Genomic DNA, 144179 nt, shown 5'->3' on the forward strand with positions numbered 1-144179 from the left:
CTATAAAATGATTTTGAGAGTAATAAGTTGGGTAGACATTATTTTCATAATGATGGACATGATGAACATACTGACAGTAATATTTTCATTACTATTGTTCTACACTTGACTTTTTTTTAAACTTTTTATTTATTTGAGAGAGCAAGAGAGAGAGAAAGAATGTGCACACCAGAGCTTCCAGCCACTGCAAATGAACTCTAGATGCATGCACCAACTTGTGCATCTGGCTTACATGGGTCCTGGGGAATCTAAACAAGGACCTTTGGCTCTGCAGGCAAATGCTTTAATAGCCAAGTCATCCCTTCAGCCCTATACCTGACATTTTGATGAATATGCCAGTATTAATTTGTTGGATTTTACTATTTTTCTTGAACAGATCTTCTATATTTTGAAACTAATTTTGGATAATAGGCAGAGTTCTAAGGACTGTGGTAAATAAGTTACACCCTTCAATGTGTAATTGATCTTTGGGCATTAGTATAGAAAACAGTCTTGAACGGTATGTGACTGAAAACAGATTTCATTTCATGAACAGAAAATAGAGATCATTTGTCTTAGGTTTATGGATTAGAGTATATAGTGTGGGTCTTTCTACTTCTAGTTTAGTTCACTTAACATATTAATATTATTCTTAAATATTTGATCATCTTTATTGTATTTATACAGACAAAAATGCTAACAATGAAGAAACATGGCATTTCTGGACAGACAAGGCATAAGAAGTGATTACAGAAAGTAGAAATTCATTCATGTACTTTTCAGCTATCATATAAATGTGTCAAGTATATTATACATAAATATTTATATAAGTATGATTTATGTAATTAAAAGACAATGTGTATGTGTATACACACATATGTATAAAATTTCATTAATGTACATTTATATGACTATATGAATACATGTAGAGAGAAAGTAAGATATAATGATTGACATGTATAAACATATATTTCATATTATGATACTTAGAGACTGGACCAAAACTTATAAAAAAAAAAATATGCCTGAAGTCTGATAGCCACTTCCATTTAGACTTTAATATAATTGGCATATTTTTGCTAGTTTAATTTATTAAACCTAATTTCTGAGATTGATTTAAACATAAAAAATTTATTATCCAAAATACATTTGGCATTTTGTATGCTTGTATAAACAACAATAAAAAGAAGAGAAATACTTTTATTATTAATAAAAAGCAAAGTAATCATGATAATAACAATGCTAATAGTATTGATTATAGTAATCTGTAAATTTAGTTCTCTTGGAAAAAAACATACTGAGTCCTACAAGGTCCCCAAAACAAGACTGTCCAAACACTTGATTACCGGAGATAAAAGTAAGACCCTATTGCTGAAGACACCATATACTGCTGACATAGAGCATGGGAGCATGGAGAGACCTCGCTGGAGCCCAGAAGAGATGAGTCCCATATGCTATCCACTCAGTGGAAAGGAACCTATATCTGGAATCGGAAAACAGGTCAGAATACTATGGAGACAAGGATTATGCTCTCCAGTGTCAAGCTCTCAATAGTCTTTAGCTAAATAGGGGCTTCCTAAAATAATAACGTTTATCCATTTATCCTATTTAACCTATGCTGACTTCACTCTACATTGAAGAATCTGTTTTTCTTTTTCCAAAGGTAGTGAGACCCGAGGAGATAAACTACACCTTACACTTCAGCCATTTCACAGCTGGAACCACAGAGGAATTGCGGAGATGAGCAAGAGCGCTGCTTCCACGGGGAACCTGACAATCAGTGCCAGGCTGAAGCAGACAGATACTGAGGACAGTCAACCCTTACTAAAGCAGAGATCCAGAGGCTCCCACGAGCTCATCACTGAAGTAGACTCAAACCACACTCACAAGAGCTCAGGGAATTTTGCGGAAGAGGGAACAGGAAGAACATTAAGAGCCACAGGCTGAGTCATCATGCATGGAGGCATTGTCTCCCCATCGAAACTGCCTGCTGCGCCCACAACAAATAACTCACAACTCCATGGAGAATACCTGCAACCCCACATAGGAGGGTCCCCAGCAGAATAGGGGCCAGGACGAGAGAAAAGAGGACACCAACACATGATGTTTCCATATAAATATGTTGTTAATAAAAAAAGAATTTAGTCTCTTGAAGGTTTATTTCCAGTTTGAAAAGGCAGAGAATTCTATCAATTAAAGCTCTAAGTTAGAAGATAGATTTAGTCACCAATGACACATATCATATATAAAATACCTTCGAGTACAATTCCACAGAACATAAGAATTTAATAGGACTGACTGAGGCAGGTACTTAATGTCAGTTCAAATGCAATACTGTCAGATGAAATTACTTGTTAGGCTATAGTAAAGGAAATACCCAGCAATCTTCTACAAACAATTGTTATCGACTGCTCCAATGGTAGCAAGTGTTAAAAAGAAATTTATAAGTCCATTTTTGGTTTCTGAATTTTCAGTTTACATTCTAACACTGCATTTATATATGATTTCTATTAAAGCTGGAGATGAAAGGGAGTGTAGGTTTTCAGACACCATTAAGTTGGAGTTTAGATTCTATTGTTAATTCAGAATGGACATGTTGCATCATGTATGCAATTTCAATGCACCTATTTAAAGCACATATTTTACTGTTTCTTGTTTTAATGTCAAAACTTATTTTAACACTACTAGCATGATGAAATTATTTAACTCATGTTTACATAATTAGAACAACTCATAAAATAACTAGAGAAGGATTAAAAAAATTTGAAAAATGAAAGGTGACATGGAGATATACAGTTGTTTAGATAGATTACATTTTAGGAATATATTTTTTAAATTCTGAAACGTATTAATAAATGACAATAACCAGGTATAATGTTGATTAAAAAAAGGAATAACATTTGTTTAAATGTGTAGATATGAAATTTATCCTTCTCCTTAGTATTTAAACAATTTAATAAAAAGGGAATCTCAGATCCATGGTGTTATTAACTTTTCATGGTCACATAACTGGGATTCAAAGCTACATGACACTGCCATGAAACATTTCTTCTATTAGTATTGAACATTGAGTAAATAAACGGATACTTTCTTAAATTACTAGATAGATAGATAGATAGATAGATAGATAGATAGATATATCTCCATTCTCTATTTATATATATATGGAGAGAGAGAGAGAGAGAGAGAGAGAGAGAGAGAGAGAGAGAGAGAGAGGGAGAAATGGTGTGCTTGAGCCTCTAGTCACTGCAAAACTCCAGCTGCATACGCTACCTTGCCTCTGGCTTACATGGGCATTGTGGAATTGAATCTGAGTCCTCCTTATGCTTTGCATGCAAACACATTAACTGCTATGCCATCTCCCTAATCCAAGGAATATTTTTGTTCTCTTTTTTTGTTTTGTTTTTCAAGGTAGGGTCTCACTTTAGCCCAAGCTGATCTGGAATTCACTATGCACTAGGCTTAGAACACATAGCTATCCTCCTACCTCTGCCTCCCGAGTTCTGAGTTCTAGGACTAAAGGTGTGAGCCACAACACCTGGCAAATATTTTTGAAATTATACAATTGTTTCTCAAAAAAACCCACATTCATTTATAATGACATTTAAAATTTTTTGCTTCTAAATTTCTTAATTTCCAAATACTAAACATGGAAGTTATTTATTGAAATAAAATTTGCTAGATATATAAATTGTAAAGATTTTTCATATGGAGTTTTAGATAATGTTTTTATATGTATGCTTTGTAATGTTTAATTCAAGTTAAAACACGGCTTCCTCTTTGTGCTGGTTTGATTCAGGTGTCCCTCACAAACTTAGGTGTTCTAAATGATAGGTTCTCAGCTGATGGAGATTTGGGAGTTAATGTTGCCTAGAGGCATTGTATTTTTGGAGGCAGGCTTATGAGTACTATAGCCAGCTTCCCCTTGCCAGTGTTTGGCACACTCTCCTGTTGTTGTCCACCTGATGTTGGCTAGGAGGTGATATCCACCCTCTGCTCTTGCCATCATTTCCCCACTGCCAGCATAGAGCTTTCTCTGGAGGCTGTAAGCCAAAATAAACCCTTTTATTTTCACAGAAGCTATTCTTGCTTAGTTGATTTCTGCCAGCAATGTGAAACTAACTGTAACACTCTTTGAATACAATTTCTTCTTTTGTTTTTCATTTTTCTTTATTAATTAGAAGTTTTGTATGGACACATCATATGTTGGTACCATTGTTTTCCTCCTCCCTGCCCCAACTCCACTGAGGCCATCCTTAGTGAGATTGCTGGTATTCACCAAGTAATTGTAGGTTATGAGTTGTGAGAGCAGCAGTCTTACATTGTGGGAAGGTCTATGGATCTGGATATTCCTTCCCACACTGTGGCACTTACATTCCTTCCGCCTCCTCTTCTACAAACTTCCCTGCACCTTGATGGGTGTGCTTTAAGTAGTGTTGCGTTCTCAGCAGCTTATGGATTTCTGCTTTGGTGTATTTTGAATGTCCAGGGTGTCTGCCTGCATCACCCTGGCCCATGTTGTCAAGCTCACCATGGAAGCAGCAACTTGATTAACTGTCCAGTTCCTCTGGTTTTTCCTGGGCCCTGGCTGCTGTGTGAAGGGTGCAAACACAGTTTCTTCATGGTAAAAGTATTAACAACACTGTCTCCTATAATTTTATGATAAATAGTACAATACTTTTAGTTGAGTGTTACTAACACATTAGTGTACTGTAACTAATATTACATCCAGCTACTCTCTCTTGTTCCCCCCACCCCCTCCCACATCCCTATTTCCTGAACACTTTCCTCCTTCCATGTCATCCTTCTTATGTACTGACTTCTTAAGTCTTTTCATCTTTCTCTGTCCTCTTCACTAACATGTTGATATGCTCAAAATTGTGCAGGTCAAGGGGCAATGATAATTCCTGTGAGGTCATGAGTGAACCAGTGAATTCATGATCTAGGGTGAATACCTGGAAATACTTACCTCCCATCCTATGGCTTTCCCATTCTCTCTGTCTCTACTTTCTCAATATTCCTTGAACCCTGCTTGGTGTGACACTGATGATTCAACAAGTGCTAAGTACTGAGCTGTCTTCTTCTCGTCTTCTCCTTCAAGAGTCATTATTCTCATCTGCAGTCAGTCACCCTACTGAACACACTGGGAGCTTTAACTGCTATTTTCCCTTTTCCTTCACCATATGTTGATCTCTATCTTTCTACTCTCAACTCCAATGAATGACCCCTGTATAATTCACACACCAAGGTAATTAAATAACATGAACATGGACTCCATTAAATACTGCCATAAGTGAATAGATTTCATATTTTTTCTTGAGGTAGGGTCCCACTTGAGCCCAAGCAGACCTGGAACTCACTCTATAGTTTCAAGCTGATCTCAAACTCACAGTGATCCTCCTATCCCTGCCTCCTGAGCCCTGCAACCTAAGGCATGTGCCACCACACCTGGCAAGTTTTGTACTTTTGATAGCTAAATAGTGTTTGCAATTTTTTTTTGTTTCATCAGCTTGTATATTTAAATAATCTATTTTTTGTGGCAATAGACTTTTTGTTCAGATTTTTAAGTGCTAATATTTGATTTTATATATTTGGATATGTTTTGTATGTTGCTAATTCTAATATGATCAACTACCAACATTCATCTCTTATAATATAGTCTTAAAAGTCTGCTTAATCTACTAGGGAAGAACCAATATAGTCTATAGAATTTACTGTTTGCACAGTTATTACAAAATTTATCCACATCCCTACAATTTTTCATTTCAAAATTAATCTCTTAATCTTACTTATAATAGAAAAGCAGAATTTCAGCTTTCTTATTTTGTTTTTCCATGTAATTGTTTACTGAAATTACAGTATTTACTTCACTATATATTTTTTTAATTTTTTTTGTTCATTTTTTATTTATTTATTTGAGAGCGACAGACATAGAGAGAAAGACAGAGGGAGAGAGAGAGAATGGGCGCGCCAGGGCTTCCAGCCACTGCAAACGAATTCCAGACGCGTGCGCCCCCTTGTGCATCTGGCTAACGTGGGACCTGGGGAACCGAGCCTCGAACCGGGGTCCTTAGGCTTCACAGGCAAGTGCTTAACCGCTAAGCCATCTCTCCAGCCCTACTTCACTATAATTTAAATTATTCATTGATGTTACTAGATATATGTCTTCAATTTTATATTTAGATTCATTTCCTCTATTAACTTATCCTACTTTACAATTTAAGTGGCTTTTAGATGTTATTTTAATTATGTAAAAGTTTTAGCTCTATGTACTTCTACTATTTTTCACTAAAGATTATACTATGCCCTTTTTTACATTTGAAGAATCAACTTGAGTAAAATATTGTTTTACAATTCAGAACATGGATAACACTTGTGAAACCGATGCTGTACTAATAGGTCTATTCACCTTACTTCGGCTTCTGAAGCCAGCATTCCATGCTCAGAGTTGTGCTGACGATGTACCCATGGCCAGCAGCACACAGCGTCAGACTTTACCTCCTGAGTTATTTGTGAGTTCCAGTGGAGTAACAGGTAAACTCTATGACCCACTGTTCACACTTAGCTGGACATGGTGGCTCATGCATATCATCATACCTGTATACTTAGCCCATCAGAGATTAATGAAAGATGGTCAATCCAAAACTTGAGGTCAAACCAAATAAATTTGAACCCATCCTTGGCTATATGTAGTGGGACTCTATCTTAAGGACAAACACAAACAAAGGTACACATTAATAAAATATGTTATTTCCATCTGAACACTGTAACTGTCAAATATTCAAATGACATGAGTAATGAAAGTATGAAAACAGCAACCTGATCACATGCACGGCACTCTCAGCACAAATCCACAAATGAGAACTGGCACTGCAAGGGGCAACTACAACCCACAAATTTGGGGGGTTCAAGTTTATGTCTTAAGATATTGTCTTTTTGTTTTGTTTCCCTTTGGTTTCTGTAATGATGAGGATGGACGGAGTTTTGTTGTCTTTGGAGGTCCTTGTTCTTTTCTGAAACCATTTTTCTTTTTTGTTTAAAAAGAATCATTTCTACTTCTGTATGTTGCATTCACTGAGTCTTCATTGTAGTGTCTCTACTCTTCAGTGAAGCCTGTCTAATGAGGGCTAAATTTGATTTTGGAGCTGATAATTTACTTAATTATTATTTATTTGTTGATAATTTATAGAAAATCTAGCGTCTGGCATTTTATTTCTATGATCCTTGAAATCACATCAAGTCTTCAGTTTGACTGATTTGTAGCTGTATCTACCATTTCTTGACCAAAGGTTAAATCTCTACTTACTGACAAGTTTGGGGCTTGACACAGTCATTTAAATAACAAGGTCAGCAGAATTGTGGAAACCTTTTGTAAAAGACTCATTATTTTGTTGCTGTTATTGTTGCTGTGGTTTTATTTTTATTTTTATTTTTAAGCCAGCGTTTTCATATTTGGTTCTTTTTTTCTCTGACTTTTCCGTGACACACTAGGAAAGTCTCTGTCCTCTGTTTCTTTAATTGTACACATTTGTGCCCACTAAAAGAGTTTTGATTGGCTCTGATAAAGGGAAAAGGAGTCAAATCTTAGAAAGTATGGATAAAATACTATATTTTCTTCCATTTACCAATAATGAATTATTTTATTTGTTTTTATGTTTCATTGATCAAATCTCTATTGATCTGTAAGATTAATAAATTAATTAGGGCTATCTATATAGCTATGACCACAAGCCCTTTTCTTTAAGAACTACACACAATAGGAAACATAATGCATGTTGTAATAAAGAATGTTATAATTCTATTAATTGATATTCCTGTCCAGGCATAGTAGTACATGCCTTTAAGCCCACCACTTGGCAGCCAGGGATAGTAGAACTGCTGTGAGTTCAAGGCCACCCTGAGATTATGTAGTGAATTTCAGTTCAGTCTGAGATACAGTGAGACCCTACCTCAAAAAAACAAACAAACAAACAAAAATCCTAACCTTAACATTAACCTAAACTCTAACCCCTACCACCTAACTCTGTCTTAATCCAACCCTAATAAGTGTGTACTACCTTTCATAAGTGAATAGAGCATGTTTACCTCCTACATATCTCCTTCATTACCATGGTGCCATGGTCAGTTTTACTCCAATCTGGGCTCCCATGACATAGGTTATGACTTTGAAATGTACCCCAATAACAAATATTACTTTGTTGTCATCCTGTTGTCTCTTGACTGCTTTGTATATTCCTTTTAAGTATGGGTATTTCTTCTGGGTTTATGGAATTGACTCTGCAGTGTTCATCTGCTCTTGTTTGAATAGCTAGTCTTTGGATTTTGCAGTGTTATTTTGTATTCTGACATATTGAAATAAATAAAACATTTTGTAAAGGTTTAATAAACTTTTTCAAAATTTGTGCATTGTGAAATGTCTTAGCAGGAAGGAAGGAAGGAAGGAAAAACTATAAAATTCCAAGTACATTATTATTGAGTATTTTTCATTGAAAGACTGAAAAAAATTAAGAAGAGTCAAGCATCACTATGTTTTCTAATTCTGTGATATTCAGGTGAGCTGTTATATGTGAATATGAAGTCATCAATACAGAATATGTCTGCCATACTCAATACTGGGCTTTATTCTTGGACCACACAAAGATGTTCTTTGTGCTTATGCACCAAGAGGAGAAATACTTTTTCAACTTCAGATTTTCAATAGAGTAGTTTATCAACATGTTTTTCCCTTCTATTGTTTTCCTTCTATTCTGAAAGAGGGTTACAAAGTGCTAGAAGATAAGGTAGAAAGGAAGACAATCATGGTACAGAAAAAAGAAGAAAAAAAAAAAAAAAACAACTTTAAGTCAGATTCTTTTCCTGGATCTCCATTACTCCAAGAACAATTTGAGACCCCAGGGAGCCTAGATCACATAGACATTTTTAATGTTCTTCCAGGAGACAAAATTCCCCACAAGCTTACTACCCCATGTTGGCTGTAATTTTCTGAGCTTCCTCAGGGGTCACTATGGGGAATTTTGCTGTTTTTCAGATGGAGTACACAGAATATTCCTAAACCATACATACCCAATCATGAGGAGTGAATGACACTTTTTTTTTCTTTAATTGGAGTTGTGTATGTATATTCATGTGTCTATTGAAAATGAAATATTTTAGCAGCGCCAAATACTTTCTGAAAGTGCCGTTCAGACATATGGTGGAATATGTTTATACCTATTTCAGACCATCTGTTGTCTAGGCTCAATTGCACATTTATTTTACTTTTAATTCACAAAGAAAATGGAAAATAGGACTGGCCTATGTACCATAATTTGGCTGAGCTTTAAGCAGGTGCAAATTCAATAAGAAAACATATTTGGAACTATAAAAACCTCACTTACTCTGTCCCCATGTGGCATTTTCTTTCCAAAGCAACACAAATGTTCAGTCTTTTTTGCTTAGATCCTTTGCAATGTAGAAGGGGGTCAGGGGAAATGAAACTGATGGATAAACCAGTGAAAACAGAAGGTATTGATCTTTTTCACAAGTAATAGCTATAAAAATATTTGTTATTTTGTTGATATTTCACAAGTTTTATGTTTGCAGGGAATGTACAAATTATGAAGACAAATTCAAGAAAGCTTACTATTTATATGCTAAATATTGAGAACAATAAAATCACATTAGGTATTCATAGGCCTACTTATCCTTCTTACATAAAAGTGAACATGAAACAGGAACAAAACCACAAGTATAAAACTGAAAAATAGACCAAAGACTACATAGACTTTTTTCAAGTAAAAATTAGAAATTAGGGAGCTAGGGAGAAGGCTTAGCAGTTAAACTGCTTGCCAGCAAACCCTAAAAACTCAGGTTCAATTCTTCAGTACCCTCTTAAACCATAAGCACAAGGTATTTGGAATTTGTCTGCAGTGGCTAGTGACCCATTCTCTATCTTCTTCTCTCTTAAAATGGATTTAAATTTTAAAAATTAGAAGTTAAAGAAATGAAACTGATTACATATATGCATATTTTAATTATAATTCCAATGTTAAAGTGTTCTTATCTTCTTTATTGCTAGTTTGTTTGAAGCAGAGAGTCACCTCAGGCTAACTTCAAAATATTGGGTAGCTAAATATTGCCCTTGAGTTCTTGAACCTCCTGTCTCCACCTCCCTTATGCTGGGATTACAGGCATTTGCTCCATACCTTTCTTGAAAAATATTTTTTCCTATCAAATCTTGTGCTGTTTTTATTCTTATTACATCTGACCTCTTTAACAATCCACTCTTCCACGCCCCCCCCACAAAAAAAAAAACTGCCATCAATTCAAGGAGCTACTAACACATTAAGTTAGGATTTCATGTGCTTTTAATATCAGCACAAATGTGTTACTTGATAGTGGTCTAAAAAACAAAATTTTAAGAATCATGGAGTTCTCTTTTGATGGTAAATGGAACCAAACAGTGACTGATTAGTATATTCCAAGTTCACTTGAAATGTACATTCTTCAGTCCTATGAAAATCATAGCTTCCAATCTACCACAGCATCTTTTCACAAAATAATTTATTTACATCCCAGCCTAATCAAAATGGGCCCAAAGGAATCACAGGATAGATTGTCAGTTAATTAAACATCTTGCCTTTTCAAGACACTGCCAGTGGATTCCTCTGCCCTTCTCTAAAGTGGTCACAGGGGGAAAATCAAATCTTTAGCTAAATTCAAAGGATGAGAGTATACAGATTCTGCTGGGCGCTTTCAGTGACAATGTGTCTGAATTACAATTTGTAGGAGACAGTGGTTTCATCACTTGCCAATGAACCTTTGGCTATGAATTGACTCCCATAGAATATCTGACCTGTTTTCTGTCATTTTCTATCCAATATACCCACCAAAAAATGCGTATGTCATGTATATTACATTTTAAGAAGAATACCCAAAAAGACTAAGAAATCATTTAAGATGACAGTTATTTTCATCTGATTAACAACCAGTATATATATATACATATATATATATAATGTAATATAGCCTATAAATGTAAAGCCTACATGAGTATATAAGTATGTATATGTATATATATTCATATATATATATATATATATATATATATATATGAAATGTTATAACTAACAACCTAACTTAGGAAAGGATTTTGTTCAATGTAATACTTTTCTTCACATCTGCAACAAAAACTTTTTGTGATTCACAAGCCTTCTATTTTTAGTTAGTAAATGTTTTTCCATTTTGCAACAAACACACAAATACAAGCCAAAAATTTAAAAAAAATCTTTTTATAAAAGTAGGAAGTATTTTATTCTCACTTTAACCTCCAAAGATAGTAATTTCAAAGGACATATGTATTTCCTGTTGAATTCCCATGAATTTTGGTACAGACTTGACTAATGCATTTCATTGGAAAGTATGAGGGCCTCACATAAAGTGTTACTTTTAGTACATCTCTCTGCCTTATGGAATTACTTCTATTTGCTTGATGTATCTTTCAGTCAATTTCAAATGTTTTTGATTTTGTTTCTTTTTCATCATTTTATCTCTATTTCTTTGCACTTATTCTTCATGGTCATGTTCTTGTGTATTTGTGTATCACTATTGAGATCCCTTCTCTCCTTAGTTTTCCAGAACAATAATCCATTCCATAGTACTGACAAACTGGCCATTTCTTTCACATATTTGCTTTTATTTTTTTTAATATATTAAATTTATTTATTTGTTTGAGAGAGAGAGGAAGAGGCTGACAGAGAGAAATAGGAAAATAGGCATACAAGAGTCTCCACCTGTTGTAAACAGACTCCTCTATATGCATGCACCACCTTGTGCAACTGCTTATGTGGGTCCTGGGGAATCAAACCTGGATCCTTTGGCTTTGCAGGGAAGCATCTTAACCTTCAAAGCCATTTCTCCAGCCCACATGCCTGTTTTTTAAAGACATAACATTTCTTCAGTTCTGCTCACATGTCTGAAATGCTTTCTCCTATAGTTACTATTCTTGAAAAGTTATCATTAGTTCCATGTCAGAAGAATGTATCTTTACTATCCTTACTGTTGCACATGTACGTCTTACAGATTCATTTTATGTGAATTGTATTTTTGTTTTGATTTGCAGCTAAATGAGCTGATGGAAGAGTATTTTTTGTCTTCCCCTCCCAAGTTGGTTCATCACTAAATAACATAACCCACATATTTGGGGGCATTAACTTAAAATTAATTATAAAATATGAATGTAGTATTATTCTCATTTTATCAATAATAAAGTGGTAGCTACAAGATTCATCATGAAAATATGAACTACATATATCTACAATATGATCTTTTAAAGTTTGAGTCCACAATATCAATATTCCATTTTCATAATAATACATAAATACAACAGGTCATTGTCATTTTTTGTAGGTAGTTTTCTGGGCACACAAACATTATGTAATTTTAATTAGGTCACAAAGCTAATAGAATGATAAAGTTTGGATTTAATTCAGTAAAACGTGACTCCCAGTTTCACACTCTGTCTCCACATTGTATTTTGCTGTGTTTTACTCCTTCAGTTACTTCTGTCTTTGGCCACCAAATTATTTCATATTATCCTGAGGAAACCTTTCTGTATCCCCAGATAGGGCAAAATGACAGACCAAAGGATGATTAAAGCAAAACCAGCATGGTTTACCAATGAGGTTTTTGTGGTTCCTTGCAGAGCAGGTTGAGTGGTTGCTGACAGGAGCAATAGATGACTCAAACACACCGGCACAAGAAAGGTCTCAGCCCAACCTTGATGATGACCTCCCCCTAGCTGCTTCTACTCTAAAGGAGCTAAATCACCAGAAAGCCCATGCTTATGTGATGATTCACAGAAGCTACATCTATGGAGCATGTTGCATCACTAGCCTGCAGCTCCAAGGGGGAATCTCTCCTACGCCAGCACTTGATTCTCCTTTATATAGCCTCAAGTCTTACAACTCTCCCAGACTTGTTGACTTCCTGAATCTCTGGAACTTCCTTCTTGCCTTGACCTTAATGGACATTTAATTTTCTAGCTCACATAACCTTGGGGAGTGGTGTGTGAACACTAAGACTCAGGACCAGCAGACATGACTTCCTGAATCCCTAGAGCCTCCTTTCTCTCTTTAGTTGGGACACATACTGTGCTACACAACGCACCTGTTCTTCTTTCTATTCTTATGCTAACATTTTTCCAGAGCATTCAAAGGTGTCATCATAAAGTATTCAGTCTACATAGTGTTCTTAAAGTGTACACATTCATATATTAAATGATGATATATTAAAGATATGTGTTTGGGTTTATTTATCTACATGCACATACACGTACTGACATGCTGATTATGCTGATTGCCTGACAATGGAAGATAAAGGTGTTTTTATATTTCACATATTTTTTTTTGTACAGTTATTTTTCATGTCTTTTTTTTCAAGGTAGGGATTCATTCTAGCCCAGGCTGACCCAGAATTGACTATGTAGTCTCAGGGTGGCCTCAAACTCACAGTTATCCTCCTGCCTCTGACTCCAGAGTGCTGGGACTAAAGGAGTGTGACACCATGCTTGGCTTTATTTTTATTTTCTCATGTAGTGACTTTTGGTAAGTTTCTTTTCCAAGCGTGTATTACTAGTTTTCACAAGGGTTATGAAACAAATGAGTTCTTACTTCCCACAGTCTTATGTGTGATGATTGCCCACTAACTGTAAATTAAATCTCATAATCTATAAAAATAAAGTATTTTTTCAGTGAAAGATTGCATCATTAAAATAAGTCTGAAGGCACTTCTGGTCAAAACATCATCCACCTTACCACGCTGCACCTCCCAGGGAAGGAATGGCCAGAAATTAAGGGCTCATTGAGTCTTCTAGGGGGTAGAAAAACTCTAGAAAACCTCCAGTGAAAGGGCGTGGAGGGGCAAAAAGAAGGGAGGGGGTATCACCTGATTCCCACGCTCTCGGTAGTCCAGCAGTCCCCCAGTACCCTCAAGCAGCCATTCTAGCCCTGGTTCCCGCCGCAGGTTCCTCCTGCACTAACCGCAGGCTAGAGGACCTTGGCTAGCGTAACTCCACCTGCTGACACCAAGCGCAGAAAAACGCCATCCCACTGGCTGCAGTCCCTCACCTCCTTGCACGAACCCAGGCAGGACAGATTAGCTCCACTTAAGCCTCCAGGTTTTGGAAAACTATCCCACTTGCTACCGCCCCCCACCCCGCCGCCCCCAGCTGTACAGGCCCAGGCAGACCAGAGCAGCTCCCCAAGTTCCTCCAGGCTGAGAACACCATCTCCATTAGCCAACGGCCCCACCCTCTCCAGAACTCAAGCAGGACAGAGTAGTAGCTCCACCCACATCTCCAGGCTCAGGAAGGTGATTCCACTGGCCACTGCACCCCACCCCCCATCCTGCTGTCCACTACAGTCCTCTGACCACACATTTCCAGGCCCCAAATCATGGAACAATCCTCTACATCAGGTCCTCAGCCCCCACCAGAGCCTCACAGTCTCCGTCCTTCTGAGCAGGCAGGCCCAATCACCACCAGAAGGCTAGTGGAAGCAAACATAAATGGCAATAAACCCTGACACACGTTAATGGTAGAATATAGCATCCTCCTAAATTAAATAAAGCTCTTACACTGGGATGGGCAAGCTACAGCTCAGAGGAATAACATGAAAAATGAAATGCAAGTAAATCCAGTCTGATCACCCAGTTCCACAATGGATGTCTCTAATCAAGACATAGAAAAGACATTAGGATAAGAACACCAAAATGAAGATGTAAGCTATGCAACCATGTCCAAGTAAACAGCAGAACTTTCAGAAAAGCAACAAAGGGCCAATAACCATATGAATGCTGTCCTCCCTAGACTAGACCTAATTTATAATAACCTGGAAGAGTTCCAAAGACAGTTAAATGAACTGAAGGAATGCAGAAGAAAAAAAGAAGACCTCCAATAACCAGACCACCCCAATATGTCAATGATGACATAAAGAAATGCAAAGATGAATTTCAAGATGCATCAAGAAAATCAGAAAATGACATGAAAAGGGAACTTAATAGAGGGAAGGAAACTCTACATAAAAATGTAGAAAATGCAAATCAAATTGAACAATCCCAAAACTCTACAGAAGCTCTCAAAAATAGAGTTATATATGTAGAGAATGGAAAATCAGAACTAGAAGATAAAACAGAAAAAACAGTTCATGAGTCCAAAAGTTTAAACAAGTTCAAAAATTTTTGTGAACAGAAAATGAGAGAACTGTGATATACTCTTAGATATCCAAACATTTGGATCATGAGAGTATGAGAAGGGGGAGAAAGTTAGACCAAAGGAATGGAGAACTTATTCAACAAAATTTTCAAAGGAAAATTTCCCACTCTCTCAAAAAACAGGCCCATCAAGTTACAGGAAGCTTATAGAGCTCCAAACAGACTGGACCAAAGGAGAAATTCTCCAAGACATGTTGTCATTCAAACTGTAAACATCAATACCAAAGAGAAAGTCCTAAAAGCAGCTAGAGAAAAACAACACATTACATGTAAAGGTAACGCCATCATAATTACTTCATACTTCTCAACAGAAACCCTGAACACCTGAAGGGCCTGGAATGGAACACTGCAAAGCCAAAGAACCTATGGCTTCCAATGTAAAGTACTTTACCCAGCAAAAATATTCCTCATAATAGATGGTGAAAGAAAAACTTTCCACCATAAGCCTCAGCTTTGCCAAACCCACAAAATGCCAAACCCACAGAGAGTACTTCAGGGAATTCTGCACACAGAACCAAATAATCAACCTCAAGTGTCTACAAAAAGCAGATGTCAATAACCAAACTCATAGAAGAGACAAAAAACTACAAAGTCAAAGAAAACACCAAACCATTTAAACTACCACAACATGGCAGGGATCAAATAAAACCTCACAGTCATTACAATAATTATCAAGAGCCTTAATTCACCCATCAGGAGATATAAGCTAACAGGGTGTGTCAGAAAATTAGACCCCTTAATCTTTTGTCTTTAAGAAACGCACCTCAACACTAAAGACAATCACCTCCACAGATGTAAAGATCCTGAACAAAATCCTTGAAAACTGAATTCAACAACACATCGAAAGCATTATCCAACGGGATCAAGTAGGCTTCATCCCAGGAATACAGCGGTGTTTCAACATACAGCAATCTGTCAATGTTATACACAACATACATAAGTTTAATCACAAAAATCACATGATCTCTAAAATATATATAGAAAAGGGCTTTGACAAAATACAACATCACTTCATGATCAAAACATTGAAGAGAATTGGCATGGATGGTTTATATCTCAACATAATAACAGCTATATATAAAGCTCCTAAAACCCAAATAATACTTAATGTAGTGAGACTGAAGAAATTCCTATTGAGATCAGGAACAAGACCGGCCTGTCCAATCTCACCTCTGGTCTTCAATATTATACTCGATGTCCTAGCTCAAGTAATATGACAGGAGAAAAAAGTAAAAGTGATACAAATTGGAAAGGAAGAAGTGAAGTTAACTCTATTCACAGACGACAGGATTATGTACATATGAAACCTGAGAGCCTCCTTCTGAAAACTCGTAAAGGTAATTAACTCCTTCAGTAAAATATCAGGATACAAAATCAATGCACAAAAATCAGTAGCCTTTCGATATGCAAAATAAAAAGATACAGAGAATATAAATAAGTGACCTTGTCCCATTTTCTTTATCAACAATTAAAAAATAAAATACCTTGGAATAACATTAACCAAGGAAGTGAAAGATGTATACAATGAAAACATAAAAACACTCAAAAACAAAATTGAGGAGGGCTTGAGAAAATGGAAAGATCTGGATAAGCAGAATTAACATTGTGAAAATAGCAATCCTACAAATATATATATATATATATATATATATATATATATATATATATATATATTTATATATATTTGTGTGTATATATATATATATATATGCAGATTTAATGCAATATCAATCAAAATCCCAACATTGTTCTTCACAGAGATAGAAGAACTTATCTCAAAATTCATATGGAAAGGCAGAAGGCCTTAGTTATCCAAACATATCCTTAGCAAAAGAAATACATCTGGAGGCATAATCATACTTGATCTAAAGCTATATCACAAAGCCATAGTAATAAAAACAGCATGGTGCTGGCATTACAACAGTATTATAGACCAATAGGATAGCATTAAGGACTGGACTTTAGGTCAAGTAACTACAGCCACTTGATATTTGACAAAGTCCCTACCAATATAGGCTAGAAAAAAAGAGAGCATCTTCAACAAAGGCTGCTGGACAAACTTGATAACTATATGCAGGAAATTGAAACTTAATCCACACATATCACCACGCACAATACTCAAGTGTAAATGCATCAAATACCTCAATATAAGAATAGAAACTTGGCCACAGCTGGGTGAAAAAAGTAGGAGGAACTTTCCATGATATAGGAATGAGAAAAAATTTCCTGAACTAAACCCCAGTAGCTCAGGATCTTAAACAATCACTCAATCATTGGGATCTCATGAAGCTGAAAAGTGTCTTCACAGACAAGCATATAATCAGCAGAGCCAATAGAATACCAACAGGATGGGAGAAAATACTTGCTGGCTATCTAACAGCCTAATTTCTAGAATCTACAAAGAATTCAGAAACCTCAACAATAAAAAGTCAAATAAGCCACTCACAAAATGGGACAAAGAACTGGGCAGGTATTTCTCAGAGGAAGAAAGACAAATGGAAAACACACACTTATGAAAATGTTTATCATCCCTAGTCATCAGGGAAATGCAAATTAAAACAACTATGAAATTCCACCTTACCCCAGTAAGGATAGCAATCATTAAAAAAAAAAAAAAAAAATAGAGAGAGAGAAGAAAAGATAATAAATGCTGGGGAGGATATTGAGAAACAGGAATATTAAGGAATATTATTCTATTGTTGGTGGGAATGTAAGATGGAAGATGGTACAATCACTTCAGAAAGCAAAATTGAGACTCTTGAAAAGGTTGACTATAGAGTTACCAACAGACCCAGTTATACCCTTACTGGGCATTTATCCTAAAAACTCCACACTTCAGTTCAGAGGGATTTGTTCAACCATGTTTATAGCTTGTCAACTCATAATAGCTAAGAACTGGAATCTACCCCAATGTCCATTATTAGACAAATGGATAACTAAGATGCAGTATATCTACACAATGGAATTCTACACAGCAGTAAGGAAAAATGATAAGATGAAATTTGAAGAAAATTGGTTGAACCTGAGAAAGATCATTCTTAGTGAGTCAACCAATCACAGAAATATAGTCATCACATAGTCTCACTCTTTGCCACCTAACCTCAATCTACACAAGATACTGACATACATAATAAGCATCTCGAGAACCAGATAACAGGGTGGGTGTGGAGGGAGGAGAATGTGATGGGGAACATATTTACAATATGTACTGGTTATAAATAAATCTATTGGGGACTAGGAGCGGAATGTGATGGTTTGAATAGATGGCACCCAGTATATTCAGTGTTTTTTTTTTTTTTGTTTGTTTGTTTATTTGTAGTTTGTATCTGCAGCCACCTGACTGGAGGCAATGTCACTGGGTGGATCTTAAAGTGTGGTGGTGGGTTTCAGATTTCAATCTAAAGATTTGAATGTGTGCCTAACAGGAGTTCCTGAAGTATGCTGTGCTGTGTGGTTTTTGGCTTTGTGTCTCTCTCTCCTTCTCTCTCTCTCTCTCTCTGCTTGGTCCTGTGAAGGCAGGCAAGTTTCGCCTGCCATTTATGGAACTTCTCCTGGATTTTGGAGCTTCAGTAAATGTCCCTTCCTCCATAACTGTGCCGGGTCTGGAACTTCATCTCAAAGAACCTGAAGCTGTCTGCTACACTGGGATGAATATCCAACTAGACACGATTTATGAGAGGGATGGGGTTTATTTCAGATTACAGATTCAGGGAAAGTTCAATCAATGGTGCAAGAATCCAAGCACAAAGACATCACCAAGCAGCCAGCACCGCTGGGAAACATCAATACCAGCACACACAAAATTCCAAGCCTGCAGTAAAACATGACAGAAATATCTGCTTGATACTGGTTTTGGAAGCATGAAAATATGCATGGTATAGGAGGCCATTGAGTTTTTAACCAGTTACCTTCTGAATCCAGGTGATCCCTGAAAGAAGACCTGTACTGGCCACCGAAAAAATCCATTATGAACCTTTAGTTCCAGCTGAGATACCAAGATAGTAGGGATGCAGAAACCAGCCAGTCCTATAAAAGTTACCATCCTGGACTAGAGGTGCCCAGACAGAGGGCCTACGTCAACTGTAGATAGCAAAGAGGGGAAGCTGGGCTCACCCAAAATCTTATGAGGCTCTGATGCAGAGAGCATGGAGCTGGAAGATGTAAATTGTGTCCTTAGTTTCAGTCTTGCTTTAGCCTGACATTTTCTTTTTTGTCCCTGTTTCTACTACAGGGGTTGGGAAAGTCTATCTGCACCATTGTATGTTGAATGCACATATAACTTAATTTTGTAATGTGATAGAAGCTCAGAGTGAAGTTTGCCTAAGCTTCAGTATGCATCTTGAGCCCCTTGAAATATGGATGTAGAAGTCTCTGTATGCCTTCCAGGCTGAGTGCTGGGTGAACAGAGTAAGACTCTATACTTACACTTTTGAACGAAGTTGGAACTGAAAAAGATGATGGGAACATCTGAAGGTCATGCATGAGCTGTGGGGTGAAAGGATGGAAGGTTCTAGCTTAAAAATTATATATTTGTGCCCTGGAGAAACTTAGTGGTTAAGGCACTTGCCTGAAAAGCCAAAGGACATTGGTTTGTTTCCTCAGGACCCACATAAGTCAGATGCACAAGGTGGCACATGCATCTGGAGTTCATTTGCAGTGTCTAGAGGCCCTGGAATGCCAATTCTCTCTCCCTCCCTCTCTCTCTCTCTCTCTCTCTCTCTCTCTCTCTCCCTATTCCATCTCTCAAATCAATTAAAATAAAATTATATATTTGAGTGTCAACTTAACAAGGAGTGGAGTTGTGATAACTACTCTCTGATGAGAACTTTACAGGACTTAAAATCACCATAGAAATAAATTTCTGGGATGTCTGTGATGCATTTTCTAGATTAAGTTATTTAAGGTGAGTGATGCCTTTTCTTGAGTTGGGGTCATGGACTGACTGCAGAAGAAGACAGCTGAATAACACAGATTAATTCTTGGTTTCCTGCCTGTGAACTTAATACGACCCACTTCTTTATGCTCTTCCAACTGTGATTTGCATACTATGATGAACTGAATCTGCTGGATCCATAAGCCAAAACAAAATGTCCCTCCCATTGGTTGCTTCTTGCCAGGTGTTTGATTATACCAATAAGAAAATTAACTGATTCCAAGACATATATATATATATATATATGTATATATATATATATTTATTTATATATTTATATATTTATATATTTATATTTATATACACCAGTTTTTTATTATATATATATGGTATATATATGGTATATTATTAATATATATATATATAAATATATATATTATCATATATATGGTGTGTGTGTGTATGTATGCATATATATATATATATATATATATATATATATATATATATATATATATACCAGTGTTTGAGTATGCCAATAAGAAAATTAACTGATTCCAAGATGTATATATATATATATATATATATATATATATATATATATATATATATATATATATAAATATATATATACCAGTCACAACAAGAAACAGTTCAAAAGTATGAATAATGTACAAGAAGCAGAAAGTGGAAACACACTCACATATTGAATCTGTTAGAGACAGATTTCAAAAATAATTTTGCTAATAATAAAAGTTTTGAAATATGCATTTTTTGTAAATATGTACTGAGACAAAGAATTTTAATATCTAAGATTATCTGGAAAAAAACTCTAAATTTTATAGAAACTAAAGGAAGGGAAAAACAGAAACTACAATTAAATTTTAGTGAATAAAAAATAGCAGAAAAAATAATGACAGAAATTATGTAATTGATAAAGAAACAGAATTGGTGAGTGTGTGGGACAGCAATTTCAAAAATGTGAAGCACAGAGTAAGGAAGACAAAGAGTATACCTTTCAGAGGAAGTGACAAATCAGCGATTCTCGTATAAGCTAACTACAGAGCCTTTTCTCAGAAGATGGCTATAGATATGAAAGAGATTCAGAACTCATCAAAGGAGAAAATGAGAGGCTGGTGAGAAAACACACCACAAAGAGATGGTTAATATGTTCTCCAAGGCTCAGAGAACGCCGTGGAAGAGGGAGGATGAAGAATGTAACAGTCACAAGGTGAGAAGGGGTACTGTGGGGCGCAGTCCTTGGAACACTGCTGGTGAATTCATGACCCTGCAGTGATTGCCTGCACCCTCATAATGCCTGTACTGTTCTAAGCTCATAAAAAATTTTTCATGGAGGATAGAGTGGGACAAAGGAACAAGACAACAAAGCAGAGGGGTAGCAACCTTGAAAGAGTAGGGTCCTCAGTGGAATGGGGACACAGAAGGTAGGAAAAGGGGTTAGTGTGAGCAGAACATGACCAAATTACAATATGCTTATACATTCAAGTTACAAATAAACTTTAAAAGGAAAAGAATTGCAGCAGGGAATTCATGAAATCAAAGGCAATATTACAGGATTGGCTGTTTTCTAAAAATAAATTAAAAATTTTCTCATCCAAATGAACTTACACAAATTAATATTTCTCTTGGACTTAACAGGATTTTATCCTATGCTGAGGGATTCTGCATGGGCAGTAGTACATACTTGGGATTACGGTGTCCATTTGTACTGGAACATATGGACTAGGGCAATTCTGTCACTCATAAACACAATGGTCAGTAATTGGAAGTTGACCTGAATGGCTTCAAAGTTGGAGGATACTATTATTTTGCCTCAGATATTTTTACTGTTTCTTTCCAAAGACAAAACTTAAACAAGAGTTCATACAATAATGAGTCACTAAATACTGTATGGAAAACTTGTATTGTTATATGCATGATTCTTTATTATACTATAATCTGAAATTTTTATTTATTACTAGTATTATTCCACTTAAATATAGACTTTCTAGAAGAAGTATATGTTCATTTGTTTCTTTGTTCTTATCATGTGCTTCTGTTATAAATTAAAGAAACATCACAGCAAGAAATTTATAGCAGACCTTTATAGACAAGGAGGACCTAAGTTTTCCAGTGTGAGGTTTGTGTGTAAAACAGCACTCAGATTCAGAAAAAAGCAACACGAACTAAATCCCTAACCAGTCATAGAGACAGTGCCTTTGAAACATATGGCAGCAATATTTTGGGAACTGAGAAAAATACAGATGGTGAATACATATGCATAATAGTGATAAAAATTTATAAAATTTATAAAAAAATTTCTCATATAAAGATAAAACCCACCTTCAATAAAAAAAGAAACAAATATTTAACTTTGTGCTTAAGCAAATATTTACTCAGTTCTATTTTTCTGCATGCCACTAATTTACTGTTCAAAATGGCAGGTATCATATAGTGAAAATGACTTAGATTAGAATGATTTATTTTTATTCCAGGTTCAGAGACTGACCATAGAGTTTTCAGATCTTCTTGCAAATGCTGAATAACCTAATAATGACAGATATAACATAGGTAGTAGATTATTTAACATTTTTATCTAAAAACACATTTCATATTTAAAACATACATAATTACAGAAATCAGACAATTAATTAATCCTTTCTAACTATCCCAAGATTAATCTTAAAATAAAAGCCAAAGCTGATTTTTTGTGTAACTCATATATAATTAAGAGGTAGTGTGCTAAATTTAGGTTAAAGTATTTCTTAATGGCTAGACATTAAATAATCAATTTAGGTAATTTTACTGAAAAATTACATTTGGCTCTGTGTCAGAAATTATACTTAATAACCAAGTCAATAATTAGAATTTATTTTAATATGTAGGCAAAAGGGGGTGAAAAAGTTTAAATGTTTTGGTATAAGACATGAGAAATTTTCAGGCAAAATCATGTTCACCCTAAATACAAATTGTGTTTTTCAAATAACTATGATTTTCAAAGAACAACCAAAAAATGAGTAGGTCCACATGATGTGGTCACAGGATGTTGTTTGTAAAGTGCTAAGCCTGATGCTCATCATTGTGTCTATACACATAAGGAAGTATTACTGAGTTCTGAAGCATGGTGTTACCTGTTGATAGTTTAATGTAGAAAGCCAATATCCCCTTCTCCAGTTAACCTGTTCTTAATGTGCTCTTGAAATTAATTTATAAGTATTAAAATATTTTAATCCTCTGTCAGTTGGATGATCAGCAAATATTTTCTCCCATTCTGTGGATAATCTATTAGCTTTACTTATTGTATGTTTGTCTCTAAAGAAACTCTTCAGCTTCATGTGATCCCATTGGTTGAGCTACTGGGGTTTTGTTCAGGAAGTCTTTTTCCATGCAGATCCTAAGGAGAGAACTACCCCATCATACGTCAAAAAGGCCCCAGCTGAAACTAAGCATAATTGGCAAAACAAGCAAGGGTGCTGTTTTCTTGGTGAATTAGGTACCAGCACAAGGGTGAAGGAGATACACACAGAGATCAATCAACTCCTACCAAATCAGATATTCAGAGACACAGAGGTCCCCATCACCTCATCACTGAAGCAGACCAAAAATGAACCCAACATGGCTCAGGGAAGTTTGGGGGAAGAGGGTCAGAAAGAATGTCAGAGCCACATGTTGGGTCATGTTATGCAGAGACATTTCTCCTACCCATAACCTTGGGTTAATTCCACAATGCATGACCTATATACATCAACAACGAGGGGCCAGGGGTAGGGGTTAGGACATGGACGCGCCTAGCAATAGTACTAACTTGATTATATTCACTGAGTATAAAACTAATTAATAAAAAAAGAAAAAAAATATTTTAATCCATGTTTATAAGGGGCATTAATGTATAGCATTCCTACTGTGCCCTTATCAGATGTTAATACTGGTTTTATTCTGTGCCTTCCTAGTCTATCTTTGGGACAATTTGACATGTATGTTCCTATATCTTCCTTAAATACTTAGTAATATATGTGACAGTTAATTTATTCAGTCCTGGGCTTTTTTTGAGAAGAGTTTTTAATTGTCGTTTTGAACTCATTGACTATTTTGAATATTCTTTTAGTCCTGAATTAATTTTTATAGCACATATTGTCTAGTAAGTGTTCCATTTCTCCTAAAGTATCCAGTCTTATTTGAATGTTTTCAGAGTATAACTTAAAGGCCTGAGGTACTTGTGAAATTTGATGTAAACCTCATCTTTTTTTTTTAATATCCCATTGTTGATGAAAACAATAATACATACATATAATGAAGTATATAAAATCTTGACACTTTTAAGTAAAAACTAGTCAGACAAATGCTTAGTCAGACTATCCAGAAGGAAGTAAGGGAGAATATTTTAGTTAGTACAATTAGAACTCAGCTATTTTTTTTCCCCCTTTGGTTCAAGAATGAGTAACTTCCTATCATTTCCAAAGCTTTACTTCTGAAGGCTAATTATTGGTGCATGACAAAAATTACTGGTGAAACAGAGAAAGATAGGGATAGAACACAGCAGAGTTCACCATTGTACCAATGTCGAGAATGAAGTATAGAGGGGTTTTATTACTAAATTATTATTATCACTATTATTATTGTTAGGAGTAAGAAAAGTCACTGGTAATAGGAAAATGTTAAACTCTTTTTACTTTATCTTGATTTTTTGGCATCATATTTGTATTATATTTCCTACAGAGTCATATGTTCATCTATATAGCTACTGTTTACTGAATGTATTTATCAGCAAACAGTACAAAATGGGCAGTTATTGATGGCTGGTAGAGTGGGATACATATTTCTTCCATTTATGATTGAAATGTACCAAGCCCATCAACTAATAACTAATAAACTACAACTATCATTTTATAGTTCTACTATCCTGTCCTGTAATAAATATAGCATGTATTTCTACAGCATTTCCATACTGAATGGAATGTTTTAAATTTGAGTGATTCTTTCCATTTGTAGCACTATGTATTTAACCATCTTGTGATTTTTCTCTAACACCTATTTAATACTTTTCTGCATTTTTCAGTATCTTTACATAATCGTAAGGTGATAACAGTGTAGTTTTTCTCACACTTTTGTAATAGACATTTACTAATGTAGACATGAAACAAAACTATAATGTGCATAAGAGAACTTTATCCTGTTACCAATTTTCCAGTCGTTGGTATGAGTGTCTCTTAACAAATACTTTTGACTTCTTCAGAAAACCCTTACAAGCAAATAAGAAAGATAAGAATAGATATTTTGGATTTCACTGTATCTATGTTATATCAGTGGGTTGCATTGCTGGCAAAGATACATTACTTCTTTACAAATTCTTGCATATAGGAGAAATAAGGGAGGACATTAAAGGCTTCACAGTATTGTCTTTAAATGAACAATATTTTACACATTTTCAGAGGGGAAATAATTTTCAATTTTCAAAAAAATATATTTTTAACTAAAATAACTGACATGTAGATTCTAATTTCAGAAATTTCTGGATATCACTTACTAATAAAATAATTTTAGTGAGAATTTTTGTTTGAAAATGGATAACGTCATAATGTAACTGAAACTTACTATGGGAATAAACTAATTTATAGTTAACAAATCAATAATCATTATTAGTAATAAAATGGAAATGAGAAAGTTTATGAAAAAAGGGACTAGAATCAAAATTAAAATACTTTTTTGTAGAAGTGGATAATATTAATGAGTTTACATATTAGTAAACTTAAGTAAAAAAAGCAACTTGGTCAATTATTAAATAATTTCAAAAGCGTTTGTAATGCACAAGTGACTGCATACCCAAAAGCATTGCCCCTCACCCCAATGACTGACTTCTACTCTCACAACTCATAACTCACAATTCCATGGAGAATCCAGCAACCCCACTAAGGAGCCCTCTCAGGTACAGGGTAGTGAAACGATGGTACCAACTCAGGATATAGCTATATAAAGTATATTCAAAAATTTTTTAAAAGATTAAAAAAAGTATAATAAGAAGAATGAATAAATTAAAAAGTAGACTGATGTATTTTTTTATAAATACATTTTAAATTATTTTATCTGACAGAGGGAGGGAGCAAGAGAAAGAGGCAGATAGAGAGAATGGGCATGCCAAGGCCTCAGCCACTACAAAGGAACTCCAGTCACATGAGCTACCTTGCGCATCTGGCTTACCTGGGTCCTGGGAAATCAAACCTGTGTACTTTGGCTTTGCAGGCAAGCACTTTAATTAATAAATCATCATCCCAGTCCAAATTTCTCTTTAACTGCTGGAGAATACAACAACTTTCAAGGTTTTATAGGTTTTAATTTTGAATGACTAGATTTAAGTATTTTCTTATGGTCATGACTTTGAGAGTAATGACCCTCTGTTTAATATACAACTATCACCTGGTGAACTTTTTAATTTGTCAAAGATTTACTGCTACTAAACTGGCTTAGTAAAATGGAAATTTTAAATGACTATCGGATTTAAAGAATTTCTTGAGAGCACATCTTCTACTTTGTGTTCCTTCCTCTAATACATACCTGCATTCTGTCTCATTTATGTGAACACTATTTTGCCTTTACATATAGTACTGTGACTCGGTCACATAGCACTTGAAAAATCTTATCAAATAAGCAAGCTGAGGAAATCCTTACTGCTTATTAAGGTCTATGATAAACAAAAAGTATATAAAGCAATAAAAACAAACACACACAATCTTTCCAAAAGAACATGAGTGTTAGAAGAAAAGAGAACCAGACAGGAACAAAATAGGAAATCCAAATATACACTAGAGGTTCTGCCAAATATATGAGTAAATATTGTAAAGAAAGTAAAAAACGTGTGGAAACATGTAAGTATTAGGGTCATGTTGTATATTGTTTTTACATTTTCCTTTCTACATATCACTTAAAAAAGCATTCATAACAGTTATGCTGAAGCAGATATAACATAATAAAACATTTACTCCCTCAAACAAGGCAATTTGATGACAATGCGTGTGTGTGTGTGTGTGTGTGTGTGTGTGTGTGTGTGTGTGTGTTAGTATATCTATATAATAATTAAAAGGGGCCATTCAACAATCTATTTTTCTCAACCCACAGCCTCACCATTTACGAGCATAGATGTTGAAAAGATAAACCTGACATTTCAGTTCACATTCTGACTCACGGGAAAGAAAACTAAGCCAAAGAAAGTGGGCCAACTGTAACTAAGAAAGGAACAGATGACAAAGGCAATTTTTCCCTCTACTTCATGTGACGCTAATAATTTCTTTCATTGTGTTTTATGCCACAAGAGGACTTTTCAGTAGTATCATTTTACATTTATTTATTTATTTAGGTGAATAATCTTCTTTATTAAAAACTGTGATGTCATTCTGTTTAAAACTTTCAGGATAATTCACAAAAAATAGATATATTTATTCAAATTGCATATTGAAAGGCTGACCAACTAGCTATAGACATTTAAAGGTGAAGCAGCTCTTAAAAGAAATGCCAGACAGACACTTGGGTCTTGGTATACTACACATAGCTGAAATGAATGAAACCCGGAAGATCACTATTGCTTTGGTATGTTCTGTTAGGATTGTTTTTAAGAAAAAAAACACTCGTAGAATTCCATTTGTGCTTAAAATAGTCATATGCATGAGAAGCTTAAAGGAAAGAAGACCTCGGTACATGATCATCAAGAGAGTTTAATGCTTTTTTTCATGTTGCATTTAAAATTCAACACCTTGGGACTGGAGAGATGGCTTAGTGGTTAGGCACTTTCCTGTAAAGCCTAAGGACTCTGGTTGGAAGCTCCATTCCCCAGGACCCACATGAGCCAGACACACAAGTTGGCATGCATCTGGAGTTCGTTTGCAGTGGCTGGAGGCCCTGGCAGGTCCATTCTCTCTCTCTCTCTGCCCCTTTCTCTCTCTGTCTGTCTGTTGCCCTTAAATAAATAAATAAAAATGTAACAACTTTTACAACCAATAATAATGGTTGAGTGAGAATCATTATTATTATTATTTGGGGTTTTCAAGGTAAAGATTTACTTTAGTCCATGCTGATCAAGAACTCACTATGTAGTATTAGGGTACCCTGAACCTCATACCTCTGCCTTTCAAGTGCTGGAATTAAAGATTTGTGCCACCAAATCCTGCCAAAATCTATTTAATTATTATCATTTGTAAATGTGATGAGTTACTTTGTAGCTGAAAACTGTTTTTTATATCATTTTTTCCTAGTGATGAATAAAAGCATCAATCAACGTAAAATTTGTTTTTGAATTTCACTGGTTGAATAAATTCTTAATAGGTGAATATTAAACATTTGTGGATGATGATCATTTATCACATGCAAAATTAGTGAAATAGACCTTATCAATATGCTTTTAATGAAAGAGTAGGTTGTCCCACTACAAACATGGCTGACAGTATGACTAAGCTGTAATAGTCTATTCAGAATAGTACCTTGGCTCACAAATGGATGCATAGACATATCATACTTTACTTGGCATTTGGTACATAATGGGCATAATCTAAACATTACAGAAAACAAGGAATCAGAAAAAATAGGGTGGGAATATGTGATTGGATGAGTAATCCTTTCACGTGCCTTCACAGAATATAGTGAATACAATGGCATCTCAAGGTAGAGGAACTGTACCAATAACCCCATGTTCCTCATAGCTGATCCCACAGTTCAGTTTTTAAGAACTCAGTTTTAAACACATATTAACATTGCAAGAACTTGTGCAGTCATTCACCCAACCACGTATTTTGAAAATTATAAAATTTGGAATATAAAGTTTATTAACTATCTTTTCTTTATAGTCTCTGCATTTTTTCATCAAGTTTGACTCATAGGAAGGCCCATAAAAGCAAGTGACATCATGATAAAGATAAATACCTATGTTTCAAATGATTAATGGATAAATTAGTTCTATTAGGTCAATTTCCTATAATTGAGTTAATACATGATCATTCAATCAGAAAATTAAAATATAATGCAGCTATATGACAATTTTCTAAAATAATATCATTGATATAATTTTTAGTCACATTTGGTACAAGACACCATCCTAATATTTTTTTCAGCAACCTATTTTTTTTCCTGTCACGTTGTTTCTTAGTGATTCTCTGTCTAATTAGCATGAAAATATCGCCTTTAATTTTCCAACTATCTGTTAGAAATTGACACAATTTTCAAGTGCAAAGACTTCATTAAGCCGCTGTGTGTGTTCTTAGTTACTGTTGACAAGACTTGTGGCTGATGTGCTTTGGCAAACCTGCGAATTAAAAAAGTTCACAGTTCCCTACTGAGATTTGAGCAGTGTTCTTTTGAATCACTTAAATAGCTCAGAATGCACTGTGGAGAGAGAGTAACTGTAGTAAATTACAGTGGCTTTGAAGTAAAACTCCCATCTAAACATAATTACAATATTATAAAAATATGGTAAAATAAATATGATATATACAAATATAAAATATGTGTACTATGTAAAATAACATATAACAACAAAAATTGCCCAAACATGCTTCAGGATTTAGCTTTTTAATAAGTGTTCAAAGATAGAAAAACATTAAGAATACAAGATCTATGTCCATCTATATATTTATAGTCCCTAAATATATTCCAATCTTCAAAGTCTCTATATATAATTTACAAATGGACAAATATAATCATATACATGTATATATATCATACATATTTGCTCAACATATGCCTAAATGAAGTTATACGCTTTTGCATTCCAATGACTGTATTATTAATGGAGATTTCACCTGACCTAACAAAAATATTTTTGTTTTTCTCTGTTATTTAGCAGGTACTTTATATTTTTCATGTGCACTAAATTATGTTTTTTATGCTAAAAAGTTCACATTAAAATCAAGCATGAATAGGTAGGAGGACCACAAGTAGTTGAAACACAGCCTGAGACTATCTAGTGAATTTCTGCTCAGACTGGTTTAGCGTGAGACCTTACCACTAAAAAAAAAAAGGAAAGAAAGAAAAGAAAATCAGGGTCTGAGACTCTGCTTAGGTCCTAAAAGGGGTATACAACAATGTGAAAAACCCAATGAAAATCAGAAAACAAAGTGATCTCCACCAAGGATGTCTGGTTCTATGATGGAAGCCACCAATAAAATCATAGATAAATCAACATAAATTCATTCTCAAAATGAAAACAACCAATGAGACCCTGACCAAAAAAAAAAAAGAAAGAAATCTCTGTACTGTATGCAAACCATCAAATAACCAACAATTTTATCAATGACAATGAATAGAATCATCACCTAGAGTCTTAAACTTGTGACAGTAGACTTGATTGAAGAAAGCATTAGAACTTTCCAGAGAGATAGAAATAAATTGAAGAAAAGTTAAGAAATGGAAGATCTCAACAACTAGTTGATTAAATTTAATGAAGACTTGATCAATTGCAAGAATGAACTCCAGGAAGCATTAAGAAAATCAGAACTCAAATTGAAATCATACCCGACTCCTTTTATATGAAGCTAGCATCACCCTAATACCAAAACCAGACCAAGATGCAACAAGGAAAGAAAACTATAGGCCTATATTCATTAAAAAAAAAAATCTTAGATGCAAAGACCCTGAACAAAATTCTTAGAAATCAAATTCAACAATGCATCAAAAGCATCATTTACCTTGATCAAGTATGCTTCATCCCAGGGATACAAGGATTTTTTTTTTTTTTTTTTTTTTTTTTTGGTTTTTTGAGGTAGGGCCTCACTCTAGCCCAGGCTGACCTGGAATTCACTATGGAGTCTCAGGGTGGCCTCAAACTCATGGCAATCCTCCTCCCTCTGCCTCCCAAGCACTGGGACTAAAGGTGTGTGCCACCATGCCTGGCTTGCAAGGATATTTTTAACATATAGAAATCGGTCAATGTAATATACCACATAAATGAACTGCACCATAAGAATCACATTATCATCTCAACTGATGCAGGCAAGGCCTTTGACAAAATACAATACCACTTCATGATCAAAACACTGGAAAGAATAGGCATGGAGGGTTTATATCTCAACACAATAAAGGGTATGTATAAGGAACCTAAAACCTAAATATTACTTAATGGGAAGAAACTCAAGGAGCTTTCACTGAGACCGAGAACAAGACAGGAGTGCTCACTCTCACCACTGCTCCTCAACATAGTATTGGAAGTATTAGACAAAACCATAAAATAGGAGAAAGAAATAAAAGGGATTCAAATTGGAAAGGAAGAAGTCAAGTTGTAATCCTTAGACACAAATGACATTATCCTATATACAAGTAACCCAAAAGTCTCCATCTTAAAACATCTAAAACACCTAAAGGTGATACATACCTTTAGCAAAATAGTAGGATACAAAATCAATGCACAAAAATCAGTAGTTATTCTATTTCCAAAGGATAAATATACAAAGAAAGAAATCAGTGACACCATCCAATTTTTAATGGCAAGAAATATATAAATACATTGGAATAACACTAACAAAGGATGTGAAATACCTATATAATGAAAACATAAAAACACTCAAGAGAGAAATCGAGGAAGACTTGAGAGGGTGGAAATTCTCACATGCTTCTTGATAGATAGAATTAATATTGTAAAATATGACTATCTAAGAAGATATAAATAAGTCATAAGGAAACATATTTTTTTGACAATGGAACACACAAGAGCCATAGATTGTTACTAGAAAATTTCAGTGCCATGGTTGGGATACCTTCCAATGAATTGTTGGCCATCAGGTCCATGATGTCCCCAAAGTATTATAGGCCATTGCTGAGGCTATTGATTTCCCACCATAAATAGACAGTAAGACCCTACAGCTGAAGATCCCACATACTTGGGCTGCAAGAGCTCTGAGAAATCTTGATGGAGCTGAGCTGAAAACCTCTTCCATGTATTCCATGTAGACCAGCTGACAGAAAGCTGGTAAAAGCCATGATACAAGTAGTTCTATGAGAGAGAGAGAAATCACCAGGGATGATACTCAACAGAGGACACTACAAGCCTTATATTTGGCCAGCCAGGCCAAATGAACCAATGGGTGCAATAGTGGCACATCTGTTATGTGGGAAACCAACTGTCCTCTAATTTGACTGGAGACCCACTCCATGGGAGGGAATACATCCCTGATACTGAAAATCTACAATAGGGGTAGTCATGAGCCCTAGGAGAGTAACATGTACTACTGTCTGGCTAAATGTACATATTATGTTCACTAAACTGCCCAGTAAGCATTTCTTTTAATGTTCATACCATATATTAATGTTACACTCACTTTTGGTTAGACAACCTTCTCTTTACAGATGGCAGATGACTCATAAGGCACCTTAGTGCTGAGAAGAAATGACAGAGGAGTGCTCAGCACTGAAATATCTCTATTACACCTTCCAAGGCTTAAGGCCCATTGCAGAAGAGGTGGTAGAAAGAATATTAAAGCCAAAGGAAGGGTAGTACACCTTACAGCATGCTTGTGTAGACCCAAAATGTCCTGGATATCCATGACCTCACAGTTCCTGACACTACCTACACAAGACCATCATAATGAGAGGAAAAGATGATGATGTCAAATAAAAGAGATACAGATTGAGAGGGAGAGGGTATATTATGGAGATTGGAGCTTCAAAGGGGAAAGTGGGGGAGGGAGGGAATTGCTATGAGATATTGCTTACAATCATGTAAGTTGTTAATAAAAATTAATTAATTAAATAATTAAAAATATTGTAAAATGGCAATTCTACCAAAAGAAATATACAGATTTAACACAATATCAATAAAATGCCAGAAGCATTCTTCACAGAGATTGAAAAACTGATCTCAAAATTCATATGGAATGGCAGAAGGCCTCAGATATTCAAACATATCCTCAGGGGATTAAATAAAAAACACCTCCAGAGGTCTCACCATACCCGATCTAGAGAAATATTACAAAGTCATAGTAACAAAAACAGCATGTTACTGGAATAAAACAGAACCATATGCCATATGTAGACAAATGAAATTGGACCCACTCATTTTGCCATACACAAAAATCAAGTCCAGGGCCCTGGAGAGTTAATGATGAAAACCAACCTTAATCTTCTCCTGTTTCTTCTCTGTCTCTCTCTCTTTTCTCTTTCTTTTGTATATTACTTATTGTTTTCCTGAGGTACTTGCCTATAACTCCCAGTACCAGGATGTACTTAATATCCACAATTAGCTATTGATCAGAGAGGCTTATAAGGCTTCCTAAAAGAAGACAGATTTCTGTCAGAGCACTTGATTACTCACCAAAGGTTAAAGGTAAAACCCTACTGCTGAAGACACTATATGCTATTGATATGGAACATAGAGATATTGCCTCTTCCCCATTACTGATGGCTACCCCTACAATATACAACCCACAATTCCCAACATGGAAGGTCCTTTTAGAAGGGAGAAGTAAGAGCTAATGATGGTACCAACATGGCTGTTTGTACACAAAGTATGTACACAACTAATAAAGAAAAAAAAAATTAGGGCTGGAGAGATGGCTTAGCAGTTAAGCGCTTGCCTGTGAAGCCTAAGGACCCTGGTTCGAGGCTTGATTCTACAGGTCCCACATTAGCCAGATGAACAAGGGTGAGCACTCTACTGGAGTTCATTTGCAGTGGCTGGAGGCCCTGGCATGCCCATTCTCTCTCTCTATAAGCCTCATTCTCTGTCTGTCCCTCTCAAATAAATAAATAAAATAGAAAAAAAAATTAAAAAAAAATCAAGTCCAAATGGATCAAAAACATCAATTTAAGACCTGAAACACTTTTACTGCTGGAAGAAAAAAAAAAAAAAATATATATATATATATTTATATTCTATATATATATATTATATATATAGAAGCCACTCTCCACAATATAGGACTGGGAAAAGACTTTCTGACCAAAACTCCAATAGCCTTGGGCTATTGAGCAGCTATAAACATTGTTGAGCAAATATTTCTGAACAGAGATGTAGAGCTTTTAGGGTGAATTCCCAGTAAGGCAATAACAGGCTCTTTTGGTAACTCTTTAGTTATTCTTTGCCAGAATCTCCATATTGATTTCCATAGTGGATGTACCAACTTACATTCCCATCAACAGTGAATGAATGTTCCTATTTTTCCACATCCTTGGCAACATTTGTTTCATTTGATTTGTTGCTGTTTTCTGTCCTCACTGGGGTAAGGAGAAATCTCATAGTTGTTTTGATTTGTTTCCCTAATGGTTATGGATGTTGAAATTTTTCTTAAGTATATGTTAGCTGTTTATAATTCTTGTGAGAACTTTCTATTCAGTTCTCTGCCCCACTTTTGGAGGGGATATTTGTTTTTCTTATTGTTTCGTTTTTTGAGTTTTATTGTAGATTCTAGATATTAGGCTTCCATCAGTAGTATAGTGGGCAAAGATTTTCTCCCATTTAGTGGGTAATCTATTTGTTCTGCTTATGGTATGTTTGTCTTTGCAAAATAGTTTTAGCTTCATGAGATCCCATTGGTTGACTGCTATTTTTTTTTTCTTCCAGAAGTAAAAGAGTGATTAGTCACCTGAGGTCAATGATAAGACCCTACTGCTGAAGACACCATAAGCTGTCAGCATGGACCATGGATAGACCTGATTGGAATCCAGAGAGAGCCAGTTCCCAGACAATTAGACCATCTAGTTCTTGAAGACACTACATGAGCTACAGGGGTAAGTGGCCAACATCTGTTCAAGCAACGCAAAGTCTAAGTGACTCAGAAGCATACAACCTGGCATGATAGTCACACAAGTGGAGTAGTGGCAAGCAGCCATAGTGGGTAACCACCTGCTTTTGGGTTGGCTAACAGATCCACTCGTGGAAAAAACAAACAAACAAGCAAACATCTGAGCTGGGAAACAAGTCAAAATCATATTCAGATAATGATTCTGCTTTCTATTGTCAAGCTCCCACTAACCTTGGACAATAAAAGCATCTACACACTTTAAATTCTCTATGAATCAATAATGGTTTCCCATTTAACCAGTACTGACTCATTTCTCCTTCAGAGAATCTCCTTTTCTTTTTCAGATGGGAGCTGGACTTAAGGAGGTAAAAGACCCAGTGTACTCCACCCTGACCCCACCTGAAATCATAGAGGAATTGGGGAAATGAGCAAGAGTATTGCTTTCTTAGTGAATCTGATATCAGCCCAAGGGTGATGGAGATAGACACTGGGGACACTCAACACCTACCAAACCAGAGATCCAGAGGCTACTAAGTGCCAATCACAGGAATAGACTTAAAATGATCCCGGCATGGCTCAGAGAATTTTGCAGAAGAGGAAGCAGAAAGATTGCTAGAGCCACAAGTTGGAACATTTTTCAGACACACTGCTTCTCCTTCCCATTTTGCATGACCCACAATACTCATGGAGTTGACCTGAATCAACAATGTGGATGGCCTCTTCAGAAAAGGGGTAGGGAGGAGGAAAGGATCGTACCAATCATGTGTTGTTTATATACTAAATATAACCATATCTAATAAAAATTAAAAAAAAAATCAAGCAAGTTATTTCAATATGAGTCTATGACCTGAATATATACATATGTGTGTGTGTGTGTGTGTGTGTATGCATATTTATATATTGTTTTTGAGACAGGGTCTCACTATGGTACCAAGTTGACCTTACATTTGTTTTGTTGGCCCTGGCTTGCCTACTAACTCAGTGAATCCTATAATTAGCTCCCTCATGTCAGAAAGACAGGCCAGAACTACCAGAGCCTGTTTAGCTGTCACCTCTTAAAAGTTCTACAGCTTCCTTGTAGAACCACAGACTGGAAACCAAGCTTCATCATTGATTTCTTTGGGCATTAAAAATCTAAAAGTAACAATGTGCATAGGTCCTTTCTGGACTTAAGATGAGCTACGGTTAGAGACGCTCTACTCTTGGCAAAAACAATTTCTCCTCATTTGTGGTCTTCAACCCCTCTTGACATAATACCTTAGAAAAGTATACCACTCTCTTAACTGCACTAGAGTAATGGTATGGTACTAACATTGCTAGATTATTGGAGATTTTTCATGAAGGGAGGGAGGGGGAGAGAGAGAGAGAGAGAGAGAGAGAGTGAGAAAATGGGTGTGCCAGGGCCTCCAGGCACTGCAAACAAACTCCAGATGCATGGACTAATTTTTGCACTGGGCTTTACTTGGCTACTGGGAAATCAAACACAGGTTGTTATGCTTTGCAGGCAAGCACCTTAAACATTAAGCCACATCTCCAGCCTCTATATAATTTTTCCATAAGCTATTATACATATATATATATATATATATATATATATATATATATATATATACGCATTTATAAGCTTCTTTTTATGTCCACCTTTTTCTCTAATTTAATTCTCCCCACTATTATTTCCTCATTAATTATTGCATTATGTTTAAACATAGGAATTAATTTAAATTTCACCAAGCTGATTATATAGCTATATTAATACAAACTTCATCATTAAAAGTCAAGCATCTTCCACCAAAAACTAAGGATATCAAGTATCCCAATCTACCAAACATATTAATATAATTATCCTTTTTACTGTGATGCTGTTGTAACTTTTCAGAGTACAGAACAAAACATTAGACAGAGGAATATGATTCTTTGCTACTCACTTGATGAGCCAATAACATACCGCTGAAAAGCATACCACTGAAAATTCTGCTAGCCATATGTTTTTTTTTTTTTTTTTTTTTTTCGCTGAGGTAGGGTTTCCCTCTAGTCCAGGCTGACCTGGAGTTCACTATGTAGGCTCAGGGTGTCCTCAAACTCATGGTGATCCTCCTACTTCTGCCTCCCAAGTGCTGGGACTAAAGGGGTACACACCCATGCACGGCATGATAGCCATTTTTAATGTATCCTTGGCTTTATCTTTTGATGAACTAATTTAAAAATAATGTTTTTGTTATCCATTGAAACAGATTATAACACTAAAAGTATCATCATGCCTAAGGAATATTTTTGTTTTAAAAAAGGTTAAAATGATCTCATTCTGGGTTTTGTTTGTTTGTTTGTTTGTTTTGGTTTTTCAAGTTAGGGTTTCTCTCTAGCCCCGGCTAACATGGAATTCCCTATGTAGTCTCAAGGTGTCTTCATACTTATGGGGATCCTCCTACTTCTGCCTCCAAGTGCTGGGATTAAAGGTGTGCGCCATCACCCCAGGCTTCATTCTATATTCTTATTTTGATACAATAACATATATGTGAAAGGCATGTTTCCATATATATATATATATATATATATATATATTATTTACAAGATTACTCTCTCCTTTCTCCACTGGTTTCACTAAGTACTTTATATATAGTAGTCTTCCCAAGGAATATTTTTTTTTAAATTTTTTATTTATTTATTTGAAAGCGACAGACACAGAGAGAAAGACAGATAGAGGGAGAGAGAGAGGGAATGGGCGCGCCAGGGCTTCCAGCCTCTGCAAACGAACTCCAGATGCGTGCGCCCCCTTGTGCACCTGGCTAACGTGGGACCTGGGGAACCGAGACTCGAACCGGGGTCCTTAGGCTTCACAGGCAAGCGCTTAACCACTAAGCCATCTCTCCAGCCCCCCAAGGAATATTTTAATGACATACATTTACATAAAATGATTAGATAAACTCTTAAATTTTCTGTAGTACACAAAAGTATGACAATAACTTGCAGTTTAGTGTCATTTTTGGAACTTCTATATTCACACATAGTTAAGCAATAATCTAAAGGATCATTGAAGAGCTTCACTGAGTTGTTATTTCAAAGATAACAATTAGTATATTAAAGCCATAGAAATGGTAAGGTCAATATACAACTAATTTCCTTTTATGAACATTATGTTAATTCAAGATATGAGATGACCACTTAGTGGTCTAAGGATGTGATTGGAGAAGGGGAGAAAAGACACATGACCAAGAGCTTCAAAGTGAGACTCTAACTTTGAATTGTTGTCATGTACGGTCTTTGAAAATATATTTAATCTTTGAAGCTCAGGTTTCTAATTAACAAAAGCCAGATAATAACGAGCCCCCAACAAGTTGGATATGAAGGTTTAATACAAATTAAAAAAAAAAACAACTGTAAAATTCCTTTCACAGTTTACAATGTAGTATATTTGCTCAATGAACAGCCGTTTACTTCTGCCATTGTGCTAAACCATGACCTTTATATTAACTCTTCTCCACAATGAAATTTATAAGTCTGTGACTGATCTATTACACAGTTAAAATGTTGATTGTCCATATGTTGTCTTTCTTTAAAAATACCATATTTGCCAGGCATGGTGACACACACCTTTAATCCCAACACTCAGGAGGCAGAGATGGGAGGATTGCCATGAATTTGGAGCCACCCTGAGATTACATAGTGAATTCCAGGTCAGCCTGAGCTTGAGTGAGATATTACCTTGAAAAATCCAAAAAAGAAAACAAAAAGATACAATATTTTTCTGATTTTGTTCTGTTTTTAAGGAAATCCTTTGAGCTATGAAATCCAAAATAAATGTTTTTATTTTCTTAATAAACATGGTGTATATTTAGAAAATAGTTACATGTTTTCTTCAAACTAATGGATACTTAACAACAAAAATATCTATCTTAAATAACAGATATTGGTGCCTTTTATCCTGGTGAAGAAATAAAACCTTATATGGCTTAAGAGTTCTCTTCATTCTTTAAATAATTTGGTTTCCAGGGTACTTATAAGACAAAAGCATGGATTAAATGGACAGGCAATCTATTGAGGATTTACCCAATTCAGGAGAGAATCTACTCTGCTTTTATGTTATTTCTAAGCCTTACTTGGTGTTTCAAAAGCCTATTATCAGTAGTTAAGAATCTACTCTAAGTATCTTTCCATTAATTTAATACTATCTCAATCTTTGAAAATCCAGGAAAAACACTTTTTGTTTTTCCTGAATGGATAGTCAAGTAGAAAAGTTGCTGCAAGCATTATTCAGCAAGTGAGCTAGCTTCTGAGATCGAGGAATGGTTAAAGCCAATGTCTCAATTATGCCCTGTCCTGTAAACAGTTCTTGGGCATGCAGGGAAGTGTCTTGGCAGGATAACATGGGAGAGAAGATTGTACGCTTAGTGTCCAAGATATATTTTGCTTTGGATCGACAGAGTGTTCATTCTCTTTCCTTTCTGCCAATCTTCCTTTCACCAGAACTAAATTACCTAAATGGAGAGTAGGTTGTTAAATGTCTGAACTTCAACGTCCTGAATGCTGGCAGTTAGCCACATTGAAAATGTGACAACGAATGCCCCTGTTTGTACTTAAATACTCTTCTAAATTTAGATATTGACAATAGAGAGAAAGGCATTGTCCTGTTATTTCCTACCACAGTTTATGTTCTTTTGGGAAAATCAATATCTTTAGAACTGTTTTTCAAGTCTTTTCATCCTAACTTTCATGGAAGGTTTCATTAGGACTGACCGTTAACTATTCCAGTTACTATTAAAGGTAGTAAAAAGCCTGAAGATGCTGCTTCCACACTGTTTGGCTGGTGCTTAGACAAGAGGAAATGTGAGAGAAGAGAAGTAGAGCAGTAGTTAGGCAGCAATGTCATCTTCAAACTGGCGCTAGCGTATCCATATCTGGTCCCTATCGCCATTGGCAGTAGCATGGATACAGCGGTAGTTGGGTTTGGGTAAAATCTCCACATTTATTTATTTAATATTTTTGATCCTGACATGAAGGTGTTAGAAAAGCACTTTAGCTGTATTTCAAAAAACAAAGATACAATTAGTGAAATAGATACAAAAGTAGCAGCTAAATAAAACAGGAGTAAAACCATCAGTGAGTTTGCTAATATTGTGATGATAAAGCTTCTCAGCCACCATGATTTGAGAGGTACCCTCAGGACAATGCTGAAATATTTAATAATATCTTTATAAACTAATACTGGGTGATCATACCACATCTAAATTCTGACTATAGCTACAAGTATCATGGGTAGTTATATTGTTTTATACTCTTGTAAACTTTTACTAAATTTAAGAAATGAATAATCAATGTGGTTTGATTGTATTTGGTCAAATATTTATTGACAATTCCTAATTCTCCAAATTCTTTAATAGTGGTACAGCTTTAGTTATGTGAAACTAAAATGTCAATCAAAGGAGAATCTAAATCGGTAGGACACATGAGGAATATCCCCAAATCTCCTATAGACAAGAGGAAGGGGTTGAGAGGAATGGAGAGGGTGAAGGTTTCCATCATTCTTTGGGCAATATAATTAATTAAAGTAATTCAAATAAATCTATCCACACTGTACCAAAATATATATCTATCTTTTCTATAAAACAGTATTGTAGTAAGAGGAAACACACTAAAGATTCGTAAGTGGTGTAATGATTTTAGCTGGTGCTTTTCAAATATTGCAATAATAAACTCATTATCAAAGTTTGGAAATTAATATTATATTTAATGTATCAGTTCTTTTCCATAAATTTATAAATGCATACAAATATCATATACAATCATTTGGCATTCTAATTGTTTTTGGTACAGTTCACATGTTATTTTTTTCATGGGTCAGAATAAATGGAGAAACTCATTAGTCCTTTATTGAAACTTCAGTGTACAATTATAAAAAATGAAAAGTGAATGTCAAAAATAAATAATAATGGTGCATATACTGTCCCCCCCTTATGAATTACACACAAAAAATATATTTTTTATTTCTTTTTCACTCATTTCTTTCAATATCCTTCTTTAATAACAAGAACTCATGAGTACTATATTGCATTTGAATTTTATTTGGATTATAAAGAATTATTTAAATTCCTTTATTGATAATTGCTCACTTAAAGTATATCAGATTGTTAACTTACACATTTTCATTTTTGCTTACCTAAACTTCTATTATAAAGATCTCATTAATGACAAAAATAACACAAAACCATTGAATCATCAGGTTAGCCTGACATTACAGGTTACAGGTTACAGTCTGCATTGATATCTTATAGGCATATCAAACTAAAGCTCACAGTGTTTGCTGTTTGGTTTGTGTCAGGGACTTCACAGGGCATACATCCTGTTATAGCAATCCATACCTAGCTGTTTGGATGAAGGGCAGATGTTTAAATTGAGATGAACAAGCTGAACTTGCTAAAATTCCAATTGTGATCCATTTCATTTTTCTGGCCTCATTAACATCTTTTCCACGACGCCTTAGCTAATGTAGGTGTGAGAGAACAAGTGATAATTGTTACTAGTCTCTGAAAAATTCTGAGGACGGCCATGTGGTTTATCTCTAGATCCTTTGTTTAACTGATTTAAATTAAAAGTTATTAACAGAGGTCAGACTCCAGTCAGGCCTGCTAGGCTCTCATGTGCAGTTCAGCGCAGGGTGTGGGTGAGGGGTGAGCAGGAGCATGTCCTTGACAAAGTATGAACCAGCGTCCCTGGCCACTCTGGGGCCCAGCACCCTTGGCCAGCCTAGAATGACATCTCTCCAGAGAGACAGAAGGTGCAGGCCGAGTGCTTGGGCCATCAGAGCCCGGCTGAAGCAGGAGTATCTGCTTCAGTTCAACGGCCCCCTCTGCCAAGGGCACACGGCAGATCCTGCTGTGACTCGTTAGACCTGTGCAAGAACATCAAATGTCTATCCCGATTTCAGGCCTACTCCCAAGAACTCGCTCTTAGGAGCACTGTGGGGACTTGGGGCCCACGTCTTCTGGTATTCCGTTTTCAAAACTGATAGGGGCAGGGTTAAGGAGGATGCAGAAGAGTTCAAGTTGTTTGAAATATGCAAGACAGAGAGGAAGAGGGGAAAAAGTTGATAGGGATAGAGAAAAACGTCTCTGTGAGGCTCAGATTGTGAATCCTGCTGAGATCTCCCGGAAGTGCTGATGCCTGCAGTCTCAGGCCAAATTATCAGAGATGAGATCAACTTCAGAGCTAAGACCAGCTGCAGAAGTGATGTATGGGAGCATGAAGATAGCAGCAGGTTTGGGCAAGACACTTCCAGACGGACAGAAAACCAGGTGTAGACAGTAAAACAGGTAAGAGGAGTAGGCTGCATAGGCAGTGGTGACCAAACCTCTCTGAATCCTTTAAGAGAAACCATGTGTACTCTATCTACTGGCCCCTTCACAAGCATACCAGGTAGTTAGGTGACAATTTAGTGGGTGTCCATCACTGTTGCGGTGTTAAGTGTAATCCTCTTCTTTATACCGTCTAGGTGATGATGTTACACTCTTTCCTCACTGTGATTTGTCTGAATGTTATGGGGCATGATTTTTCTGATGTGATTTTAATATAACTATATGGTCCTATTGTCCCAGTTTACTTTGAGAAATCTATAGACTGATTCCCTTCCTACATTTAGGAGTAAGTTATGAGTATGTGCTTCAAGACTGGTGAAAATAAAATCTTGAGGTTGGTTTGTTCACGTGGTTGAAGACCCCGATCCTCCAAATGTAGTCAAAAGACTGTCCAGGAAACCATCGCTTTACACAATACCGGATAACATAGGGCAGGGCACACCCTGATCTCAGCATAGTACATCATCCCTCTGAAAAATAATCTTCTTGCAGCTATAAATATGATTGATGTTGCTTTTAGTTTGGTCTACACATGCTGATAAGTAAAGAGCTTGGCGAGTCCTCATAACTATACCTAATACTCAAATTGACTTTCCATTGCAAAGAAAGCTATCTACTCATTTTATTGAGTTCTCTCCTGTTTGTGCCATGGCCCATATATAATGGGAGTAAGTATCCACTGTCACAAAGACATATTTCTGATGAGCAATTGGTTAATACGAGTGACAGTAATGTGCCAAGGGGCATTGGCCTTGAGGCCTAGGGGGTAAATTCTCATCACCTGAAGGGCAGGTGTTATTAATGACACACAGGACTGGTGTGTTTTTGTATTTGTTCAAGTTGGATTTTGAGAATCCGAGGGAAGCGTGGTTGTAATTCCTTAAGGCTTATGTGGGTGTTAGCATGAAATTTTTTGGCTTCCTCAAGGATGGAGAGGATGATGTCTGTTGGATCTCCATAGGAGGCTCTCTGGTCTGCTAATGTGTTTCCCTTGGTGAGGGGTCCAGCTAAGGGGCTGTGAGGCCTTATGTACTGAACAAATGGGGGGTGTGTGGCTTCTTTTGCAAATGAGGTTGGAGACTTTTATCAGGAGGGGTGAAAGAGAGTTTTCATCTAGTCTAGTCAGATATGTGAGCAAGCAAGCCAGCAGAGTAAGTTAACAGAATAGATGCTCTATGAAAAGAGATTAAAGGGGCCTTCTTCTTCAAAGAGTGCCAGAGAGATGACATACAGTTCCTTATATTGTGGGGAATCTGTTAGGAAGTTCCTTAAAAGTGATGGTGGGAGGTTGATCCATTGGGTGGTAAAGAACTACAGCTGCTCCTCTCTTTCCCCATCTGTAAAAATGGGGGGTGGGGCTCTGGGGACTTTTTGATGTTATTGTTGTTTGTTTGTTTGAAATGAGGCAAGGAGGGAGCCATTTTTAAAGGGGTATTGCAGGAGTCCATTTTTCATTAGAGTAGCAATTGTCAATTTGGCCAGGGAAGCCTATCAGGCTGAATGCAAATCAAGAGTAGCTTCTCAATAGCCATGGTATATCAGCGAGGGAGAAGGAGTTTATGATAGTGTCAGGTTCTTTGCCCAAGGTTTGGAAAGCCCGGTCTTGCTCAGTTTTGATCATGGCCAGGAGGGCATAAATCTATGTTAATATGTGTGGGGCAAAGCCAATGGAGGTGTGGAGCCATTCCAGGACTCCTTGGCATTGGTATAGCACTCCCATAACAGTTGGGGAGGACTTAAATGTCATAAGATGAATGGCTCATCTAGTGAGTATAGGGTAAGTGCCATATCAGAAAGTATGTTATTAATTTTGGTTAATGCCTATTTTGTCTCTGGGCTTAGGAGATGGGGAGAGGATGGGTCTTTGTCATGTTTTAACATATCAAATAAATCACTTGTGGGGATAGGGAAACCATGGTTGGAGCCAATTGAGGTTCTCCAGAAAGCTCTGAAGTGAGGCCAATGTGAGCTTCTACAGGGAGGAGAGTATGGGTTTAAGAGGCCAGGCAGTGGTGGGGGGGGAATTCTGTCCCCAGAAAAGTTATAGGTTGGATAAGCTAAGCTTTATTTGGGGCAATTTTGAAGCCTGCCTCAGTGAGGGAAGGTATTAATCACTGAGTTCAGTTGGTGAGGTGGAGGACTCTTTCCATACTAGGATGTCATCCATGTAATGATAGATACTAAGTCCTTGATCTAAATGTGGCCTTAATGCCATAGCAACTGCTTCTTGGCATATAGTGGAAGTATTAGGATTCCTTGGGGCAGAACCATCCATTCAAAGCATTTGGCAGTCCCTGAATTACTTATAGAGGGGACCAAGAATGCAAAGTGTTATGGGTCTCAGGAGTGCAGAGGTATAGAAAAGAAATGATCCTTAACATCAATAGCAAGAAGGGAGGTGTTGGCTGGAATGTCTGACACAAGGGGCAGTCCCTGCTAAGGGGTGTCCTGGATAAGCATGGCTTTATTGACGACCCTTAGATCTTATAGTAACTTCCATCCTCCTGAGCCATTTCGAATTAAAAACACAGGAGTGTTCCATGGGCTCCACAATGGGTGGATGCGATTAAGTTGGAGTTGTTCTATTACTAATTGATTTACAATTCCAAGTTTCTCCCTTGGCATAGGCCACTGTTCAACCCAGGTTGGCTGATCAGAGAGACATTCTAGGCAGGGAGTTTCATACTTAACAGTGGCCTTTAGGATTGGGGGTGACACCGGCGAAGGTGTCTCTCATAATCTTTTATCTCAATGCATTCTTTTATATTGCTGCCAATAACTACATCTAGGACCTCAAGGATGTCTCTTCATAGCAGGTTAGTTGTTACATCCACCACTAGGGGTCAGATGAGACCTGTAGTTTCATCGGGGTCCTTCCACTTAAAGGCTTGTTTGGTAACATATACTTGGGAAGGACCGCCTACCCCCATTAATTGGGGCTGGGGAATTAATTCCCAGTGTTGGAGAAATTCAGATCAATTTAAGATTGTCTTATCTGTCCCAGTATCAATTAGACATTTGAAAAATTTTCCTCCAACCTCTAAGGCTAGCCTTGGGTGGGCCCCTTCAAGGATGCTTGTTACCCATTGTATATTATAGGTTTTCCCTCTCACTGGTGGGGCTGAGGGTTGCTCTTCTTGAAGTATAATGTCTCTAGGGCTTTGCTATCTGTGTCATGAGTAGAGTGGCTGTCTTTTTTCTAATGATACCCCTTGCAACATCTAGAAAAATTTGTTTTTCTTTTTTGGTGTGTGTGGGGGTGGTTCTGCCTGTTAGCGGCCTGAAGTTGAGGACATTCCCCTCTCACAAGTTCTTCTTCTCTGCAATTGAAGCATGTGCCTCTAGATTTTAAGTCTGCCCCAAAGGCCTGTGCCATAAAGGTGGCCTTATGTGAGGCAGCCCTGGGTGGCAACTATCCATTTATCATAATGCTCATCCTTGAGGCTTTGGCAAATTAGCCTACATTCTGAAATCATACCTTCCCAAATAAGGCTTTTGAGAATCAGGTCACTGTCCATTGGGTCAGGTATTTTTCTCTCTAAATTGGTTCTTGCCCTTAATATAAAATCAGAGAGGATCTCCTCTGGCTTCTGACAAAGAGACAGTAAGGAAGAGGTATTTTCCTGGGTGTTGTGGTTGGCATTATTCTATTCCATACCAGGAGAGCACAGAGGCAAAATTGGTCATAGAGCCCTGGATGCTGTTGGGCCTGTTGAAGGCCTGTGGAGAAATCACCCTGTCCAAACAATTCATCAACCTCCCCAGGGAATGTTCTGTTGGTTTTGGTTTCTATTTATTTGCTGGAGGCATTTGTCTCTATATAGAAGTCTTCCCTTTGAAGGATCAGAGGACTAGGTAGTGAGGACTGGCAGATATCATGCCAGGACTGGGGGTTTTAATGGAGCCCCATAGGCTCAAGAGGAGGGACTTAGTCCATGGCACGTGGATCCCGTCCTCCCTAGTAGCTTGTTTGAGCTCTTTAAGATCAATGGCTTGATAGGGATACCAATCTAGGGGCTCAGCCCTAGTTGGTTGAACATTGACAGAAAATGCTGATATTTCCTAATTGAATGCCTTTTTATTGTATCTCAGCCTTCACATAATTGTGTGATCATAAATGAGGGGCGTATGGAGGGGTCCCTGGCTAGGGTAATTTATCATGTTGGGATTCTTTTGGCCTGTGTATCATGGGTTGAGAGGGGGCGGTGCCTAGATCAGGAGGCAGGTGTTTTTGCAAAGGTGGATAAAGGGGAGTAGGTGTAGGGGATTTCAGGGTTATTTTTTTTTTCTTATTTCTTCTATTGGTTTTTCAAGGGAACTGAGGTCCACCATTGGCTTGTCCTCAGGACTCTCCTCATTGGATTTGTCATCCAATTTTTGAGTGGAGGTGGTCTTTCTTGGGGGGGGGGGTTGGTAACAGCTGCTATGATTGGGAGAAAAGAGAGAGAAGGTGGTTCCCTCACTGAACCTCCAATCTCCTTGCTAGATAAGCTATGTGGGCCATGTGTCTAGGTCATATGGATTCCCAGAAATCATCCAGGGGGCAATCTGGAGGACTTCTTCCCAGGAGATAGCCTCTCTCTGGGAGAGCTTAATTCCCCTAATTGTCAGTAGAGCCCTTAGTCCATGAATCTGTGATTCCTATTGGTGGGAGGCAATATTGCTCACGATAGAAGGAGAGTGGAGACATGAAGATCAGAGGGCTGAATAGCACCAGGGGGGAAGTCACCAAGGCCTAGCTGTAAACCTGTCCTCAAGTGTAAGAGACTGGAAACCTGCCCTACAGACTTTAAAGAGGTTGATGCATTACCAGCTTCTGTGTTCAACAGAAGTAGATAGAAAGGTTTGCCAACGCCCACACAGGCTGTCGGGGTCCAGGCAGAGGACTAGTGGCCTTCAGTTAATGCCAAATAGTGGCCTCGGCCAAGAGATGTCTGTTGTCAGTTCGTCATGTCCAGTCCCTCACAATGGCATGGACCAAAAGTAAAGTGTGAGGAACTTAGAAGGTACTCATAATATGTGCTGTGCAAAGTGATAATGGATAACAGAAGAATAAATAACTGAAGGACAGAAACAGACCTTTCTCGACAGTAAGGCAATTGTCTTCACTTAAAAGTACACAATGAGAAATTTTAAAAGTTTTGTGGGCCAACATTAGTTTGGATTTTAATATACTATGGAGAGTTAGGAAGAAGCTGACATTCTTCCTCAATATTTTTCTTTGCTGTCTAATGACTCTAAGAATCTGTGCATAGTATAAAAATAAAGAAGTCTTTATTTGCTTATTTTTCTGTGTGTGCACATTCCTGTGTGTGTGGGCTCAACCTGTGTAGGTGGATGCAGGTGCCCATACCCATGGTTGTGCATGTACATGGAGGTTAAGTTTAAAAGGTACTGCATTTGTCAGTTTCTCTCCACCTTTATATATGGAAATAAGAGTCTTATTGAACCTGAAGCTCACCGATTTGGCTACCTCTCTATCCAACCAAGCACTAAAGTTCTCCCTCCCTCTCCAGAACATAGATGGCTATAAATGTATGCCACAATCACAGGCTGTCACATGGGCACTGAGGATCTGAGGTTATATGCTTATGCATGCTAGCAAGCATTTCACCTCATGACTGAGCGATCACCCCATTCTCAAAGACTGTTGCAAATGACCCTTTTGAAATTTAATGCAGTTGTACTTCCAAATAATAAAAGTATTAAGCAAACATTGCCCTGATCAAATGCATTTTTGTTTACAGCATCTTTCTAAGATTTTTATGCACTTAAGAGAAATATAGCTTGTCTAGGATGATTCAGTGCTGGAAAGAGCTGTTAGAAAAGCCTTTAATATGTTTGGGATCAAAAGGCAGATAGAAAGCCTCTGGAACATGAAAGAAGGAGAAGGCATTATCCTTTAAAATGATCTCAGGATTTTAAAAGTGAGCTTTTGTTATATTCTTTCTGTGTATTCCAGATAGGAGGTATGGATAGTTTTGGTAAAAAGGCAATTGGACTTAGAAGACAAATTGATTCGAGTTTGAATTGCTTTTATTCTATGACCTTGGCAAGGAAAAGACAAGCTCAGATGATGCAATGTTTCAGTTTCCTCCTGGCATGAATGTTCTATGAATTGAATAGGAGTCTAGTATTAAACCACAGACAATTATTGTATTCTTACATGGATGAGTTATTGGTCTGTGTATATGCATACATGTATGAAACATGTGAATTTTGGCTGGAAGTTTTTTCTTTCCTTTGTTTTGTAATTTACTGTCAAGGAAAACACTGTGTTAATAAATTCTTGTTGAATTACAAACAAGATATTGACATTTTCCAAATTTCTAAGTAGTGCATTTGTTCCAACACTGTCAATATTTTATACACACACACACACACACACACACACACATACACACACACACGTACATGTGCACGCCTTTTAAATGCAAGTAGCCTCTAGAATATTTGCAATAATATTAAAAATGCTATTCATTCCAACGTGGTTATCTCGGGAGGTCACTCTCCCCGGGCTCTGTCCAAGTGGCGTAGGGGAGCACAGGGCTCTGCCCTAGGATGTACAGTCCCTTTCCACAACGTTGGAGATGAAGCTGGGCCTTGAGTCAGCACCTGCATATTCCTACGACTTCTCAGTCCTGTGGACCATGACTGAGGGGATAAACCATGCAGGAAACAATCATAAAAAAAAAAAAATGCTATTCAATACTTTCTGATTATTTCCCTGTAAATTAGCACAGATAAAAATATCTAATGATATGGAGGAAAAAATTAAGACAACATTGAATGTGAACTAAGATTCATATAGCATTTCATTAATAACTGCAAATCTGAAGCAACATTTAGGAAGCATGAATGTAAACACTAGATTCAGGAGGCCAATGTAATTAGCGAAACTGTAATATTATTTCATCTAAATAATTATCACTAGGCTCGAGAGATGGCTTAGTGTTTAAGACACTTGACTGTGTAGCCTAAAGGCCTAGGTTCAATTCCCCTATATCCACTTAAGCCAGGCACACAGGGTAGTGCATACTTCTGGAGTTTGTTTACAGTGGCTGAAAGCCTCAGCAGAAGTTTCAGCCAAAAGATTACATGTTTGTTTGTTTTTGTCCTGTGTCATATCCCTCTTCTCACAGTAGTCCATTTCTATGCAAAGCAACCCTGCACAAATTCTCAGGACACATGCATAACAGCAAGCCTCTCATACAAATTGCTTCTATTGCAATCCAGACAAACCTCTTTCTTGCTCTCAAAAGCCAAACCTCACAGGTTTTAGTTCTTACTGCATTCAGGTCTTTCAACTCTGACCAGGATAATTCATCAGGCTGTACTTACAGCACTGCAACTCATTTCTTAGGCCAAGATTTCAAATCCTTCCATATTTCTCTTGAAAATCAGCTCCAAAAAGCCAGACACACAGTTAGGTGTCTAGCAGCAATAATCCCACTCCTCTGGTATCAACTTTACTCTTGCAGTCAGGTTTTCATTGGTGGCAGAAATCACCTGACCAAGAGCACCTTGGGTGTGTTTGTGTGTGTGTGTGTGTGGGGGGGGTGTTTTGGCTTACAGACTTGAGGGGAATCTTCATGATGGCAGGGGAAAACAATGGCAAGAGCAGAGAGTGGACATCACCTCTTGGCCATCATCAGATGGACAACAGCAACAGGACAGTGTGCCAAACATAGGCATGGGGAAGCTGGCTGTAACACCCATAAACCCCAACAATACACCACACCCAGGAGGCTTTAATTTTCAATTGCCGTCAGCTGGGTATCCTAGCAATCAGAACACATAAGTTTGTGGGGGACACCTGAATCATCCCACCATAGCCATATAGGTCCCTTCTGGTCTTAAGTACTACTTCCAAGTTTTTGAAATAGAAATGTAAGTTTTCAGGTACTTGTAATGTGTCACAAGTTATTCAGCATTATTTGTGTCTCACATGGTTCACTGCTTTTTGCAAACTTAGCATTCTTTCTCAAATTCTTCACCTTTTAAAATAGCAATGTTTTAAATAAAAAAATGGATGAGAAGAAAAGTTTAACAAAGAGCTAAACTATTTTTCTCAGAAACATGGAAGCAGACAAGCAGATATGGATCTATGGAAACATTAGCTTGCATTAAGAAAGCTCAAGAGCCTCATTCAGAACATTTATTTTAGAAAATCTGTGCCTATGTAACCCTGATGTCAGTGGCAAACTAAGCCTATTGTCAAGTGCATATTGGAAAATTCCATTAACTACATTAAATATGTGGTGTTCCACTAAATCTAAGAGTATATTACATTCTAACAAGCCCAGATGATGTTGATACAGTTAAGTGTGACTGTTCCTAAGAACAGGTATTAAATTGTATCATGTTGCCTAAGGTTCTAGTTCTATCTCAAATACTTTTAAAGCCCCTATTCTTCTCACTCCCACAATTTAGTATTATTTCCATTTTGTAATATGTTCCACTAGAGAAAATAGCCTGTTTTTCAGCAAAATATGGTGCATAAGACAAAATTGAGTGCATTACCAAAATCTGGGGTGCAAATTAAGATGCTTAAAAACAAAAAGATTATAAAAATAAGAGGCTATTCTTTTATTTCAAACATCATTTACTTATCATTGTAAATATAGTTATCAGTAAAAGAACCTGTCTCGATTCTCAAGGACCCACGTTAGCCAGATGCACAAGGTGGCACACGTGTCTCGAGTTCTTTTGCAGTGTCTGGAGATCCTGGTGCACCCACTCTCCCTCTCTCTCTATCTGCCTCTTTTTCTCTCTGTCTGTCACTCTCAGATAAATAAATAAACATTTTAAAATATTTATTTGCAAGGAATGGAGGGTGGGGAGGAATTGAGAAATGTGTACATTGAGGACTCTTGCCACTAACAACTTTGTGAAGCTGGCTTTAGGTGGGTACAGGAGACTTGAAGCCAGACCAACAGGCTTTGCAAACAAGTGCTTTTAACCACTGAGCCATCTCTCAGCCCATATATCGACTTTTAAACACTAATTCAGAAGTAAATAAAATCCAAAGGCATGCCTATATTACCCACTTTTTTGTTGCTATGACTAAATTCTTGACAAAGAAATATAAGAAAGGAAAAGTTCACTTTGTGTCACAGTCTGAGAGTGTAGTCCATCTGGGCAAGGCAGACATGGAACCAGGAGTGTGAGGTAGCTGGTTACTTTGATTCCATAGTTAGGAAACACAGAGAGAAGAATCCTGGTGCTCATTCCCATTTCTCCTCACATATGCAGGCTGCTATTTCCTTTTAAAAGGGAATCTTTCTTCAAACACCTTCATAGAAATACTCATTTGTTTCCATGGTGAAGCTATGTACAGTCAAGTGGACAATTAAAATTAACTATAACAATGACTATATGTCTCAACACAGTTCCACCAAATATAAACATAATTATTCCCTATTTCATTTAAAAGAAACTGGAAACTCACAAAGACATAGGTATTTCGTTTCATTTTTGAGTTTGTGACACACATACACACACACACACAAACACACAACTTTTTAGGCATTTTTATAAAAGAGAAAGCCAAAACAAATTCTTCTTGGAAATCAATGGTTATTTCGTCCATGCTTATGCAATCTGTGCATTTTCTTTTCCTTTTTATTATTTATTTATTTATTTTGAGGTAGAGTTGCACTCTTGCCCAGGTGGACCTGGAATGTACTTTGTAGTTGCAGAGGGGCCTCAAACTCAGGAGGATCCTCCTATGTCTGCTTTTGGAGTGCTAAGATTAAAGGTGTGAGCCATCATGCTGGGCTTGTACATAGTTTTGTTATAGCTGTTTATCTTGCTAAACTTATCAGTGTTACATATATGACACATTTGTTTTCTTTCTTTCCCTTTATATACATTTTTTTTTCAGATGACACATTCTGTAACTCAGACTGGACTTGGACTCAGGATAACCTGCCTTAATTTCGATATATGAGTCTTTACACCTGGATTGATTGACTGGATTTCCATAGACACTGTCTTCCATCTCATGGATGCTTCTATGCTGTTAATTGCTATGTCTCCATGAGAAAAGGGTTGATTTCTACCACTTAAAACTGGATGACCTTCATGATTTCATTGAAATTTAAAATAATAATAAGGCATAGGAGACCTTGTGGTAGTCTGAACTGCTATTTTCTCCTCCCTGCCATTTGGAAGCTACCATTATAAAATAGAGAAAAAAAAATTCTTTGCAGGACCTTGATGTTATCTATAAAACATGTAAAAAAGTACTTACAGATTAATTCCAGGAAAATTTATTGGAATTAGAGAACAACAACAAAGGGTAAGTAAGCAGAGATTTTGACAGTTGCTAGAGGAGGAAGTTATAGTGAAGAGAAAGTTGTAGTTTTAAAAGAGTCCAACTTAAAGTTACTCCTGGGAAAGACAACATGGGCACATGGCAGGGACAGAAAGACAAGCAGACAAGAATCTGGTCAAAGCCTCTTTTTTTTTTTTTTTTTTTAATTGAAGGAGGCAGGGAAATGTCCTCCCTTCAAGAAGACAGGAGCCCCAAGCCCAGAAAATGAACTTTTGTTCAAGCCAATCATGCCAAAAATATTGAACCATAATATGTGATAAGTGTCAGTTTTGAGTTTCCTTTTGGTGGCCCAGAACTCAAGATGTGTCTAATATAAGTAGGATCATCAGCCCTATGTTGTTATCAGATACTGAAAAGCCCATGCTATTTTAAAAATATATATTTTTATTTATTTATTTAAGAGAAAGAAAGAGTCATAGAGAGGGCAGGGAAGAGAATGGGCATTCCAGGGCCTCCAGTCACTGCAAATGAACTCCACACACATGCAATCACTTGTGCATCTGGCTTATGTGGGTCCTGGAGAATTGAACCAGGATCCGTTGGCTGTTAAGCCATTTCTCAAGTCTTTGTGCTGGCTTCTTAACCTAGCAATGGAAAGCCAGCACTTGACAATAAGTTATAAGCAGCTTGAATATTTCTATTATTGCACTTTAAATCTCATTCTGTTTTACAGTGCAAATCCCCCATATATCAGGGTTTTATATCTACTGATCATATTATCTCAGAAGAAACTGACATGTTGATATTCATATCTAAAATGGCAAGTGGGTTCAATGGCTACCAAGAGTACTTCCCTTCAGTTTCTTCCCACCTAGCATCCCCTATCAGTATCTGGAAAAACAAACAAACAAAAAACAAGCAACCATATTGAAATTGGCAACTTCTGACAATCCCAGCCATATGAAAGTGCAATGTAACATAAGGCACCCAAATTCCTTTAACCACTGGGCATGGGGAGGAGGTATTGTGTCAAAGAAGAGAGATACAGCGACAGATGCTACAGAACAAAGCACCAAGCACTCCATATGCAAATTACGAGCCACATGAGAAGCAGAATAATATCTGTTCATCACAATTGACATGGCAATAAGCACATCACAGATAAAGATACTTAGTATAGCCTGACCATACTATTTTACATCATAATGAGAGCATATTGCAATCATTAAACCTTAGGTTTTGTGTTAGTTTTAACAAACTAAACTAAACATAAATGACACAAATTGAACAGAAAAATTATTGGCTGTTAAAAAAGTAAATACATAAATCAGTACCAATTCTCTACATCTTCTGTCAGAGAAAATACATGCTCGGACTTATGATGATATGTTGAGGGATGTTACAATGTAAAGAAACTAATTTATCAGAGCTTATTTCAATAAAGAATTATTGACTTATGAATCAAGTAGAACAAAAAATAGTAAAAAGTTACTGCTAAGTCCACATATCAGCTTAGCTCAAACTTTTCATGGGGCACATAGAACGCCATAATAAGGAAACCCCTGTTTCTGTAGATCTGGGCATCATCCTTATGTGGACCCATTACAATGATCTGGCTAAGTTGATGTTCCTCCAAGTTAGGTTTCAGTTTGATAGTGAAAGTGCAAGTGTGACAATGACTTGACACTAATTACCTTCAGTTTCTTTTCTTTTTCTTTTTTTTTTTTTTTGTTGTTGTTCATTCATATTTATTTGAGAGTGACAGAGAAAGAGACAGAGAAAGAGAGAGAGAGAGAGAAAGAGAATGGGCGCGCCAGGGCTTCCAGCCACTGCAAACGAACTCCAGACGCATGCGCCCCGTTGTGCATCTGGCTAACGTGGGTCCTGGGGAACCAAGCCTGGAACCCGGCTCCTTAGGCTTCACTGGCAAGCGCTTAACCGCTAAGTCATCTCTCCAGCCCCTATCTTCTGTTTCTTTAATCCAACAGAAGTTTGCATCCTACCTCAAAATTCTATATGCATATATTTTTCTTTCCAAAACAGATAAATGTTATGAAATGTTATGAAATCTTTACCTACCTGGTCTCATAGAATCACCTCGTCCACTGCAGGCTTGGTGTAGAGCCTGTGCATGGTGCTTGGGGCTTTCAATTAAGGCCTAAGCCCTTGACCCACTGTGCTTGAAGGCAGCTGGTCATTGCTAAAAATCACCTCTATTCTGAGGTCTCTTTATCTGGGGCCCTTTGTTCAGGCCTTCCTTCAGCATCTGTTATCAAGGCATCCTAATGGGGGAAGGACATAACCATGAAGAGAACTGACTTTACTCTATGTGGTGCCTCTCACTGCATACAATCCAGGAGCAATGTTTGAAAGATGAGACAGTCACTGTCTCTGGGCTGGGCTGGTTCATTCCATCTTGAACCACAAACCCATCAGGGAGGTAAAATAAAGCAGGGAATTTGGAGGTTTATTATTATTATTATTATTATTATTTACATGTGAATTTCTTACAGCATCAAACATCATTATATGTGTCTCAAACTTTGGTTATCATTTTTATTTTAACTTGTTATTTAAATTTATTAACTGAGCTGGTGGATTTTAATTTTACTTATTTTAATGGTGGATATAGCTGCTTGTCTTACAGTTTTCTATGCTATACTATGTTGTTTAATATTGAGACACCATGTCCCAAATCTCAATAGTCAAAAAAACAAAAACAACGTTATTGCTCATCATGATTATCCATCCTCGTTTTGACAGCAACAAAGAGAGTTCTACATTCAATTAAAAGTAAATTAATTGCTGTGGTCAGGAAATGACACATATACTTTCTTGCCACACTAATTAGGATTGGAATCACAGGCACCACTCACCTCTAAAACGGCTGAAGAGGACATCATACACCATACCTCTGGAGTCTGGGAATTCATAATATTCATCAGGCAATCCTTTAGACTTGCTGTATGACTTTCATAATAACACCCATTAACCACCCTTAAAATTTTACAATATGTTTCTCAGACACCATGGTCTATTCCACGTGAGCCTCCAGGACTTTGCATGCATCTTGTTCTGCCTAAACATGATGCAATACACTTGGAAATGATACAACACATCATCCCAAGTCTGAGTCCTCCAGTGCCTCCTTACCTCATCACTGTATCGGCTCTTCAAGGAATTATTATATAGAAAATTTTAATTATCTTGCAATTACATTGACTTTTACTTTCTAAGATTAATTACAAATTGGTATTGGTATGTGTATGTAAGTGGTTTTTGTGTGTGTATGTGTGTGTTGCTTTTTTAGGGGGACATGGTATTCAACTAGTTCTCCTTGATTGTAAAATTAAATTTCCATGTGGATTAGATACTACATTAATTGCTAAGAACATGAACAGTATCACCATTTTAATGCACACTTGGCAAACATAAAAGCATGTAGTTAGATTTGCAAAGATAAGTTATTGTAATCAGTAGAAGGTGAAAACTTTAGAAATGGGCAGTAACCATTCCAAAACTCAGTGACTGACAAGAAAGACAAAAACCCTGGCTGGGGAGATGACTCAGTGGCTAAAATGCTTGTTCCTTGTGCCTCGAGACCTGAGTGCAGATCCCCAGCAGCCACATAAGTTCTGGGTGCAGCATCATATACCCACAATTCCATCACTGGGGAGTTTGAGTCAGAATGATCCCTGGGCATGTGGGTCGATAAGGTTGGTCAATCAGTGAACTCTGGATTTAAGGAGAGAATGATTGAGGAATATATCGGACACCAGCTTTTGGGTTCCAACACAAACATGACTGCACACACACACACACACACACACACACACACCTGTGTCCACATGCCTGTGACCAGTCATAGACACAAACCACAGACACAGACAAAAAGCAAATGTTTCATGGTAATGTTTCTGAAGCAGCAAGTTTGATTTTAGTGTCTAGTTCCCAAAGCTATTTCTTACCTTCTGCCCTTGGTTTTGCTGTAAAACGTTAATATCCTTCCATATTCTACATAATACACATACGTCAGGAAACACATTGTACCTCATAGTTATATACAATTGTCATATGTCAATTATAATGTATCACTGAGCTGGAGAGATGGCTTACCAGTTAAAGTGTTTGCCTGTGAACCCTAAGGATCCAGGTTTGATACAACAGTACCCACATAAGCCAGATGCCCAAGGTGGTGCAGGCATCTGAAGCTCATTTGCAGTGGCTAGAGGCCCTGGCACAACCATTCTCTATCTTCCTGTTTATTATATCTCTTAAATTAATTAAATAAATAAATATTTTAAAATATATCAAGTAGATAATCTGATTGATGATTATTATGGCTGGAGAGTGGAAAGAAATGATGGATACATTGATCTAACCATGGGACTGTCTATGGGAGCCCTAAGACCTCTCTCCTATGAGGACAAAGCCGATAGATCTAAAACTCTGTCAAGGTTATAGAAATGGAGAAGCAGTGATTCTCTGAAAGACCAGAGTTAGAGATGAGGACTGAAAAAAGACAGCCATGACTACAAGGGAATACAATTTGTGCAAGGCCAGCATTACTGACAAGCAGAAGTTATTCCTAATTCATTTACTAAAAACAGAATGATTTAAGACAAAACTCTCTGCATGCCCTTCATTTTTCCCAAGGTGACATGAGCAAAGTAACCCTGCTAAACATCTCTGTACCTTTGTAGGCAGAGTCTGCCATGCTTATTTTGGTTATGTCCCCTGTGACTCACTCACTGACAAATTTCCTCAGCCAAAGTCACTTCCTATGATGACAGAAGGTTATTGGCAAATCTCCCCAGAAATATCATCACAGTGAGGTGAACACCAACTCATAACAATGCTCTTTAGTTTGATAAAACTCAAAGGCATTCTCCTGTCATAGAACAGACCTCATATCAGTGCTCTTCAGCAATCTGACCCCAAAGCCTCAAGATTATTATTGTTTTAGAAACTTGCCACATGAATTAACTCTTTAAATTAAGTTTATTTTTTTCATGAAAGAAAAAAAACAATTTAGTCTCACACTATTTATTAAAGCCACAAGGTGAAAGTACATTTATTTAAGCACATTGTCTCCTGACATTGCCTAGGACCAGTGAGAAAGCTTAATTGAGAGTTATCAAATCAGTGATTGGGCAGAGTATTGACTTAGGATGTGATCATTGTGTCTGGTGGAATCAAGGGGCAATGGAATCCCTGGTGATTATTCCTACATGTCTACATGACTGATTCTAAGGGAGGGTGCTGAGTGGTGGAGGATGTTCTCACTTAAAGAAGTATCTGTCCTGAATCTTCTGTACAGAATGCATGCTCTTTAATTAACTTATTACTGGTTGGAATGCTAATGGGATTTTATAGGCAAAGTTTATCGATTATCTTTTGCAGAGAAAAATGTTATAATAAAATACATTGAGGTCAGCTCCACCAGGGTGAGCCGGCTTCATTACTAACTGTAAACAATGATCCAATCTGAATAGGAGAGTTGCTTGAGCTGAGTCAAATTAATGTAATTTTTCAATGTTATAGTGAACTGTGAACTGAGGATTTGAATATGGATCATCTGAAACTGTTCAGACTTCTAAATAAGAAAAACTTTGAAGACATTGGTACAAATACCTTACAAAAATAAATGTAGCATAAATTTTTACCCTGACTGTCTTTATTATTTATAAAGAAGAATAATATCAAATGTGAAAATGCAAATAAAATAACCATTTACTTAGCCTAGGTTCTAGCTGCTCTTCCAGTGAAATGATTTCTGTGATGAGGAAACAAATGGAGTGTTACATGCTCTGATATCTGTCTTAACAGCAGATTCTCTCTCTAACTTGACCTTTCATTTGTCTTATACCCCTTCCATTTTCAGTTTTTAAGTTTCCTTTCCTTAATTTTCATTATTTTTAGTCTTTTGATATTTAATGAATATTTTTAGATTCTAGCATTATTCAAAAGTGCCAGCTGAGGGGTGGGTAGATAGCTCAGTCAAGAAAATGCTTGTCTTACAAGCATGATGACTGGACTATGAGCTTTAATACCAATGTAGAAACCCAGGTGAGGTTGACATGCACTTGTAATTGCAGAACTGAGGAGGTGGAACCAGGCAGATATCTGGAACCCACCAACCTATCCTCAGGGTGAGCTTCAAGCTAATGAGATACCATATTATATCTGTACAAAACATAAGGAAAAAAAAAAAAAACAGGCACAGAAGCCGATATCTAACATCCTAAACACCTAAATAAGCAGGGTGTCAGAGACAGGAAAATCTCCTGGAAGCTTGCGGGAGAGTATTCTGGATGCTTGTGCAGTGGTAAGCAAGTGATCCTGGTACAAAACAAGGTAGAAGGTGAAGATAGACATCCAAGCTTCTCTGACTTCCACAACTTGTCTGTGTGTGTATATGTGTGCACATGCAAACACACATACAAATCAAAAGTGCATCTGGCCCCCACAAATGAGCACACACACACACACACACACACACACACACACACACACACACACACACGTGCATGCTATAGCAAATACACAAAATAGATTTTCATTTTAATAGTATTATTACTCATTTGTGTAGATACTTGAAATCCTAAATTTTAAAATATATATTCTTTTTAGATTTATTTTTACTTATTTGTAAAAGAGAGAGGCAGATAGAGAATGGGTTTACCAGGGCATCCAGATATTGAAAAGAAGCTCCAGGTGCATGCGTCTCCTTGTGTATCTGGCTTATGTGGGTACAAGAGAATAAAATCTGGGTTCTTAGGCTTCACAGATAAGTGCTTTAACCACCAAGCCATCTCTCCAGCCCTGACATATGTATTCTTTAATATATGATTAAATCAGTTAGCCAGGATTTCATAGAAAGACATGGAGTGCTTTAAAGTCGCAGAATGTGGGTGGATAGTTTTAATTCGCTCAAAATATTTTGATGTGAAGAGCACCAAATGCTACTCTCATAGTCAACATCTTCACTGTCACAGACATGACACAAATTGAATGAGTTTTGAACTTTCTGCTGTTGAAAATTTTGTCTTAAACGTTGGAAATTTAAATAAAGCTTGATAAAGTGCAATAATAATTCTAGTTTAAGTTCATGTGGAAAATTACCTGTTTTTCTTGTTAAAGAAATCCACAGTGAAATTAACATTATAGAAATATTCATGTTTCTTAATTTGGGTAGCCGACTGAACTCTTATTTTTCACTAGATGGCGCTCTAAATTTAGACTCTGATGTGTACTTCTGCAGCACGAAGGTACACCCCTTTTTTTTTTCTTAAAGAATTCTTTGTAAGAAGTAAACAAGTACTACACGGCCTTTCCATATGCAAAGATAAAAATTGCTCTTTAGGCATCAAGAAATAATGGAACTTAAAGCGTCTAATAAAAATGTTATTAGATTATATATTTGAATAAAAAACAAGATTATTAACAGAATACAATGGTTATTTTAATATGTTTGTAGTACAAACTTTTATATTTCTGTTTTCCATGTTCAATTTCATTACACATTGCTTCATGTACAGTAACATGAAACATTTTTAAATGTGCTTAGATTTGTGAACATAAAATTACAGATTGATATAGCTTTCAAAAGCTGCCTGGTTTCTTAATTTTATTCAGAACTGATTATACAAATATGATGGTTAGCATGGAAAAAAATACTCTTCTGTTAATCTAGCTTTCAAGTCAAATACAATTGCATGTAGGCTAGCTCAAGTGCAAGATTATTACTTGTCTATCTCCTGCTCTCTGAGGCCAGAAGTTCTTCAATTTGTTCATTTTTCTGAAGGTGATTTTTTTAAGCTTCTGAAGGAGAATAAGCAGTGTCTTGTCTTACTTTACTCATAAGTGACGACATCTCACATAAGATGATCAGAATGAACCTTGGGAACTGTGATCTTGATCATTTGAAAAGTACCAAGGCAATGCCCCTATGACCCCAACATAATTGAAACGATCAACTATTCTCTGTTCAGGGAACTCAGCCCAGATGGTGAGCATAAGGGTCGGTGTGGTGTCTGGGCTGCTCACGTAGACTGCCAATTACCCTGTATTAAGGAATGTGTCGAGCAGGATTTAAAGATAGCCATGTTTTAGAAATGTTCTGTAGTGGAAGCCAGAATTTTGCATATACTCTATGATAGAGTCGTGATTCAATTATTATGTAAAAATGGCTATTCTGAATAGTCTTTGGCTTGGCTGATGAGCTCAGGTGATTTTCACATCCCTAATCCATAGTAAAGATTGACTCTCTAATTTTCTGTGTCAGAGGTGTTGGGAAGTGTCTTATATTCTCTTCTGATCAAAGAATATGAGTCAGAGGACAATGCTATATAGTTCTGCTTTCAATGAATAATGTTTTGTAATGTAAATATATGCTGGGTGAGAGAAATCCATCCAAAACACTGATTTAAATGGACATTATTTTTCAGGGTTAGAATTTGAACCTAGGGCCTCACACATAAAAAGACATGTACCACTGAGCTGTATTCACATTCATCAACATTTTAACTTCTTTGAAAATTTTATTATGTCTGTGTTCATGTACATAAGCATGTGTTTGTGAGTATGAACTCACATGTGCCAGGGGTGCGTATAAGAGGTTGGTGGACAATATTTCAGGTCTCTCTTGGACACACATCACATTTGAAGCAGAATTTCTCACTGTGGATTCAAGATCTGCTGTTCTTTCCTGGGATCACATTGAGTTTCTGGGAAATTTTCCTATATCTGCTTCCCATCTCATTATCACTATCAGCATACTGAGATTATAGAAATCCATCTCGGCTTTGTCCATTTTAGATGAAGCCTGAGGATTGAACTTGGGTGCTCTATTTTGACTTGTGAACCCTTAAACCACTGAACCATCTCTGCAGCCTTGAACTTTATGTTTCTAGTTTAGGTTCTGTTTATGTGATGCAAAAAGGGAGATGGATAAGCAGGGTGATACTTCATTTGTTTCATGTTTTGGTGTGCAGATGCAGTGTCTGTGGTGTGATGTGTGTGGTATATGTATTTCTCTGCATGTGTGTCAGTGCAGATGTGCATGCCACACGCACATGTGTGGATGCCAGAAAGGTGTTGGATGTCTGACTCTGCGGCTCTTCTGCCTTATTTTCTTGAGAAAGAACTCTCATTAAATATGGAGCTCATCAGCTTTGGGTTAGATTGACTGACCAGGGAGGCCAAATGATGCTCATGTCTCTGCTCCCCCTCAGCACTTGATTAAAAGGCTATTCACCCGTGCCCATGATTTTACATGTTTGCTGGAAATGGAACTTGTGTCCTCATACCAACTTAGTCATCTCTTTAGTCCCTTCCTTTTTTTATTATTTTTTATTTATTTATTTGAGAGCGACAGACACAGAGAGAAAGATAGATAGAGGGAGAGAGAGAGAATGGGCGCGCCAGGGCTTCCAGCCTCTGCAAACGAACTCCAGACGCGTGCGCCCCCTTGTGCATCTGGCTAACGTGGGACCTGGGGAACCGAGCCTCGAACCGGGGTCCTTAGTCTTCACAGGCAAGTGTTTAACCGCTAAGCCATCTCTCCAGCCCTAGTCCCTTCTTTTAACTAACTGCTGAGCCATCTTTCCATTACTGACCCTTTATTTTATATGTTTCAGAAATACGTTCCGCCCAGAGGGAAGTAGTATATCCTTTAGAGTGACGTTTGGAGGCTGGGGAGATGGCCCAGCAGTTGTGTGCTTTCTGCACCAGCATGAGAAACCCAGAGGTCCTAGGTTTAACTCTCCATCCCTCATTTAAAACATCTGGGCGTGTCCCTACATGCCTGCCGCCCCAGTCCTAAAGGCAGACAGAGACTGAACAATCTTCAAAACACCGCAATATCCTAAAAGCAGTAAAATGAGACTCCCACAGCTCAAAACAAGAGTAGGTAGAAGAGCTACAGAGCAGTTCAGTTCAAAGTTTGTCCACCTTCGCCACTGTAGGCAAGCAATCTCCCCCAGGTAAGCTTATCAGGCACTGCAAGGGTACACACGTGTGCATTCACCTCCCATAAACACCAGGCAGACCAGAACACATACACCACACCACACCACACACACACACCAATAAAAAGCAAAAATAAATAAATAAATTTTTACTTCAAGTTCCTAAAAATATTCCAACATACTATAAAATTTAAATGAAATTATTTCAACCTTTACCTAAAATTAACAATACAGGTTCTATCAGCATTGATTCATGATGGGTAATACTATGAAACTAATACTTAAGAAGTTTTTTTTTAATTTTTTTTTTGTTTTGTATTTTTATTTATTTATTAGAGAGTGACGGGGGGGGGGGGAGAATGGGCACACCAGGGCCTCCAGCCACTGAAAATGAACTCCAGACACGTGTGCCCTATCGTGAATCTGGCTAACGTGGGTCCTGGGGAATCGAGCCTCAAACCGGGATCCTTAGACTTCACAGGCAAGAGCTTAACAGCTAGGCCATCTCTCCAGGTCAAAATAATTTTTTATCTATTGCTTTTATATAAACTTTAAGCAAATATGTGTGCATAAATATTACCTTAATAAAAATTTTATACATAAGGCAATAAAATGTAGAAAAACCACATTCATAATAAATAAAATGCATTATCCAAATAGCAAATATGAAGAGAAATTGAATTATCAGGTGATACCAATTTAGGATTGATATATAACATACACAAACGTTGATACTATATTCTTCAAAGAAGTCAAAATTTTGGTGGTAACCATAAGTGTTACCAACTACCCCAAGCACATCTGTCTTTAGAGTAAAGCAACTGAAATTAGCTAACTCGGATCTGAATCTTGACTTTGTTCCTATTGGCTTTGGGAACAAGGACAAATGTTTCCATCTCTCTTAGCCCTGGCTTCTACATTCTAAAATAATTATAAAAAACCTAGTTAGTCATACTGTCAGATGCCTAATTTGGCAGACAAACTAGAAACAAAATGCTTAGAAACCATGACCAAGCATTCATCACATGGATTAACTTTAACTTCTTGCAGTCCATAACTGCTTATTTTATGGTCCTTCCACAATTTTGAGCTCAGCTATATCATTAATTGTTCCAGATTAAATCAATTAGTATGGTTGAAAAGACCCACAATTTTTGTCTTTTTTTTTAGAATAACATGGAAGCATGAACTCAAATAATGAAAATTTTCAAGTAATTATTTATTGTGATCATATTCTTTTTAATTTCAAAGGTATTTGAAGCGCCTACATGTTATTTTAAAATAGAACTATAACTGGCTAAGATATTTATTCCCTTTCAAGTATTATAAACCATAATCAATCATAAGAATGTTCCAAGAAGTAACCAAATTTGGGCATTATTTATTCAGGGGTATGTGAGTGTGTATGAGTGTGTGTATGTGTGTGTGTGTGTGTGTGTGTGTGTGTATGTGTGTGTAGTATATGGTTGTGTGAGTCCCATGTGCACATACACAAAGGCCAGAGAAATTTCTGTGCTTTCCACCTTATTGTTCTCATTTCTCTGAGTCAGAGGTTCTCACTGAACACGGAGTTCTTGATTTTATATAGCATGGCTGTACCAGTTGCTGGATGAAAATAATATTCCAGAAACAATTTATGGAACAGAAAAGGGTTTAACTTGACTTTTAGTTCAACGTGCCAGTTCCTCCCACTGGGGAAGGCTCGGCACCAGGAGTTTGAGGAAGCTGATCATGTTCAGCACTACAAGGAAGCACACAACCATGAACGCTGCCTCTCAGAAAACTCTCTACTTTTCATTCAGTTTGAGATCTTGATTAGAATTAGTTAAGATGGTACTCCCCATCTCAATTAGCCTAATTAATATAGACCCTCACAAGAGATTCTAGGCCTTGCAAAGTTGACGGCTCAATTTGAAACATCACACTAGGTGGCCAGAGTTCCCCTTCTGTCTCAAAATCCCACCGCTTAGCTCACCGGTGTTATAGGTATGCATGACAATGTTCACCTTTATATGCGGGTAAGAATTGAACTCAGATCCTCAGGTTGGCACAGCAAGCCTGCTAACTCATCTTTCTAATTTCTGGACTGCAATTTCTTTCTAAGTGCTTATTAATCATTATCATTATTATGATGATGTTTCATATGGATACATTATGTGTTAGTAGCCTCTTTGCCCTTGTCCCTGCCCTCATTCCTTGGTCAGTTGCAGGTATTCATCATGGGGTTGTGGTTTGTGCATTGTGGGAGCAGTATTCAGTTATGTTTCAGGGGAGGGAATGTATCTGGGCATGATGTCTCAACCTGTGGCTCTTACATTATTGCTGGCCCCTCTTCCTCAAAATTTCCTGAGCCTTGGTGGGTGAGTTTTAAGTCTACTTCAGTGGCAAGCTCTTAGGAGCCTCTGGATCTTTGCTTTGGTAGGTGTTGAGTGTCCTAAGGGTCTTTCTCTTTCACCCTGGCACTGATTATCAGGGACAGCACAGAAGCAGAATTCTTTTTTCGAGGTAGGTCTCACTCTAGCACAGGCTTACCTGAAATTCACTGTGTATTCTCAGTGTGGCCTCGAAATCATGGCGATCCTCCTACCTCTGCCTCCTGAGCGCTGGGATTAAAAGCGTGCGCCACCTCACCTGGTGGAAGGAGCACCCTTTCTCCTTTGCCCATTCCTCCATGGATTCAGCTGTGGATTGGCTAAAGTGTGAGGGACAGTTTATCTCCTCTGCGCTCACTACGTTCTGAAAAAGAAAAAACAGTTTCTCCAGTGGAGAGTGAAGTCAGCATAGCTTAAATGGGTTAACAATTACTAACTTAGGGAGAATTGAAGTATGAAACCCTTCTTTTAGCCAAAGACTAGTGAAAGCGTGACACTGGAAAGCATAATTTTTGTTTCCATAGTATCCTGATCTGGTTCCCAATTCCAGTTGTTCTCCATTTTCCGCCAGTGGCTCATGTAATGTTTTCCAGCACTAGACAGGCTAACTGTGTGGGGACTGGCTTTCTTCTGAAATCCTGCCATGTCTCTCTGTGCTTTGTGTCAACAGCATATGATGTCATCAGCAATAGGGTCTTAGCTTTGTCTCTGGCAGATAATCAAGTGCTTTGACAGAAAGCTGACTTGATTTGGGTCTTTCTAATCAACAGCTCAATGTGGGTAGCAACCAATCTCTGGTACTGGGAGTTATAGGTTAGAGACAGATTTTTTTTTTTTTTTTTTTTTTTTTAACTTAGGCTTCATCTCATTTTCAACAGAGTCCTGATTTTCAGGTGCTACCCCCCTTACTCCTTTTGAGTGTTGTATCTTTTAGGCTATATTCAGGGATAAAGATTTCTATGGTATTAGTTCAATTTAGATTTAATTTTGAATTTGTTTTGCCTCTCTTCCCTTTTCCTCCCTTCCCCCATCCCTACAGCCATATGGTACCATCATTAGCATTATCCCTGTTGTTCTCCCGTTCCCTTCATATTGTGGACATTCAGTTACAATTTTTCTGCCCCCAGTTCCACGAAGTTTTCTTAGCCATGTTGGGTTCATTTTAGGTCTATTACAGTGATGGGACATCTTGGGAGTCTCGGTGTCTCTGGATATATGACTTGATAGGAGTTGAGTGGTCTCTGTGTCTGTCTTCTTCACTCTCGTGCTGGTACCAGGTTCACCATAAATGCATCTCTTGCTCATTACCCCACTAACTTTATGGCTTCAGCTGGTGCCCGGGGGGGGGGGGGGGAGGGCTGTGATGGGCTGATTCTGTCCTCAGTATCTGAATCCATCTGTAAAAGAAAAGCAAATTCTCTGATGGAGAGTGAGGTCATTGCAAGATACATGGATTCCCATTCTTTTTGTAGAGAGAATTTAATAGGTGTAGGCCCTCTTATAGCCCACTATTGGTGGGAGCTTGATATTCAGGAGCAGGCTTATTTTTGTTTATGGTTTTGACCTGTTTCCCCATTTCAAGTACAGGTTCCATTCCACTGAGAGAAACCATTAGGCAAATCAAGAGCAGTTGGTAACCCACCATGGCTGTGTGCCACTATTGCACTTGTGTGAGCATTATGTCAGGTTGATTGCTGTTTAGTAGCTTAGACCACGAGTTGCTTAGATGTTGGTCATTTTCCCCCACTTGCTCATGTAACACATTCTGACACTAGACAAGCTAACTCCCTGGGGATTGACTCTCTTCCAGTTTCCAGCTAGGTCACTCTATGTTCCATCCCAACCACATATGGTGTCCTTGACAGTAGGGTCTTACCACTAATCTTTGGTGGGTCATCAAGTACTCTGACAGAATTCTCTCTTCTTTTGGGAAAACATGTAGGTCTCTCTGATCAACAGCTCATTGTGGATGTTACCCACATGCTGGTACTGGGAATTACAGGTCAGTGCCAAGGGGGAAGAAAGGAGAAAAATATAGGTAATATAAAAGAGAAAGAGAGAGAGAGAGAAACAGGGGAAGATTGAGGATAGTTTTTATTATACATTCTCCAGGCCCCTGCGAGTCAGGTATTCTCTCTTAGCACCTTATGAAGGTTTGACTCTTTAGTATGTTTTTCAGGATGTAGGATTTTATGGTACTATTTCCATTTGGGTCCAGTTTTTTGTTCCCCATCACCATTACCCTCCCCTCCCATCCCACCTTCTCGATTGTCCAGTCCTCAAGATTAAATAGCACTCTTTTAAACAATGGATAGATTGTGGAAGAAATCAGAAAAAGAAATTGTAAAATTCCTAGAATTGAATGATAATGAAAACAAAACCTACCAAAACTTATGGGACACATTGGAGGCAATACTGAGGGAAAAATTCAGAATGATAAACATGTTCATAACAAAGACAGAGGGATCCCAAATTAACAACCTAACTGTCCAGCTAAAGACACTGGACAATCAGGAATAATCTGATCCTAAAAGCTCCAGACAGAAAGAAATAATCAAGATCAAGCAGACATTAATGAATTGGAAACTAAGAAAACAGTTTTAAAAATCAATGAAACAAGCTTGTTCTTTGAAAAAATAAACAAGATTGATAAACCCCTGGTCAATTTTATCAAGCAAGAAAACGAGCAGTCTCAAACTAACAAAATAAGAAATGAAACACTAGAGATCACAACAGACATCAATGAAATTGGAAGAATCATCAGGACATACTTCCAAAACCTCTACTCCACAAAACTGGATAATCTGGAAGAAATGGATGAATTCCTAGACACATACCACCTACCAAAACTAAACTCAGAGCAGATTAATATCCTAAACAAACCGATTCCATGTATTCAATTTCTTTTAAAATCAAGAAATATAAAAGCAAGCCAGACTTATAAGCATTTGGAAAATTATGTGCTAAGGTTTATTTTATAGATTTGAATTGGGAATTAACTTTACTAATTTTATTCCATTTTTGATACCATATCTTAAAGCCTTTGCTAATCAAAGTATTGGTTAGAGGCAACCCTGAGAATACAGAGTGAATTCCAGATCAACCTGGACTAGAGTGAGACCCTATTTTAGAAAGAAAAAAAAAAAAATCCTGAAAGTATTAGTTCATAGAACTGCAGCAATTGTGAAACTTGGTACAGGTGAGAAATGCTAACTTCCAAATAGAAAGCATAATTTAATGATTTTAACTGGAATTGCCACCTGATTCATTAGTACAGATGACTGAAAGCATTGCCATATCTTTTAATGGGAAGACATCCATAACCTGGACAAATCCATGCCTTCCTCCTTCCATTCCTTTATGCTGTTGTCACATTTAATAATTGGAGATACAGTAGAGAACAGTACTCCTTGGTCCAAAATATTTGAGTATCTATTACTGGGTTTTATTCATATTTAAGAAGATACAGCTTATATAGGCCCATTTTCTAGACAGTAGCCAAACAGTTTGAACACTTTTTTTTTTTTCTATAGAAGGTTACAAAAAGAGATTTAGCAACTGCCTTTCTTAAATTTTTATTTGATTCTTCCTATGATCCTATCAGTCTGCCCCATCCTAACCAGAGTAGTCTCTAAGCACTCATAAGAATTTATGCATATTGGGCTGGAGAGATGGCATAGCGGTTAAGCGCTTGCCTGTGAAGCCTAAGGACCCCGGTTCGAGGCTCGGTTCCCCAGGTCCCACGTTAGCCAGATGCACAAGGGGGTGCACGTGTCTGGAGTTCGTTTGCAGAGGCTGGAAGCCCTGGCGCACCCATTCTCTCTGTCTCTCTCTATCTGTCTTTCTCTCTGTGTCTGTCACTCTCAAATAAATAAATAAAATTTAAAAAAAAAAAGAATTTATGCATATTACCTGGTATATTTCTAACTTGCTGTCTTTCTGTCTTTATACCTTAGCATACAGAGTCTTGTCGTGGAATGATCATGGGTGAAGGAAATGACCATCCAATATGTTCCATTTTCTTTCTAGATTGATAACTATTATTTGGTTTCACTCTCAGACAAAATCCTTAAATTATTATACTCTAAACCCTTATGTGTAACATAAAATTGCTTTTCCAATTATCCTTCAATCATCTGAATTTAGTACTCAGCTCATTATACAACATATGACTACCAACTTCATGTTTTCTAGGAAATGACATTGCTTTGTTAAATTAATTCTGAATAAATATCATCCAGTGTTGCTAATAATAGAATGACATAATGTAGACCACTTTCCATACAATTATTAAATATCAAGAATCATATTCCTTCTAATAGTGCTATAACTAGTTATGTTCATTAATTCACATACTGTAGAAAAAAGTTCTTAAGAAATTATCTTATTTTCTTAACTCTTGTACTGTCAAAGAGTCACTAACTTCAAAAACCTTCCTCAGAATTATTTTACATATCCCTTCCTTAAAACAGAGAAATATTTCTCTAAAAGAAATGAAGTTTTAGGAGCTTAGATAACAAGAAGAAAATGTTTATGATTTCTCATTATTTTCTACCAATATATCAAGTATTAATTTAAATAAAATCATGAATGAAACAATTAAATCAATGAATCATATCTGTGTTTTGTAAATACCCTGCATGTCATTTATCCATATGTTTGTTTTTCTCAAACATTAGTTGAACCATGAGCAACTGCTGAACTAATCCATCTATTTAGTTACTTTTGGATTGGTGCAATGAAGAAAGTTTAAAAAAATTGCTTATTTCTAGCCAATATAAGATTAATTAATAAATATATCTTGATTCACTAATGTAAAAGTACAATTTTTCTACTTATGTAATGCATAATAGTAGAGTTGTCCTAAGTATTTTTTTTTTATTTCAAACAGCACACAAAAGAGAAGACATTCTGTCTATTCTTTGATTAATGCATATTATCTATGGCTTATAAAGAAACACAGGATAAGAAATAACTCTATGGATGAACTGTTCAAGGATATCATCTCTGCCATTTCATCAGTTGCTTTAAAATGGAGCATAACTTTAAAAACAAACATGTATATATGCATATATACGTACATATATATCCCTTTCATACAGCAAATAACATATAAATAAAAATATAACCAATTGTGAAATAAACATTTTCAAAATCAATACCTACAGTATGAAATATTACCTTTCTAATAAGTCATTTTTTGCCAGTATAAAATACTCCAACACAGCATAATTGATTAAAACCCTATTTGTAATATTCTCCTAAAGAAAGATGTAACTTGCTATTCAGAAAAAAAAAATATACTTCACTGAATTAAATATTCGGATTTGCTACATATATTCTATCTTGGGCTAGAGAGATGGTTTAGCAGTTACACGCTTGCCTGTGAAGCCTAAGGACAACAGTTCTAGGCTTGATTCTGCAGGACCCACGTTAGCCAGATGCACAAGGGGGCACACACATCGGGAGTTTGTTTGCAGTGGCTGGAGGCCCTGGTGCACCCATTCTCTCTCTCTTTCTATCTGCCTCTTTCTCCCTTCTGTCTCTCTCAAATAAATAGATAAAAATAAACAAAAAGGTTTTTAAAAGTTTTTAAAATATTATATCTCAGAAGATGGTAAGGATAAATTTATGGCTACTATATCATATTTTTTTCTAAATATTTCAAATTATATAGTGCACAGTGTTTTGTTATTTGCAATACTTACTGACATTTAAGTGCATAATTTTTACACTTTTCATTGTTTGACTCAGATCAAATTCAATCATATAATATGTCTATATCTCTACCTATCTATCATCTATGTATTTATGTATCTATGTATCTATCTATATTACTTGTGTGTGGTGTGTAAATACCTGTTTGTACTTGTGTTTGCATGTGTGTGTGTGTGTGTGTGTGTGTGTGTGTGTGTGTGTGTGTGTGATGCTCCCACTTGCATGTGAAGGCCAGAGGAAAACACTGAGTGCTTTCTTCAGGATGGCCATCCTTAACTCCCCCCCCCCCCCCGCAAGAGTCTCTCACTGGCCCAGGGCTCTTGATTTGGACACCCTCTTTAGCCAGCGAGATTCAGATTCAACACTGTATCTAGCTTGTCAGGTTTGCAAAGCTGCACCTGGCAGGGCAATGGGGATTGCATTCATGTTCTCATGCTTACAATAGAAGAACATTACTGATCTTGATGTTTTTCTGGCCCCTGAAGTATACATAAAAGAATCTCAACATGGCTCAGGGAAATTCGCGGAAGAGCGGGCAGAAAGATTGTTAGAGCTACATGTTGGGACATCACCCACAGAGACATTGCTTCTTACCCATAACTGATGGATAACCCCATAATGCACAACCTACATTCCCTAAGGAGGAGGGTCCCTGTGGAAGTGGGAGGAGGCTACCAACATGAATGTTTACACACTGTGTACTTAATTAATAATGATAATAATAATAATAATAACAATAATAATACAAATGACTACTAGGTGTATAGAAGGATATGAAGGATAGTCTTGATAGTCAACTCGGCAGAATTTGGAATTTCATAGAAGACCAGCCTCTGTGTAATGTTTGTCTTAGGAGGGAAGTTCTGTAGAAGAAGAATTTAGGGCTGGAGAGATGGCTTAGCGGTTAAGCGCTTGCCTGTGAAACCTAAGGACCCCGGTTCGAGGCTCGGTTCCCCAGGTCCCACGTTAGCCAGATGCACAAGGGGGCGCACACGTCTGGAGTTCGTTTGCAGAGGCTGGAAGCCCTGGTGCGCCCATTCTCTCTCTCCCTCTACCTGTCTTTCTCTCTGTGTCTGTTGCTCTCAAATAAATAAAAATTAAAGAAAAAAAGAAGAATTTAGGCAGCACACCTCAGTGGGCTTGGGAAAAGAGTAAAGTGGCATAGCCATGAGCCTTAGTCACCTTTGCTTACATACTGACTACATCTGTTATGTGACCAGATGCCTCTTGCTACCACTACTGTCTCCACATGATGTTCTGAACCCTCGCCCAGTGAGCCAAAGTGAACCCTTCTTTTCTTAAGTAGAATTTGTTAGGACAATGTAAGTAATGCAAAAAGAAAAAGAAAAGCAAAAGAGGGATAATAGAGAGTGATAGTGGCTAAATGTCATCAAAGTATATTATAAGCTTATATGAAAATGCCATAATGATAGCCCAGACTATGTACAAAAGAAAATGATCATTGGTGTGAATTTAAATGGATTTTCATGACTGCCTCCTCAGAGTGAATTATGAGACTTTATATCATACTTTAGGGTATTATACTTTAAAGTGCTGTAGACCTTGATTCCATTGGGTGCAATGGTAAAAATTTTCTTTAAACTTATCATGCTGAATAGAGCACAGTTCTAATAAAACATAAGAAGAGCGAGTTTGTGGAAAATCAGATTATAGAGATTGAATATTTGGTTGAAGATTTGTCAGAGATAATGATTAACAGAAAATTATATCAATATGCATATGTAAAAAGTGTAAACTTAAATATAAGAAATTGTTAAATGAGTAGTTTCTTGCTGTGGAATTTAGGTCATTTTAAATATAAAAAAATGAATAAGAACTTATATTTATATAACAAATATAGAATTGTCATTCAAAATATTTTGAATAATTAGACCACAAGCCATAATCATAATAGCATATTTTATCTGAAATATAATTACTGTTTACATACTGTATATGTATATGCTAATAATATAATTAGGGATGTTTCTCATAGCTATTTCTTCCATCATAAATGGTAACATTGAATCTTTGGGAAACAATCTAGGATAAAAATATACTCAGAACAAAATATGCTGCTTACATGAACTTGTTCACTATCTGGAAGAAACATGTAGTTTTATAGTGAGAAAAAAATTGTAATTTCTCGGTGTTTTGAGAATTGCAGGGAAAGTATATGGTAACTTTGATTCTACTAAACAGTGAAGTAATGTACCTGTATTTGTAGAGAAACAGCTTCCTCAGAAGTAATCAAACAATTATAGATAAAATACTAAAATTATCTTTGGTATTCATGGTAGGTCACATTTTAACTACATTCTAGAGTCTGCTTTAGAAAGAAAAAGATGAAGAAAGTTTAAGTTCAAGTGTCTTTATAAGGATGGTACTGTCCTTTGGGGAATTACACAATTCAAGATTTTTTTCATTCTCTCTAGGGTAGTACTATATTAGTACTATATCATTCCAGACTGTTTTACAATTGGTAGCATTAATTTGATTTGGAAACTTATGAATTGTCACCCTGAGAAATGAAGTTCTAGTCTTTGTGAGTACATTTAAGTCCAGATTTGTCCATTTTGCTCTTTTCAGAGAACACTAACTCTAATTGATTCTCATTATTTCTAGTATGTGTATTCTGTGAAGTTTCTTTGAGAACTCAGTTAACAAATATTGAATCATTATGCCTAAGAGAAATGCAAGGTTAGGTTCCTGGAAGTTATATATATATATATATATATATATATATATATATATATATATATATATATATATATATCACTAACACTGAATTCACAGCCAGTAGCACTTTAACTTACACTTGAGAAAAGGTCAAAGGTTCATGGTACATGTTTTCTTCATATGGCAAAGGCCACCTTCTTGAGCTTAGGACTTAGCACTTTAACAGTATGCATGTGGAAAAAATTGAGACATCAGAATCATTAATGACAGGTATATAGATTTAAAAAAAGTACACTAAATAGACATAAAAGGTATTTAAAGTAGGAAAGCTGAGACAGAGTACATTTTTGGCTTGGCCCATATCAGCTACTAAAAGGACGTTTTGGGGCAATTTAGTCTTTTTTTAAAAAATTCTGTATATGTCTCAAAATAGGCACACACCTATTACAAATATTGATGTAACACCCCAAATAATTTATCCAGCAAGGGAGTTCACAGTGACAGAATTGAAGAAAAAGAAAGATTCATTGTACCAATTCTATTATTATCCTAAGAACATTCTTTTCTTTGAAAAAGTAAGTTTCCTTCACTGAAGTGCTCTCCTCTCATCAGCTCTATTTTCATGTATGGGTGTCTTGAGGTAATATGGCATACCTAAAGGTGTTTATTTATGATTTTAATGACAAGAGGTACTTTCTTCTAATTTGTTTTTTTGTTTATTTTAGCATATTGCCTATTGCTCTTGATTTTACCCAGCTTCCCACCATCTGCATGCACTGAGGACCCTCACTCTTCAGTGGCCCTACTGGTATTCACTATGGAGTCAAGGAAGCACCAGTTTGTCTCTGGTTGGGAGTGAGTGCCTCAGGATACTCCTTCCCACTCTGTGGCTCTAGTTATCTTTCTGCCCACCTTCCTCAATGTTCCCTGAGCATAGGAGAGCATGTTCTAGGTCTCCTTTAGAGTGAAGTTCTTAGCAAGCTCTGATTTTCTGCTTTGATTTCTTTTTTAAGTCTCTACATTTTATACACAGTATAACCATGGTGGCGTTTGTCAGGGTACCAGTGATAATAGCACTCATATTTAATCTCCCACCTTCTTTGTAATGTTTCCTGAGCCCTAGCAGAATTCACAGAGATGACCTGTCTAGTGCTGGGCAGTTGGATCTTCTCTCTAGAGTCAATGACTTTACAAGCCATAAACTTCTGGCTTAGTTCTCCATACCGGACGTGAATTCCCTGTCACTGAGTATGTCTATTTTCTTATTTCTGCCAAGACTGAGTAAAGGTACATCTTATGCATAAAATCACTTCACATTATTATTTCTCAAACAGTATAGGCCAGGCTTGTTACAATCTTAGTGGCACCAGGCTAGCAATAATAAGAGATCAAGAAACTCCCTCCCTCTCTCCTCTCCCTCCTCTCTCCTCTCTAACTCTTGTATATTAGTTACGTTTTTCCTCAATTTCTTAGTGGGCACTGACCTGTAAACCCCACTACCAGGTTGGGGCTACCATCCGCAAAGAGCTTTTGATCAGAGAAACCTACAAGGTTTCCCAAAACAATGACAGACTTCTGTCAGAGTACTTGATGACCCAACAAAGGCCAGTGGTAAGACCCTATTGCTGAAGACTCCATATGCAGCTGACAAGTAAAATGGAATGACATGGCTGGAAGCCAGGAGAGAGTCAGTCGCCAGACAGTCAGCATGTCTAGTACCAGAAGGTGCTACATGGGCGACTGGGGGAAATGACCAATACCTGCCCAAGCAACTCATTGTCTAACCTAATTAGCAACAAATAACCTGATGTGATGCCCAAACAAGTGCAATAGTGGCACTCAGCCATGGTGGGGAACCAACTGCTCTTGATTTGGCTAACTAATCCCCTCAGTGGTAGGAGACCCATAGCTGGAGCTGGGAAACAAGTCAGAACCATACCCAAACATAAGCCCACTCTCTAATATCAAGCTACCATCAATCATGGGGTACAAGAGGGCCTACACCTATCAAACTCTCTATCAAAAAAGTAAGTGTTATCTCAATTTTCTGGTTGCTAACTTACTCTCCGTTGGAGAATCTGCTTCGCTTTTTCAGATAGATGCAGATCCTAAGGAGAGAGCTGCCCCAACATACCTCAAAAGGGGCCCAACTAAAACTAAGGACAATTGGCGAAACAAGCAAGGGTGATGTTTTCCTGATGAACTGGATACCAGCACAAAGGGGAAGGAGACCAACACAGAGAAAAATCAACTCCTACCAAATCAGAGAGCCAGAGCCTCAGTGGCCCCCAACACCTCAGCACTGAAGCAGACCAAAAATGAACCCAACATGGCTCAGGGAAATTTTGCGGAAGAGGGGGAAGAAAGAATGTCAGAGTCACATGTTGGGTCATGATATGCAGAGACATTTATCGTACCAATAACTGTGGGCTAACTCCACAATGCATGACCCATTTACATCAACAAGGAGGGTCCAATGGGAGGGGGTAGACCATGGATGAGCCTAAACAATGGTACCAAACTGCCTGTATTTGCTTAAAAGAAAACTAATAAATTAAATTAAATTAAATTAAAAATAAAACAAAAAGGGAAGTAATTAAATCTTACATTTCTATACACAAAAGAATGATATTTGTGCAATGGAATAATGTTCAAAATATTATTTTGAAAGTCATACAATAAAGGTTTACAACTCAAGGAAACTAACCTAGAACATTTCAGATAAACACAAAGAAATAAAAAGAAATCCTGGTGTTCTTATTCTATTTTTCCCAAGTTCAATGTTTTGAAGAGTGAACTCTACATGATCAGGAAAGGTGTACAGAATCCCTACTTGATATTATCAAAAATAATTTAAATAATATATCAACTTTTTGTTTATTTATTTGAGAGTGACATGGAGAGAAAGAGAGAGAAAGAGGCAGATAGAAAGAAAGCATGGGTGTGCCAGGACTTCCAGCCACTGCAAAGGAACTCCAGATGCGTGCATCCCCTTCTGCATCTGGCTAATGAGGGTCCTGGGGAATGTAGCCTTGAACTGGGGTACTTAGGCTTCATGAGCAAGTGCTTAGCCACTAAACCATCTCTCCAGCCCTATATCAACTTTTTGTAGTAAAATGAAATCAAAGTGAAGTGTGTTTATTTTGCACAATGAAAAGGCTTAAACTTCAGTTGAACTTGCTATAACATTCAGAAAATCAATATAAAGAAAAATATGTTAAAAGAATCAGTTGGCAGGTATTGTAAGCCAATTGAGAGATTGAAAAAAAACATGTCCTTGAGCCAAACATCTTGCCTAAAAAATTTCAAAAGGAACAAACACAGCATGAACATTCTCTTCTCCCTTGAGTCATTACATGGGAAGCACCTGAACTGCTCATGGAGTACATTTTATAAAAAGATTCATCATGCTTGAAGTCATCAAATAATGATTACTCAGACAAATAAAACAGACAATGCCAACCTCAAGAAGAGAAAACTCCAAGAAGCTCATAACATACTTTCATTTTTATGAGAACATGAATGCTATGAAGCAGTGAAATATATCATTGCCATTTCTTCTTAATAAACATGTTTCAGAGAATGAAACGATTTGCTGATAAACAATTGAATGGAATTTTGTGTTTATTTGTATTTATTTATTTGAGAGTGACAGATAGAATGAGGCGAGGCAGAGAGAGAGAAAGAGAGAGTGAATAGGCATGTCAGGTCCTCCAGCCACTGCAAACGAACTCCAGATGCATGCACACCCCTATGCATCTAGCTAATGTGGGTCCTGGAGAAACAAGCCTGGAACCGGGGTCTTTATGCTTCACAGGCAAGCACTTAACCTCTAAGCCATCTCTTCAGCCCTTGAATAGAATTTTTAAAACATCTTTTTTATTTATTTGTGTTTTTTTTTTTTTTTTGAAGCAGAGGGAGACAAACACACACAGAGAGATACAGAGAGTATGAGTGCACTAGGGCCTCCAGGTGCTACAAATGAACTCCAGACACATGTGCTACTTTTTGCATCTGGCTTTATGTGAATAATGGGGAACTGAACCTGGATTATTAAGCTTTGTAGCCAAGTGACTTAACTGCTGAGCCATCAGTCAACTCTCCACATGGAATTTTTCCAAACAACCTTTTAATGTATAATAAAATAGAAATATATTAAAAGTATCAAAACAACAATCAATTCATGATAACTAAAATTTCCTTCTCAATCTTTACTAATCAAGTTTAAAAGGCATCTGCAAAATTTCCCAACTAGATATATTTGTTTATCTGAAATAAGCATCTGAAAAGTTTAAGAGATTTGAAAGATAAAATGTAATATTTCATAACAATGTAAAGATCACTGTGAATAAGTCTTAACAATTAATAAGAGTTTATGAATATTATACAGAGTCATATGGAAGGCAATGTTATAACTGTTATATTTGATTTTTAGCTTGACTCTAAGTTGTTAAAAAAAAAAACAGGAGAATTATTTTAATACATACTTTCTCAATGCAAATGTCAATTCACCCAAAAGAGAAAAAAACTACAAATTGAATGTAGGTGATTTGCTTAAGTCCATGTGGGCAATAGCTTTGATATTGTGTAAGATTTGGGAAAGAGAATATATGGGAGGAAGAACAGTAGTTTGGATAACAGTTTCTAGCCTATGCTTCACATATATCACTGTGGTGGTTTGACTCAGGTGTCCCCCATAAACTTAGGTGTTCTGAATGCTAGGTTACCAGCTGAAGGAGATTTGGGAATTAATGCCTCCTTAAGGGATTGTATTATTGGGGTTGAGTTTATGGGTGTTATAGCCAGATTTCCCATGCCAGTGTTTGGCACACTCTCCTGTTGCTATTATCTACCTTTTGTTGGGCAGGGGGTGATGTCTGCCCTCTGCTCATGCCATCCTTTTCCCCTGCCATCGTGGAGCTGCCCTTTGAGCCTATAAGCCAATATAAACATCTTTTTCCCAGAAGTTTCTGTTGGTTGGGTGATTTCTACCAGCAATGTGAACCTGACTGCAACAATCACCAAAGGGTGGAAAGGTGATGGAAATAAAGTTAAGCTGGCATAGCTGAGTCTGTAAATGTTCTTTTTTTTTATTTACAAGCTGAAATAGTGAATTTTAGGAGTAACCAAATGTGAACTGGTTTAAATGATTTACATTGAAGAAGACATGAAACAGCTACGGCAGAAACCGATCCATTTAAATTTCAAATTGAAGTGTCTCTTTTCACCTGCTTTGGCTTTCCTGTGTTGTGGGGGAGGATTCTCTTCAACCTCTGTCCACTATCTTTAAATGCACCTGTAAAACGAGCTTTTATAAATGCTTTCTCACTTCCTTCTTTTGAAGATTTCCCTTCTCAAGAATGCATATTGGATTTCATCACATTTGTGCCAGATAGTTTGTGAACAGCACAAAGTAGAAACTACCATGCAATTGCTGACCTAAGTTGAAAATGCGTTTTCCTCAAACTCAGAAGGCTGGATAGGCAGCATATTGGATTTTCTGTCTCTGTCTGCCATGGATGTACGTTACTGAAACTTGAACTGTGCTTATTTATTTGCTCTTTTTGCTCCAAAGCACTCTCAAAGAGATTTCACTCAGAAGATAGAGAGTATATTGGAGCCAAGCAGGGACTTAATTATCCAGAGGAATACTATCCTTAATTTTCTTTTGTCAACCTGCTCCAACAGTTTGTAAGCAAAGTCTCTCCACTGGAGACTCATTCAGTTCCACAGGTCATTCTAAGTGCCTGTGTTGAGAAAAATTCTTTGAGTTTCCCCCTTTTCCACATGGACCATGGTTATTGGGCAAAGGGACATTTCATTAAGAGAAATGTATAAAAATCTAATGCAAATCTTGGAAGTTTATTTTAAGTTGCATTCACATGTTAAATGTGTGAATAAAATGTGAATGACCTAAATCTGTCAAATGTCTATGTCAATAGCAGTATATACATGTTGTGTGTGTATGTGTGTGTGTGTGTGTGTGTGTGTGTGTGTGTGTATGAATTCAAATACATTTACACAATAGACTCTTCAAAACCACACTCTTGTTTCCTATTTTTGTCCCCTGACATTGTGAACAGCACAGATTCTCTGCAGGAAAGAGTTGTGCACATGGCTTAACACAACTTTGAAATCCATTGAAATCCAGCCTCTTTCAAAGCAGTTTTTAAAATGAATTTAATGGATGATGCATTGCTACTAAAACTGAAGTAATTAATAAACAAATGCTGAAGCATGTATATTTGCATATTTAGAAACTTATGTGATTAGTTAAGGTTTTAAAATTCTTTGTATATCATAATTTGTGAGTTATGTCACATTGAGATAGATTTCAGAATTTTGTAGTAAAGATTGTTCCCATATACCTGAAACACCTTTGGACTAACAATCATTTTACACAATGCAAGTTAGTATAACCTCAGCTATGCTATCCTCCAATGACCTTGGTATAATGACCATGTTTCAAAACTGAAATTTATGTTTCTATAGAAAGGATATATTCTAAACATTTTGTCAAATACTGTCTTTCAGAAAGAAATTTAAAGTGATTTGATGTCAACACATTTGAAATGAGATGTCTTAAAATAAGAGCAAGTAAAATTTCATATAAATTGTAAAAGTCTATTTATTTAAATATCTACTAGTATATCTCTTTAGTTTATTAGTTCATGTACCACAAAGCCACATATACAAACCTGGACTATTGTGTAGGTCCTTTGGCACCTAAGTAACATGAAAGTTTGAAACATAATGTTGTTTGATGAGACATTTGAAATAAAACTTACAATCAGTTGCAACATACAAATGCTAGAATCCTTACACCATTAAATTGTTTCACATTTAATTCAAGTTGTTTTTATTGCATCTGAAATTTTATTTTGATGCAATTAGACCATTTTACACAAAGTGAAAAGGTTTTATGCTGCCAATCTTTTGCTTCATTAATGCAGTTGATTCCAATGATAAAGCTGTCTCTAGACAGACATAGTGTTTAGGTTTAACTACAACCAATTATATGATAAATTGGGCTTTAATTTCATTCTTTGTTTGGGAAATACTAGAGTCACATGTGAATTGATATTGAAAGATTATAGTTCATTATTGAAGATGCTTTATTTTTTTTTTTCCAGCCTACACTGTTAGGGCCTTTGTCAAATATCAAGTAGCTGTAGTTACTTGACACAAAGTCTGGGTCCTCAATTCTGTTCCATTGGTCTGTAACTATGTTTATATGCCAGTTCCATGTTGTTTTTATTAGCATGGATTTGTAATATAGCTTTAGATCATGGATGGTGATGCCTCTAGATGTGTATCTTTTACTGAGGATGTGCGTTGATATCAGAGGCCTTCTACCTTTCCACATGAATTTTGTGATCATTTTTCTATCTCTGTGAAGAAAAAAAAATGGGATTTTAAAAATATTTTATTCATTTTTATTTATTTTTTGAGATCAACAGACAAAGAGAGGAAGGGGGGGGGGGCGAGAGAGGGAATGGGCCCACCAGGGCTTCCAGGCATTGCAAAAGAACTCCAGATGCATGCAACCCCTTATGCATCTGCCTAACATGAGTCCTGGTGAATCGAGCTTCAAACCAGAGTCCTTAGGCTTCACAGGCAAGTGCTTAACTGCTAAGCCATCTCTCCAGCACCAAATTTTGGATTTGTATTGGTATTACATTATTAAGATAGCCCTTAGGAGAAAATCCATAGCACAAAGTGCCTTCATAATTAAGACAGAGAGATCCCAAATCATTAACCTAACTATCCACCTAAAGTCAGTGGAAAAACAAAAAGAATACAATCCAAAAAGCTTCAGATGAAGAGAACTAATTGATATCAGAACAGAAATTAATGAATTGGAAACTAATAAAACAATTAAGAAAATTGATGAAACAAAGAGCTGGTTCTTTGTAAAAATAAACAAGATTGATAAACCCCTGGCCAATTTGATCAAGCAAAAAAAAAAAAAAAGAAAAAAGAAAAAGAGAGAGAGAGAGAGAGACACTTCAAATTAACAAAATTAGAGATGAAGAAAGTCAAGATCACAACAGACATAAGTGAAATTGGGAGAATCATCAGGACTTATTTCAAAATCTCTACTCCACAAAACTGGATAATATGAAGGAAGTGGATAAATGCCTGGACACATACTATCTACCAAAGATAAACTCAGAGCAGGTTAATTTCCTAAACAAACCTATCACACGCATTGAGATTGAAAAGGCAACAAAAAATCTCCCCCCAAAAAAGAGTCTCAGACCAGATGGCTTCTCTGCTGAATTCTATCAAACCTTCATGGAAGAATTCAAACCAAGATTTCTCAAACTGCCACACAATTGGAGAACAGGAAAAGCTCCCTAACTCCTTCTATGAAGTTAGTATCATCCTATTTCCAAAACCAGGCACAGATACCAGAAGAAAACTACAGGCCTATTTCCCTATTGTTTTTAATCTTATCCCTCCAGAAATACCAGTGATAATAATGAATTTGCAAGAGGAGAAAGGGTCAAAAGTTCTATGGCTTAGCCAGGTGTAATGGCACAGGTCCTTAATCCCAGCACTCTGGAGGCAGAGGTAGGAGGATCGCCATGAGTTTGTGGTCACCCTGAGACTACATAGTGAATTCCAGGTTAGCCTGGACTACAGTGAAACTCTACCTCTAAAAACAAACAAACAAACAAAAAAATCTAAAGCTTAAAGAGAATTAAAAGAAAGCTCCAGAACTGGGTGTGGTGGCATGCGTCTTTAATACAGGCACTGTATTGGAGGCAGAGGTAGGAGGATTGGCAAGAGTTTGAGTCCATGCTGAGACTCCATAGTGAATTCCAGGTCAGCCTGGGCTACAGTGAAACCCTACCTCGAAAAAAAAAAAAAAAAAGAAATCAACAGAAACAAAACACTAGAAGTTGGTGATAAGTATACAAATTGTATCTCATATATGAGATAGGAGATTTAAATTGTCAAAAAAGTTCTACCAATAAATGCATCTGTCTACCTGGAGTATTCCATGCAATATAGAAAGTATAAACATGTATATAGAACCAAAATTTACCTGATATGGATTTAGATTACAAGTTTAAGTTTCTGGAAAGTATGTCCAGGCATTGATTTGGAAGAACAAATACGGCTAATGGAAGAACTTGACCCTGAATAAATGGAGAAATAGTGGGTGTGGCAGTTACCATCACACTGTTAGACAAACACCCGACCAGAGCAGCTTATGGGAGGAAAGGGCTTATTTTAGGCTTACATAAACCAGGTCAAGTTCCATCCAGGCAGAAAAAATGATGGCTTATGTCCACCCATCTGTACCTGAAAGAACAAAGTTCAGAAAGCAGCAAGCACCAATCATTAGCCAACAGGAAGAACCAGAGCTCAGACTGCTCTCAATTTACCTTAGGGCTGGACTTCAAAATCCACCCTCAATGACATATGTCTTCTGCACAAGGCCTCTGCCTGTCCCGGCCGGCGGGGAGTTGAACAAGGACCCAAGGTGAAGTTAACCTGAATGATAAAAGGCAAACAGATACAAGAAGGAGACCATTGTAGATGTTTGTCAAGGACTCAGAGTCTTTATTTTTTACACATTGGTTATATAGGAGAAGAAAAAGGAGGGGAATAAGCTGGCTTATGTGATTTAGGGCTTTGGAATTGTCAGGAAACCTAGAAGGGATATAATTAGGTGTTCATCTAATCTTGCCTCAATGGCTTAACATCCTGACTGCACCAGGCTTCACATCACCATAAACTGGCCTTTGGCAAAAGATAAGATTCTGTAAGCAGTCTGCTGACTGACGTTCCAGAAGTACCTAACAGAAAGTAGGATGGATCAGATTTCTGAGTAATGAGTCAGCTTATGAGCAGGCCCAGGCAAAATGGAGATGCTTTTGCTGTATGGCTCCCGACATCTGCCTACTGGAGACACAAATAGCAAGCACAATCTTAATTAAAACACCTGAGACTATGGTGCCACATCCACTCAATCCACAATGGCAAGATATGTATTGTGAATGTATGTCCTCAATTCTCCTATAAATATTAAGCACTTCTATCCTTACTCCAAAAGGTAATGGCTGAATTCTTTCCAGGAAATTAACCAAAGAAAATGAATCATAGATACATTGAGTCATATGCCTAAATAGATCAATCTACAAATATTTTCCACCAAATATCCACCTACATAGCTTTTGAGTAATTTTAGAGTTCTTCACTTTCAACTGAGAACAAAAATGAGTGGTGATGAGACAATTGCATGCCTCTAAGATCAGAACCACTCAATACACTGAAGGACGTCAAGGAAACAAGTGATTGAAGCACCCTTATTATTCTCACAGAGGGAGAAATTCTCAAGACAGTACAGAGAAAAGTCTTCAGAAAACGTGGTCATCTTTAAAAATAGCATATATTATATTTATAAGGAAAAAGTTCAGCATGACTACTGGAACAGGAATTTGAGAATATATGCAGTTAGAAAATAGACTGCAAAGACATTAATTGGAAGTATAGGGAGTGAATAAGAAAATTACAGAACTGGTGCAGAATTCACATCACAGTGTTGAGGTTTCCAGAAGTAAAGAATAGAGATGAGAAGAGACATTCTGAGGGAAGTTATTTTACTTATAAGAATTAAAAAGCATTTGTTTTCTGGTGGAGACTGTCTACCACTCAGTAACTTATTCCTGTGCAAAAGAAATTAAAGCATAACTTCTTGATGACCTAAAGTATAAACCTCCATTAAGCCTGTATTCTTAGTAAGGAATACAATATCCTAAAACAACAAAAATAAAAACTACAGATTTATATAAAAGAGTCTCATTGTTTTTTACCTACTTGTATCAGTTTCTGAGGAAATCTAAATTTTTCCTGGAAAATATGCAATGAAGATATTTTTGTATAATGCTGACCAGTCTTGTCAGAGAAGTGTCAAAATTTGCCAAATATTAGCAGGGCATGGTGGTGCACACCTTTAATCCCAGCACTTGGGAAGCAGAGGTAGGAGGATTGCCATGAGTTTGAGGCCACCTTGAGACTACATCGTGAATTCCAGGTCATCCTGGGCTAGAGCAAGACCCCACCTTGAAATACCAAACAAAAAACTTGCCAAATATTATTTAAAAAATTAGTAAATTTATGTTTAAGGATGAAAAAAAAAGTAACTCAATAAGTGAACATTAAAATATTTTAAACCAGGGGCAGAAAGATGGCTTACAAGTTAAAGCACTTGCCTGCAATGCCTAATGACTTGGGTTCAATTCCCCCCAGTAACCGTGTAAAGCCAGATGCACAGTGTGGACTACCCATATGGAATTCTTTTGCAGCAACTGGAGTCCCTGCTGTGCCCACTTTCTCTTTTCACTTTTTGTGCTTGCAAATAAGTAAATAAATAAAAAGTTTTTAAATGCATTCTATGACAACCTGAGTTTGGATCCCAAACCCCAGATAAAATGTCAGGTATAGTAGGTCACACCTATAACCCCAGTCGTGGGAAGCAGTAGGAGACAGAACTCTAGTTCTTGCTGCCTAGTTTGTCAAAGCTGAATATTTTAAAAATAAGTTCTGGGAGAGATGGCGTAGATATTCCTAGAGACTATTAATTAGAAAATAGGACACTACAAATAAACATATGATAAATATGAGAAGGACCAAAGGAATGGTGAGGAAAATAATAGATTTCAACATATGATTAAAAAGCATTTTAGCACAAAAAGAATTTTTGAGACAGGAATTTGAGATATATGAATTTTCCTCAGATGCTGAACAGAGCTAAATTTATATTTGGAAACTATGATGACTCATGGTTATTGGAAAGAAGTAAACTTCTAGATATCTCTTTTGAATCTGTTGAAAATCTAAGGGTCATATGTTCATACAAACAATGAGAAAATTAGAATACCTGAAAGGGAATATCACTTTCATGACAACCGTGATTGATGCCAGAGGAATTCAATAAAATTCTATTGAAAGAAAATTCATTTTCAAGCAAATTTAGATTAATTAGTGGTTAAAGGGGCTGGTGTGCAAAGCCTGATGGCCTGTGTTCAGTTCACCAGTACCCAGGTAATGTTAGACACATGAAGTGGTTCACACATCTGGAGTTCACTTGTAGTGACTTAAAGTCCTGGTGTAACCATACTCTTCCTTTCTTTCTCTCACTCTCTCTCCCATAAATAAATAAAAGTATTTCATAAAGAAAAAAAAAATATTTTCAATCTATAATTGATTATCCAAGTAAAAAAGAAAAATATATATTTTACACTAATATGAATTTGTTTCCATTAAATCCTTAGTAAGCCTACATTATGACTAACTAAGAAGACCAGATATTTTAAACCAATATCTTCTGGTAAAAGTTTCAATTCAGAAAGGATGAAAAGTAATGCCAATTTTTTAGATTTTAAAAATGTTCTCTCAAAACACGGAAAACAAAATAGAAATATATTCCTCTAATGTCCCAAATTTTTTCAGGGTCCTCCATTTAAATTAATCAGCATTTGTTGGTGTTATAACTTGTGTATAGATAAATGAATATGCACTGTAAATTGGAGTAGGTTTTGACATAATTGAGAGAGATGGGTCTGCAATGGGAGGCAAAACATTTGGTAAGATGAGCTCCTAAACTTGCTGGAGATGCACTTTGTGTTTAGCCAGAAACAGGAATACATAACTTGTAGTTTTGTTTTCTGTGTTGTGTGAAAAGAGAAAAGAGAAAAAAAAAAAAATACTGAAGAAAGTAGTGACAGCATTGAATGAGACCTCTCTCTCACCCTCCAGTGCCTCAGAAAGTACAATGGAGGAGGTGGCAAAAGGAATGAAAAGCAAAAGGATGGGAAGGAGTGCTTTGGAACAATGTGTCCCAGACACAAAGAGATCATTGAATCCATCTCCTCACAACATCTCTTATTACCTAGACCAGATATGTGTACTATTTGGCCCATCAACAGGTTTTTATGGATAACTAAAGGGAGGGAACTTCATTAAAATACGAGACACGATAGTAGGAATTAAGAAGGGTTTCAATGGGGAAGGGAACAAAAGAAGGTGATGGGAGAGGAATATTTAGAATTTTTTTTTTTTTTTTCCTCAAGGTAAAGTCTCACTCTAGCTGAGATGGAATTCACTCTGTTGTCTCAGGGTAGCTTCCAACTCATGGTGATCATCCTATCTAGGCCTCCCAAATGCTGGGATTAAAGGCATGTGCCACACCAGGCTATTTAGGCTTTCCATAACTTTTTAAAACATATTTTAATAAAATTTTAAAAAATACCATATTTGAGATAGCTATTTCCACTTATGATGAATTAGAATTAAGTGATCCTTCTCATAATAAAGGAATATAAGACCTATTTCCAGAGGAAATAAGGCCTTTTCCAGCTTTGCAACCCAACATGCTGAGCTTCTGATATGCAGATAGCATAAGTAGAAGAATCTTGAATTTGTGTGAGAACCTTTCCCTGTGCAAAGGATTAGATTTTGTTTTACTCCGTGCATCTCTCATTTCTCTTTCTTAAATATGTGTTTCTATTTTTCTCGAATTGAAGTTATTACCTAGAAGTGGTTCTCTCATTACAGACATGAAAATAAATTCACTGTCATAAGTTAACATTTTCAGAACTTGATATCTTTACAACAAATTATTTTCTCTGGATTTCAAAAAGTTATTTAGGTCTCACCTGCTGTCTGCTACTCTAAAAGGCCACAAGTAGGGTAACGCTTTGATGTGTTGTTGGATTCGGTTTGCGAGTATTTTGTTGAGGATCTTTGCATTTATGTTCATTAGGGAAATAGGCCGATAGTTTTCTTTTCTTCTGGCATCTCTGCCTGGTTTTGGGATTAGGGTGATACTAGATTCATAGAAGGAGTTGGGTAGCTTTCCTTGTTCTTCAATTGTGTGGCACAGTTCTGGGAAGATTGGTTTGAGTTCTTGCATGAAGGTTTGATAAAATTTGGCTGGGAATCCATCTGGTCCTGGACTCTTCTTTTTTGGGATGTTTTTTATTACTTTTTCAATCTCCATGAGTGTGATGGGTTCATTGAGGTGGTTGATCTGCTCTGAGTTTAGCTTTGGTAGATGATATGCATCTAGGAATTTATCCATCTCCTCCACCTGGAACAGATCATTCTCAGCGAACTTACCCAATCACAGAAAAAAAATCGGCACATAGTCTCACTCATCTGCAACACCTAACCTGAATCTGCCCAAGATGCCTTACATACCCAGCAAGCACCTCATGGACTAGACAATAAGATGGATGGGAGGGCGGGGAGGGAATCAAAGGGTGGAAAACAGTAATCCGGACACAAACGGCAATGGTACCATAAAATTCTATTTCCTAAAAGACAGACCAAATGGCTGAACATGCACTAGACCCTTACAGGAAACACCTGAACCACAAGACACTGGAGAGGGTAGGATCAAGACTGACCTAAATCTTCCACATCTTCCCTCCCTCCCTTTCTCCCTCTCTCCTCTATCTCTCTCCTCTCTAACTCTTGTATATTAGTTATGTTTTTCCTCAATTTCTTAGAGGACACTGACCTGTAACCCTCACTTCCAGCTTGGGCCTACCATCCACAATGAGCTTTTGATCAGAGAAACCTACAAGGTTTTCCAAAACAATGACAGACTTCTGTCAGAGTACTTGATGACCCACCAAAGGCCAGTGGTAAGACCCTATTGCTGAAGACTCCATATGCAGCTGACACGTAAAATGGAATGACATGGCTGGAAGCCAGGAGAGAGTCAGTCCCCAGACAGTCAGTGTGTCTAGTGCCAGAAGGCGCTACATAGGCGACTGGGGGAAATGACCAAGATCTGTCCAAGCAACACATTGTTTAACCTAATTAGCAACAAAAAACCGGATGTGATGCCCACACAAGTGCAATAGTGGTACACAGCCATGGTGAGGAATCAATTGCTCTTGATTTGGCTAACTGATCCACTCAGTGGTACTAGACCCATAGCTGGAGCTGGGAAACAAGTCAGAACCATACCCAAACACAAGCCCACTCTACAATATCAAGCTACCATCAATCATGGGGTAAAAGAGGGCCTACACCTATCAAACTCTATCAAAAAAGTAAGTGTTATCTCATTTTTCTTCGTGCTAACATACTCTCCGTTGGAAAATCTGTTTCTCTTTTCCAGATAGATGCAGATCCTAAGAAGAGAGCTGCCCCAACATACCTCAAAAGGGGCCCAACTGAAACTAAGGACAACTGGCGAAATAAGCAAGGGTGATGTTTTCCTGTGAACCAGATACCAGCACAAAGGGGAAGGAGATCAACACAGAGAAAAATCAACTCCTACCAAATCAGAGAGCCAGAGCCTCAGAGGCCCCCAACACCTCAGCACTGAAGCAGACCAAAAATGAACCCAACATGGCTCAGGGAAATTTTGCGGAAGAGGGGGCGGAAAGAATGTCATAGTCACATGTTGGGTCATGATTTGCAGAGACATTTATCATACCAATAACTGGGGGCTAACTCCACAATGCATGACCCATTTTCATTAACAAGGAGGGTCTAATGGGAGGGGGTAGATCACAGATGAGCCTAAATAATGGTACCAAACTGCCTGTATTTACTGAAAAGAAAACTAATAAATTAAATTAAAAATATAAAATAAAATAAAAGGCTACAAGTACATTACTGGTATTGATGTTGAGCTCTGAAAACTAGGTTTTTTTTTTTTTTTTTGTTTTTTTGTTTTTTTTAATGGACATAGTCTTTCCTCACTGGAACACTAAACAATATAGCTAGTGGAAGTAAGGCTCTAGGTTATGATTTCAAGCATGACTTTGTACTTTGCTGTGTGACCTCCAGGAAAAATGTAAAGCCAACTTTCTCATAAAATGGCTCTAATGTAGTTTCAGCCAAATTCATGTTTTAGGATGTCATCTGCTTAATATTATCCATGTACCTCAGTTCTCAGTATTAACATAAGAAGTAATGTAACATAATTGATATAGCATTTCAAAACATTCAGATGTTACAGGTTATTACTTTTCAAAAGATATTTAGAAAGGTGAAGAGCTGACAAGCAGAACTAATGCTGAATAGTACTACAATAATCTTCTAAACTACAGAATGAAATAAGTTCTTGTGTCAGGTGCATATTTGCTACTTCTGAGAGTTGAAACTATGAAAAAAAATTGAAACCACTGGCCAAAGTTAATATCCTAGGAATACTGACAGTCACTTCACAATTTCATTAAACATGATGAAATGACTGATGTTTGCTGTTAGTTTTAGAGTTCAAATGTCCAATTAGTTGGTTTTCAAAGAAATATGTTTGTTGTGCTATACCTCAAAAACTAAAGTATAAAGAAGACAGAAAGTATTCCTAAAATATGCAGAGCTCGATAGCTTTGGAATGACAACACTTACTATTTTTGTTTTTACCTTATAGCTGTTCATTTCCCACACTAAGGCATAGAAATTGTCATAAAAACCCTTGAGAAAATACACTATTTAGCGGATATTAGATAATATTATTGGTATCTGCCTGGTATGTACAGAAATATGTACTTCTTGAATATCTTACATGATTATTTCTCATTAGCATATCACTGTTTTTCTCACTTTTTTATGTTATAGAAGAAGCTGTAAGGAATATTTTAAAATACATATTATTTTTTAAATAATCATTTCCTTCCTTTCAAAATTTGTATTTTTCCTACATTTAACATTTATATATATATATATTATACACACACACACACACACACATATATATATGATAATTTTTGTTCTTATTGCCCTTGTTTATCCTTTCAATCCATTCAATTAGTCTTTGAATAATGTATAAAGGAAAACATATAGGCCTAGAATCTATCCCACCACTATGTGGCTTCAGAGGATATATGTCACAAGCTATTGACATAATCATTCTTATGACAAATTTGTGCCCAATTTTTATAAATTCTAAGCCATGTTGACTCCATAAGCACAGGGGAAAGATTGGTATTCAAAATATATTTTTAGAACTGAGAATGCCAGAGTAGATATATCATCAGTGCTAAACCAAGTGACAGTCTATGTCCCAGTTTCATGATATACATGAAATTCTAAAATTTTTACTAGGAAAAATTACTGCAACAATAACTTCTTAAAACATTTACCTTTATAAAAGAATGAATCACAAAATTAACAGATTATTATTCATATAAATTATACTATTGTGATTATTTCTTACCTTTAAAATCTTGTTTTGTAGTAGTATTTTTGAAACATTTTTTAAATTTAGCATGCAATCTTGAATTTATTAAATAATAATAATTTTAAGAAGTTACTTGAAACTATGCTATCTGTTACTCTATGGTAAAACACAATAAAAATTTTGGATCAATAAATAATCATTTCTATTTATTCACGTCCTTTAATTTCTCACATATAGCAATATTTGTGTATTCACATATTGTATGTGTATAATATTATATACATATGTATACATAGACAAACTTGAATAAAATTTCAAAGGCCTTTTAAAATCTACAATCAGTTGAATTTTAAAAAAAACATACTGAGAATTGAAAATCTTTTATTCAGCTGGACCCTACAAGCTTGCTGCAAAAGCAGGACCCTTGTTCCACCTTCAATGCACTTGCAATCCCCACAATATCACATCTGAGGTTATAACCCCATCATACACTAATCTCGTTCACATTTAAAACAAAATACCACATAAAAGTTCTACAAGGACAAAGATTGCTTCCCCCTCAAAAGAACAAAATGTTTACCCATGATGGGTAGAGCACCACACACACACACACACACACACACACACACACACACACACAATGAAAGTGAGAAAACTGAGAGATCTCCACCAAAGATGCGTAATCCCACAATGGAAGCCTCCAATGAAATCCTAGAGAACTGAACATAAACTGAGTGCAAAAATGAAAATAGCATAACCAATGTGACCCTGGGCCAAAAATTGCTGAACAAGAATGAAGCCATCAAAATAAAAAAAAAAAAAATCAATCACATAAATGAAATTGAGCAGAATAGTCTCTTTTAGAAGCACTAAAGCTCTTGATACTAGATTAAACTTAATTGAAGAAAACCTTAGAGGCCACAAAAGAGATATAAATGAATTGAAAGTAAGTCAACAAATAGAAGATCTCAGTAACCAGATGATTAAGTTTAGTGAAAACTTTATCAAATTCATCAAGAAAAATGGATTTCAAATTGAAATTGCACCTCAAAAAAGAGATAAACACAATGTAAAGAAACAATCACTCAACCCATGGGATCTCATAAAACTAAAAAGTTTTTACACTGACAAGCATATGATAAGCGCAGCCAGTATATTACCCACTGAACGGGAGAACATTTTCACCAGCTGTACTACTGACAGAAGCCTAATGTCTAGAGTATATGTAGATATTTAAAAAACACAATTAAAAAAAAAAAAACAGCCCACTCCAAAAATGGGGCTGATAACTGAATAGGGATTTCTCAGAGGAAGGAAGACAAATGTCAAACACCCACTTAAGAAAATGTTCAACATCACTAACCATTATGGAAATATAATTTAAAACAACTCTGAGATCCCACTGTACTTCAGTAAGGATGTAAAGCAGAAAAAACTCAAACAAGAAATGTTGGTGAGGATGTGGGAAAAGAACCCTCATCCACTCTTGGTGAGAATGTAATCTTTTAAAACCCTGTGGTAATCAATATGGAGATTCCTGAAAAGAATGAACATAGAGCTACCAACAGACCCAGTTATTCACTTACTGGGCATTTATCCTAAATGCTCCATGATTCACTAGAGATATATTAGCTCAACCATGAGTCTAGCTGCTCAGTTCATTATAGCTAAGAACTGGACTCAACCCAGTTGCCCACCATGGATGAATGGATAAGAAAGTTGTCATACATTAATGTGATGGAATTCTACTCAGCAGTAAGAAAAGTGATAAAGTGAATTTTTGTAGAAAAATTAACATACTTGGAACTGATCATGCTCAGTGAACTCACACAATCACAGAAAGACAAGTCACATGGTCTCACTTATCTGTGGTTCCTAACCTTGACCAACTCAAGTTGCTGACATAATTGATAGGCAATTCAAGGACCAGGCCATAGGAATGGAAAGGTTTGGTGGGAGGGGAAGGTAGGGAAAAACAAACATCAAACTAAATACAAAATGATTCAGTACCATTGAAACTTTTATCCTTGGAGATAGACAAAAAGATATGACCTTCAACAAGAGTAAGGTGGGAGGACCTGAAAAGAAGTGCCCTGGAAAGGGTGAGATGAAGTCTAACCTTATATTTATTTATTTATTTTACTTTGACCTGTAACTCCTAGTACCAGAAATCAGTAGCTTCCCACAATGTGCTGTTGATCAGAGAGACTTATGAAGTCCCCAAAACAAGAAAGGTTTCTGTCAAAGTACTTGATTACCCATCTGAGGCAGTAGGTAAGACCCTTACACTGAAGACACCATATGCTGCCGACATAAAGAAAAAAAAAATTGTACCTTTTTTTTATAATCAATTTCTATTTAACTTTCTCATTGTTGTTTCTTGTCTCATACAATTACATCACACTGTTGATCTGTAATTTATTCAATAGGTGATAACATATAACTAGCATTATATTTTTGAAATGTAATTTAAATTCTGAATAAATAATAGTGAAATCTTTTACAAAATAAATGCATACACTGGTGGGAATTATGGCCTGTCTGTGATGCTCACTGCCTTCAAACAAAGAAAAAAGGAATGAGATCCTGATTTTATTGTTCTTTTATTGGCTAAAATATAAGTGTCAAACAGAAAGCTTTCTACAATGAATACTTTGGTTTCAGGTACTTTAATACTCTTTATTATCAATAATCAGAAGTACCTCTATTTGACAAGTTAAAAATATAGAAGTAGACATGAGAGATAAGGAGGCACAAGAGATGAAACTTCTTTTGATATTAAGTGAATTTTAAAACTTTTAAGCATTCAGAATACATTATAGTGATTTTGATTTTCTGGATCTTCTATAACTCTTTTCTTCTATGTGGGCCCCAAGAACCCATAATTTCTTTCTGATTCAGTCTTATTGTCCATACCATTATAACTTTTGTTTCTTTCCTTATCCCTTGTTTCTACAGTGTTTATTAAAAGTATACTCGTGAACATCAGTAACATTTCATAGTTATCAATATTATCACAGATATATTTCTTGTTATAAGAAACAGGGGAAAATGTAACATCAAATATGGAACACAAGTCTTCTTACAGATGCTTCACTATGAATTTCAGAGTTCCATCTTTCACTTGTACAACCAAATACTATACAGATGTGATGGAAAAAGTACTGGCATTTTGAGTGGATTGGAGAAATTTTGGACAATCTATTTTTCAAAACTAGATTGTTGACTTGTTCACTGTGTCGGTTTGAAGCTTCAATAATGAAGATAATTCACTGCCTTTCTGAAAATAGAGGTTGAGAAGAATTAGCATATAACCTGTGATAAATTATCCTGATTTAATAACCAAACAACCTTGAAAAGAAGTTGGTACCAATATCACTGTATGTGACTGAAATTTCATTAGTATTTCTAAAACTGACCCTCTTATCATTCAGGAATGTTGTCAAATCTGAACAGTATCTAGTGCTATAGTATCTGAAGTGTTTGGTTTTCTTTACCAAGCAATAGCCATGAGTCTGAATCAGATATTCTGAAGCATTGGTATTTTGTTAATGATTTAGACACATTATTGGTCCCCCAAATAGCTCAGCTGGCTAAGGAAGAGATCTAAACAAGGAACCAATAATAAAAAAATAAAAACTACTATTTAAACTTGTTTTTAAAGTTTTGACATATCTTACTTTCTTTCAAATCTGCTTTATTTCTTTCCTGTTTTTAAAATGTCCTTATGTTCTTGAACTGTGTGTGTGTATGCATTTATGCATGTTCTTATCATATTGTTTTTATACATATCCTTCCTCCCAGAATTCCTATATATTTTCCTTTTTGTATCCAATAATTTGCTGAAAATAAGCTCTGAATATTAATACTATTTTGGAAATAATGTAATGATGAACAGATTTCCAAGAGCGGACTAGAGCTGGATGAACATCTGCCACTGAAGGCGATGGAACACAGGAATAAAATGGAAACTAGGGAGTTTTTAGTGATACTGAGCTCCAGGAAGCATTAGCCAAGGCTACAGCCAAAGAAGAAAGAGAGGATAAGCAAGAAATCAAAAAATACCAAGAAAAGATTGATGTCCTAAACCAGCAGTATTTGAATTTAGAAAATGAGTTTCACATCACTTTGACTGTTGAAGCCAGAATATTTAAAGAGGCTCAAGATGGTTTTGAAAATGTTGCACCTTAGTTAGCCAAGAGCAAATTCATTCTAATCAATGCTCAATGAGAAGAAAATGAATCTTCCTCTTTAACTAAGGATCTTACCTGTATGGTAAAGAAACAAAACAAAACAAAACAAAAAAAAAAAGAACAAACTCATAGAAGTTTCAAAATTAAAGCAGGAAGCAGTAGCAAATTTACAAAATCAAATCAACACTCTTGAAAATTTGACTGAAGTTGACAAGCAGAAGAGTGTTCAATTAGAACTCCTCAAGCATGAAAAACAAAACAAAACAACAACAACAACAACAACAACAACAACAACAACAAAAAACAGCTTATTTTTGGTTTAGTGGCCAAGGACTCACTGACTAATGGCTTATAGACAGAAAATAAAATTGGGGAAATGGGTTGGCACAACAGGGGTCATCTCTAGCCCCAAATCATTGTAAAATAGAGGCCAAAATCAAAAGTTTATGCAGATAGAATGAATATCTTGGAGAAACTAATGAAAGTAATAGGATACATTAAGAGTAAAGAGCAAGCTGGGTGTGGTGGCACACGCCCTTAATCCCAGCCCTTGGGAAACAGAGGTAGGTGGGTCGCCCTGAGTTTGAAGCCACTTTGAGACTACATAGTGAATTCCAGGTCAGCCTGAACCAGAGTGAGATCCTACCTCCACAAAAAACAAACAAACAAACAAACAAATCAGCAAAAAAGAATGAAGAGCAAAATTCTTGAAGGCAAAACTGAAGCCACTAGAAAATAATTTTAAAAAATGTTTACAAATAAAAGATGAACAAATAAAATTATTACAAGAAAAGATTGCTGACATAGAAAAATACAGTCAGGAACAATTGAAGAAAAATCTTCACAATTGGATAATGTAATTCAAAAATTGGAAATATATCCAAAAAAAAAAAAAAAACTGGAAATACAAGCCGGGTTTGGTGGTGCATGCCTTTAATTCTAGCGCTTGGGAGGAAGAGGTAAGAGGATCACTTTAAATTCAAGGCCACCCTGAGATGACATAGTGAATTCCAGGTCAGCCTGGGCTGGAGTGGGACCCTACCTAGAAAAACAAAGCAAAACAACAGCAAAAGAAAAAAAAAAAAAAATACTGGAAAGACAAAACTAAAGCAATAGTTGAAAACAAAGGAATTAGAAATTGAAGAAACTAGAAAAGCATGCCATACACATAATCAGAAATGGCATGATAAAGGAGAACTTCTTGTAACACAAGTGAAAGAAAAGTGAAAATAAAATTTGAAAGCAAGGAAAGAAATCTTAAAACAGAAAGAGACAAAAGTATCGAGCTACAAAAGGACGCAATAGAAAAACTTAACAGCCTGGATGATGCCTTTAAAAAACAAGTCAGTGCAATTGTGGAAGCTCATCAAGCTGAAGTAATGCTCTTAGCATGTGAAAAGCAAGAGTGTGCTGATTCTGCAAACGTAAAAGTTTGCATATATATATACATACACACACACACACACACACACACACATATATATACATATATATATATGTTTTATAATAACTCTTGGTAATTATGTATATTAGAAAAAAATTCATAATAACTAGACTAAAAGCCCATTTTCTTGTTGTTCTATGCCTCATCACTAAGTACACATTTTCATACAGATTTGTAAATGAATTTTAGAATTTAACTAGATCAGAGAATGTATTTTAATCATTGTTGACCTTACTGTGTCAATGTAGAACTCATTATACTAACAGGTTATCCTTTAGTTGATGTAGCTCTCCTTTTGTTTTTACTAAGAAAATTCAAAATTTTATTAGAAAATTCTTGATGTAGAAAGCCATTTTCACATTTAGGTAATCTTTTTTTATTAGCTATGTACACAGTGTGCATACAACCATGTTGGTGCCATTATTAGCCTCTTCCTTGTTCTCCCCCGCCTCACAGGGACCCTTAAAGTGTTTATATAATGTAACCAAAAGGTATTTGAAGTCTATATGATAAAAACATGTGACATTGCTTAAATAGTAAAACAAATATATAAAATGGTGATGTACTGAGGAATGCACCTAATGCCCACTTTTGGTCTCTACATCCTCAAACATGCATGTTTGTCCAGAGAGATAACACACCCACACAAACACACACACCCTTCAAAATACACACAAATAAATAAATACAGACTATCGTGAAATAAAATACATTGTATGCATCAACAATAAACAAAATAATGAGCAGCAAATTCATCACGTAAAAATGGAAGGTGTAAGCAAAACCATCATAATCATAGTACATTAAAACAAAAAAAAAACAGTCAAGAAAACATATTGATAACTTATCAGTTATAATCTGAATCTAAGATATATTATGTATCAGCAGACAAAAATCTTGTATTTGGAATTTTCCTTTAATAAGCTACCAAAATTATTTAAACTTCTACCAGTTATTGTTAAGATCATATCTATAGCTATCTTCTTGGCTTTGCTAGGTTTATACATTTCATCAGAGACATGTGACCTGAATAATTTCACTTATATGTCTGAAATTTACCCTTCTAGGGTAACTATTATCATTTGCCCATATGCAGAAAGATACAAAAACCTTTCTTACAAATATGGAATTTAAGTTATAAACATATGAGCTCAAAAAATTCCCAAGATACAATGTAATACATTATTAAAAATAAAATTATATATAATTTCTATTTACCAGAGAAAAACCGTAAAGGTTTCTTCTTTCAAACAGAAATTAATGAACAAGCAAAATAAAGAATAAATAATTTATATTTATTTATTAATTTGAGAGAGAGGTCAGAAGAGAGAGGAAGAGGGAGACAGAGAGATAAAATGGCTTCCAGCCACTGAAAACAAAACTTCAGACACATGTACCACCTTGTGCATCTGGCTTTATGCTGGCACTGGAGAAGTGAACCTGGGTCCTTGGGCTTTGCAGACAAGTTCATTAGCCTGTAAGCCACCTCTCCAGCTCTAATTTTTACTAATTAGGAATGAAAGGATATGTGTATTGCTGTAAATTTGTTCCGAGAACCCTACTTTCTTTTTTCTTTTTAATTATTTTTAAAATTATTTCTTTGAGAGCGACAGACACAGATAGAAAGACAGAGAGAGGGAGAGAGAGAGAATGGGCACGCCAGGGCTTCCAGCCTCTGCAAATGAACTCCAGATGCGTGCGCCCCCTTGTGCATCTGGCTAACGTGGGACCTGGGGAACCGAGCCTCGAACCGGGGTCCTTAGGCTTCACAGGCAAGCGCCTAACCACTAAGCCATCTCTCCAGCCCCCCTACTTTCTTTTTTAATAAAGTTATTATGTCACTCCAGAGTTTCCATTAAATTGTACTGCAAAATTTGGCTATGAAAAATCCCTAATTAATATTCCTTTTTAGCAACAAATAATATTTAAGTTGGAAATACTTCCCTATAAAAACTAAAACAAAAGGTGACTTGTTTTTATTTCTCCTCAAAATTCTGTTTAGTCATAAGTTACCTGACATTTTTATCAAAAATATAAAACCAAAGGACTGTGTAGATGGTCCAGTGGATAAAGCACTTGCCACTGGAGGCAGAGTAGGTAACTTTGAATTCAGAATATCCACCTAAAAGCAGGAAGCTCTGACAGACTTCTGCATAACGATGAGGTGGGAGGCAAAGGCTGCAGAATTTCCCAAAGCCAGAAGCTCCTGGACTAGCAAGACGCAAACATAGCGATGAGCGATAAGAATGAGGTACTCTGTTTCGAAAATGAGTTGCAAGGAAAGGCCTAGCTCCCAAAAGTTGTCCTCTAATCTCCTCAGGCATAATCTACCAACACTGATAAATTCACATACCCCCCCCACACACACATAAAGATTAAAGAAAAAACATCATTTGTTATTAAATATCATGTATAAATTCTAAAGTAATGAGAAGGCTGGACACATGACAAGCAGTTGTACATTTGAAGTGAAAATAACTTAATGGCTAATGGGATATGTGACTAAGGATGACTAGATTAGCACAAAGCTGGGAATTTTTCTGTAGAGAATAGCTATTTCTTCATAGATGACTCCTCTTTGTATCCATGTGACCTCTCCCCATTGTCAAATACAAAGTTAATATGACGTGAATCACAGTGTCCTTCCTTACACTCATTCAGCTACCTTGAGTCACTGAGGCCCGTGTTTTAGAGATGATGATGTCACAAGTTGGAACCTCAATTTCTGAATCACTTCTTTGAGGTGAGCTATGGTCTATTAAAATAAGAACATCTGGTATGTACTGAGGATTGTGATTAATTATTAAATAACTGACATCTTTGACTTATTGATTACCATCCTACTTTAGATGCCCAAGCTTGTGGGAAAAGGAGAGGATATGATCTTAATCAGTTGTCAGGCAGGGACTGGAAATCATCAGAACCACATGTCCCTGTTCTTCATTCCTGTTTTGCAGTAGAGTGTTTCACATACTATTGTTCCTATGTTTCCTAAAAGCTAATTATCTGGTGGTCTATACAGGACTGGGGAATAAAACATAATTTATATAATGAGAAATGAGACGAAAAAATAAGTATATGCTTTTTTTGTTACTTTTGTTCATGTCTCCAACATTTAATATGGTTTCAGGAGTAGTAAAGGGTGGGGAAGAAGGCATACATTTTGTTTGATTAAAATTATAATGTCAGGTTTATTATTCATGATTTTCTTTTTCATATTTTGTTCAACATTGAGCTACAAGATTTATAAAAGCTTTTGTGGAATATCCTGAAAAGAAAAAAAAAAGATAGCTATGTTGGGATATTCCTTTGACTATGGATTTTAGTGTGAGAGGAAACAGAACAATATTTTGTTGGTGTCAGAAGGGGAAAATTCAAGTATTAACTATATCATATTTATATACTGCTCATGAGCACTGCTTTTCTGGGTCCTGAGGAATTCATCATTTTCTGTACATGTTTCAAACCTTGTATGTTTGATTCAAAACAAAATAGTATGTAACAACTTTGCTTCACCCTTGGTGATGTAGTGTGGGCTTGGTTTGAGTGTCTCCTGGTGGCTTGGTATTAGGGCTTTATTCCCATGGTTGCCTTATGGAATCGAGGAACTTTGAAGAGGAGTCTAATATGAGCTCCTTGATGATGCTTTGAGGGGGACTAGGCTAATTTTATTAACATTCTTTGGTCTGTATTGTGATATTATTTTTAAAGAAGCACCCCCCCCACACACACACACACAGAATGACTGATGCAATCATGAACCCACAAGGAACACCAATAACCCCATTGAGGAACACCTTCAGTGGATTCAGGGCAGGGCAGGGAAGTTATAACAGGATAATTTGATGGGACTATGACCAACACCTGATAGGTTCATACAATAAAATGTATAACAAAATTCTAACACATGGTTTGTCCATACAAACCATATTCTTAATAAAAAAAAAAAAAGAAGGAAAAGGTATAGAGAGACTATTTGGAGGGAGGAAGAGTGAAGTTGACAGATTATGAGGAGGAGACAGGGGACTATGATCAAAACACAATTTGTACATACATAAACAAAAAAATCAGGGGTCTTTTCCCCCTCCTGCCTTCTCATGGACAGGAGTTCTTTGTACTTTCTATCCTTTCCTTCTCTTAATCTTAAAAATTGCCTCTAAATAGTAAATGAAGTTTCAATAAAAAATGATTTTTTAAAAAGGAACAAATGGGCTTCTCTGAGCTGTCTTAGGCTTCTTGTTTGAAATGCATTTCATATGTGTTCCATCACCTACCATGAGACTCTTGCCAGGGCCTGTATTGTTCTACTAAGAATTTCAACCCCCGGAACTGCGGTGTGTATAAATCTTTCTGTAATTACCTTGTGTCAAGTACTTCATTATAGTAGTACAAAGCTGACTAACACACTCAGATGAGGACTGCATCAATCAAACCTACTTTTTAAAATATTCTTACTTATTTATTTGAGAGTGACAGACAGAGAGAAAGAGGCAGACAGAGAGAAGAGAGAGAATGGGCGCGCCAGGGCCTCCAGCCACTGCAAACGAACTCCAGACGCGTGCGCCACCTTGTGCATCTGGCTAACGTGGGACCTGGGGAACCGAGCCTCGAACCGGGGTCCTTAGGCTTCACAGGCAAGCGCTTAACCGCTAAGCCATCTCTCCAGCCCAATCAAACCTATTTTTCATGATATGAATATACAATATTTTAAAAATAGTTTCCACAAAGCAACTATTCCATTCTCCCATATAGGTTTTCCATTTGTATATATTTGTTGTATCATGATATGAGCTTCCATTAGTATAAATATTTTCCAGTTTTGAAAATAATCACAAAATATTATATTATGATCAATTAAATTTGACACACTATACTATCTTAAATAAATGCTCTTAGCCAATGCCCCTAGGAATAACCTGAAGACTGAACTAGAAGTCATACCCAATTAATATCAGTTCAAGCTGAGAGTGGTGGAACATGCTTATAATCCCAGCCCTAAAGAGACCAGGACAGAAAGATTATCAGTTCAAGGGCATAGCAAGATAATACCTCAGAAAAAAAGTCATGAAAGTTGAAAATATGAAAATGCACAAACAGGCAATCAAACACACACACACACACACATTATTTTCAACTAGTTCTTAGCATTAGGTGTATAGACAAAGTAGACAAACCAGGGGTTAGGATTTCAATATAGGGCTGGAGTGATGCATCAATGCTTAAAGGACTTTAACATAATATGCTGGGTAAACATTATGCAATTCACCAAATATGTAATCACACACATATAAGAATCATAAAATTAAGAGAAATTTCTCAATTTCAAATTGTAAGTAAAAGTATTTTGTCTGTTTCCACCACTCTAGATAGCATAATATGTCATAGAATTTATTCTTGTAACAAACTGTTATTCAGAACTATTCCATTTATAAGTCACTACTCGATTTCTTTGACATTAAACAGAAATAGATAGAAACCTATTTTCATGTGACTTATAATGTAGCAAATGAAGATAGGCAACAAACTATAAATAAATATTAAAAGGAAATGGCAAGATATGTGAAACACTGAAATGTGCTATAGAAGGTAGTGTAAACATCAGAGAGTAAAAGAGAGAAGGGATCCATTACAACTCACAAAGGGTAACATTTTTGCAAACTTTCAAAGAGATTAGGCTATTAGTTATATTCCTAAGAAGTTCCTAGGCAAGGTATTTGTGAGGGAAAAGTGCATAGGAAAAGAATGTTTAGGGGCTGGAGAGATGGCGTAGTGGTTAAGCGCTTGCCTGTGAAGCCTAAGAACCCTGGTTCGAGGCTCGATTCCCCAGGACCCACGTTAGCCAGATGCACAAGGGGGCGCACACGTCTGGAGTTCCTTTGCAGAGGCTGGAAGCCGTGGAGCGCCCATTCACTCTCGCGCGCTCTATCTGCCTCTTTCTCTCTGTCACTCTCAAATAAATCAATAAAAGTTGTTTTTTTTTTTTTTTTTTTTTTTTTTTTTTTTTTTTTTTTTTTAAAAAAAAAAGAATGTTTAAACAGCAGTTGAACCAGATAGGACAAGCCAGTGAAGGGAATTTAGGAAGCAAGGGCAAATAGGGCCAGAATACAGATTGCATAGAGTAGCATGGGCATTTAGTTGAAAAATGTTTCCATGAGATAGTATAAGTGAAATTACTTATTGAAACATTTGTATAAAACAATATTGCAGACCAGTGTAGGTTTAAAGGAATAAATCCTGTCAGTTTATTGAGCACTGACAAAGTTAGAACACAAGAGAGGAACCACAGACTTTCTAGGTCTCTAGTTAAATAATTCAGATAGAGTGCAGCTGTGTTTCTCTTCCACATATTAATAGTACTAGCAGTGTTAGTGAGTATGAAGAGTCAGTATATATTTTAAAGATAGTACCTAGTAAGGACTTACAGGTAATTTAACACTATAGTAGTTTGATCATGAAAAATGTCCCTTATAATCACATGAGTTTGTGACTCAGGCTCATATATGATCCCCAGCTGGTGGAGCCTTTGTAATATGAAGGTTTGCTGAAGGAGCTATTTCATCAGGGACATATAATGGGGATTTTATAATCCAGTCCCTCTTGCCAGTGATGATCAGTTTACTCTTGCTACTTCCTTCCAGCTGGTATGATGGTAAGATATGGCACCCTAGCTATTTTCACTTACACTATGGTTTAAGCTCCTCCTAGAAACTATAAGCCAAAATAAACCCTTCCTTCCATAAACTGCTGTTGGTTGGGTGTTTCCATCCAGCATTGAGATGCTATCTTCTACAAGCACTGAAGTAAAAAGTCTGTTTGAATTCATTATATTGTTCTCTCTATGTTGTGCTAGAAAAGACCAGATGTTCAACAGATCACAGACCTACTTATAAAACCTGCACTCTATAAAGTTACAGAAAAAAAAGCAAAGAAAGGTTCCACTGAATTCAGGGAATCTATGTAGATGATCGCAGAGTATTAGAAGTCATTGGTGACAGAGTAAAAAATTAAATTTAGAGTAAACAAAGTTAGGAGCTGGAGAGAATGTTCCATGGTTAAATGTTTGCATGCAAAGCCCAACACCCTACTTTTATTCTCCATTGGTCATGAAAGTCTGGGAATAGATCTCGTAGGTCTTAATGTCCCTTTCAAAGAAAACCATATTTTTCAATTCAAGATAACAACATATGCTTTTACCTCAGAAACACTGGAGTATGAAGACATGTACAAAGAAGACTGGAAAGGGACTCCTAAACATTGCTTATGGAGAAAAGGGATCTTCTAATAACAGAGGTTTTAAATAGCACAACAGTGTTTCAGTGAATTGAAATCAGATGAAAGTTTATTCAAGTCAATAACAAAATTGAACTGGTCAAATTGTGTCACTAGAAAAAATGTGGTTTCAAATGAAGGAGAATTTTGTTTGGGACAATAGGGTAACTATAATTATCCCTTAACTCTACTGAATTCTTATAGATTTTTTTATATAGTGATAATTAAAATCATGGTATAATAAGGAACTAATCAGTGAATTAAGTGACAGATATAATTTTGACCTGGGATTCATAATTAGAGTTTAATGCATACTTTGTCATTTTTAATGCAAATTTTTTGAAAGGATCATGTGTATTTTATTATAAAATTTTGAAAAATAGTTTGTGAGTGTTGGGTGTTTAGAGTACTTATTAATAACATAGATTCTAACTAACTATTTACAAAAGAAAAATGTAAACAAGAAATGGATTTAATGAGGGGCTCTATGTGTAAGATAGGGAAAATGTGACCCAATATCTCTCCAACTTTATGATACCATAAAGCCATTCTGTTTTTTCTAGTTTCATCTTCTTTAATTTTAATTGATCTCATGATTGCTGTGACTGCAGAAAATAATGAAACCTATATTAGTCAGGCAAACATTTGGCAGTAGTTGCAAGTCATTGTGAATTTCCATTCTGCTGACATATTTTGGCTCTAAAATAACTCATGACCTTTTCTATTTTATTCTACACTTGATACTTTGATAATCAGCCACTCCCTATTTGATCAAGCTTGTTATTAAGAGAAAGAATATTTACTTTATATTTTGATTTATTTGTTACTTAACTTTATACTTGGCATTTACTTATTGGTAACTATATACATCGTATTTTCCTTGTGAAGTTTTTACCAATATATGAACAATCACATAAAGCTTATTTATATATTATATATACATATATAGTTTACATACTATAATTTTAGGAGATTTGGGGTTCTAGATAATATGTCATCAAAACTTTAATAATACTTCTAGAACAACTAGCTATTATTCATTGTAGAATTCAATCGCAAGTTTTTGTTGTTGTTATTGTTGTTGTTTTTCTTTTTGTTTTTGTTTTTCATGTTGGGCCCTGAAAGGCCCAGGCGTGAGGCCTAGTGGAACTTCCTGAGCCTAGCTAAAGTTTGGCGACCTGTCTCTGGCCAGCTATGACTCAGCAGGATGCCTAAGGGCTTCTGGCCTGCTACTTCCTGGTGGTAATTGTAATTACCATTTCAATAGTTAAAGTTTACTATTGGCCCTTACCTCTTTTCCCACCCTAAAATCCCCTCCTTCGTCCCCAACATGATATAAGCAACTGCTCAGAGTAATAAAGCCAGTTGTTCCTGCATGGAAAAGACTCCCGACTCAGTGTGGTTTATCTCTGGTGGACAGGAGAGGTTTCTGAGTCGTCCCACGCTCATCATCCCCTCAACCCCTAGGGAGGAACCAGCAGGCCTGGTCCTTCCCTCGGCACTGCCTGTGCGGGAAGGAGCCCCGCATTTCAAGGCAGGGTCTCACTCTAGCTCAGGCTGACCTGAAATTCACTCTGTAGTCTCAGAGTGGCCTTGAACTCATGGCAATCCTCCTACCTCTGCCTCCCAAATGCTGGGATTAAAGGCATGCGCCACCATGCCTGGCCAATTGCAAGTTTTTGATCTCACTCTAATGATACAATTTTAGCATATTTTATGTCTATGATGCTCACAATTTATAGTAGCTATGCATATATTTATAATAGTTATAAAGGCAAAAATAAAAAGAACAGGTAGAAAGACATAAATATTAGGTAGATAGAAATTATGTAGATATATAATTTTGAGGTCAAGTGAGGTGAAATGTGTATAAAATAGGTTATAAGGGTGAGAAGTAAATGTGATCACTGGGAACCAAGAAAACCCCTGGGGAAAATAGTAAAGGAAGAAGTACTTGCAAAGAGAGAATAGAGAAGGAAAGCTACAAAGGGCTTGGGAAGTAGGTATTTAAGCAAGCAAAAGAGATAAAAAGAGTCATAAAATAAAGAAATGAAATGAAGGAATTAAGAAAAATAAGCCACACATGTTTCCTAATATGCAATTGTATCCTCTTAAATTTTGCATTAAAGAGTATCCCTGCACAGCTAGGCTTGTGTTTGATGATAAACAAAACAGGCCCTTGTTCAAATATATAATTCACAAAATCTCAAACTCATCATGGTTTTCATTTTGTCTAGTATGAATCCATGCTAATTACATCCTGCTTAAATGAGGTTTTACATATTTACTCTCAGCAGTTTACTTTTAGAATTACATTTATTTTCCCACAAATGAGTCTTTCAACCCTTCAATAAATGTTCTTTCAATATTTGATATGGTGCCATATATGCAGTTTCTGATTTATCCTAAATTAAATGTTTGTCTGAGACACTTCATTTAAAGTGTTTTCATTTTCTATTCATTTTGTTTGGAAAAGCAATCACACGGTCTCATTGAAGCTATATTTCCTCTGGCATTATTGTTCTTGTTAGAGGTGAAGTAACCTGAAATGGGAGAAACAAAGTCAACAACAAAAAACTGGAAATAGATGAAAATAAATTGTATCTTCTCTTCTTCAAAATAGATGTTCTAAGGACACAATGAAAGGTTTATAGGTAATCTCCAGCTATGCCAGTTCAGTTTGCAAAGACTTGTTCATTCATAACAACAAAATCCTAACTTGAATCCCAATAAGGAATATTCAATAGTCACACTGAAGATAACACATGAGACCAAAATCATTTCACTATACATAAGCACCTTGTGATTTTTGTGCATGAAAATGGCTGGATGGTAGAAAATATTATTGCTATTGACTAAGATTACAGGAAAAATGTTATAGAACCTTTGCAAGAAGCTCAACCTGCTCATTTATTTCTTACCACTGATGATTAAGTTTACTATAAAATTTCCACTCCTTCCATTCCCAATGTTCACATCTTAAACATGAGTTCACTCTTCCTTCCCAAGGAAAGGTTAAAAGCTTTGATTCCTTGTCCTTATTTTGCTTTCTATTTAGAAAAGTGGAAGATTTAATCAATGAGTATTCTCAAGTTGTGAAAAGTTTAGTAGTGGCTGCTCAGTTTAGATAGAAAATAATGAATCTGAAACTTGTTGCTTCCCAAGGTTCAAGTATGTCAGCTTTGTTTGCACACTGAAGGATAGTATTCAGATAAATTTGAATTTGAGACAAAACAAGGAAATTTTTATCTTTTAGGAACTTTTCAGGCAAATTTCTAATAAAACAGTTGGCACCTACATCTGGTAAAATGAATATTTCTGATGATGAGAGTTTCACATTTTATTGTTACCTTTCTTTTGTTAAAAAGTCATAGAGGAGAAGCACTATGTTCTATAAGAAAATTCTTAACTTTCCTTCTTTTATTTCAGCAGTAGAAAAGAACAGCATCATATTTTTTATCACATGTTCTAATAAATTAGTAAAGACCAACATAAAATAAAATGTTATGTAGTTAAAATCCACATGCTTAATCATCATTTAAACAAAAGGTAGGGTTTCTTCTAGGTAATAGTTTCCATAAATATTCTTTTGGTTCACATCTTTTTAATATATCATTATTTATGTATTTGCAAGTAGAGAGAGCTAGAAAGGAGAAAGCAGAGATAGAGAGAGAAAAAGAGAGAGAGAGAGAGAGAGAGAGAGAGAGAGAGAGAGAGAGAGAGAGAGAGAATGAGCATGTCAGGATCTCCAGCTATTTAAACAAACTCCAGATGTATGTGCCACTGCATCTGGCTTTCCATGGGAATTGAACCTGGCTTTTTTAGCTTTGCAGGCAAGTGCCTTAGCCACTAAGTTATGTCTCCAACCCTTGATCTTCACAAAGATAAAATAATAATTACCCCAAATATCCGTTCTATTTGCCTCAATCACTCATAAAAATGTGTGTCAATTCCATCTCTTGACTGGCATGCATGTGTTCTTTGTACATGTATTCTCTATCTATTTCAGCAGTACATAAGAGATGCAAAATATTTAATGATTCTGGCTGACATACACCATCTCCAAAAGTGGCATGAATGCAGCTCTAGTGAGGAGGGTCCCTGAGGAGTGGGGAGGACAGGAAAGAGGCTAACGATGATACCAACATGGCTGTATAGAAACACTGTGTATATCACTAACAATAAAAAAAATAAAGTAGACCACATTTTATCACCTGTTATTTTCCTGCTTTCCTTTATCAAAAAAATACATTCTCACTAAATCTAAGTATCAATTTGAGTGTCTTTAAGCTGTATTAATGACAGTTTTTCAGTATAGAAGACATTATAGTTCTATTTTTATTAATGTTCCTTCAATTTCAAACAGCTGTAACATTTTGCTTTATTTCACCAGTTATTAAAGAGTTAGTATCTGTACTTTAAATGGTACCTGGGATTCAGAAGCTCTTTTTCATCTTGTAGAAACAGCCTCTTCAAAGCAAAGTATGTGCGAAACTGTTTGTCATTTTGTTTAAACATCTGCTTCTAGTGACTTTTTCTTTCTTGTCCTTTTATCCTTCATAAACTATAGCTATTCTGCTGGTCAATTTCTTTTTTTTTCTTTCTCCCTAGAGATGACAGCACCAGTCAGTTTTGCTATTGCAAATGCCTAGAAATGACCTTTATCACAAAACATGTAGTGTAAAAAATCTTTGGAAATTATTGGTTTCCTGCCTATTTGACTTTTATAAATATCACTGAAGATATGCAAACAACAATAAAATAGATCATGATGATATTAATAATTGCAATAATGAGATTATGCCAGGCTTAGCTCTTTAATAACACTTTGAAAAGATTGATGATTTAATTTAGAAATAAACTTTTCTTCTGAAGGTCTAATTTGATTGAAACCTTTCAAAATAGGAATATTTGTTAAAAATTTGCCAGCCGATCAAAATACTACAGCCACGATCTTCATACACACAAAGTGGAAATTAGAGAATTCTTTAATTTTCAATATGCAAATATGAATGCAACTTTCTGAAATTTTGGGTTGCTATTGCAAGATTTAAATGTACATTTATAAAAGAGCCTGCTAATTTCAGAAGCTCTTAAGATCAAACATTTAAATCACCTGAGTATTCATGAGGTATCACTCATAAAGGATGAGATATGAATTTTCTAGCACAATAACAGCATTTCACATGCAGCCTAGAAAACTGTGATTCACATTTTAATTTAGTGTGCTTATACCATCACCTTCAAATAAATTACATAGCCATGTTTGTATCATGCAACTTTCATCCTATGTTGTAACTAATTTAATAACTTTTTCTCAGATTTTTATACATAAGTTTTCTACTTGTTGGGAGGGTTTAAAGTCTAATTTTCACAAAATGGAGACACTTGAATTCATATTTAGAAACCTCACCCAGGCATATAGGATCACTTTAATAGTCTAAGCAAACTCATTAAAATGAATAAAGAATTTAAAATCATCCTCTGTAGAACCCCTTCCATTAAACATCCCAAACTGAAGTACTAAAAGTCCCATTTACTTGGATAGTGTAACCAAACAGTGTTATTTTCCTCCTTTAATGATCTGATGTTTATATGAACTATTTAAACTCTTCCTATTGGTGCATATCTTGATTATTCAAATCAGAGACAGCCATATTAGTAAACACTAGCATAGGATCAAAATAATTTGCCGGTGATATTCCCTGTAAGAATTGATGGAATGAAATGTCTCTCATGTATTAGAAAAATCTAGTTAATCTCATGAAAACAAAGTACTATCAGAAAAAAAAAAAAACAAAAACAAAGACAAAAAACAAAGACTATGACATCATCTGAAAGCATGAGTTTGAAAATTCTGCAATGTTTACATTTTAAGAAATTATTTTATAAAATATGTTCATCATTTTGAATAGTGCAATAAATAATGTATTCTAGGACACTTTACATAATATTAAGAATTAAAGAAGAGTGAAAAGGACAGACCTATTGATTTAGGATTTGGCGTACTCAGGAGGTACCCCCAAAATTTATGAACCCAAAGTTTTGGTTCTGTACTACCTTTAGGAAAGAATTGGCAAAGATGGACTCAATGAGATTAAATTATGAAGTGTTAGGTATATTTAGGGATAAATCACAAATTTTTTGGTTTTCTTAAGGGGAATTGGGATCTAGGAAGAAAGCTAGAGGAGAGTCATAACAACATGTGAGGCAGGAAGCACACACTCATGTGGAAAATACATCATAGACTGTGAGATTCCTTTAAGAGAAATTGACATATTTTAGAGAATAAACACACAGAAGAGATAATTTAGCTGGTTATGTGAGGGTATTTAAAGGGAACATCCAGGGCTGGAGAGATGGCTTAGTGGTTAAGCACTTGCCTGTGAAGCCTAAGGACCCAGGTTCGAGGCTCGGTTCCCCAGGTCCCATGTTAGCCAGATGCACAAGGGGGCACACACTTCTGGAGTTTGTTTGCAGAGGCTGGAAGCCCTGGCGTGCCCATTCTCTCTCTCTCCCTCTATCTGTCTTTTTCTCTGTGTCTGTTGCTCTCAAATAAATAAATAAAAAATATTAAAAAAATATTTTAAAAGGAACTTCCATAGTATCCAACCTAAATTTCCCCATGGAAGAAAGTTAAAAGACAAATGGTGGTGACTTAAGGAGGAATAGCAGAGTGAAAATATTTTAGATAAGAAATGAGTAGTAAAGAGTACTATACCATGGTCAACCTGAGTTTGGAGTAACTACACAGTATCAGGCCTAGAGATAAAGAAAGCACCCATGAGGTAGATCTAGAGTATGCAGAAATGTCACACGTGGTAGGTTCAGAGCCCAGAAGAAAATCACGCATTTAACTGAAGTGACGAGTTACCCCACACTATAAAACAGAGGCAAGATTAAGATTAAAACCATCCAGAACAAGAAGCAGTATTCTGATCCCCTGCCCCCCAACACACACACACAGTCTGGCTTGGTGAGAGGGGAAGACACTCATGTGTATCCAAGTGGACATAAGGGAGAATCCAGAGGGAGGACAGGAAGAAGGCAGTAGCCTTTACAGTATGGCCAATGTATTCTTTCCTCAGATTTGCATATAGAAAAGGGATTAGACACATGTTCCATTCCTGCCAAGAGTACCATTCTTAAACCAGGAGTGGTGGTGCATGCCTTTAATCCCAGCATTTGGGAGGCAGAGGTAGGAGGATTGTCATGAGTTCACCCTGAGAGACATAGTGACTTCCAGGTCACTCTGAGCAAGACCTTACCTTGAAAAAACAACAAAAAAATGACAACAAATAAAAAACAATACCATTCTTCTTCCACTTCGAGATGGCATGTGTATCTCCTGGTTTTCATTGGACCTCAATGTCTAACTGAAAGTGCCTGACATATGTTAGCTTTCTCCTATTCTCCTTAATTGTGATTGTAGCCTCACTTTACATACTGAAACAGATTTTCACAAAGTTTGAGTTGTTTGAATGGCCATTAAAAAAAAAAAAAGTCAGACATGTATGGGCTGGAGAGATGGCTTAGCTGTTAAGCGTTTGCCTATGAAGCCTAAGGACCCTGGTTTGAGGCTCAATTTCCCAGGACCCATGTTAGCCAGAAGCACAAGGGGGAGCATGCATATGGAGTTCATTTGCAGTGGCTGGAAGCCCTGGCACACCCATTCTCTCTCTCTCTATCTGCCTCTTTCTCTATCTGTCTGTTGCTCTTAAATAAACAAATAAAAGTAAATGAAAAAAAAAAAATCAGGCATCTAAATGAGGACTAAGGAAAAGGGGATTTATAGAGAAAGATGTGAAAATCCCTAGTTCCAGGACAAGTGTGCTTAAATTGCAGCTAGCATCCATAGAAGAGTAGTTAAGAAAAAACATTAAAAGAAAAATTATGGCTTTCTGAGGTAAAGCTCAAAGAGTTGGGCTCATAAGTGACTTTATGAGAAACCTCACTGAGGGATGGCCTTCTAGGAATGTTATATATTAATTCATTAGGCTGATAATGATTCTCCCCACCTCTTTAGCATGTCTTTACATGAAGGGTGATCCCTTGACTAGATAAGTGATTGACAGGCTCCATTGTATCAATTCATAAGGGAGAAAATTTAGTTTCTACCAAGCACATTGTTCCATTGAGCAGGAGGAAGTGGCTCTTCCCCTTTGCACTGGTAGTTTCTGGTTGTTAAATTGATGAGATTTAGAAAGACTATGGCAACAGTTTTCTTGTGCTCACTATAAGGGATATTCTAGACTAGATTAATTAAGGTAGGGTTCAGTCGGCTGCACCGTACCCTGGGACAGGTTCTTGGACGGCAGAAAGAGGAGAAAACTACCTAAAGCATTCAACATGCACATCATTCTTTCCTTATGATGTGCAATGTTGTGACAACAGTTCTTTCCCCTGCTATGCTTTTGAGGCAATGATATAATTCCCTTCAAGACTTTCCACTGCAAATAAACTTTTTTCCTTTCTAAAGCTGTTGCTGGTCAGGTATTTTGTTCCAGCAAAGAGAAATTGATAGTTGCATATTTCATAGGTTGTGTTTACTTTTCTAATGGTATCTGTCCTTCAATGACCCGTAAGCCTAATATCTGACTACTTAGAACACCATTTACTAAATAACAATGTGACATAATAATTTCTCCTATTTCAATGGAGTCATGACATTTAAAATCTATAAAGTGTTTAAAATGTTATTAATGTTTATTTTGATGACTTGTTATCTCCACTTTTTTTCACTTTTTAAGCATGAAGGAAATAACTGACTTAATGAAGAGAAAATATAATATTCTTAACATAAGTTCCTCAGGGACTATTGAAGCAATTATTCAGTAACTATATTAGGTATATTATACTGCATACATGACTATATTATATACTCTCTTAAAGTGAAAAATATAATTTGTCCCAATTATGATAAATCATAATAATTTTGGTCACAAAATTAGCTAAAATTACTTCAGAATTTCTGTTCATGTCAAGTATGCCTTAAAATTTGAAGTGTTGGCTTTAGGTTTTCATTTTATTACAATCAAAGTCAATAATTTGACTCCTACTAAAAGTTCTCAGTACTAGTGTGTAGGAAGGAGATTATAAAAAGAAAATACAGGTGGAGGAGGTAGATAAAGAATGACACCAAAAGATTTAACATGCATTGTAGGTATTGTCAGAGCATGAACCAAAACTAATCATAGTAAGTGCACAAAAAGCTTTCTTTGTCAAGCTAGTTCAAACATTATGATGGTATCAAAATTCTGGTACATTTATATTGAATATCTCAAATAATTACATAATCCTTAGCATTATAGTAGTGTTGGTTTGGAATCTGATGTCTCCAATATCCTCCATGTGTTCTAAATGCACGGTCCCAGCTGGTAGTAAGTAGGGAGGTAGATCCTTGCAAGAGGAGGTGTGTTTCTGGGGATGGGCTTTTCTTTATTATAGCCAGTGCATCCTTACCAGAACTCCACTCACTGTCCTGCTGCTTTGGCCACCAGCAGTTGCAGTGGTGATATGCACCTCTACCATGTTCTCCACCATTATGAAACTTCCTCTTGAGACTGTAAGCCAAGGTAATCTTTTCTTCCTCTATCATATGCTTTTTTGTTGTTGTTCCTGAAACATTAAATAACTAGAACAGAAAATTGGTACCAGTGAAATCAAGTTATTGCTCTTTGAAATCTGACCATATGGCTTTTGCATTTTGGAACTGATTTTTGGGAAGAATGTGGAAGGATTTGAAACCATGGACTAAGGAACACCATGAACTATGTAAGCAGGGTTTGATGGATTGTTGTGGTCTGAGCCAAAAGACCTAAATGCAGTAACAGCCATGTACTGTGAGGCTTGGCTTATATAGGGGGAAAAAAAGCTATGTGTGGAATGAGCTAGTGGCAATTGGTGTGTGAGTTTGGCAGCACTCTTCCCTTGTTCTGATAATTTAAGCACTGCTATTTTTTAAGTAATGGCGGAACATAAAGATGAAGCATATGGCACAGAGGGACATGAAGATTTTGCTCCAGAGATAGCAACCCATTTCAACTACCATTGATTAAAAGATTACAACCATTCAGAATGGGCCAGCTGTTCTGTACTGGGAGAACAGGAAGAATGCTTGCTCTTTTGATAGTGGAGAGCCTGGAAGAAGAATACAGAAGGTGTTTTCCTGTTCTTCAAGTTGTCTTTCTTCCCCACCCCACTACATAAGAATTTCATGGCAAAGCCAACTTGATACTGGTATAGAAAATATAGGAAAGAGATGACAGTCATTTTGATTTGCAAGGAGATTCTTTTGGAAATGGCCACAGGGTGATGTGAAACAGAGTTGTTTGAGTCCCTACATGGAGACCATGAAATGCAATGACATGGAACTGTGTCTTGCACTGGAGTCCCCAGGATTTTTGAGATGCCAGGACTCTGGAATTGCTGCCAAGGAGAGCTACATGTCCTGATGGGATTTTCTTTGTGCTGTAAACATCTGAACTGGAGGAGGAAACTGGAATCCCTAGAGAGTTCATCACTGGTTACATATGTCTCACATGGAGCTCTAGGGTTTGACATTTACCTGCTTGTTTGAGATCTTACATTGGTTCAACATTTAATTGCCATTTCTAATATCTTTTGCAGTGTGAACATTTATTTTCTGCCATTATGTGTATTAACTTGTGTTTTCATTTTATATACTGACAGTTGAAAATGTTATGAGTCTCAGATTACACTGTACACTTTGGACATTTGAACAGTGTTGGAACTGATACAAAAAATGATGGAGTATTTTAAATTTGGACTAAATATATGTTGATATCTTGGGACAGTCATGAATCTATGGGGGCCAATGAGGAATGCTGTAGTTTGAATCAGTTATCCCAAATAAAGTCAAGTGTTCTGAATGCTTAACCCCCAACCTCTAAGCTGTTGACAATTTGGGAGACAGAGTCTTCCTGGAAGGGGTATGTTTATTTTCTTGGGGGTGGGGTTGTGGTGTTATACCCACTCCCCTTTGCCAATAGTCAGCTAATTGTCTTGCTGCCTTTGTCCACCTGCTATGGAAGGGATGATGTCCAGATCTCCCATTCCCTGTCATTCTTTTTTTTTTTTTTTTAATTTTTATTTATTTATTTGAGAGCGACAGACACAGAGAGAAAGACAGATAAAGGGAGAGAGAGAGAACGGGTGCGCCAGGGCTTCCAGCCTCTGCAAACGAACTCCAGACACATGCGCCCCCTTGTGCATCTGGCTAACGTGGGACCTGGGGAACAGAGCCTCGAACCGGGGTTCTTTGGCTTCACAGGCAAGCGCTTAACCCTGTCATTCTTAAGTTGTAAGCAAAATAAATCCTTTCTTCTTATCAGATGCTTTTTGTGGTATGTTTTGACCCATCAACATGAAGGTATCTACAATAATATCTTGTACATGGGAAATTGAATTATGTTTTTCTAACTATGATTCTGATTCTAAACCTCATAAGCAGAATAAATGTTTATTAATTATTTTCGCTTAGTTAACCCTGGTGTTTTCATTGTATAATTTTTACATAGCCTCCGTTTGTACAGATGATAACATCCATTAACTTATTTTTGCCTACTTAGGATATTTGTGTTCATAAGAAGTGGGATTAAAGTTTAAAAATAAATACAATTAGGCAATAATATCTGTAAGCTGAAATTGTTGTATGGAAATTTGAGAATTAAAGTTATAAGGAATTAATTTTTGTGTATATTACTTAAATATATAAATAGTCGAAACAAGAACAACATATAGATTCAAGCATGTATGTCAAGAACAGCAAACTAAGGAAATTTGCATGAAAAAATATTTCAAGGTATTGATTAGTTAATTTAATCATATTCCATGCATTCATTAAGATAATGATATTAATATTGAGAAATTATTATATAATTCTGCTTCCAATTGACTAGAATATGGAATGTAGTATTTTACCATTTAAGTTGAGTTTCACTTACTAGTGATAAAGGATTAGTTTTTTTTCAAAACTAATTGATATTTACCTGAATTACTGTTGACTTGTCTGTTTTTGTGCATTTAGAAAAGGAATATAGTTTAAATGTACATTCAGATTAGCTTTCAAGTTTCTTACAAGTTAGGAAACACTGCAGGAATCATTATTTCAAACTGTCTGCTTTAAATGTGTATGACTGATAAGTGTCTAGGCAGAGCTTAGGCTTGGGGTCACTGAAGGAAAGACACACTATTTCCTTGGTTGCATAAGATATATAAAGTGAACTATGTCAATTGTTCCAATAGGCTTTAAAATACATTGCAAAAAGAAGATGGAGGGCTGGAGAGATGGCTTAGCGGTTAAGCGCTTGCCTGTGAAGCCTAAGGACCCCGGTTCGAGGCTTGGTTCCGCAGGTCCCACGTTAGACAGATGCACAAGGGGGCGCACGCGTCTGGAGTTCGTTTGCAGAGGCTGGAAGCCCTGGCGCGCCCATTCTCTCTCTCTCCCTCTATCTGTCTTTCTCTCTGTGTCTGTCGCTCTCAAATAAATAAATAAATAATTAAAAAAAAAAAAGAAGATGGAAGTATGATACACACACACACACACACACACACACACACATGTGATTTTTTTAGGGAACGCTAATTTGAGTTTTACCTCTGGCTTTTGGTGGGAACATGGCATTTTAAGATACCCAAATCATAAGATTATAGATCCTTCCTTAATGATTAATTCAACTGGGTCTATCATCAGCTTTCCAAGAGATCATCACTCATATTAAAGCCTGCTAAGGAGTTGGGAGGGATGTTTAAGTAAAATAAGAAGATAATGTACTTAAGAGTTCCATTTGCCAATGTAGTTTCTCACAGACCCTCAGTGCAGAGAGCCTGTCTGCTTTTCTGAGTTGTGCTTCAAAATCCATATATTAGCTTTGCTCCTTTCTCTTGTTTGGATGCTGACTGAAATCCTAAACATGCTTGCCCAGACATTTTGAGACTTTTTCACATTTTTTTTTCCCCAACTATCAATTGTCTTATTCCTTGCCATCCCATCCATGTGCCTATTATTTCCCTCAAGACAAAGAACACAACACACACACACACACACACACACACACACACACACACACACACACACAACAAACAGCAATGTAACAATTCTTTACTCAGCACTTATATACTCATAATTACACCCATGATAAAGAAAGAAATATTAACATTTTATGTAATATTTAAAATTTCCATATAAATCCTAGGAAACAAAGTATTATATTCACATATTTCCATATTCAATAATTACTGCATTGTCAAATTGGTAACATGAAAAGGATACTAACCAGATTCCCATCTAAAACAAATACAGAGTATTATTGATTCCTTCAACAATGATGTGGAAATATTCTAGACATACTGGCTCTGGGTAATGGTATAGGAAATAATGATGTGAACCAGACAAGTCCTTCCCGTGAGTACATTCTCACAGTCCTTCACAGACAGTCTGCTTGCTCTCCTGAGCACTAATCAAAAAATCATAATATTTGTAGTTCGTCATGTTCCTTCTTTCTTTGAATGCTAGACCAAATACTAACCATACTGACCCTGACACTTTGGGGCTTTTTCACCCTTTTTTCTCAATAAATAAGCTTTGCCTTACTTCTCCTCATGCATATGTTAACTTTTCTTTGGTTGCGAGACAAGGCACTTAACAGCATGAAAATTTACAATTCCATGATAACAGCAACTTGATACTGATAGCAGAACATGGTTTCCCTTCACTGTCAGTATACACATTATTCTTTCACCATCACTATACCAGAACACAATATCCCTTTATCATCAATACACCAAAACACGGCATTCATTCATCGTCAGTATACCAGAACACAATATCACTTCATCATCAGCATAACAGAACAAAGTATCCCTTCGCCATCGATGTACCAGAACATGGTATTCACTCATTGTCAACATACCAGACCAGCACATCCCTTCATCGTCAATGTGTCGGCACATGGTGTCCCTTTGCCATCAATATCCCAGAGCACACTGTCCATTTACCATCGATATTCCAAAACACAGCGTTCCGTAGTCATTGCCATACGAGAACACAGTACCCCTTCACCTTTACTGTAACAGAACACAGTGTTCCATTAGGATAGAAATAACAGCATACCGTATCCCATCATTGCTGATATTCTAGAACACATTATGTCGTCATCACTAATATTCCAGAGCACATCCCATTTTTCTGATACACACGTTAGAGAACTTCCTAGTTCACGCCTGGCACTGAGAAATGATAATGACAAGATGACTACAGGTACATGAATTTCCAAGAAATAAAAGTACAGAGGGATATAATAAGCTCATACATAACATATTTTAAGCAAATAAGTCAGAAAAAAAAGATATTACTTTTCCCCAAGGACTTGTGGTGCACAGATCATAATGGACAATTAGGAATCACTATGTCCCTCCAGAGGCTTAAACTGTGCAGAAGAGGAAAAGAGCATCTTCTGAATTAAGAACACATACAGTTTCCCTCCTGGCAACCTAGTCTGTCATTACAGCTACACTGAACTTCTGACTCTTTCTCCAGCTCTTTAAGCATGCTCTTATTTCAGGGCACAGTATTTTTTTCATTCCATGGCATTTTTGATCTCATTTCATTTGACTCTCTTTTCTAAAGTCACTTTATCCAAGGTGCCTGCCCACAGCACATTTTTTTTTTTAAGATAGACAGATCCTTTATTTGGTTTATAGACCTTAAGAATACTTGACATTTCAGTCTATATTTGGTTCCTTTTTATTTACTTAACTATTTATTATTTTTTTTTACTATTTTCTATTCCTCAACTGGAACTTAGGTTCTTTGAGGATTCTATTCAGTACTTTTCCTCAATGCCTTACATAGTGTCTCAAAAGTTAGAATCTGTTTTTATTATTTCTTGAATGAAGAAACAATGAATGTGATATCATTATGTTTACTAAATGAATAACCAATTATAGGTTTATTATCCTTTGAAGCCTAAAATAATAGCAAATCCAATAAAATTTACAAAAATCAAATTAGCATTGAGGTTATGATGATCTAGACTTAACTAAAGATAGAAAACACAGGAAGGTACATTAGCTCATGATATATAGATAATTGAATCCAATTAGCCCTAGAGAAGAATGTGTTACATGGTATGTCCTATGACCTCAAATATAATATTAAACACAAAGCTTTATTTTGCAAACCTTTGAAAGCATGCAACTGATATCTAGCCATCATGAATGTTCACATGTGTTGACATATTCGCAGTTTATAAATATACTATTAGGCACAAAGTTGGTTTTGAACATATGAGATGTACATTGTTACTGTAAAATAATTCTAAGTGTACAAACTGGCAAAGTTTATGTTAAAATGTATCACATCAAGCAGAAGCATAGATTAATATGAAAATAATTCAAAGTCATCCCTTGCTCTTCATCCCTTATAAACTCTTGCTTCTCCTCGTGTCACTGGGGTGACACATGTGAGTGAGTCTGGCTTCAGGAGAACCATGGAAACAATTATTCGTCTAAAAGATGCAGTTAAACTCAATCCCAGCCAGTTGTCTCCAGAATGTAAAGCTGGACCTTCAGTGCAGATCAACTATTGCTGCTTTTCTCATTATGGCTTGGTTTCAAATAAGAAATATATCCAGACTTTTTTGTGACATTTAAGACTTAGAAACACCAACAGGTTGGGATATCAAACAGCATACGTCTTCCTGCTGTTGGCCTACTTGTGGCACCTAAATGGAGCATGCTTCCTTTAATGAACATCATAGAGTAGCCATGAGGAAGTCAGCTTAAATCTTATTTTGAATTTCTCTGTTGCTCTTTAGTAAACACTCAGTTGTGAAAAATCATGCTTCCATTTTTTTCCTTAAATTATAATGTTAGTAACTGATGGCCAGGATTACAGCTCAGTCATGCCTATATTACCTGGAGAAATGCCAACAGGCAGAAGCTACTTCTTCATTGCAAAGAGTGAAAAAAAAAAATCTAAATTTAAGAACTGAATGTCTATACAATTGTGCCTACAGGTTGTATAGATAATTTCAACTCTCATAAAGTGAAATTCTAGAATCACTGTAGCCAAGAGAGTGGTGGTAGTAAGAGATGTTATGAGAGGGTCAGATAACGGAGAACATCAAGAAGTCACTTGTGTTACACAATGCATGTGGTAGTGGTCCAGTTCTATTTTGAAGAAAACACTCTGGCCAACCCAAGACCCTCATAACTATGAGGGTAAAAAAGATTGCAAGAGATAGTGTGCTTTAAATTATATGATTGTTTCTATTGTTGATTTATTTGTTTGGAAATTGGATTTCTTTGAGGCAGTTTCTGTCTATCGGGAATGCTGTCCTGTAATCACTTTGTAGGCCTGACTGACCTTGAACTAATGGTGATCTACTTACCTCTCCCTGCCCAGTGCTAGGATTATGGACATGAGCCACCATGCCTTACTTTGGAAGCTGAATTTTAAAAATCAAAAGATTAACTCTTAATGGATGACTCAAATGGCAAAAGAAAGACCAATTTTGGAGTATCCATTGCAAAAATCATGAGTAAATAAGCTTGGGAAAATATAATTTTAGCAAATTGCTCAAGGTTATCTACTTCCTATCTTATCTCCTTAAGCCATTTATGTCTGGCCAAGTTAAAGGAGCATATGCCCATGGACCTAAAGGCAGAGGAAAGACTTATGTTATGTCAGTGTCAATCACATACCCGACTCAAGTTGTGAAATCACTCAGGACAGTTAGGACTAAAAATGGTCTGTGAACCCTGACTCTTCAAACTATTCTTTCTCAAGTTTTGCTAATCTCAGCATCTCTCTGCCTCATTTACTGCTCATGTTAGCTACAGTTGCACCTAACCCACAGAGAAGAATAAATTAATATCCCTGTACAAACAAATGATGAGGGTAGACAAACTCATATTGAAATCTCCATTGTGTTTTCCCTCCATGGTTCCTACATCTGACATTCTGCTGCTTCCTGTGTCATTCCACTGATGTCACCCACCCATTAGTAACTCCTGTAAAATGAGTTAATGTACGCTACCTGGTTGAGAGAGTAGTTTTCTGTCCCCTCCCCCTTTTTATTTTTGCTTTCTTACTTTTTCTTCACAGTAACAAAACAAGAAAACTACTCACATGTTGGAAAATAGCAGACAAATAATTTTTGGTCCTTCCAATTTTCTTTAAAGGCTATTATAGAATGTATTTTTAAATTTTTATTATGAAATGAAAAGTTTATTTTTAGTTTTGTTTTATAGGCTATTAATTTTCTATCCTGAAAACTAAAAGAATCTGTTATGATACAATTAAGGGCCATTTGAAGGGATATAAAGAATCTTGACAAAAGGAATCAGAAGTTAACTGTGTTCTTGTTATCATAACAAGTCAGGAATTGGAAGGAGTAACCAGGCGATGTTAGACAAGTGGGCACATTTAGACTTTGAAATACTCCCACATCCTCACACTTTCACATTGCTTGAATATAGATCACCTGTCCATCTACTATCTGTTAGGATAAAACTCTATCCAGACAGCCTACTGAGCTTGCAGACACCTAAATAGGCCATGAAGGCAGGGGTTTGAGCTACTGCTAATTTTAGTCTTGGCAGGATGCCTTGTGATCATCCTTGTTACAGAAAAAGCCCAGGAGGATGGAAGTTTTGTAGGGATCTGTAATGATGATGTGTTCTCTCTTTCAGCTCCATATCTGTCTAAGATGGTATCATTGGAGATTTCTATGCACTAAACAAGACAGAATGGAAAGAAATTAAATGGCTCAGATTGGACAATTATAAATCACATGTGATAAGAAAGTACATTGATTACTGAGTAAATTATTTATCTCGTATTTTAACTGAGAAGCACATTAGAGTGATGCTTGAGTGAGATGAAATGAGTCATAAAGCATATGTGATGTTGGGGAATGGAGCTCAATAGTACAGCCGAAGTCTGGTATGCGTGAATCCAGTGGTCCTATCTCTAGTAGACCAGCAACAGCAATAAGAACTGTAACAAATGTTTTGCTTTTTTTATTGATACTAATATTTCTCCTAATACATTAAATGTAATTTAAATACTAGCAGAGTAGCATGCTATTTACAATCTTTTCACAATATTTTGAAAACAACAAATCGAAGTTAACTATCATGTTATAAATACATTTGCTGAGGGCCTGCTCAAAGTCATCTCCACAAAGAAACCAAAGTGGTGGTTTGATTTGTGTCTTTCCCTTAAACTTAGGTGTTTTGAATGCTTGCGTCCCCAGCTAAGGAAGTCTGGTGGAGGCAGGGTATTGTCAGGGGCAAACTTATGGATTTTATAGCCATCTTCCTCTTTTCAGTGTTTGGCATATTCTCCTGTGGCTGTTGTCCACTGGATGCTTGCCAGGAGGTAATTTCCACCCTCTGCTCATGTTATCATTTCCCCCTGCCATCATGGACCTTCTCCTCAAGTCTGTAAGCAAAATGAAATCCTTTCTCCCACACCCACATGCTGCTCTTGGTTTAGTACTTCCTGTTAGCAGCATGAAGCAGACCTCAACTCTAACCAAGACCTCTAGGAAAGGAAACTTGTATAGTAAATAAGGAAGTTATGTGATGCATAGAAGATAGTCATGAATCATAGAGATGTAAGGGAGATTCCTCCAGACAACCCAAGTCTTGCTCCTGCCTAATAAGCTATGGCAAAACCCTGCCTCAAGCTTTCATGATAAAGCCTCAATTTTAAAAATAACAGAACAATTTAAACCTGGGGCAATAAAATATCTTAACCAACTTCTATGAGATCAGTCACAGGAACTTGAGAAATCTTGAAACAGAGTAGATATGAAGTAACCGAGACAGTTATAACTATATGCATGTTGTATCTGCTGATGATAAGTTTCCCTTTGTGTCTAAAGAGACTTTGAGCCTACTAGAGTCCATTCCCACACATGTACACATGTACATGAACAAAGAGTCTGCATTGTCTAAACACCTCAGTTTATTATAATGGAATTTATGCTCTGTGGTTGCATTATGGGTTTCTCTGGAGGACTATGGGAAAATGCACTTGAAGAGAGATTTTCTTAAATAGCCTCATAATACAGATATATATTTTACTGCTAGAAACATAAATCTTGTAGAAAATGTAATTTGAAGAGTAAGTGCATCTATGTTGTTTGTACAGCAACCAATATCCAAGCATCAAGCAAGTGACTTAATAAAATGAAAAGTCAAGAAGACATGGACCTGAAAAAGAATAACTTAAATTAAGGAACAAGCCTAATGCACACAGAGAAAAAAAAATATTTCTTAATATATAAAAATCGCTGCAGGTGTATGTTATGTGGCAAGAAAAGAATGGGCATGCCATACTTCATTTTTCACTCCATTTTGCTTGTTAGTTCAAGGTTAGGAATGTGAAATCCAATAGATTACAAATTAGAGGTTACATGGCTGACAGAACAAGTGCAAAACACTGCTTTGATTCTTTCTTTGTGCTATGGCATGTGCACTGGGAAACATGTCTGACTACCAAATTATGAAAATGATTCAAAACCATCACTGTGATTTCATTTGTTGGGTTTTTGATGCTCACTGGATAGGAAAGAAAAGAAAATGTGTTTAACTCAACTCAATTGTTCTCTTCATAATTGTGATAGTCTGGGCAGCTTGGGCTCATATAACATCTATTTTATTGTGAATCTGAAGTAGAATTGCAGCATTTTTCTTTACTCTAAACTAAAGTCCCCTTTTCTACTTTAATTTGTGGATTAAAAAAGCAGCATGCTTTGAAATTTATACCAACAAATTCCTTCAGCAGAGGGCAGAAATGACCATTTCACATTTAAATAGGAAACTGCTTTAACTTAAATGCAGCAATGCACATTTTTGATCCTTAATCAGTTTTGTCAACAGCATTCATTACAGTAAACATTTAAAAAGGAATTTTGTTAGACAGGAAGTCACTAAGCATCCATAGGGAAAGAATCAAATAACATAAAGAATGCATTTTCTGACTTTATGGATATGATAGCTAGCTGCTCATTCCTGGACCAAAAAAAAAAAAAAAAATGTAGCTTTTATGAGGAACAGTCAGACTTATAGTTCTGAAGAGAAGTTTCACCATGTTGGAAAAAGCAAGATAGAGCAGGCAGCGGGGGTGTCACATCTCCACATGAAGCAGCAAGGTAATTACATGAGTGAGCAAGGTATCAAGACCTGAGAGGTCTGAACTAATCAACCCCCAGGTCCTCCCCAACTAATACATGGCATTTCCTTCAGTTAAAAAAATAAATAAATAAAAGTGGCCAGACATGGTGGCACACACCTTTCATCCCAACATTTGGGAGACTATGAGTTCAAGGCCACCCTGAGACTACATAGTGAATTCCAGATCAGACTGGGCTAGAGTGAGACTCTACTTCAAAAAAAAAAAAAAGAAAAAAAAAAGGAAAAAAAAAAAAGAAAAGAAAAGAAATAGGGCTGGAGAGATGGCTTAGTGGTTATGCACTTGCCTGTGAAGCCTAAGGTCCCTGGTTCAAGGCTTGATTCCCCAGGACCCATTTTAGCCAGATGCACAAGGGGGCACACACATCTGGAGTTAGTTTGCAGAAGCTAGATGCCCCGATTTACCCATTCTCTCTTTCTCTTTCTCTCTACCTGTTCCTCTCTCTGTCACTGTCAAATAAATAAAGTAAAAAAGGAAATAAAAACTAGAAAATAATGAAATGATAAGATCATACAGATTTTTAAATTGACCTTCTTCAGAAAAAAATACATTTCTTTATATTTGTTGTCCAGTCCTCCATCTCATATTAGAAACAAACCTTTTAGATGCGAATGACATTTGAAAGAATCTTGGAGTGTTCATTCCTAAAACATGGTAGAAGGAGATTCTCTGCTGATGCTCTGAAATTTCATAATAAATCCCTAGAATGACCGCAGATGACGGTTCCTATAATGTGCTGTGAAATATGTGACATTCCATTGGTTAGATCTACTTAACTCTGATTCATAAAATGTGACATTTCTCATGCCATTTGCAAAGCAGTTAATTTATCCAGCAAATCTCATGACACCATCTACAGTGGAAAAGCTTTACTATTTAGCAATAAAATCTGTTCTTGAAGAGGGAGGAGTGCTATTGCTCTGTAATGTGCTAAATATGAGATTATGTTACAAGCTGTAAAGCCACCAGTGGAAGATTGCTGGATTGCTAATTTCCAAATCAACCGGGTGACAAATAGCATGAAAGTTTCATGTAACAGGCCAACGATTTAAGGATTAAAGGAACTTTCAAGTCGTATGTATATCTTTAAAAACCATCTCTTTATTAAATGTTGATATAGGCAGTAATAGCCTCAACACAGTTATGTATGAAATATTTGTGTTCTGATCATTACTATCTGACACACACATTGAAAAGATATTGTGGAAACATAAAGATTGTTTTCAGAAAATTAAATGTTGCTTTTGCAGTTTGAAAAGTTAGGGGACATAATACTTTCAACTTTTTGTTTGTTTAGAGATAAAGATTCTAGTATTTCTCACTTAGAAAATAATGAATAATATAGGCAGATTTTGTAGAAAGTCAACAAATATTAGAAAAGCAAAAAAATATCCCGCTAATGATAAAATGTGCTTTTGTCATTGTGTGATTTAAAAAAATTAGGCTAAGCATGAAGAAAATGACTATTATACAAAAAAATGCCATTTGAAGTAGTTACTTTGCTACCCTCTTTCCACAAGTTAATTTAGTAAATAAATCCATAGAATCATTATGATTCATAGTATTTCTATGTATTTCTAATGTTTTTATAAAATTAAAGATTTAAGTTTCTCCAAAGTATCTTTTAGTTGACTATAACTTAGAGCCACTTTAAAGGCTACCAATTTTAAAATGCATATAATGTTTGAATTATTATACTTATAATTACCATAAATATTCATGTGACCCCCAGGGATAATGAGTTATCTCAAGTATGCAGGGCAATGGGCCCTTCCAACTATTAAAATCATCCAGCCTCTTGCGAGCATTGTGGCAACTCCATCACTTATTTAATCCTTCCTTTTCCATTATCATCTGCTAATATTTACTGGAAACTTTCTTGGTTAAGAGTGTTTCCTTAAGTAATGTGGATGTTTCACGTGACTTGCTTTATGGAGCAAGGAAATTTATGCGGCAAGCATGAGATAATACCTCTGGCAACTCAAGCATTATCAAAGGCAAAAAGATCCCACCATGTATTTGAACATTAAGATGAATAATGACTTAATCACTGATTTTCCTACCAGATCCATCTCACAGGGAAGAAAAAAAGTCAGAAAAAAAAAAGAAAGAAAGAAAATGTGTCCCACAGGCTGCTTCCGAGGAATATGTGCAATAATGAGTCTTATTAGCAGAAGGTAGAAAGCAGTAATACCCTAGCAATTCTTAGCAGAGTAGAGATAGAATAAGGAAGTGGAAGAAAAAGAGGGTGTAGCCAAACAAACAAAAAAAAAAAAAAAAAAAGACAGGGAAGAATAACAGAAAATTTAGGGACACCTAAAATAATATGGGCTATTGTCAGTGCTCTTGATTGCCCAGCAAAACTAGATAGTAAAGCATTGTTGAACATACCAAACACTTTGGTTGCAAGGAGTAGAGAAATCAAGTTGCAACTGAGCTAGAAACTTCCTATGAGCTAGCCAGCATTCTTAGTGCCAGAGAGGCTATGCAAGCTGTTAGGGAAGAAAAGTCAGCAACAGTTCTACCCAGCTGTGGACCTGTGTGCTTCACAATCATGCTGCCGGTGGTGCGCGCCCAACGGTGCAATATGACCTGCGTGATATGGGAATATCTAGCTGCTTTCGAATTGGATTTTAGGGTCTCTTCAAAGGAGGAAATTAAAACCTGGTCAATATTATGGCTAAGTGGCTAGGGACAGACACCTAGGAGTACTCTACTTATTTTATTCTCAGTGGATAGGCTGTCAAAATGTCTTCTAATTATTTGTGATTTTACTAAAGATCAGTACTGCTCTCAGCCTCTATCACTACAAGGTATGTCTGTCTGTCTGTTTGTTTTCCCTGCAGTGGGTAGAGGTTAATGTACATAGGCATATCTAGCAAAATTGAGAAAATAAACTACTATTACTGTGTGTTCAACAGCAAAGGAAACATATCTACCACCATGCCATGGCTCAGGGAACCACTTGAAAGAGGGGGCAGAAACCAAAAGCCTGAGGATTGCATGAGGAGCTCTATGGAATGTTGTCTTCTGGAAATGGTATAATCATTATGCACATAAAGTCACAGAATCTGTGTTTTCCTGCACAAGACAGTGCCTTTCAACATTTCATTGTTGTAGGGGCATGGGTTCACGTGCTCCCCCTTTCTGAACTGCACGACAGCTATTGGTTGTTAAAAGATGATGGAGGGAGATTAACTACCATTAATGTGTTTATAATCCAATAAATAACCTCCCACCCATGCTCATGCAACCAAAACTAACTTAATTCAGTGAGTATCAAAAATAATATAGAAATAGAAAGAAGAAAGGTTTGATGGGAGTGAGAGGAGGGTAAGAGTGGGTAATATGAGCGAACTGCATTCAATCTCTACATTGCTTTTGTAAGATGACTGCTCTCACAGTATTTTAGCAGTCTATGAATAGGAGGATTTCCCATCATCTAGTGTTTTCCTCAATGTCTTTGAAAGAAAATTCTTTTAAGATATCTTTTGTTGTTGTCCAGGCCATTCTATGTTTGATGTGGCATGGATGGAAAGCAGTAGTCTGCACAAACTATTGTTTATTCGTTAGGCATAGGCAGAACAAACTCATTTCTGGGGCACAATCATGCCATGCCTGCCCAAAGGGAAGCTATCTGATAGTATCAGATGTAGGGTAAGAATAAAACAGTAAACCTACAGAAAAAATAGGAGTAATGTAAAGATTTCACCTGCCTCCACCTCAGTAAGTGTGGCTGAGAAGTTATTGCTTGTTACCCTGATAGTTGACATGTAGTTCAGCTAAATGTCATTTGCTGAGTGGAACTTAATTGTATTTAGCTATCATATAATAATATGAGGTGGATATATTGATCAGCAGTAAAGGTCTACCAAACCTAATTCCTTGGGTTCAATTCCCCAGTGCTCATGTAAAGCAAGATACACAAAGTGGTGCATGATTCTGGAGTTCATCTCCCATGGACAGAGACCCTGTCCCACCCATTCTCTTTCTCTCTCTCTCTTTTTCTCTCTGTGTCTCTATCTGTTGCAATTAATTGAATAAGAATATTTTAACATATATACAATATAGCTAGAGATAAGTATAACAAAAATATGTAGCACTGAAACACAGTGATAATTTTATTTTATGTATTTATTAATGTTTGGTATTATTATTATTTTTTTATTAATTAGTTTTGTATTCAGCAAATACAGTCAGTTTGGTACCATTATTAGGCTTATCCATGACATACTCCCTCCCCTTTACTTCTCCTTGTTGAGGTATATGGGTCATGCATAGTGGAGTTAGCCCACAGTTATGGATAAGATCAGCATATCATGACCCAATATTTTTATTTGTTCGGAAATGGGGAGAGGTTTAGAGAGAAGAGAGACAGAGAGAATGGGTATCCCAGGGTCTCAAACCACAGCAAATGGACTCCAGACACATGTGCCACCTTGTGCATGAGGCTTGTGTGGGTTCTGGCGAATCAACATGGGTCCTTAGGATTTATAGGCAAGCACCTTAACCACTAAGCAATCTCTCCAGCTCCAGAAACATGGTAATTTTAAGAATTTTCCCAGCAGAACTTGTTATGATTTAAACAAATAAGGTAGAAGACTGTGATAACACAAAGTTAAGATCTGAATCCCTTCTCATGATTTTATTGATTAAACAGAAAGTGATTGTGATTACAGGTGGACTGCAACAGCCAATGCTGAAGGTTCAGGTCCTAGAACGGGGAGGACAATACATAGTCAACGAAATTCACAACACTTGGTTAGACATAGAGTATGGGAGTACCAGGGGATTCACTGTCCCAACTGGGATCAGAGGCACTGAATCTTTGCCCACAGTGTTTTAATTCATAGAATTGCACATGTATCCCAAATAGCTTATGTAAACATCACAAATAATGACATTGAAAGAATAAAGACTGTCTTGAGAGATGTTTCTCATTTTTGTGGAAGATGGTTTTAAGATAACATGTTTGCTTCTTAGGAAGGTATCTGACTATGGTAAACAGAACTTGGGGACCTGTGGTTAGGATTTTACTTATGTTATCTAATTGGAGGTTGGATCAGCTGCATTCTTTAAATTTCATCAGCATGCACGTTTACTTTTGTACAACTATGCCATCAGCAGCACTGATATATGACAGTAGTCTCCATAAGTGGACAGTCATTATAGTTACTTCAGTGGCTAGGACAAAGCACTTGACCCTAACCAGCTGAGGGGAGGAAACATTTCTTTGGTTTACAAGCTCCAGGAGAAGCTTCATGGTGGCTGGGAAATGATGGCCGCAGCAGGTGGAAAACAACAGCAGGAGAATAACCTAAGCTCTGGAAAGGGGGAGCTGGGCTACAACATCCCTAACCTTTCCCCAATAACACACCTCCTCCAGCAAGGCTCCACCTCCCAAGTTCTGGAATAAGCATTCAGAACTTATGAGTTTATGGGGAACATCTGATCCAAACCACTGCAGCAGTTTTATATACTATAAAATTTATATGGAAGTACAAATAATTTGTTTACCTAATGAAGTTTTGGAAAAATTTGGAGTAACAACAAGTGATTATAAAGTTATAATAACCAGGCTAGCAATGTTCTTGCATAAGCATGTAACAGCAGGTCTCTGGAACAGAATGTACAAGCATATCTGGCTAATAAAAACATTTATTTTATTTGTGATGCAGAGAAAATTTTGTTTATAGATTAAGTTATCAAGGCGATAGATCAGTACACTGATTTATTCACCTTATTGGAAATATTGCACAAATGCCATATGTGATTGCTCTTCATTCAGCTTGAAAAACTTTCAAATGTTGGGCATACATATAAAAATCACCTTATGTTTTCTCAACTCCTTGCTAACTTGAAGATAAGTTTATTTCCTTCACACTAGACTTGTGAATTAAATTATTATTTCAAATCATAGTAAAACATTCACTTTATTTCTATAGCTGCAGGGTAGGCAAGTATTTGAAAGATTTTTGAAATGACTGTTGCATTTTAGAATTCTAGAATAAGTTTCATTCTGCATAAAATTTCAGAGTGCCTTTATTTATATTTATAAGTTTTTGATCCCTAAGAGCTGATTGAAAGCTTTTTAAAAATTTCATTTATTTATTTACTTAATGGAGAAAGAGAGAGAGAGAAAGAAAGAGAGAGAGAGAGACAGAGAGAAAGAGAGAGAATTTTCAAGATTTTGAAAGGTTTGTACAACTGGAAAACCATCACTTATTTCAAATACCTTTCAGTCATATTTCCTTATTGTTTAAGAAAGTGTAGAAAAAATAGATTAATGGAGGTAAAAAGGCCTAAGTGAGGTCAGGAGAAGAGACTGAGTAAAGGAAATGTGGAGGGAGGGCTAATCAAAATCTAAAAGGATATAAATAAAGCATATGGAAACCTAGTTTTTTGGACAATGGAACGCTCAGGAGCCAAAGACTGTTGCTAGAAAATTTTCAGTGCCAGGGCTGGGATACCTTCCGGTGAGTAGTTGGCCAGGGAGGCCCCTGATGCCCCCAAAACATTATAGGCCATTGCCAAGGCCCTTGGATTCCCACTAGGAATAGATGGTAAGCCCTGATTGCTAAAGACTCCATATACTTGGGCTTCAAGGCCACTGAGAAATCCTGCTGGACTGAGCTGATAAACCCCTCCATGTAGACCAGCTGGCAGAAAGCTGGAAAAAGCCATTCTGTTTGCAGTTCAATGGGAGAAAGAGAAAACACCAGTGAAGATACACAACAGTGGGCAATGCAAGCCTTGTATTTGTACAGCCAGGCCAAATGAGCCAATGGGTGCAATAGTGGCACGTCTGTCATGGTGGAAACCAACTGCCCTCTAATTTGACTGGAGGCCCGATCCAGGGGAGGGTACTCATCCCTGATACTGAAAACCAAAAACAGGGGTAATCATGAGCCCTAGGGGTGTAACATCTGCTGCTATCTGACTAAATGTATATATTGTACTTATTGAACTGCCCAGTAAGCACTTCTCTTTTTTTTTTAATATTTTTTTAATTTTTTTAAACATTTTTATTTATTTATTTATTAGAGAGAGACAGACAGAAAGAGGCAGAGAGAAAGAGAGAGAGAATGGGCGCGCCAGGGCTTCCAGCCACTGCAAACGAACTCCAGACGCGTGCGCCCCCTTGTGCATCTGGCTAACGTGGGACCTGGGGAACCGAGCCTCGAACCAGGGTCCTTAGGCTTCATAGGCCAAGCGCTTAACCGCTAAGCCATCTCTCCAGCCCAGCACTTCTCTTAATATTCATACCCTTATATTAATGCTACTCTCACTTTTGGTAGAGAATCTTCTCTTTTCAGATGGCAGTGACCTTGGGATGACTCAGAAGGCATCATGGTGCTGGAAAGAAGTGACTGGAGTATCCAGTACTGCATGATCTCTATCACAACTTCCAAGGTTCAGGGTCTATTGTGGAAAAGGTGGTAGAAAGAATGTAAGAACCAAAGGAAGGGTAGGACTCCTTACAATGTGCTCCCTCCAGACACAAAATGGCCTGTATATCCATGACCTCACAGTTCCTGACACTACCAAGACCATCATAATAGGAAAAAGATCATGACATCAAAATAAAAGAGAGTCTGATTGAGATGGGGAGAATGGAGTTTCTAAGGGGAAAGTGGGGGGAGGGGGGTATTACCATGGAGGGTATTACCATATTTTTTTATAATCATGGAAGTTGTTAATAAATAAAATTGAAAAGAAAAAAAAATAACGTACAAAACCAAATTAAATAAATAAATAATTTAAAAAGGAAAAAGAAGAAAGTTCTTTATCTCTTATATGTTATAAAATATATTATATTTACATTTTTCAATCCCTACAGCATTCTTTGTTAATTTCAAATTAACAAAGTGAATCACAAGTGACTTCCTCCAATTTCTTTAACCTCATACAGAATTTGAATTAAGGACAACATATTTATTTTTACTTTGTGCTTGATCTTTCTAGATTTTATTTTTTCTCCAGATAGGTAACAGTTGAGATGGCTTGGATTTACCTTGTCATTGTATACAACATTGACAAAGATATAACACCGTTGTAGTATTGAGAGTCAGAGAAAGGGGATGTGGTCTGCCAGCAATTTGAGGATTCACTGGTGGAAAATGAGCCTGAGTCTTTTATTAAGTTAGGGAAAAACTGTCATCACAAATTTATACAACATATAAATCCTCACATATGATCAAAAATGGCCACATGCATATAAATCCAACTCAGCATAAAATGCCTCTCTACTCCTGAACCAAATATGACATAGTCATATGAATATAAAACACCAACTAATATATAACATCAGAAAACATGCAAGAACACTGTTTTCTTGGCAAACTGGGAAGGAGAACAACGGCAAAGGAGATAGACACAGAGAACAATCAACCCCTACAAACCAGATATCCAGAGACACTGAGGCACCCAAGATCTGAACATGGAAACAGACCTGTTATGAACTCAATATAGCTCAGGGAAATTTGAGGAAGAGGGGGTGCAAAGAATGTCAGAGTCACATGTTGGGTCATGACTCACAGAGATGTTTCCTCCTACCCAAAACTAACGGCTAACCCCACCATGCACTACCCATATACCCCAATAAGGAAGGTCCCTGTGGAGGGGGGAGGACTGTAGGAGGATAACAATGGTACCAACTTGACTGTATTCACTGACTACCAAATATACAACTGAGCTATTGGAATTTCTGTCTTGTTTCTTCACATATAAGTACATTTAATTCTTCCTCTAGTTCATACAATAAATTGGAGTTCACATAGAAAGTCCACATAAATAAAAGCACATAAACTCTATTGTTTTCTGATGAAGTTGCCTATACAATTTGTTACATTCCACTATTGTTATATCAAACTTATGTCTCAGGTTTCATTATCAATATTCAAATATTAGAAAAACAAATAGGCTAAATAAACCATGATGATAAAAGTCACTCATTACTGGACATTTCTCTCATTTCTGGTACCTGCTTGATAAGATATTTCATTTTATCAAATGTTTTGTTTATGCTTTCCTTTCATATGTACCTTCAATAATTCAGCTATGGTTCAAAGCTTCACCAATTTGTTCCACCACAAGTAATAGGGCTTTTCCATTGACTAGAGTTTAATAACAAATTACTCAGTATAAAATAATTATAAAAGCCTTTTATTTAGACCATAGTTTTATGAATAAGGAAATTGGAAGGGTCTTATTAGACACCATTTATTTTGAATAGCTCAGATTACACAGCAGTGGAAAACAATGGCTTTTTGTTATATTATGAACTAACCAGAGATATCATTCAATTCTATTACACTTGTTTTCTTGGTGATGATAAAGTTATTAAATTTAGACCAGACTTAAAGAGAGACAACACAAAAATCTCCACAATTTTTAATGAGTATTTATAAACATAGCTACTATTCTTTTCCCAGTATTATGCATAAAATCTGTGATAAATATGTCTTCAAGCTTAACAAACCACTGTCACATCCCATCAATTTATGAGTACCCTGATGGTCACCACAATCTGAGAACAGAAGCTTCTCTAACCAAGTTCCACTACAGACCTGGGGTAACAGAAGTACATGGCCAATTAATATATGGACATAAACTTAAGTGCTTAGAGTATGATTGGCATAATACATTCATTTAGCCAGACAGCAGTAGTAGTGTCCCAACTAGGGCTTATGACCTAACTTCTCAGCCATAAGCTTTTGACTAGGTTTTCAGTTCCAGGCTTAAATTCCCTCCAGTAGAGTGGGCTTGCAGTCCAATCAGAGAGCAAGTGGTTTCTCACATAACAGACATGCGCAAATGGTCATCCATAGAGCTTTCATGGTCCACTGCTGCTTAAGACTGTTGGCTTTTCTCCTCTGAAAGGCTGCATGCTGCATAGCTCTTTCTAGCATCCTGACAGCTAGTCAACAGGGAAAAGACTTCCAGGTCAGTTACAACTTGATTTCTCAGTGAACTACAGAAATAAGTTTTTTTTTACTATTTAGTTCTGGCGGGCAACCAAGAGCTTTGGCAATAGCCTATAATGTCTAGGGGACATCAGAAGCATCCCTGGCCAACAACTCACTGGAAAGTATCCCATTTCTGGCACTGAAAGTTTCTAAATGGTCTATGGCTTCTGGTCACAGCATTGTCCACCCCACAAGATAACAAACTCTCTCTCATTTTAATACATCTATTATTAGCTAGTGAATAAGTGCTTTCCCATGTGACATATTCGTTACAACTTAAATTTTGATTAATCCTCTTCCCACCTCTCTTCTCTATCCCCTCCCCTGGCTCAACTTGGTCCATTCGACCCCCAGTATTCATAAAAATATTATGATTTAGTACTTAATATAATTGTTATTATACACTTAGTATTCTAGTCTTTATGTTTTTCATTGAAGTTTGTAATATTACTATTTTATTTATATAATGTTAAATAAAGATATTATTATACTTTTGAATAGAATTTTAAACTTCAGTGTCACACAGAAGATAAATCATACACCTAGTTTTCATGTAACAGTTGTTTAAGCTCCAATATTTTGGGCACTTTTCTATTATTAAATGTAGTTAACGGAAAATAAAGGTTGACTCAGAATAAATGAAAATATTCAAATTAATTATTTATTTCACTTTTATTGAGGATACTGAGAATTAGGAAGTGAAGTTCTCCTCACATAACTAAAGGAACATATGCAATATATATTCATATATGACACATTTAGCTGTTTTCATGTGTAAAATTATTTATGTCTGCCACAGATAATTTTATTTAAAAATGTAATGTTATCCAAGCACAGGGTGTTCTTTGGCCTTAGAGTAGGTAAATAAGTCTCCTTTCTTTACTACAAAAAAGCATATATTGGGCTGGAGAGATGGTTTAGCGGTTAAGCCCTTGCCTGTGAAGCCTAAGGACCCCGGTTCGAGGCTCAACTCCCCAGGACCCACATTAGTCAGATGCACAAGGGGGCGCACGTGTCTGGAGTTCGTTTGCAGTGTCTGGAAGCCCTGGCTCACCCATTCTCTCTCTATCAGCCTCTTTCTCTCTCTGTTACTCTCAAATAAATAAATAAAAATGAACAGAAAAAATTTTAAAAAAAGCATATATTTCCTGTTCTTCATAAGGATAAGTGAGATGAGGGGCCGATTTTGTATAAAAATATGCTTCTGTATTCTTAGTGTGAGATCAATCATCTTATATCAGCTCTTTAATGTGAAATTAGATGCTTGGAAAAAATTAATCAGGGAGATAAAGATTTGAAGCTTATGCTAGAAACAGTTCAGAGCACAATGAAGTTAAATTGAGAGTTTTCCTTGAGTAACATGTAATGATTTTTCAGAGGAATGTATCAAGTGTCAGCAAGAACAAAGGTTACAGATAAATTTATTTGTATAATTAGAATCCTGATTTTATCTTCCTAATGGAAAGATTTTATTACCACTTCACCCTAACACTAAGCTGATTAATTCATTTTATGCAGTTAAAAATTTATAACATATTCTAGCATAAAGATGTTTAATTTTTTCAAATAAATGTGAAGTTTACTTAAAAGAACAGGCTAGTGGGACCTGAATAGCTGTGAAGTCAGCAACAGGCTATGAAATGAATTAGGAGAAAATATTTTAAATTACTTGAATTAACCCATTGTAGACATATTGGCATATATAGGATACTTTTATAGATCACTTTTACAGACCCTTTCAAATCCACACTAAGGGAAGAATTGCTATGAGTATCATCTCCCATACATTAAAATTCAAAATATGTGCAGAATATAATTGTTTTCTTATCCTCCAATCACAAACTTTGTTTCAAATTTTTATATCAATTATATTTTATTATATTTGGAAGATTTTTGACACATCTGCAATGCAGTCTATCTTTTTAAGACATAGCATTCAACCTGGGTGTGGTAGGACACTCCTTTAATCTCAACACTCTAGAGGCAGAGGCAGGAGGATTGCTGTGAGTTTGAGGCCACCCTGAGATTGCATAGTTAATTCTAGGTCAGCCTGGGCCAGAGAGAGACCCTACTATGAAAAATAAATAAATAAATATAACCAAAAAAAAAAATAGCATTATTTTAAACACTTGCCACTTAAATGTAATTTGATAAACAAAACTGTAAATACAGTAAATAAGGTTGTAAATAAGTATATGTGATAGTTAAGGTGTTGTCAACTTGATCTGTTTAGTAATCCACAGGCTGCTTCTAGGAAGGATCAACTAAAGGAGGAGGTCTTTCTCCCAGGGTGAGCCCTTCCCCCACAGTGGGTGGCCCGCTCAGAGAGGGACTTGATATAAGGAAGCTCTGGGTAGAAGAGTTCCCTTTTTTCCTTCCTTCCTTCCACTTGGCTGCTGGAGCTGCTCCCTACCTTCTAGCATGGATTGAAGACCAGTGCGGACTAAAGACCAATATCAACTGACGACCCACGTGGATCGAAACCCAGCGGCTCCTCAGGAGGCCTCCAGGCTTTCCAGCACCATCTGCAGTGCCGGTTGGGACTGCTGAGGCATCTAGCCACATGAGCAGCTACCAGGTTCGGTGATTCTCGGGCCTGCAACTGCTATTGGACTACTGTAAGCTAATCCAATAAATTCCCTTTTTAAAATAATTCATTCTAGTAATTCTGTTCCTCTAGAGAACCCTGACTAATATAGTATACACCTGGCAGTATAATTCATGGTTTTAGGTGGACTTTTTTTTCTTTTGGTTTTTCGAGGTAGGGTCTCACTCTAGCCCAGGCTGACCTGGAATTCACTCTGTAGTCTCAGGGTGACCTCCAACTCATGGCAATCCTCCTGCCTCTGCCTCCCGAGTGCTGGGATTAAAGGTGTGCACCACCATGCCTGGCTTCAGTGGACATTTAACAGAAGCTTGGATCATTTTTAATAACCGGCAGACACTGACTTGATTTTTTTCTAAGAAACGGGAAACTAGGGATGGTAAAATGTAACCATAAGAGAGAACAGGTAACTGTGTTCTCTTGTTTTTGAATTGTTGCTGCCAAAGCATGTGATAGAAACACCTTAAGGGAGCACAGGTATATTTCATCTCAGGTTTGAAAGTCTACAGTCCCTGTGCAATAGAGCACATGGAAGAGTTCAGAAATAACAGCAATAAGCAGAGGTGTGTTAACATGTTGGCTGTGGACCAGAAACAATGTGTGCTGTGCTAGACTCAGAGGTATTGGTACTTTCAAGCCCTGTCCTAGTGACAATTTTTGGCAGGATTCATATCCTCAAGCTTTCACAATCTTGCAAATCTGTAACACCTGATAAGCACCAGGTATGTAAACACATGAGTCTGTGGGGGAAATTCCAGTCTTAAACTTTAGCAGTATCCTTATATCCAATGAGATATTGAAGAGGATGCCCTATTACACCACCACCATCCCCAAATTTAATATATGAAATTGTTTGTTTCTATAGATTTGATTTGAAAATTGGACACAGAGTTTAATAGTTATTCAGACATATGCACCTTAGTTCAGCTTCAACATATTACACAAGCATGCACATTTTTTTTGTGGGGGTGGGTTCAAGGTAGGGTCTCACTCTGGTCCAGGCTGATCTGGAATTCACTATATAGTGTCAGGGTGGCCTGGAACCCAAGGCCATCCTTCTACCTCTGCCTTCCAAGTGCTGCTTTTAAAGGTGTGTGCCACCATGCCTGGCTCAAGCATGTAGATTTTGTTGAGCATACATCTTTGGTTATTATTTTGATTAAGTGCCAATGTACACATGCACATATGTTTAGATACTATGTCCTTTTGCCAATATAATGATGACACTATCATTGTTAACAACGTATATGTTCAGCAATGACAGAAGACATGAAACATAGAAAAACTTCTAATTTGTAATCAATGGTGTGGTTGGAAAACATGGCAGAGTGAAGGCCTCTTACAGCTCTGGTCAGTTTAAATAAGTTAAAGGAAACAAAACAAACCAGTAATCAAGACCTATTTTCTCCCTTTGATGTTCAGCTACTGTTAGATCTAAGTTTTATTTGTTATGACTTAGATTACAAAACTTCTATCCCATTTCAAAAGTGCTTTGAAATTTTTATTTGTTACACAATGGAAATATACATAATCTCCTTACTGTTTCAAAGGGATTATTGGCATTCATGTTCCAGAAACAGCCATCTGCCTGCTTACTCACAGAATCAGATTTATAGATGCTGCTGTATGAAGTAATTTGGTTGAACTTATAAGTGCATTAGATATACTGGTATCATATATCAAAGCATATATATGTGTGTGTGTGTGTTTGTATGTGTGTGTGTGTGTGTGTGTGTATCAGTTACAATACAGTCTTTCATCTTTCTTCCACCCTGTTTACTTGATCTATCAATAACTGAATTCAGAAGTAACTATTCTTATTTCATTTATCTAAATTGATATAAATTTGAAATTGGGGATTTTAAAGGGGAAACTGCCTTCTCATGGTAAGAATATAAAATATACTTTTTACTCAAAGTATCAATAACCAGTTGAGAGAAATAATTTTTATATTAAATAAATAATAAATTTAATGAACAAATCACAGAACTCTGATTCAGACTGTTATGAAACTATTTTACTCTTCTTGAAGATTCAATAATCATATTATGATAATATATACATGAATGCATTCACTTAAAGGTGAAAATTTGGTTTTCCATAAATGATACTGAAGATGATTAATGAGATGTGATTATTTCATGAGCTAACCATATCATAATTTAGATATTATACTCAATTAAAATATTTCTGATATGAATTATATGACACTTGTTTAACAAAATTTTTATGAAATATAGAAACTGGTACTAAAGTTGGCACAAACTTCATAATGTTTAAATGTAATGTACATGCTACATTAATTTAATTTAGAAAATTTAGTCTAGATATTGAAGCAATAAACACACATTTTTTTCATTAAGCTTTGCTTTCAGAAAACATTGTGCACAATTCTCTAGGTCCTCTATATACATTAGTAAATAAAATATTTCTTTACTTCCTTTAAATTTTCAATTTTTAAAAATTGATTTATTTGAGAGAAATACAGAGAGAAAGATGCAAAGAGAGAGAGAGAAGGAGAATGGGTGTACCAGGACCTCTAGACACTACAAATGAACTCTAGACACATGTACCACCTTGTGCACCTGGTTTATGTGGGTCCTGGAAAATAGAACCTGGGTCCTTTGGCTTTGAAGGCAAGTGTCTAAACCACCATGCCTTCTCTTCAGCCCCTTTTACTTCTTTTTAAAGACTCAAAGTCAGTACATATGAACACTCACACAGGACAGAGGCCTAAAATCATTTAATTCCCCAAGCAATTGTAAAATCATGCTACTGTTGCAGATATATTATAAAGATTATATGAATAGTTATGCTAAGTGACATAGGTTATTGTGGTACTTCAAATGTAATGCTCCCCTTAGTCTCTGTTGTTTGTCTTTCAGCCTTCCTACATAGTCCCCAGCACGTGGTGTCCTGCTGGGGGTGGTTTGTCCCTGGGGTGGATCTTGAATCTAGCCTGCCATTCAGAGTCAGCTGAATGTTCTCTCTTTCTGCTGGGGACGTATGATGGTGAGAGCTTGGTGCTCTTTTCCATCATGATAAAGCTTCACTTGAATGAAATCTTTAAGCCTGAAATAAACCGTTTCCACCCATAAGCTACTTCTGGGTGGGTGTTTTTTCTCAGAAAGGAGGAAGTTACTGTTACATTTTAAATGTATCAAAATCCTTAATCTCAGCTTAAAATTGTGTTTGCTTCTTAAGCTAAATATTCCAGATTCGATATTTAAAGATCATTTTAATTTTATAATTGCTTAATTCCAAAATATAGTGCTTGTTGTAACAGATCAAACAGAATATTTTACTATCATCTACAAGAAGATATATATGCATGTGTGTGTGTTCCTCTACATATATCTTAGACCCTCTTTATATCCTTAGTTAGTGAATTCATATGACAACCTCTAACAAATTCTCAGGACTGACAGAAAATCAGCAATATCAGCTATGTTACAATACAACTTTTTCTTGGCAACTGTTAATCTTTCAATATATTTTAAAATGTTCTAAAATCATCATCCAAATTCTCCTCTAGCATAGTTAAGTAAAACACTGAAGTTAGAGAAAGATGGAAGAAAGGAGCTGAAACTGGTCTTAGGGAATGTCAATAGAGTTTCAGAGAAATGAGACAGAATACCTTCCTTCTCTGAAGTCATGCAGCTCATGGGACAGAGGGCAGTCTCTCCAATTGCATTTCTTTCATCTCAGCTTATTACCAGGGCATAACATCAAATTTCCTCCTTTTTCATTCTTCCTTCCTCTCTTCCTCAATGACTTTCAGACACTTGACTAACAAATCTCCTTTATATCCTTAGTCATATCTTGTATGCTTCATAGTCTCAGTGAAAGTGATGCAAATCAGCAGCAGAGCACTCATTGTCTAGGTTGCATTAAAGGATGATCTAAGGAGTTGTCCTCCATCTTGACACGTGGCAGCTAGGGGAGGCTGGTCAATAAGCATGCATTGATTTCAGTGCTGTGTGAATAGATGTGGCTTCATTAGCATGAATGATAATTTACTATAAAGTGGTGTTCTGTCACTGCATTCCAATTATAAAACTGGAACCTGAAAGTCATTCACTAGGAATTGGATTTTTCTAATATTAAAATAGATATTAATAGCACATCATTCTTCAATTATAAAGCATTTGTTATATAAAAAAATAGCCTAAATCTATTCTTTAGGCATTTTCCAATTCTGGAATCCCTTCCAATGAGAGGGGTCTGTTCTTTCATCTTTTTCACTCCTTAATATAATCAAAAACAATTTTTCATGCCTGGAGGGATTGCAGCAACTAATGTAGCTAAAAAGGATTGGAAAGATACAGGAGTGAAGGGGTACCACCATCTCTCCCTTTAACTCTCCTATTTGGCCCATTCAGAAGACTGATGAATCCTTGAGAATAACAGTTGATTATCAAAACCTTAATCTAGTGGTGACTCCAATTGCAGCTGCTATACCAGGTTTTTTTTTTTTTTTTTTTTTTTTTTTTTTTTTTTTTTTTAGGGATGAGAGGCAGTGTTTTACTCCAGCCCAGGCTACAGGCTAAACTAGAATTCACTATATAGTCTCACTACTCAAATACATAGCAATCTTCCTAACTCTAAGCCTGCCAAGTGTTGAGATTAAAGCCATGTACACTATGACTGGTTCTTTCTTTTAATGTTTTATTTATTTGAGGGAGTTGGGCTTTACAGGAAAGTGTCTTAACCATAAAGCCCATGCATGTGTTTTCTTTACTTCAGCATATTAACACATCTTCTCATCACTGGTATGCAGTGACTGAGCTTGCAATGCTTTCTTCTTCAAACCTGTCCATAAGGAACACTAAAAGCAATTTGCTTTCAGCTGGCAGGGCCAGCAGTGCACCTTTCCTGTTTTATCACAAGCTTATACTCACCTGTCCCTTCCACAAGGTGTCATATTGTTCCATTGTCATGGTGACATTAAGCAGATTGGATCAACTGAGCAGAAGATGACAACCACTCTAGAGCTGCTGGTATACCATATGCACATCATGGGATGGGAAATAAATGCAACCAAAATTCAAGCAACTTCCACCTTAATGGAATTTCTAGTTCAGTTGGTGGGACATTCAGGGATATTCCTTCTACAGTGAAGGATAAGTTGTTGTACCTGACCCCTCCTGCCACTAAGAAAAAAGCATAACGCTTAGTGAACCATTTTGGAATTTGGAGGCAGCACCTCTCTCACTTGGTTGTGCTACTTGGAAAATTTCTAGCTTTCAGTGTGACCCAGAACAAGAGATATCTCTTCAATAGGTCCAGACTACTTATGCTCTGTTACTGGAGCCATATGGTCTAGCTGACCCAGTGATACTTGAGGTATTAGCAGCAGACATAGATAATGTTTGGAGCCTTTGTCAGACCCCCATAGGGGAATCACAGCAGAGGCCCTCGGGATTTTGGAGCAAGGCCCTGCCATCAGCTGCAGACAATTATTCTCTCTTTGAGGCACAGCTTTTGGCCTGATATTGGGCCTTAGTGGAAATGGAACATTTGACAACTGGCCATCAAGTTATTGTGAGACCTGAGCTGCCCAATAAGAACTGCATGTTATCTGACCCACCATGCTATAAAGTTGGACATGCACAGCAGCAGTCCATCATCAAGTGAAAGTGGTATATATGTTACAGGGTTCAAAATGTCCCTGAAGGCATAAATAAGTTATATGAGGAAGTTGCCAATTGCCTATCATTGTTACTCCTGTTACAATGCCTTCTGTCTCCAAGATGGTCCTATGGTATCATTGAATGTGCTGTAAGATTGATTAACTTAGGAGAGAGTATGAGGGCATGGTTTACAGATAGTTCAGCACATTATATGGGCAATTCCTATAAGTGGCCAGCCACAGCAACTCTGAAGGACTGTGATGAAGGGATGTCATCACAATAGGCAGTGCACATGTTTATATATTTTGTTTGGAAGGAAAAAAATGGCCAAATGTGTAATTAAATACTGATTTGTAGGCTATAGCCAAGTGTTTGGCTGGATGGTCCATGATTTGGAAGGAGCATAATTGGGAAAATGATGAGATAGATAGATAGATAGGTAGGTAGATAGATAGATAGATAGACAGACAGACAGACAGACAGACAGACAGACAGATAGATAGATAGATAGATAGATATTGGGGTGATATGGTATATTGGGTAGATCTCTCCAAAGAGCAAACAATGTAAGATATTTCTTTCTCGTGTTCATGCTCATCAGAAGGGGATCTCATTAAAAATGACTTTAATAATCATTTAGATAACCTGACCAATTCTGTAGATGTGATCAACCTCTTACTCTGGTCATCCTTGTCATTGCTCAATGAGTCCGTAAACAAAGCAGTGATAAGAACAATGATGCATGTTATGCATGAGCCCAACAACATATACTTTTATTATATAAGGTTGGCCTGTCTATGGCTGCTACTGATTGCCATACTTGCCAACAGCATAGACAAACTGTGAGCCACCAATGTGGCAATTTTCCTTGTGGTCACCAATTTGGTGGCAGGTTGACTACATTGGACCACTTCCATCATGGAAAGGGCAAAGTTTTATTCTTACTGGAATAGATACTTATTCTGGATATGGATTTGCTTTTCATATACATAGTGTTTCTGCCCAGACTACCACATATGGGCTTAGGTAATTCCTTATCTACTGTCATAGTATTCCACACAACATTGCTTCTGACCAAGAAATTCACTTTACAGCTAAGAAAGTATGGCACTGGACTCATGATGATGGAATTCGCCAGTCTTACCATGTACCATACCCCACCATTGTGAACCACCTGGCTTGAGAAGAAAACAGTGAAATGGCCTTTTAAAGGAACAGTTACAGTGAAACTTGGTGGCAATAGTCTGGGGGGCTGGGATAGTTTTCTCCAGAAGGCTGTATGTGCTCTAAATCAGCATCCAATACGCAGTACATTTTGTTTTATAGCCTATTTCCATGAAATCAAGGAATGCAACTTTACACTCTGCTGGTAAAGAGAGGTCTTGGTGTCAGAGTGGAGAATGCCTTTGCCAAGAGGCACAAAGTGAATACCATCAAACTGGAAGCTAAGACTTCCCTCTGGCCACTGTTAGCCCCTGATGACCTTGAGCCAATAGGCTAAGAGAGGAGTTAGTGTGTTAGCAGTGATAATTGATTTAGACTACTAGGGGAAATTGTACTGATCCTCCACAATGGAGGCAAGGAAGGGTATGTGTGTAGTACAGAAAATCCTTAGGGTGTCTCTTGGTGTTATTTACCATGCCTTGTGATCAAATTCAATAGAAAAGTACAACAACCCAATGTCATAATTAGCCATGATGCTTCAGGAGGGAAAGTATGATAACCTCTGCATGAAAAGAATCAAGACGTGCTGAGGTGCTTACTGAAGGTGGAGGAAATACAAAATGGATAGTAGATCAAAGTAGTTACAAATACTAAGAAAGACCATGTAATCAGTTTAAAAAAAAAAAAAAAACCTACATTGTAGCTTCCTTGGATACTTCTGTCCTACTTTTTAAAAAGTGTAGATATGTACACAAATATTAAGATTCCTTTGTTTTTCCTCTATTATATAATTAATATTGATTAAGATTATATCACTAGTTAACTGTTGATGAATTTATACTTAACTTATTGGCTGTTTGAGACTAAGAGTTTTTCAAGGGACCATGCCTTAGTTTGAGTGAAATGATTATTTATTTACAGTGTATGTGGGATCATTACATCATGGTGGACAGAAGAATTCCCTTGTTACTGTCTTCATTTGAAAAATAAATATGATATGAGGAGATATAGTTTGGTCTCAACTTGAAAGGGAATGGACTTGTAATGATTAAGTCCTGTTTTAAGCTTTATCTGACTAGGAATCCATAGACATTTTGCTTGGGCAGGTCTCTGAGTTTACTTCCAAAAAGGATTGCATGAAGGAGAAGTCCTTCCACCAGAATGACCCCTTCCCTCAGAGAGGATGATCCTTCCAGTGGTGGGATTTAAGTAAGGAAAGAGCTCCCTTCTTCAGGCTAGGCTGCTTGTAGTACTTGCTGGTGAGTACCTTTACTGTATGAGAATCTATATGCTAGGTATTCCTTATAGGCATTGGAACCAAGGATTTTAGGCTTC

At 36.6% G+C, this 144179-nt stretch overlaps 1 non-coding gene and 1 pseudogene across 1 annotated transcript; both read left to right on the forward strand.

Moving 5' to 3' along the window:
- Positions 1 to 6341: 6341 nt before the first annotated feature.
- On the forward strand, positions 6342 to 117338 carry LOC101594801 (annotated as a pseudogene).
- LOC123459759 lies at positions 48641 to 48842 on the forward strand. The gene has a single exon (XR_006636498.1). It is a non-coding gene; the product is annotated as a small nucleolar RNA SNORA73 family (small nucleolar RNA).
- Positions 117339 to 144179: the final 26841 nt, after the last annotated feature.

This window comes from Jaculus jaculus, chromosome 3 (genome assembly GCF_020740685.1).
Source record: "Jaculus jaculus isolate mJacJac1 chromosome 3, mJacJac1.mat.Y.cur, whole genome shotgun sequence".
Lineage (NCBI taxonomy): Eukaryota > Metazoa > Chordata > Mammalia > Rodentia > Dipodidae > Jaculus > Jaculus jaculus.